At 36.1% G+C, this 124,461-nt stretch overlaps 1 protein-coding gene across 1 annotated transcript; it reads right to left on the bottom strand.

The window, feature by feature from the left end:
• Window positions 1-39,283: 39,283 nt before the first annotated feature.
• Window positions 39,284-121,098, bottom strand: nhsb (Nance-Horan syndrome b (congenital cataracts and dental anomalies)). The gene is made up of 13 exons (XM_061974628.1): window positions 120,736-121,098; window positions 75,152-75,292; window positions 73,043-73,179; window positions 69,053-69,100; window positions 62,406-62,450; window positions 62,210-62,335; window positions 58,765-58,827; window positions 54,549-54,747; window positions 50,785-50,916; window positions 46,084-46,236; window positions 42,708-45,845; window positions 42,512-42,635; window positions 39,284-40,164 (listed from the first exon to the last, which is right to left on the bottom strand). Exons 1-13 carry the CDS (start codon window positions 121,013-121,015, stop codon window positions 39,519-39,521), a joined length of 5,232 nt encoding a protein of 1,743 aa, XP_061830612.1. The 5' UTR covers window positions 121,016-121,098; the 3' UTR covers window positions 39,284-39,518.
• Between the last annotated feature and the right edge of the window lie 3,363 nt (window positions 121,099-124,461).

Raw genomic sequence — 124,461 nt, forward strand, 5'->3', positions numbered from 1 at the left:
TTAACAATTAACATTTTTTTTTAGGGTTAGGGTTAGGGTTAGGGCTAGGGTTAGGATTAGGGTTAGGGTTTGGGTTAGGTTTAGAGTTAGGGTTAGGGTTAGAGATAGGATTAGGGTTAGGGTTAGGCATAAAGGAAAATAGTTGGTTTGGGATAGGGCTAGGATTAGGGTTTGGGTTAGGATTAGGGTTAGGGTTAGGGTAGGGTTATAGTTAGGATTAGGGTTAGGGTTAGGCATAAAGGAAAAGAGTTGGTTTGGGATAGGGCTAGGGTTGGGGGTGGGGTTAGGATTAGGGCTAGGGTTGGGGTTGGGGTTAAGGTTAGGGTTGGGTAAGGGTTAGGGTTAGGGTTAGGGCTAGGGTTAGGTTTAGGTTTAGGTGGAGGAGGGGGGTAGGGATAGGGTTTGGGGCTGGGGGAGTGGCACTGTCCATCGATGGCCCGCCAGGATGGCGCCCCAACCCCACGTAAGGTCCCCGGGGGACCCCGATCAGAGACCACAGGTACACAACAACAATCCCACTAGTGACACTGGATGAATGCAGTGTCCTGTGTCTGAACCCTCAGATGACCTTCTGGAGGGCTGGATGCTGTTGGATGCCAGCAAAGTAGTTTGGTCCAGCAGGATGATTGACCTCTTTTTCACTGCGAGCTGGAGGCCTGCTGGGACGGGTTGGGGTTAGGGTTAGGATTAGGGTTAAGGTTAGGGCTAGAGTTAGGGTTAAGGTTAAGGTTAAGGTTAAGGTTAAGGTTAGGGCTAGCGTTAGGGTTAGGGTTAGGGTTAGGGTGGGGTTAGGGCTAGGGTTACGGTTAGGGTTGGGGTTGGGGCTAGGGTTAGGATTAGGGTTAGGATTAGGGTTAGGGTTAGGGTTAGGGTTAGGGTTAGGTTTGGGGTTGGGGTCTTTCCGACCTTCCCAGTGGGAGTTACAGTCAGTTTTGTCATTTTTTTCTTCTGAGGAGCAGTTGTTTGTCCGTTTTATTAAAAAATTGCTCTAGAGCGCAATTTTGAGATTTTGGGTTAGGTTAGGCAATTTTTGCCAGTCCTGATGTGTGCGTTCAGTTTGGTGAGTTTTGAAGCGTGTTAAGGGGGTCAAATTACAGCTCAAAGAGGCAAAAGTAACTGTTTTTAGTACTTTTTTGTCTTGAAGGGGGAATTGCCAACTTCCTGTTGATTTCTGCCCGATGATATACAATTATGAAAACTAGGTCTAAGTCAAACCTACATAGAGGTTTTTGTTTCATGTCTCTCCGATCTTCCTAGTGGGAGATATAGGCAGTCTAGTTTTTTTTTCCTAGGGGGCGCTAGAGCGCAATTTTGAGTTTTGTGGTTTGGTTTTTTTATTAAAAGACAATTTTCGCAGGTCCTGATGTGTGGGTCAAATATGGTGAGTTTTGAAGCATGTTAAGTGGGTCAAATTAGTGCTCAAAGAGGCGGCGGAAGAATAAAGAATAATTAAAGCTGCAAGCAGCGTTGGTCGGGCCCGCGTATTTGGCAGGTGCTAGTCCTAAGTGTCCCAATACTTTTGTCCAGTTTTAGTCCCAAGTGTCCCAATAATTTTGGCAAGTTGTAGTCCTAAGTGTCCCAATACTTTTGTCCAGTGTAGGTGTCCCCATACATGTGTCCAGTGGTAGTCCTAAGTGTCCCAATACTTTTGTTCAGTTTTCATCATAAGTGTCCCAATACTTTTGTCTACTTTTAGTCCGAATTGTCCCAATACTTTTGTCTAGTGTACCTACCTTGTCTGCATTGTGTGGGCACGCTGGTGCGCCCTGCTTTTAAGCAGCCTTCTAGAAAAAACAGCAGCATCAGCGCAGCGGCTCTTTGAAGGGTCATCAAATCAAAACCGGAGCCGGTATCAAAACTCTTTCGCTAACTTTCAATTAGAAGGGTTCAATCTCTCTCCTGTGTTAGTTTGAAGCCGAAACGACAAACACGCTCAGAGGAGATAATGTTTGACGAAAGGTGACCGGTTTTTACAAAAATGTTGTGTTGAAGGGGGAATAGCAAACTTCCTGTATATTTTTGCTGGGGGTTGTCAATTTATGAAATGTAGGTCTAAGTGAGACCTACATAGTGGTTTTTGTTTCATGTCTTTCCGACCTTCCCAGTGGGAGTTACAGTCAGTTTTGTCATTTTTTTCTTCTGAGGAGCAGTTGTTTCTCCGTTTTATTAAAAAATTGCTCTAGAGCGCAATTTTGAGATTTTGGATTAGGTTTTTTTATTAGATCGCAATTTTTGCCAGTCCTGATGTGTGCGTTCAGTTTGGTGAGTTTTGAAGCGTGTTAAGGGGGTCAAATTACAGCTCAAAGAGGCAAAAGTGACTGTTTTTTGTACTTTTTTGTCTTGAAGGGGGAATCGCCAACTTCCTGTTGATTTCTGCCCGATGATATACAATTATGAAAACTAGGTCTAAGTCAGACCTACATAGAGGTTTTTGTTTCATGTCTCTCCGATCTTCCTAGTGGGAGATATAGTCAGTCTAGTTTTTTTTTTCCTAGGGGGCGCTAGAGCGCAATTTTGAGTTTTGTGGTTCGGTTTTTTTATTAAAAGACAATTTTCGCAGGTCCTGATGGGTGGGTCAAATATGGTGAGTTTTGAAGCATGTTAAGTGGGTCAAATTAGTGCTCAAAGAGGCGGCGGAAGAATAAAGAATAATTAAAGCTGCAAGCAGCGTTGGTCGGGCCCGCGTATTTGGCAGGTGCTAGTCCTAAGTGTCCCAATACTTTTGTCCAGTTTTAGTCCCAAGTGTCCCAATAATTTTGGCAAGTTGTGGTCCTAAGTGTCCCAATACTTTTGTCCAGTGTAGGTGTCCCCATACGTGTGTCCATTGGTAGTCCTAAGTGTCCCAATACTTTTGTTCAGTTTTCATCACAAGTGTCCCAATACTTTTGTCTACTTTTAGTCCGAATTGTCCCAATACTTTTGTCTAGTGTACCTACCTTGTCTGCATTGTGTGGGCATGCTGGTGCTTCCTGCTTTTAAGCAGCCTTCTAGAAAAAACAGCAGCATCAGCGCAGCGGCTCTTTGAAGGGTCATAAAATCAAAACCGGAGCCGGTATCAAAACTCTTTCGCTAACTTTCAATTAGAAGGGTTCAATCTCTCTCCTGTGTTAGTTTGAAGCCGAAACGACAAACACGCTCAGAGGAGATAATGTTTGAAGAAAGGTGACCGGTTTTTACAAAAATGTTGTGTTGAAGGGGGAATAGCAAGCTTCTTGTAGATTTTTGCTGGGGGTTGTCAATTTATGAAATGTAGGTCTAAGTGAGGCCTACGGAGAGGATTTTGTTTCATGTCTCTCCGACCTTCCCAGTGGGAGTTACAGGCAGTTTTGTCATTTTTTTCTTCCAAGGAGCAGTTTTTTCTGTGTTTTATTAAAAAATTGCTCTAGAGCGCAATTTTGAGATTTTGGGTTAGGTTTTTTTATTAGATCGCAATTTTTGCCAGTCCTGATGTGTGCGTTCAGTTTGGTGAGTTTTGAAGCGTGTTAAGGGGGGGTCAAAAGTAACTGTTTTTAGTACTTTTTTGTCTTGAAGGGGGAATTGCCAACTTCCTGTTGATTTCTGCCCGATGATATACAATTATGAAAACTAGGTCTAAGTCAGACCTACATAGAGGTTTTTGTTTCATGTCTCTCCGATCATCCTAGTGGGAGATATAGGCAGTCTAGTTTGTTTTTTCCTAGGGGGCGCTAGAGCGCAATTTTGAGTTTTGTGGTTCGGTTTTTTTTATTAAAAGACAATTTTCGCAGGTCCTGATGGGTGGGTCAAATATGGTGAGTTTTGAAGCATGTTAAGTGGGTCAAATTAGTGCTCAAAGAGGCGGCGGAAGAATAAAGAATAATTAAAGCTGCAAGCAGCGTTGGTCGGGCCCGCGTATTTGGCAGGTGCTAGTCCTAAGTGTCCCAATACTTTTGTCCAGTTTTAGTAGTACGTGTCCCAATACTTTTGCCCAGTTTTCGTCATAAGTGTCCCAATACTTTTGTCAAGTGTTAGTCCCAAGTGTCCCAATATTTTTGTCCAGTTTACGTTCCAAGAGTCCCAATACTTTTGTCCAGTTATAGTCCTAAGTGTCCCAAAACTTTTGTCCAGTATTAGTCCCGAGTGTCCCGATACTTTTGTCAAGTTGTAGTCCTAAGTGTCCCAATACTTTTGTCCAGTGTAAGTGTCCCAATACTTTTGTCCAGTGTAAGTGTCCCAATACTTTTGTCCAGTTTTCGTCCTAAGTGTCCCAATACTTTTGTCCAGTGGTATTCCTAAGTGTCCCAATACTTTTGTGCAGTGTAAGTGTCCCAATACTTTTGTCCAGTTTTGGTCATAAGTGTCCCAATACTTTTGTCAAGTTATAGTCCCAAGTGTCCCAATACTTTTGTCCAGTTTTCGTGCTATGTGTCCCAATACTTTTGTCCAGTGGTAGTCATAAGTGTCCCAATACTTTTGTCTACTTTTAGTCCGAATTGTCCCAATACTTTTGTTTAGTGTACCTACCTTGTCTGCATTGTGTGGGCACGCTGGTGCGCCCTGCTTTTAAGCAGCCTTCTAGAAAAAACAGCAGCATCAGCGCAGCGGCTCTTTGAAGGGTCATCAAATCAAAACCGGAGCCGGTATCGAAACTCTTTCGCTAACTTTCAATTAGAAGGGTTCAATCTCTCTCCTGTGTTAGTTTGAAGCCGAAAAAACAAACACGCTCAGAGGAGATAATGTTTGAAGAAAGGTGACCGGTTTTTAGAAACATGTTGTGTTGAAGGGGGAATAGCAAACTTCCTGTAGATTGTTGCTCGGGGTTGTCAATTTATGAAATGTAGGTCTAAGTGAGACCTACATAGAGGTTTTTGTTTCATGTCTTTCCGACCTTCCCAGTGGGAGTTACAGTCAGTTTTGTCATTTTTTTCTTCTGAGGAGCAGTTGTTTCTCCGTTTTATTAAAAAATTGCTCTAGAGCGCAATTTTGAGATTTTGGGTTAGGTTAGGCAATTTTTGCCAGTCCTGATGTGTGCGTTCAGTTTGGTGAGTTTTGAAGCGTGTTAAGGGGGTCAAATTACAGCTCAAAGAGGCAAAAGTAACTGTTTTTAGTACTTTTTTGTCTTGAAGGGGGAATTGCCAACTTCCTGTTGATTTCTGCCCGATGATATACAATTATGAAAACTAGGTCTAAGTCAAACCTACATAGAGGTTTTTGTTTCATGTCTCTCCGATCTTCCTAGTGGGAGATATAGGCAGTCTAGTTTTTTTTTTCCTAGGGGGCGCTAGAGCGCAATTTTGAGTTTTGTGGTTTGGTTTTTTTATTAAAAGACAATTTTCGCAGGTCCTGATGGGTGGGTCAAATATGGTGAGTTTTGAAGCATGTTAAGTGGGTCAAATTAGTGCTCAAAGAGGCGGCGGAAGAATAAAGAATAATTAAAGCTGCAAGCAGCGTTGGTCGGGCCCGCGTATTTGGCAGGTGCTAGTCCTAAGTGTCCCAATACTTTTGTCCAGTTTTAGTCCCAAGTGTCCCAATAATTTTGGCAAGTTGTAGTCCTAAGTGTCCCAATACTTTTGTCCAGTGTAGGTGTCCCCATACGTGTGTCCAGTGGTAGTCCTAAGTGTCCCAATACTTTTGTTCAGTTTTGGGTTAGGGTTAGGGTTAGGGCTAGGGTTAGGGTTAGGGTTAGGGCTAGGGTTAGGGTTAGGGCTAGGGTTAGGGTTAGGGTGGGGCTAGGGTTAGGGTTAGGGTTGGGGTTGGGGTTAGGGTTACGTTTAGGGTTAGGGTAAACAATTTTTTTAAAAGTTTTAAAAAAGTTTTAAAAAAGTTTTAAAAAAGTTAAAAAAAATTAAAAAAAATTAAAAAAAATTAAAAAAATATTTAAAAAAATAAAACATTAAAAAAATTAAAAAAAATTAAAAAAAATGTAGACATTTTTAAAAAAAATTAAAAAAAATTAACATTTTTTTTTTCTTTTTTCAAAAAGTAAAAAAAAAGGTAAAAATAAAAAAAAGGGTTTTAAGTTAAAACATGATTTTCAAGGTAAAAAATGATTTTCAAGGTAAAAAAAAATTTTCAAGGTACATTTTTTTTTTCAAGGTTAAAAATGATTTTCAAGGTAAACAAATGATTTTCAAGGTAAAAAAAAAATTTCAAGGTAAATTTTTTTTTTCAAGGTAAATTTTTTTTTTTCAAAGTAAAAAATCATTTTCAAGGTAAAAAATGATTTTAAATTTTTTTTAACTTTTTAAAAATGTTTTTAAATGTTTTTATTTTTTAAATTTTTTTTTTAACTTTTTTAACTTTTAAAATTTTTTTTTAACTTTTTTAAATTTTTTTAAAACAATTTTAAACAATTGTAAAATTTTTTGATTTTTTAAAACAATTTTAACAATTAACATTTTTTTTTAGGGTTAGGGTTAGGGTTAGGGCTAGGGTTAGGATTAGGGTTAGGGCTAGGGTTAGGTTTAGGTTTAGGTGGAGGAGGGGGGTAGGGATAGGGTTTGGGGCTGGGGGAGTGGCACTGTCCGTCGATGGCCCGCCAGGATGGCGCCCCAACCCCACGCAAGGTCCCCGGGGGACCCCGATCAGAGACCACAGGTACACAACAACAATCCCACTAGTGACACTGGATGAATGCAGTGTCCTGCCTCTCAACCCTCAGATGACCTTCTGGAGGGCTGGATGCTGTTGGATGCCAGCAAAGTAGTTTGGTCCAGCAGGATGATTGACCTCTTTTTCACTGCGAGCTGGAGGCCTGCTGGGACGGGTTGGGGTTAGGGTTAGGATTAGGGTTAAGGTTAGGGCTAGAGTTAGGGTTAAGGTTAAGGTTAAGGTTAAGGTTAAGGTTAGGGCTAGCGTTAGGGTTAGGGTTAGGGTTAGGGTGGGGTTAGGGCTAGGGTTACGGTTAGGGTTGGGGTTGGGGCTAGGGTTAGGATTAGGATTAGGGTTAGGATTAGGGTTAGGGTTAGGGTTAGGGTTAGGTTTGGGGTTGGGGTCTTTCCGACCTTCCCAGTGGGAGTTACAGTCAGTTTTGTCATTTTTTTCTTCTGAGGAGCAGTTGTTTGTCCGTTTTATTAAAAAATTGCTCTAGAGCGCAATTTTGAGATTTTGGGTTAGGTTAGGCAATTTTTGCCAGTCCTGATGTGTGCGTTCAGTTTGGTGAGTTTTGAAGCGTGTTAAGGGGGTCAAATTACAGCTCAAAGAGGCAAAAGTAACTGTTTTTAGTACTTTTTTGTCTTGAAGGGGGAATTGCCAACTTCCTGTTGATTTCTGCCCGATGATATACAATTATGAAAACTAGGTCTAAGTCAAACCTACATAGAGGTTTTTGTTTCATGTCTCTCCGATCTTCCTAGTGGGAGATATAGGCAGTCTAGTTTTTTTTTCCTAGGGGGCACTAGAGCGCAATTTTGAGTTTTGTGGTTTGGTTTTTTTATTAAAAGACAATTTTCGCAGGTCCTGATGTGTGGGTCAAATATGGTGAGTTTTGAAGCATGTTAAGTGGGTCAAATTAGTGCTCAAAGAGGCGGCGGAAGAATAAAGAATAATTAAAGCTGCAAGCAGCGTTGGTCGGGCCCGCGTATTTGGCAGGTGCTAGTCCTAAGTGTCCCAATACTTTTGTCCAGTTTTAGTCCCAAGTGTCCCAATAATTTTGGCAAGTTGTAGTCCTAAGTGTCCCAATACTTTTGTCCAGTGTAGGTGTCCCCATACGTGTGTCCAGTGGTAGTCCTAAGTGTCCCAATACTTTTGTTCAGTTTTGGGTTAGGGTTAGGGTTAGGGCTAGGGTTAGGGTTAGGGTTAGGGCTAGGGTTAGGGTTAGGGCTAGGGTTAGGGTTAGGGTGGGGCTAGGGTTAGGGTTAGGGTTGGGGTTGGGGTTAGGGTTACGTTTAGGGTTAGGGTAAACAATTTTTTTAAAAGTTTTAAAAAAGTTTTAAAAAAGTTTTAAAAAAGTTAAAAAAAATTAAAAAAAATTAAAAAAAATTAAAAAAATATTTAAAAAAATAAAACATTAAAAAAATTAAAAAAAATTAAAAAAAATGTAGACATTTTTAAAAAAAATTAAAAAAAATTAACATTTTTTTTTTCTTTTTTCAAAAAGTAAAAAAAAAGGTAAAAATAAAAAAAAGGGTTTTAAGTTAAAACATGATTTTCAAGGTAAAAAATGATTTTCAAGGTAAAAAAAAATTTTCAAGGTACATTTTTTTTTTCAAGGTTAAAAATGATTTTCAAGGTAAACAAATGATTTTCAAGGTAAAAAAAAAATTTCAAGGTAAATTTTTTTTTTCAAGGTAAATTTTTTTTTTTCAAAGTAAAAAATCATTTTCAAGGTAAAAAATGATTTTAAATTTTTTTTAACTTTTTAAAAATGTTTTTAAATGTTTTTATTTTTTAAAAATTTTTTTTAACTTTTTTAACTTTTAAAAATTTTTTTTAACTTTTTTAAATTTTTTTAAAACAATTTTAAACAATTGTAAAATTTTTTGATTTTTTAAAACAATTTTAACAATTAACATTTTTTTTTAGGGTTAGGGTTAGGGTTAGGGCTAGGGTTAGGATTAGGGTTAGGGCTAGGGTTAGGTTTAGGTTTAGGTGGAGGAGGGGGGTAGGGATAGGGTTTGGGGCTGGGGGAGTGGCACTGTCCGTCGATGGCCCGCCAGGATGGCGCCCCAACCCCACGCAAGGTCCCCGGGGGACCCCGATCAGAGACCACAGGTACACAACAACAATCCCACTAGTGACACTGGATGAATGCAGTGTCCTGTGTCTGAACCCTCAGATGACCTTCTGGAGGGCTGGATGCTGTTGGATGCCAGCAAAGTAGTTTGGTCCAGCAGGATGATTGACCTCTTTTTCACTGCGAGCTGGAGGCCTGCTGGGACGGGTTGGGGTTAGGGTTAGGATTAGGGTTAAGGTTAGGGCTAGAGTTAGGGTTAAGGTTAAGGTTAAGGTTAAGGTTAGGGCTAGCGTTAGGGTTAGGGTTAGGGTTAGGGTGGGGTTAGGGCTAGGGTTACGGTTAGGGTTGGGGTTGGGGCTAGGGTTAGGATTAGGATTAGGGTTAGGATTAGGGTTAGGGTTAGGGTTAGGGTTAGGTTTGGGGTTGGGGTCTTTCCGACCTTCCCAGTGGGAGTTACAGTCAGTTTTGTCATTTTTTTCTTCTGAGGAGCAGTTGTTTCTCCGTTTTATTAAAAAATTGCTCTAGAGCGCAATTTTGAGATTTTGGGTTAGGTTAGGCAATTTTTGCCAGTCCTGATGTGTGCGTTCAGTTTGGTGAGTTTTGAAGCGTGTTAAGGGGGTCAAATTACAGCTCAAAGAGGCAAAAGTAACTGTTTTTAGTACTTTTTTGTCTTGAAGGGGGAATTGCCAACTTCCTGTTGATTTCTGCCCGATGATATACAATTATGAAAACTAGGTCTAAGTCAAACCTACATAGAGGTTTTTGTTTCATGTCTCTCCGATCTTCCTAGTGGGAGATATAGGCAGTCTAGTTTTTTTTTCTCCTAGGGGGCGCTAGAGCGCAATTTTGAGTTTTGTGGTTTGGTTTTTTTATTAAAAGACAATTTTCGCAGGTCCTGATGGGTGGGTCAAATATGGTGAGTTTTGAAGCATGTTAAGTGGGTCAAATTAGTGCTCAAAGAGGCGGCGGAAGAATAAAGAATAATTAAAGCTGCAAGCAGCGTTGGTCGGGCCCGCGTATTTGGCAGGTGCTAGTCCTAAGTGTCCCAATACTTTTGTCCAGTTTTAGTCCTAAGTGTCCCAATAATTTTGGCAAGTTGTAGTCCTAAGTGTCCCAATACTTTTGTCCAGTGTAGGTGTCCCCATACGTGTGTCCAGTGGTAGTCCTAAGTGTCCCAATACTTTTGTTCAGTTTTGGGTTAGGGTTAGGGTTAGGGCTAGGGTTAGGGTTAGGGTTAGGGCTAGGGTTAGGGTTAGGGTGGGGCTAGGGTTAGGGTTAGGGTTGGGGTTGGGGTTAGGGTTACGTTTAGGGTTAGGGTAAACAATTTTTTAAAAAGTTTAAAAAAAGTTTAAAAAAAGTTTAAAAAAAGTTTTAAATAAGTTTTAAAAAAGTTAAAAAAAAGTTAAAAAAAATAAAAAAAAATTAAAAAAAATTAAAAAAAATTAAAAAAAATTAAAAAAAATTAAAAAAATATTTAAAAAAATAAAACATTAAAAAAATTAAAAAAATTTTAGACATTTTTAAAAAAATTTAAAAAAAATTAACTTTTTTTTTTTTTTTTTTCAAAAAGTAAAAAAAAAGGTAAAAATAAAAAAAAGGGTTTTAAGTTAAAACATGATTTTCAAGGTAAAAAATGATTTTCAAGGTAAAAAAAAATTTTCAAGGTACATTTTTTTTTTCAAGGTTAAAAATGATTTTCAAGGTAAACAAATGATTTTCAAGGTAAAAAAAAAATTTCAAGGTAAATTTTTTTTTTCAAGGTAAAATTTTTTTTTTCAAAGTAAAAAATCATTTTCAAGGTAAAAAATGATTTTCAAATTTTTTTAACTTTTTAAAAATGTTTTTAAATGTTTTTATTTTTTAAATTTTTTTTTTAACTTTTTTAACTTTTTAAATTTTTTTTTAACTTTTTTAAAAAATTTTAAAACAATTTTAAACAATTGTAAAATTTTTTGATTTTTTAAAACAATTTTAACAATTAACATTTTTTTTTAGGGTTAGGGTTAGGGTTAGGGCTAGGGTTAGGATTAGGGTTAGGGTTTGGGTTAGGTTTAGAGTTAGGGTTAGGGTTAGGGATAGGATTAGGGTTAGGGTTAGGCATAAAGGAAAATAGTTGGTTTGGTATAGGGCTAGGATTAGGGTTAGGGTTAGGGTTTGGGTTAGGATTAGGGTTAGGGTTAGGGTAGGGTTATAGTTAGGATTAGGGTTAGGGTTAGGCATAAAGGAAAAGAGTTGGTTTGGGATAGGGCTAGGGTTGGGGGTGGGGTTAGGATTAGGGCTAGGGTTGGGGTTGGGGTTAAGGTTAGGGTTGGGTAAGGGTTAGGGTTAGGGTTAGGGCTAGGGTTAGGTTTAGGTTTAGGTGGAGGAGGGGGGTAGGGATAGGGTTTGGGGCTGGGGGAGTGGCACTGTCCATCGATGGCCCGCCAGGATGGCGCCCCAACCCCACGTAAGGTCCCCGGGGGACCCCGATCAGAGACCACAGGTACACAACAACAATCCCACTAGTGACACTGGATGAATGCAGTGTCCTGTGTCTGAACCCTCAGATGACCTTCTGGAGGGCTGGATGCTGTTGATGCCAGCAAAGTAGTTTGGTCCAGCAGGATGATTGACCTCTTTTTCACTGCGAGCTGGAGGCCTGCTGGGACGGGTTGGGGTTAGGGTTAGGATTAGGGTTAAGGTTAGGGCTAGAGTTAGGGTTAAGGTTAAGGTTAAGGTTAAGGTTAAGGTTAGGGCTAGCGTTAGGGTTAGGGTTAGGGTGGGGTTAGGGCTAGGGTTACGGTTAGGGTTGGGGTTGGGGCTAGGGTTAGGATTAGGGTTAGGATTAGGGTTAGGGTTAGGGTTAGGGTTAGGTTTGGGGTTGGGGTCTTTCCGACCTTCCCAGTGGGAGTTACAGTCAGTTTTGTCATTTTTTTCTTCTGAGGAGCAGTTGTTTGTCCGTTTTATTAAAAAATTGCTCTAGAGCGCAATTTTGAGATTTTGGGTTAGGTTAGGCAATTTTTGCCAGTCCTGATGTGTGCGTTCAGTTTGGTGAGTTTTGAAGCGTGTTAAGGGGGTCAAATTACAGCTCAAAGAGGCAAAAGTAACTGTTTTTAGTACTTTTTTGTCTTGAAGGGGGAATTGCCAACTTCCTGTTGATTTCTGCCCGATGATATACAATTATGAAAACTAGGTCTAAGTCAAACCTACATAAAGGTTTTTGTTTCATGTCTCTCCGATCTTCCTAGTGGGAGATATAGGCAGTCTAGTTTTTTTTTCCTAGGGGGCGCTAGAGCGCAATTTTGAGTTTTGTGGTTTGGTTTTTTTATTAAAAGACAATTTTCGCAGGTCCTGATGTGTGGGTCAAATATGGTGAGTTTTGAAGCATGTTAAGTGGGTCAAATTAGTGCTCAAAGAGGCGGCGGAAGAATAAAGAATAATTAAAGCTGCAAGCAGCGTTGGTCGGGCCCGCGTATTTGGCAGGTGCTAGTCCTAAGTGTCCCAATACTTTTGTCCAGTTTTAGTCCCAAGTGTCCCAATAATTTTGGCAAGTTGTAGTCCTAAGTGTCCCAATACTTTTGTCCAGTGTAGGTGTCCCCATACGTGTGTCCAGTGGTAGTCCTAAGTGTCCCAATACTTTTGTTCAGTTTTCATCATAAGTGTCCCAATACTTTTGTCTACTTTTAGTCCGAATTGTCCCAATACTTTTGTCTAGTGTACCTACCTTGTCTGCATTGTGTGGGCACGCTGGTACTTCCTGCTTTTAAGCAGCCTTCTTGAAAAAACAGCAGCATCAGCGCAGCGGCTCTTTGAAGGGTCATCAAATCAAAACCGGAGCCGGTATCAAAACTCTTTCGCTAACTTTCAATTAGAAGGGTTCAATCTCTCTCCTGTGTTAGTTTGAAGCCGAAACGACAAACACGCTCAGAGGAGATAATGTTTGAAGAAAGGTGACCGGTTTTTACAAAAATGTTGTGTTGAAGGGGGAATAGCAAACTTCCTGTATATTTTTGCTGGGGGTTGTCAATTTATGAAATGTAGGTCTAAGTGAGACCTACATAGAGGTTTTTGTTTCATGTCTTTCCGACCTTCCCAGTGGGAGTTACAGTCAGTTTTGTCAGTTTTTTCTTCTGAGGAGCAGTTGTTTCTCCGTTTTATTAAAAAATTGCTCTAGAGCGCAATTGTGAGATTTTGGGTTAGGTTTTTTTTATTAGATCGCAATTTTTGCCAGTCCTGATGTGTGCGTTCAGTTTGGTGAGTTTTGAAGCGTGTTAAGGGGGTCAAATTACAGCTCAAAGAGGCAAAAGTGACTGTTTTTTGTACTTTTTTGTCTTGAAGGGGGAATCGCCAACTTCCTGTTGATTTCTGCCCGATGATATACAATTATGAAAACTAGGTCTAAGTCAGACCTACATAGAGGTTTTTGTTTCATGTCTCTCCGATCTTCCTAGTGGGAGATATAGTCAGTCTAGTTTTTTTTTTCCTAGGGGGCGCTAGAGCGCAATTTTGAGTTTTGTGGTTCGGTTTTTTTATTAAAAGACAATTTTCGCAGGTCCTGATGTGTGGGTCAAATATGGTGAGTTTTGAAGCATGTTAAGTGGGTCAAATTAGTGCTCAAAGAGGCGGCGGAAGAATAAAGAATAATTAAAGCTGCAAGCAGCATTGGTCGGGCCCGCGTATTTGGCAGGTGCTAGTCCTAAGTGTCCCAATACTTTTGTCCAGTTTTAGTAGTATGTGTCCCAATACTTTTGCCCAGTTTTCGTCATAAGTGTCCCAATACCTTTGTCAAGTGTTAGTCCCAAGTGTCCCAATATTTTTGTCCAGTTTACGTTCCAAGAGTCCCAATACTTTTGTCCAGTTATAGTCCTAAGTGTCCCAAAACTTTTGTCCAGTATTAGTCCCGAGTGTCCCGATACTTTTGTCAAGTTGTAGTCCTAAGTGTCCCAATACTTTTGTCCAGTGTAAGTGTCCCAATACTTTTGTCCAGTGTAAGTGTCCCAATACTTTTGTCCAGTTTTCGTCCTAAGTGTCCCAATACTTTTGTCCAGTGGTATTCCTAAGTGTCCCAATACTTTTGTGCAGTGTAAGTGTCCCAATACCTTTGTCCAGTTTTGGTCATAAGTGTCCCAATACTTTTGTCAAGTTATAGTCCCAAGTGTCCCAATACTTTTGTCCAGTTTTCGTGCTATGTGTCCCAATACTTTTGTCCAGTGGTAGTCATAAGTGTCCCAATACTTTTGTCTACTTTTAGTCCGAATTGTCCCAATACTTTTGTCTAGTGTACCTACCTTGTCTGCATTGTGTGGGCACGCTGGTGCTTCCTGCTTTTAAGCAGCCTTCTAGAAAAAACAGCAGCATCAGCGCAGCGGCTCTTTGAAGGGTCATAAAATCAAAACCGGAGCCGGTATCGAAACTCTTTCGCTAACTTTCAATTAGAAGGGTTCAATCTCTCTCCTGTGTTAGTTTGAAGCCGAAACGACAAACACGCTCAGAGGAGATAATGTTTGAAGAAAGGTGACCGGTTTTTACAAAAATGTTGTGTTGAAGGGGGAATAGCAAACTTCCTGTAGATTTTTGCTGGGGGTTGTCAATTTATGAAATGTAGGTCGAAGTGAGACCTACATAGTGGTTTTTGTTTCATGTCTTTCCGACCTTCCCAGTGGGAGTTACAGTCAGTTTTGTCATTTTTTTCTTCTGAGGAGCAGTTGTTTCTCCGTTTTATTAAAAAATTGCTCTAGAGCGCAATTTTGAGATTTTGGGTTAGGTTAGGCAATTTTTGCCAGTCCTGATGTGTGCGTTCAGTTTGGTGAGTTTTGAAGCGTGTTAAGGGGGTCAAATTACAGCTCAAAGAGGCAAAAGTAACTGTTTTTAGTACTTTTTTGTCTTGAAGGGGGAATTGCCAACTTCCTGTTGATTTCTGCCCGATGATATACGATTATGAAAACTAGGTCTAAGTCAAACCTACATAGAGGTTTTTGTTTCATGTCTCTCCGATCTTCCTAGTGGGAGATATAGGCAGTCTAGTTTTTTTTTTCCTAGGGGGCGCTAGAGCGCAATTTTGAGTTTTGTGGTTTGGTTTTTTTATTAAAAGACAATTTTCGCAGGTCCTGATGGGTGGGTCAAATATGGTGAGTTTTGAAGCATGTTAAGTGGGTCAAATTAGTGCTCAAAGAGGCGGCGGAAGAATAAAGAATAATTAAAGCTGCAAGCAGCGTTGGTCGGGCCCGCGTATTTGGCAGGTGCTAGTCCTAAGTGTCCCAATACTTTTGTCCAGTTTTAGTCCCAAGTGTCCCAATAATTTTGGCAAGTTGTAGTCCTAAGTGTCCCAATACTTTTGTCCAGTGTAGGTGTCCCCATACGTGTGTCCAGTGGTAGTCCTAAGTGTCCCAATACTTTTGTTCAGTTTTGGGTTAGGGTTAGGGTTAGGGCTAGGGTTAGGGTTAGGGTTAGGGCTAGGGTTAGGGTTAGGGTGGGGCTAGGGTTAGGGTTAGGGTTGGGGTTGGGGTTAGGGTTACGTTTAGGGTTAGGGTAAACAATTTTTTAAAAAGTTTAAAAAAAGTTTAAAAAAAGTTTTAAAAAAGTTTTAAAAAAGTTAAAAAAAATTAAAAAAAATTAAAAAAAATTAAAAAAAATTAAAAAAAATTAAAAAAAATAAAAAAAAAATAAAAAAAATATTTAAAAAAATAAAACATTAAAAATTTTTAAAAAAATTAAAAAAATGTAGACATTTTAAAAAAAATTTAAAAAAAATAAAAATTTTTTTTTTTTTTTTCAAAAAGTAAAAAAAAAGGTAAAAATAAAAAAAAGGGTTTTAAGTTAAAACATGATTTTCAAGGTAAAAAATGATTTTCAAGGTAAAAAAAAATTTTCAAGGTACATTTTTTTTTCAAGGTTAAAAATGATTTTCAAGGTAAACAAATGATATTCAAGGTAAAAAAAAAATTTCAAGGTAAATTTTTTTTTCAAGGTAAAAATTTTTTTTTCAAAGTAAAAAATCATTTTCAAGGTAAAAAATGATTTTCAAATTTTTTTAACTTTTTAAAAATGTTTTTAAATGTTTTTATTTTTTAAAATTTTTTTTAACTTTTTTAACTTTTTAAATTTTTTTTAACTTTTTTAAATTTTTTTAAAACAATTTTAAACAATTGTAAAATTTTTTGATTTTTTAAAACAATTTTAACAATTAACATTTTTTTTTAGGGTTAGGGTTAGGGTTAGGGCTAGGGTTAGGATTAGGGTTAGGGTTTGGGTTAGGTTTAGAGTTAGGGTTAGGGTTAGGGATAGGATTAGGGTTAGGGTTAGGCATAAAGGAAAATAGTTGGTTTGGGATAGGGCTAGGATTAGGGTTAGGGTTAGGGTTTGGGTTAGGATTAGGGTTAGGGTTAGGGTAGGGTTATAGTTAGGATTAGGGTTAGGGTTAGGCATAAAGGAAAAGAGTTGGTTTGGGATAGGGCTAGGGTTGGGGGTGGGGTTAGGATTAGGGCTAGGGTTGGGGTTGGGGTTAAGGTTAGGGTTGGGTAAGGGTTAGGGTTAGGGTTAGGGCTAGGGTTAGGTTTAGGTTTAGGTGGAGGAGGGGGGTAGGGATAGGGTTTTGGGCTGGGGGAGTGGCACTGTCCATCGATGGCCCGCCAGGATGGCGCCCCAACCCCACGTAAGGTCCCCGGGGGACCCCGATCAGAGACCACAGGTACACAACAACAATCCCACTAGTGACACTGGATGAATGCAGTGTCCTGTGTCTGAACCCTCAGATGACCTTCTGGAGGGCTGGATGCTGTTGGATGCTAGCGAAGTAGTTTGGTCCAGCAGGATGATTGACCTCTTTTTCACTGCGAGCTGGAGGCCTGCTGGGACGGGTTAGGGTTAGGGTTAGGTTTAGGGTTGGGGTTGGGGTTAGGGTTAGGATTAGGGTTAAGGTTAGGGCTAGAGTTAGGGTTAAGGTTAAGGTTAAGGTTAAGGTTAGGGCTAGCGTTAGGGTTAGGGTTAGGGTGGGGTTAGGGCTAGGGTTACGGTTAGGGTTGGGGTTGGGGCTAGGGTTAGGATTAGGATTAGGGTTAGGATTAGGGTTAGGGTTAGGGTTAGGGTTAGGTTTGGGGTTGGGGTCTTTCCGACCTTCCCAGTGGGAGTTACAGTCAGTTTTGTCATTTTTTTCTTCTGAGGAGCAGTTGTTTCTCCGTTTTATTAAAAAATTGCTCTAGAGCGCAATTTTGAGATTTTGGGTTAGGTTAGGCAATTTTTGCCAGTCCTGATGTGTGTGTTCAGTTTGGTGAGTTTTGAAGCATGTTAAGGGGGTCAAATTACAGCTCAAAGAGGCAAAAGTGACTGTTTTTTGTACTTTTTTGTCTTGAAGGGGGAATCGCCAACTTCCTGTTGATTTCTGCCCGATGATATACAATTATGAAAACTAGGTCTAAGTCAGACCTACATAGAGGTTTTTGTTTCATGTCTCTCCGATCTTCCTAGTGGGAGATATAGTCAGTCTAGTTTTTTTTTCCGTAGGGGGCGCTAGAGCGCAATTTTGAGTTTTGTGGTTCGGTTTTTTTATTAAAAGACAATTTTCGCAGGTCCTGATGGGTGGGTCAAATATGGTGAGTTTTGAAGCATGTTAAGTGGGTCAAATTAGTGCTCAAAGAGGCGGCGGAAGAATAAAGAATAATTAAAGCTGCAAGCAGCGTTGGTCGGGCCCGCGTATTTGGCAGGTGCTAGTCCTAAGTGTCCCAATACTTTTGTCCAGTTTTAGTCCCAAGTGTCCCAATAATTTTGGCAAGTTGTGGTCCTAAGTGTCCCAATACTTTTGTCCAGTGTAGGTGTCCCCATACGTGTGTCCATTGGTAGTCCTAAGTGTCCCAATACTTTTGTCTACTTTTAGTCCGAATTGTCCCAATACTTTTGTTTAGTGTACCTACCTTGTCTGCATTGTGTGGGCACGCTGGTGCTTCCTGCTTTTAAGCAGCCTTCTAGAAAAAACAGCAGCATCAGCGCAGCGGCTCTTTGAAGGGTCATAAAATCAAAACCGGAGCCGGTATCAAAACTCTTTCGCTAACTTTCAATTAGAAGGGTTCAATCTCTCTCCTGTGTTAGTTTGAAGCCGAAACGACAAACACGCTCAGAGGAGATAATGTTTGAAGAAAGGTGACCGGTTTTTACAAAAATGTTGTGTTGAAGGGGGAATAGCAAGCTTCTTGTAGATTTTTGCTGGGGGTTGTCAATTTATGAAATGTAGGTCTAAGTGAGGCCTACGGAGAGGATTTTGTTTCATGTCTCTCCGACCTTCCCAGTGGGAGTTACAGGCAGTTTTGTCATTTTTTTCTTCCAAGGAGCAGTTTTTTCTGTGTTTTATTAAAAAATTGCTCTAGAGCGCAATTTTGAGATTTTGGGTTAGGTTTTTTTATTAGATCGCAATTTTTGCCAGTCCTGATGTGTGCGTTCAGTTTGGTGAGTTTTGAAGCGTGTTAAGGGGGGGTCAAAAGTAACTGTTTTTAGTACTTTTTTGTCTTGAAGGGGGAATTGCCAACTTCCTGTTGATTTCTGCCCGATGATATACAATTATGAAAACTAGGTCTAAGTCAGACCTACATAGAGGGTTTTGTTTCATGTCTCTCCGATCTTCCTAGTGGGAGATATAGGCAGTCTAGTTTTTTTTTTCCCTAGGGGGCGCTAGAGCGCAATTTTGAGTTTTGTGGTTCGGTTTTTTTATTAAAAGACAATTTTCGCAGGTCCTGATGGGTGGGTCAAATATGGTGAGTTTTGAAGCATGTTAAGTGGGTCAAATTAGTGCTCAAAGAGGCGGCGGAAGAATAAAGAATAATAAAGAATTAAAGCTGCAAGCAGCGATGGACGGGACCGACTTTGACGGCACATAAAATCCAAACCGGAGCAGTAATTAAAACTCTTTGGTCAACTTTTAATCAGAAAGGTTCAATCTCTCTCCTGTGCTAGTTTGAAGCCGACACGACAAACGTGCTCAGAGGAGATAATGTTTGAAAAAAGGTGGCCGATTTTTTACAAAACTTTTGTTTTGAAGGGGGAATTGCAAACTTCCTGTTGATTTTTGCTGGGGGTTGTCAAATTAGGAAATGTAGGTCTAAGTGAGACCTACATAGAGGTTTTTGTTTCATGTCTTTAAGACATTCCTATTGGAAGTTGCAGGCAGTTTTGTCTGAGTTTTCTTCCTAGGAGCAGTTGTGTCTGTGCTTTCTTCCTAGGGGGCGCAAGAGCGCAATTTTGAGTGTTGTTTTTTATTAGATCACAGTTTTTGCCAGTCCTGATGTGTGTGTCCAGTTTGGTGAGTTTTGAAGCATGTTAAGGGGGGTCAAATTACAGCTCAAAGGGGCAAAAGTGACTGTTTCTTTACAAAACCTTTGTTTTGAAGGGGGAATTGCCAACTTCCTGTTGATTTTTGCTGAAGGATGTCAATGTATGAAATCTAGGTCTAAGTCAGACCTACATAGAGGTTTTTGTTTCATTCCTACCGGAAGTTACAAGCAGTTTTGTCTGTTTTTTTTTTATCCCTAGAGGGCGCTAGAGCGCAATTTTGAGTCTTGGGGTTTGGTTTTTTTTATTAGATGGCAATTTTCGCCAGTCCTGATGTGTGTGTTAAATATGGTGAGCTTTGAAGCATGTTAAAAGGGTCAAATTACAGCTCAAAGAGGCGGCGGAATAATAATAATAAAACCTTACAATTTCAATAGGGTCCTCTGTCCCAAAGGGACATTGCGGTCCCTAATAAAACCTTACAAATTCAATAGGTCCTTATGTCCCATTGCATAAGGACTCCCTGTGGGAGTCCTTATGCAATGGGCCATGCAGGCCCTAATAAATTCCATGCATAAAAATGTGACGCTGCAAAACTCCAAACTGACTTCAGTAAATGAAGACTGAAGCAATCTTCAAAGCTTCACTCTTTATTTACCAGAAGAACAAAAGTTTCTGCACATACACTTTTATTTTTATAAACTGACATTTTTAAACTGAATTTTTGTATATTGAATTTTAAAACAACATTTTTGTATTCCATGAAACTGTCAGCATAATCACATGTCAAACAATTCCGTTCACAAAAATCAAAGGTTCAGTTCCATGAATTCCGTGTCCAATCAAAGCTTCTGTGACATCACAACTTTCCTGTCCCTAAAACATGTCAGTAACATTTCAACAAGTTATGCCAACTACACCTCCTTTTATCAGCTAATAGTGAAGAATATTCATGTGTGTACCGTATTTTCCGCACCATAAGGCGCCCTGGGTTATAAGCCGCGCCTTCAATGAACGGCATATTTCAAAACTTTGTCCACCTATAAGCCGCCCCGTGTTATAAGCCGCATCTAACTGCGCTAAAGGAATGTCAAAAAAACAGTCAAATAGGTCAGTCAAACTTTAATAATATATTAAAACCAGCGTGATGTGGGCGCGCATGGAGTCGTATATCAACATGGACGAAGCTGCGTGAAAAAAGCCACCCGGCCTCTTCGCGTAAACTTAAACTTACCTTAACCACTCGCTCATCTTTTCTTCATCCATCCCTTCGAGTTAGCTTTTATGATGACGCCGGCTGGAAAGGTCTCTTTTGGCAAGGTCTTCCTTTTGAATATCACCATGGGTGGAAGTTTCTGGCCATTAGCATGGCAAGCTAGAACCAAAGTGAAGGATGACTTCTCATTCCCTGTGGTGCGAATATTCACCGTACGTGCTCCCGTTGTATCCACAGTGCGGTTCACAGGAATATCAGTTGCTGTGAAATAGTAGTCCGTGTGCGGATGGAGAGATTGCGTCTTTTCATGAACCGGATCCCTGTCGTTTAGTAGGAGCCATTTTGTGGTCTTTACAGATGTAAACACACAAAGGAAATGAAACGTACGGTGATATCCGCGCGCTTTTTCTTCTTCTACGCGGGCGGGTGGTTGCTTACAGTAGAAGAAGAAGCGCTTCCTGTTCTACCGGGAAAAAAGATGGCGGCTGTTTACCGTAGTTACGAGACCGAAACTTTATGAAAATGAATCTTAATATTTATCCATATATAAAGCGCACCGGGTTATAAGGCGCACTGTCAGCTTTTGAGAAAATTTGTGGTTTTTAGGTGCGCCTTATAGTGCGGAAAATGCGGTAGTTGGAAGTGTGACGTCAAGTCCCGATGAAGTCACTTTAGTCGCATCCATGGAGTGTTAGCATTTTGTCTGCTCATATTGCAAGATAGCATTTTGGAACAATTCTTCACTTCTTTCTTTTTGTGCAGGGAAGTCTTTCCCTTAGCAGCACAAAGCAAAACACATTTTGTGGTCTGGTTGGTTGATCGTCATTTCACACTGTTGCTCTTCATCACTTGAATACTTTGAAGCCATCTTTGCTTTCATGTCAAACTCAGGTTTTGAATCTTTTCTCCAGTGTTTCACAGTAGCAGACCACAGAAGGTAAGACAACTTGTATATTTGATATTGTCACATATCGCCCTGCAGCGTCTCACGTGTACATAAACTACTTTTTACTCTTAAATGTTTGTTATATACCATATGTTTGATATGCATTCACACTATTAAACAATTATTTACAGCATCGTATTCACCACCAGGAACTCTGATTTTTGTATTTGTGTTTTTATTGATCTTTTTATTTTATTTTATGATTATGTGCATGTGTGTGTGTGTGTGTGTGTGTGTGTGTGTGAGTGTGCGTGTGTGCTGGGACAAATGACCATTGATATGTGACTTAAGGGAAGTGAAGGCTTAAATGAGGTTTTGTTCCAATGATCAACAGTTGAAAAAGTTGATAGTGTAAGAGTTGAAGAAAAGCAGACTTGATAAAAAAAATTAAAAAAAAGCACCCAAACAAAAGCTGCTAGTTTGTTCATGGTGTGTTGTGTGAAAAATATATAATAATAATATTAGTAAATAATAATAACTAAACTAAAGTCTTCAACTAAAGTCTTCAACCAAAGTCTTCAACTAAAGTCTTCAACTAAACCAAAGTCTTCAACCAAAGTCTTCAACTAAACCAAAGTCTTCAATTAAAGTCTTCAACTAAAGTATTCAACCAAAGTCTTCAACTAAAGTCTTCAACCAAAGTCTTCAACTAAACTTAAGTTTTCAATTAAAGTCTTCAACCAAAGTCTTCAACTAAAGTCTTCAACCAAAGTCTTCAACCAAAGTCTTCAACTAAAGTCTTCAACCAAAGTCTTCAACTAAACTTAAGTTTTCAATTAAAGTCTTCAACCAAAGTCTTCAACTAAAGTCTTCAACCAAAGTCTTCAACCAAAGTCTTCAACTAAAGTCTTCAACCAAAGTCTTCAACTAAACTTAAGTTTTCAACTAAAGTCTTCAACCAAAGTCTTCAACTAAAGTCTTCAACTAAAGTATTCAACTGAAGTTTTCAACTAAACTAAAGTCTTCAACTAAAGTCTTCAACTAAACTAAAGTCTTCAACTAAAGTCTTCAACTAAACTAAAGTCTTCAACCAAAGTCTTCAACCAACTAGTCTTCAACCAAAGTCTTCAACTAAAGTCTTCAACCAAAGTCTTCAACTAAAGTCTTCAACTAAAGTCTTCAACTAAACTAAAGTCTTCAACCAAAGTCTTCAACCAACTAGTCTTCAACCAAAGTCTTCAACTAAAGTCTTCAACTAAAGTCTTCAACCAAAGTCTTCAACTAAAGTCTTCAACCAAAGTCTTCAACTAAAGTCTTCAACTAAAGTCTTCAACTAAACCAAAGTCTTCAATTAAAGTCTTCAACCAAAGTCTTCAACTAAAGTCTTCAACCAAAGTCTTCAACCAAAGTCTTCAACTAAAGTCTTCAACCAAAGTCTTCAACTAAACTTAAGTTTTCAACTAGTCTTCAACCAAAGTCTTCAACTAAAGTCTTCAACTAAAGTTTTCAACTAAAGTCTTCAACTAAAGTCTTCAACTAAACTAAAGTCTTCAACCAAAGGCTTCAACTAACCTAAGTCTTCAACCAAAGTCTTCAACTAAAGTCTTCAACTAAAGTCTTCAACCAAAGTCTTCAACTAAAGTCTTCAACCAAAGTCTTCAACTAAAGTCTTCAACCAAAGTCTTCAACTAAAGTCTTAAGTCGTCAACCAAAGTCTTCAACCAAAGTCTTCAATTAAAGTCTTTAACTAAAGTCTTCAACTAAAGTCTTCAACCAAAGTCTTCAACTAAAGTCTTAAGTCGTCAACCAAAGTTTTCAACTAAAGTCTTCAACCAAAGTCTTCAACTAAAGTATTCAACTAAAGTTTTCAACTAAAGTCTTCAACTAAAGTCTTCAACTAAAGTATTCAACTAAAGTTTTCAACTAAAGTCTTCAACTAAACTAAAGTCTTCAACCAAAGTCTTCAACTAACCTAAGTCTTCAACCAAAGTCTTCAACTAAAGTCTTCAACTAAAGTCTTCAACCAAAGTCTTCAACTAAAGTCTTCAACTAAAGTCTTCAACCAAAGTCTTCAACTAAAGTCTTCAACCAAAGTCTTCAACTAAAGTCTTCAACCAAAGTCTTAAGTCGTCAACCAAAGTCTTCAACCAAAGTCTTCAATTAAAGTCTTTAACTAAAGTCTTCAACTAAAGTCTTCAACCAAAGTCTTCAACTAAAGTCTTAAGTCGTCAACCAAAGTTTTCAACTTAAGTCTTCAACCAAAGTCTTCAACTAAAGTATTCAACTAAAGTTTTCAACTAAAGTCTTCAACTAAACTAAAGTCTTCAACTAAAGTCTTCAACTAAAGTCTTCAACTAAAGTCTTCAACCAAAGTCTTCAACCAAAGTCTTCAACTAAAGTCTTCAACCAAAGTCTCCAACTAAACTGAAGTCTTCAACTAAAGTCTTCAACCAAAGTCTTCAACTAACCTAAGTCTTCAACCAAAGTCTTCAACTAAAGTCTTCAACTAAAGTCTTCAACCAAAGTCTTCAACTAAAGTCTTCAACCAAAGTCTTCAACTAAAGTCTTCAACCAAAGTCTTCAACTAAAGTCTTCAACCAAAGTCTCAACTAAAGTCTTCAACCAAAGTCTTCAATTAAAGTCTTTAACTAAAGTCTTCAACTAAAGTCTTCAACTAAAGTCTTCAACCAAAGTCTTCAACTAAAGTCTTAAGTCGTCAACCAAAGTCTTCAACTAAAGTCTTCAACCAAAGTCTTCAATTAAAGTCTTCATCTAAAGTCTTCAACCAAAGTCTTCAACCAAAGTCTTACTAATCTCTCGATTAACTGAAATGTCAGGCATCCTCTTCATTGGTAAATGTATTCCTGCAAAGTCAATCAATCAATCAATCAATGTTTATTTATATAGCCCTAAATCACAAGTGTCTCAAAGGGCTGCACAAACCACAACGACATCCTCGGTACAAAGCCCACATAAGGGCAAGGAAAAACTCACCCCAGTGGGACGTCGATGTGAATGACTATGAGAAACCTTGGAGAGGACCGCATATGTGGGTAACCCCCCCCCCCCCCCCCCCCTCTAGGGGAGACCGAAAGCAATGGATGTCGAGTGGGTCTGACATAATATTGTGAGAGTCCAGTCCATAGTGGATCCAACATAATAGTAAGAGTCCAGTCCATAGTGGGGCCAGCAGGACACCATCCCGAGCGGAGACGGGTCAGCAGCGCAGAGATGTTCCCAGCCGTAGGAATTATTCATTATAAACCAAATATTTTCACAGCTAGAGCATAAAACTGTTCACGACGATATTGATATCGGATATCAATCTGATACTGAATAAAAAAAAAATAATAATAATTTAATTGTGAAATATGAAAAAATGAATTGTCGGAAAGTAACAACTAGATCTAATAATGGCTTTAATTAAAAGTATTTATTTTATATAACAAAAATAAAATCACCTGTCAGTACAAACCAGAAACAAATGCTTAAACTGACACCAGAACCGGAAGTTGGAATTTAAGGCCGAAACCGCCGAGTGGCATGTGGCATTTATATATAAAACTTATTATGTGTATATAAAAACATATTGATCTACGTATGTATAAATATGAAAACATATTGATCTACGTATGTATATTGATAAAAACATATTGATCCCTGCGTCATGTGTTGCTACTCAGCTCGCAGGACAACACCGGAAACATTGTAAGGGGAACTTAAAGGCGGAGGACACAGGATATGATGTCATGTGTTGTGTGTTGGGAGACCGGAAAATGGAAGAAGTAAGAGCGGTTAAAAAGTCAATAATCTCTCTTGGTGTATTATTAAACTCAGAGTGCACTAACTAATAAGTCATAAGCTGTATTATTAAGCTCAGAGTGCACTAACTAATAAGTCATAAGTTGGTCAAAACCACACTGTTGCTTTTCCTACACGTCAGTCTGCTCTTTTGTTTTTAAATAACTACTTCCGGTTAACGATACTTCCGGTTCCTGTGTTGGAATATAAAAAAATAATCCGTTTTTTGTCCTTTTTTCGTTTCTGCTGACTGGTAATTCTTATTTTTGTTCGATGAAGTTCAAATTCTAACTTTATTTTATCCAGTTATTGCTGTTCGACACGGAAAAAGAACAACCCCTTTGTTTTTCCATTTTTTCTAACTGAAATTCAAATAGGCCAGTGTATGTTTTGTTTATTGACATTTTAGCTTTATGAATGAACATTTTAAAAATAAAAAGGACCGGTTTATTAGAATTGTATTTTCAAACACGAAAAATAATATTCAAAAACAAGTGTTCTATTTTCGTGTCGAAAAGCAATAACCACATCTTTTTTTTTTTTCTTTTTTTTCTTTAAGTTTTATTTTGATTGCATATTTAATAGAACAAAAATAATAATCACCAATCAGCGGACACGTAAAAAATAACCAAAAGCAGATTTTTGTTTCATAGTCGACAGCAGAACCGGAAGTAGTTAATTTGATGACCGTAAAGCTGAAAAACGGGAAGCACAATGGCGAGCTTCCTCAAATTCACGCTGGCAAATGCATCTTTTTGTACTATTGTAGGACTTCAGTGGGTCGAGTTTCGAACAAACATATTTCTTCAGATTGTTTTGTTTTGTTAATAATCGCCCACACAATAATGGAAAGTAATTGCTGCCATCTAGTGTTCACTTTGTAGTGTTGCAAGTCGCACTTAATAAAGCATTCCAACCAAGTCACTTGTTTTCATTCTTTTATTTTGTTATTTTACAAAAGAAAGAATTTGCAACATTGTCTGCTTTAAAAATGTATATACACGTTTGTACAAAAATACAAAAATGATTCAAATCTGTTCTGTCCGAGCTACTTTTTTTTTTTTTTTTTTTTTTTTTTTTTTTTAGCTTGGAGCTCCTTTTTTTTTTTTTTTGTTAAATATTCTTCCTCATATATTTGACATTTTAAACTCTGCTTAATTCTCTTCCATACTGTACACCTTTGCAAAAAAAGTGTCTTTGGACCCAAACTATGTCAGACTTTGAAACACTCCCAACTAATTCCCAGAAGTGGAAGTGATGTCAGAAACAAGAGCAATGACGTCATCATACAAACATCTTCAACGCCTTTGAGGGCTTTTTTGTGTGGAAAATGTTGTCTTTCCTTTGCATGGCGGGAGTGGCAGAGAGAGAGAACGAGCTCGTGAAAAGAATCCTTCATCTTTTTTTACAAATGGGAGCACCGGAAAGTGTTGTCATGTTTGTATGATTGTCCAGATTTACAGTACAAGATAAACCCCTGTCGTCATCACAAATACACGCACGACATCCATGGAACGCACAACAGAAATAACTTCTCTCTTATTGCATGCCGCCGTGGTTAAAAAGAGCACAAATGGAAAGAAGGATCAGAACGAGTGCGAGTTCACAGCTTTTGACTTCCCTCACAGTGTCACCTCTGCAGATCTAGATCCATCCTCTACATCTACATCTACATCTACATCTACATCTACATCGAGCTTGCATTGACAGTAAACAGGAACGTGTCGGAGGTATTCATAGAATACACTGATTGGCGACCTTTGACTGACAGGTCACAACAATATTCATAATAATAATAATAATAAGAATGATGAAGACGTAAACAGTCTGATGCTACTGAGGCAGCAAAGGAGAACTTCAACTTTCTTCCTCTGGCTACATGTTGACTTTCACTTTCTTCCCGCCACCTTTGGCTGCGACACAATTGGAATATTTCAGCCAAACTGAGAAGTCCCGAAGTGAAAGTGAAAGTAATAAAAAGGCGTCAAGGAGATCACAAAATGAAGGATTTCATGAAACGTCTGCTGAGCTCAGTGAAAGTTTTGAGAGGAGACATTTTTCTTTTCAACCTTCTCGAAGAGCAAAATGGATTGAGTGACTTGGTTTGTCTCGCCCGTGAGGCCGCGCATAATTCATATTCATAACCACCTCTTTCACTCATTTGAGAAGGCGTGTTTGCAAGGCCGCGCTGTAAAAAGTCTGGTAGATTTGACTGTAAAAAGCTGCCAGAAATCTACTGCAAAATCATCAGTGGTTCCATTTTTATACATCTACTGTTGTTGTTACAGTAAAATCTACGGTTGTTGTTACAGTAAAACATGTGGTTGTAATAACTTTACTGTAAAATCCACGGTTGTTGTTACAATAAAATCTACGGTTGTTGTTACAGTAAAATTCACAGCTGTTGTTACTGTAAAATCCAGTTGTTGTTGCAGTTAAATCTAGGGTTGTTGTTACAGTAAAAGCTAGGGTTGTTGTTACTCTACTGTAAAATCCACGGTTGTTGTTACAGTAAAATCCATGGTTGTTGTTACAGTTACATCTACGGTTGTTGTTACTTTACTGTAAAATCCACAGTTGTTACAGTAAAATCTACGGTTGTTGTTACAGTACAATTCACAGTTGTTGTTACTGTAAAATCTACAGATGTTACAGTAAAATCTACGGTTGTTGTTACGATAAAATCTATGGTTGTTGTTACAGTAAAATTCACAGCTGTTGTTACTGTAAAATCCAGTTGTTAGTTAAATCTAGGCTTGTTGTTACAGTAAAAGCTAGGGTTGTTGTTACTTTACTGTAAAATCCACGGTTGTTGTTACAGTAAAATCCATGGTTTTTGTTACAGTTAAATCTACGGTTGTTGTTACTTTACTGTAAAATCCACAGTTGTTGTTACAGTAAAATCTACGGTTGTTGTCACAGTACAATTCACAGTTGTTGTTACTGTAAAATCTGCAGTTGTTACAGTAAAATCTACGGTTGTTGTTACAGTGAAATCCACAGTTGTTGTTACAGTAAAACATATGGTTGTAATATCTTTACTGTAAAATCCACAGTTGTTACAATAAAATCTATGGTTGTTGTTACAGTAAAATTCACAGCTGTTGTTACTGTAAAATCCAAAGTTGTTGTTACAGTTAAATCCACGGTTGTTGTTACAGTAAAATCTATGGTTGTTGTTGCTTTACTGTAAAATCTACTATTGTTGTTACAGTAAAATCCACGGTTGTTGTTACAGTAAATACCACGGTTGTTGTTACAGTAAAATCTACGGTTGTTGTTACAATAAAATCTACGGTTGTTGTTACAGTAAAGATCACAGCTGTTGTTACTGTAAAATCCAGTTGTTGTTACAGTTAAATCCAGGGTTGTTGTTACAGTAAAAGCTAGGGTTGTTGTTACTTTACTGTAAAATCCACAGTTGTTGTTACAGTAAAATCCACAATTGTTGTTGGAGTAAAATCCACGGTTATTGTTACAATAAAATCTACGGTTGTTGTTACAGTAAAATTCACAGCTGTTGTTACTGTAAAATCCAGTTGTTGTTACAGTTAAATCTAGGGTTGTTGTTACAGTAAAAGCTAGGGTTGTTGTTACTTTACTGTAAAATCCACAGTTGTTGTTACAGTAAAATCCACAATTGTTGTTACTGTAAAATCCACAGTTGTTGTTACAATAAAATCTACGGTTGTTGTTACAGTAAAATTCACAGCTGTTGTTACAGTAAAATCCACGGTTGTTGTTACAATAAAATCTACGGTTGTTGTTGCAGTTAAATCCACAATTGTTGTTACTGTAAAATCCACGGTTGTTGTTACAATAAAATCTACGGTTGTTGTTACAGTAAAATTCACAGCTGTTGTTACTGTAAAATCCAGTTGTTGTTACAGTTAAATCTAGGGTTGTTGTTACAGTAAAAGCTAGGGTTGTTGTTACTTTACTGTAAAATCCACGGTTGTTGTTACAGTAAAATCCATGGTTGTTGTTACAGTTAAATCTACGGTTGTTGTTACAGTGAAATTTACGGTTGTTGTTACAGTAAAATCCACAATTGTTGTTACTGTAAAATCCACGGTTGTTGTTACAATAAAATCTACGGTTGTTGTTACAGTACAATTCAAAGCTGTTGTTACTGTAAAATCCAGTTGTTGTTGCAGTTAAATCTAGGGTTGTTGTTACAGTAAAAGCTAGGGTTGTTGTTACTTTACTGTAAAATCCACGGTTGTTGTTACAGTAAAATCCATGGTTGTTGTTACAGTTAAATCTACGGTTGTTGTTACAGTGAAATTTACGGTTGTTGTTACAGTAAAATCCACAATTGTTGTTACTGTAAAATCCACGGTTGTTGTTACAATAAAATCCACGGTTGTTGTTAGAGTAAAATTCACAGCTGTTGTTACAGTAAAATCCACGGTTGTTGTTACAATAAAATCTACTGTTGTTGTTGCAGTTAAATCCACAATTGTTGTTACTGTAAAATCCACAGTTGTTGTTACAATAAAATCTACGGTTGTTGTTACAGTAAATTCACAGCTGTTGTTACTGTAAAATCCAGTTGTTGTTACAGTTAAATCTAGGGTTGTTGTTACAGTAAAAGCTAGGGTTGTTGTTACTTTACTGTAAAATCCACAGTTGTTGTTACAGTAAAATCCACAATTGTTGTTACTGTAAAATCCACGGTTGTTACAATAAAATCTACGGTTGTTGTTACAGTAAAATTCACAGCTGTTGTTACAGTAAAATCCACGGTTGTTGTTACAATAAAATCTACGGTTGTTGTTGCAGTTAAATCCACAATTGTTGTTACTGTAAAATCCACGGTTGTTGTTACAATAAAATCTACGGTTGTTGTTACAGTAAAATTCACAGCTGTTGTTACTGTAAAATCCAGTTGTTGTTGCAGTTAAATCTAGGGTTGTTGTTACAGTAAAAGCTAGGGTTGTTGTTACTTTACAGTAAAATCCACAATTGTTGTTAGAGTAAAATCCACGGTTGTTGTTACAGTAAAACATATGGTTGTAATAACTTTACTGTAAAATCCACAGTTGTTGTTACGATAAAATCTATGGTTGTTGTTACAGTAAAATTCACAGCTGTTGTTACCGTAAAATCCAGTTGTTGTTACAGTTAAATCTAGGGTTGTTGTTACAATAAAAGCTAGGGTTGTTGTTACTTTACTGTAAAATCCATGGTTGTTGTTGCAGTTAAATCTACGGTTGTTGTTACTTTACTGTAAAATCCACAGTTGTTGTTACAGTAAAATCTACGGTTGTTGTTACAGTTAAATCTAGGGTTGTTGTTACAGTAAAAGCTAGGGTTGTTGTTACTTTACTGTAAAATCCACAGTTGTTGTTACAGTAAAATCCACAATTGTTGTTAGAGTAAAATCCACGGTTGTTGTTACAGTAAAACATATGGTTGTAATAACTTTACTGTAAAATCCACAGTTGTTGTTACGATAAAATCTATGGTTGTTGTTACAGTAAAATTCACAGCTGTTGTTACTGTAAAATCCAGTTGTTGTTACAGTTAAATCTAGGGTTGTTGTTACAGTAAAAGCTAGGGTTGTTGTTACTTTACTGTAAAATCCACGGTTGTTGTTACAGTAAAATCCATGGTTGTTGTTACAGTTAAATCTACGGTTGTTGTTACTTTACTGTAAAATCCACAGTTGTTGTTACAGTAAAATCTACGGTTGTTGTCACAGTACAATTCACAGTTGTTGTTACTGTAAAATCTACAGTTGTTACAGTAAAATCTACAGGTGTTATTACAGTGAAATCTATGATTGTTGTTACGGTAAAATCTACGGTTGTTGTTGTTACAGTGAAATCCACAGTTGTTGTTACAGTAAAACATATGGTTGTAATATCTTTACTGTAAAATCCACGGTTGTTACAATAAAATCTATGGTTGTCGTTACAGTAAAATTCGCAGCTGTTGTTACTGTAAAATCCAAAGTTGTTGTTTCAGTTAAATCCACGGTTGTTGTTACAGTAAAATCTATGGTTGTTGTTACTTTACTGTAAAATCTACTATTGTTGTTACAGTAAAATCCACGGTTGTTACAGTAAATACCACGGTTGTTGTTACAGTAAAATCTACGGTTGTTGTTACTTTACTGTAAAATCCACGGTTGTTGTTACAGTAAAATCTATGGTTGTTGTTACTTTACTGTAAAATCTACTATTGTTGTTACAGTAAAATCCATGGTTGTTACAGTAAATACCACGGTTGTTGTTACAGTAAAATCTACGGTTGTTGTTACTTTACTGTAAAATCCACGGTTGTTGTTACAGTAAAATCTATGGTTGTTGTTACTTTACTGTAAAATCTACTATTGTTGTTAGAGTAAAATCCACGGTTGTTGTTACAGTAAAATCTACGGTTGTTGTTACAGTACAATTTACAGTTGTTGTTACTGTAAAATCCACAGTTGTTGTTACAGTAAAATCTACAGTTGTTATTACAGTAAAATTCACAGTTGTTACAGTAAAATCCACGGTTGTTGTTACAGTAAAATCTACAGTTGTTGTTACACTAAAATCCACAGTTGTTACTGCAAAATCCACGGTTGTTATTACAATAAAATCCACTGTTGTTGTTACAGTAAAATCCAAGGTTGTTGTTACAGTAAAATCTACGGTTGTTGTTACAGTAAAATTCACAGTTGTTGTAACAGTAAAATCAACTGTTGTTGTTAAAGTAAAATCTCTGGTTGTTGTTACTGCAAAATCTAGGGTTGTTGTTACAGTAAAATCTACGGTTGTTGTTACAGTAAAATCTATGGTTGTTGTTACTGCAAAATCAAGGGTTGTTGTTACAGTAAAATCTATGGTTGTTGTTACTGTAAAATGCACAGTTGTTGTTACTGTAAAATCTCTGGTTGTTACAATAAAATCCACGGTTGTTGTTACAGTAAAATCTATGGTTGTTGTTACAGTAAAATCTACGGTGGTTGTTATAGTAAAATATCTGGTTGTTCTTACAATAAAATCCACAGTTGCTACAGTAAAATCCAAGGTTGTTGTTACAGTAAAATTAGCCGTTGTTGTTACAGTGAAACCAAAGTCTTCAACTAAAGTCTTCAACTAAACCAAAGTCTTCAACTAAAGTCTTCAACTGAAGTCTTCAACCAAAGTCTTCAACTAAACCAAAGTCTTCAACTAAAGTCTTCAATTAAAGTCTTCAACTAAAGTCTTCAACCAAAGTCTTCAACTAAAGTCTTCAACTAAACCAAAGTCTTCAACTAAAGTCTTCAATTAAAGTCTTCAACCAAAGTCTTCAACTAAAGTCTTCAACTAAACACGTTTTCAACTAAAGTCTTCAATTAAACCAAAGTCTTCAACTAAAGTCTACAACTGAAGTCTTCAACCAAAGTCTTCAACTAAACCAAAGTCTTCAACTAAAGTCTTCAACTAAACCAAAGTCTTCAACTAAAGTCTTCAACCAAAGTCTTCAACTAAACACGTTTTCAACTAAAGTCTTCAATTAAACCAAAGTCTTCAACTAAAGTCTTCAACTGAAGTCTTCAACTGAAGTCTTCAACTAAAGTCTTCAACTAAACTAAAGTCTTCAACTAAACCAAAGTCTTCAACTAAAGTCTTCAACTAAACCAAAGTCTTCAACTGAAGTCTTCAACTGAAGTCTTCAACTAAAGTCTTCAACTAAACCAGTCTTCAACTGAACCAAAGTCTTCCACTGAAGTCTTCAACTAAACCAAAGTCTTCAACTAAAGTCTTCAACTGAAGTCTTCAACTAAACCAAAGTCTTCAACTGAAGTCTTCAACCAAAGTCTTCAACTATACCAAAGTCTTCAACTAAAGTCTTCAACTATAGTCTTCAACTAAACCAAAGTCTTCAACTAAAGTCTTCATCTAAAGTCTTCAACTAAAGTCTTCAACTAATGTCTTCAACTAATGTCTTCAACTAAAGTCTTCAACTAAAGTCTTCAACTAAAGTCTTCAACCAAAGTCTTCAACTAAAGTCTTCAACTAAAGTCTTCAACCAAAGTCTTCAACCAAAGTCTTCAACTAAAGTCTTCAACTAAAGTCTTCAGCTAAACCAAAGTCTTCAACTAAACCAAAATCTTCAACTAAAGTCTTCAACCAAAGTCTTCAACCAAAGTCTTCAACCAAAGTCTTCAACTAAAGTCTCCAACTAAAGTCTTCAACCAAAGTCTTCAACTAAACCTTAAGTCTTCAACTAAAGTCTTCAACTGTCTTCAACCAAAGTCTTCAACCAAAGTCTTCAACCAAAGTCTTCAACTAAAGTCTCCAACTAAAGTCTTCAACCAAAGTCTTCAACTAAAGTCTTCAACTAAACCTTAAGTCTTCAACTAAAGTCTTCAACTAAAGTCTTTAACTAAACCAAAGTCTTCAACTAAAGTCTTCAACTAAAGTCTTCAATTAATGTCTTCAACCAAAGTCTTCAACTAAAGTCTTTAACTAAACCAAAGTCTTCAACTAAAGTCTTCAACTAAAGTCTTCAATTAATGTCTTCAACCAAAGTCTTCAACTAAACCGAAGTCTTCAACTAAAGTCTTCAACTAAAGTCTTCAACTAATGTCTTCAACCAAAGTCTTCAACTAAAGTCTTCAACTAAAGTTTTCAGCTAAACCAAAGTCTTCAACTAAACCAAAGTCTTCAACTAAACCAAAGTCTTCAACTGAACCAAAGTCTTCAACTGAAGTCTTCAACTAAACCAAAGTCTTCAACTAAAGTCTTCAACTGAAGTCTTCAACTAAACCAAAGTCTTCAACTGAAGTCTTCAACTGAAGTCTTCAACCAAAGTCTTCAACTAAAGTCTTCAACTAAAGTCTTCAACTAAAGTCTTCAACTAAACCAAAGTCTTCAACTAAAGTCTTCAACTAAAGTCTTCAGCCAAAGTCTTCAACTAAAGTCTTCAACCAAAGTCTTCAACTAAAGTCTTCAACTAAACCAAAGTCTTCAACTAAAGTCTTCAACTAAACCAAAGTCTTCATTTAAAGTATTCTACTAAACCAAAGTCTTCAACTAAAGTCTTCAACCAAAGTCTTCAACTAAACCAAAGTCTTCAACTAAAGTCTTCAACCAAATTCTTCAACTAAACCAAAGTCTTCAACTAAAGTCTTCAGCTAAACCAAAGTCTTCAACTAAACCAAAGTCTTCAACTAAAGTCTTCAACCAAAGTCTTCAACTAAAGTCTTCAACTAAATTAAAGTCTTCAACTAAAGTCTTCAACTAAACCAAAGTCTTCAACCAAAGTCTTCAACTAAACCAAAGTCTTCAACTAAAGTCTTCAGCTAAACCAAAGTCTTCAACTAAACCAAAGTCTTCAACTAAAGTCTTCAACTAAAGTCTTCAACTAATGTCTTCAACTAAAGTCTTCAACTAAAGTCTTCAACCAAAGTCTTCAACTAAAGTCTTAAGTCGTCAACCAAAGTCTTCAACTAAACCAAAGTCTTCATTTAAAGTCTTGTACTAAACCAAAGTCTTCAACTAAAGTCTTCAACCAAACCAAAGTCTTCAACTAAAGTCTTCAACCAAATTCTTCAGCTAAACCAAAGTCTTCAACTAAACCAAAGTCTTCAACTAATGTCTTCAACCAAAGTCTTCAACTAAAGTCTTCTACTAAAGTCTTCAACCAAATTCTTCAGCTAAACCAGTCTTCAACTAAACCAATGTCTTCAACTAATGTCTTCAACCAAAGTCTTCAACTAAAGTCTTCAACTAATGTCTTCAACTAATGTCTTCAACTAAAGTCTTCAACTAAAGTCTTCAACTAAAGTCTTCAACTAATGTCTTCAACTAATGTCTTCAACTAAAGTCTTCAACCAAAGTCTTCAACTAAAGTCTTCAACTAAAATCTTCAACTAAAGTCTTCAACCAAAGTCTTCAACTAAAGTCTTCAACTAAAGTCTTCAACTAATGTCTTCAAACAAAGTCTTCAACTAAAGTCTTCAACTAAAGTCTTCAACCAAAGTCCTCAACCAAAGTCTTCAACCAAAGTCTTCAACTAAAGTCTAAACATTGTTTAGTTTTGTTGCAGTCGTACTTTGTGTTTGTGTCACTTTGCAGTTGAGGACTGGTGTGAAATGTTGGACTTGGCCAACAAAACATCTTCTCAGTCCACTTCAAGACAAGTGTGCTAACACCCGAGCTAAGTGTCATCATTCATGCTAATGCTAATGCTAATGCTAATTGTTGTCAGGGATCGTAGCAACTTAAACCTCTTCAGTATGAATAACTTCACACTTTATAAACTTACTTTTATAATAACAACAACAACTGGTGCTCTAAATCATGTCAACTTAAATCACTTATTGATACATTATTATTATTGTTATTATTTTTATTATTGTTATTATTATTATCATTAGTATTAGTATTAGTATTATTATTGTTATTATTGTTATTATTATTGTCCAATGATGTATTGTGTCAATAAATGCTAAAAATGAGATTGCAGGAACGTGTGCATACATTTGTTTTTCTCCTCAAAATTCTACCCACAATTCCCCCTCATATGTGAACAAGTTTTGCAAACGTACTAAAAGTAATCAATCACACGGACTGAAGTGTTGACGACCTTTGCCACGAAGCTGAAAGGTGATCTCGGCTCCTTCCTGTTTCTACTGATCCTCCTTCAGATGCTCCTGGCGGACCACAAAGACTCTCGACTAAATGATCTGGTCTGACGACACAAAGATTCAAGTCTTTGGTGCGAATGTTTTGGAGGAAACATCAGCAGGACAACACCACCCCTACGGCGAAGCGTGCTGGTGGCAGCATCGTGGTGTAGGGGGTGGCGTTTTAATCAGGAACCGGTGGACTAGTCAGGATAGAGGGAAAGATGAATGCAGCAATGTACGGAGACATCCTGCACGCAAACCTTCCCATCCAAGCTGATGGAGCTCGAGAGGAAAGAGAGAAGCTGCCCAAAGATAGGAGTGCCAAGTTTGAAGCTTTGAACTCGGAAAATAGACGCGCCGTTTTCACCTTCTAGCCGTCTATAACGTTTCTACCCGTATGAATTCGTCATTCGTCACTCCAAATGACGTTTGTGAGTTTTACAACATAACTAAAACAATTCTTACTTATTGTCGGAGGCGGATATTTACATATATCCGAATTGAAGTTGTACTTCTTTCATTTATTAGTCATATTTGAAAACAGCTCATCTTTTCCATTTCTTCTCTTGATGCTCTGTCAGCAAGCATACTATGTGTGATAACCTTGAGTTCTTTGGAATGTGTTTAGACTAGCATTTTGTTTTGGCTACAGAGATGGGACTAGAGAGAGTGTGGTGCGATCGGGAAGACAGACCATTTTGGGGGAGGCGCAAGAGAATGTTCTATGGTTAGACTGGTCTCAATCAAAATGTATATTGGCAAAGCTTTGAGAATATACAACAAAATACCTATTCTGTCTCTGGTGGTTTTTCAACTCAGCTTTACCGTATTTTCCGCACTATTAGCCGCACCTAAAAACCACAAATTTACTCAAAAGCTGACAGTGCGGCTTATAACCCGGTGCGCTTTATATATGGATTAATATTAAGATTCATTTTCATAAAGTTTCAGTCTCGCAACTACGGTAAACAGCCGCCATCTTTTTTCCCCGTAGAAGAGGAAGTGCTTCTTCTTCTACGCAAGCAACCGCCAAGGTAAGCACCCGCCCCCATAGAACAGGAAGCGCTTCTTCTTCTACTGTAAGCAACCACCCGCCCGCGTAGAAGAAGAAAAAGCGCGCGGATATTACGTTTCATTTCCTTTGTGTGTTTACATCTGTAAAGACCACAAAATGGCTCCTACTAAGCGACAGGTTTCCAGTTCATGAAAAGACGCAATCTCTCCATCCGCACACGGACTACTATTTCACAGCAACTGCCTAAAGACTTTCAAGAAAAGCTGGCTACTTTCCGTGCATATTGTAAAAACAAGATAGCTGAAAAAAAGATCCGGCCAGAGAACATTATCAACATGGACGAGGTTCCACTGACTTTTGATATTCCTGTGAACCGCACTGTGGATACAACGGGAGCACGTACGGTGAATATTCGCACCACAGGGAATGAGAAGTCATCCTTCACTGTGGTTCTAGCTTGCCATGCTAATGGCCAGAAACTTCCACCCATGGTGATATTCAAAAGGAAGACCTTGCCAAAAGAGACCTTTCCAGCCGGCGTCATCATAAAAGCTAACTCGAAGGGATGGATGAAGAAAAGATGAGCGAGTGGTTAAGGTAAGTTTACGCGAAGAGGCCGGGTGGCTTTTTTCACGCAGCTCCGTCCATGTTGATATACGACTCCATGCGCGCCCACATCACGCTGGTTTTTAATATATTATTAAAGTTTGACTGACCTATCGGACTGTTTTTTTGACATTCCTTTAGCGCAGTTAGATGCGGCTTATAACACGGGGCGGCTTATAGGTGGACAAAGTTTTGAAATATGCCGTTCATTGAAGGCGCGGCTTATAACCCAGGGCGCCTTATGGTGCGGAAAATACGGTAAGTGTCGGAAAGAACTTGGGAGCGAATTGTGACTTGAATTCCCTGGGAGGAAAAACTGGTCCAAAACGCAACAAATTGGGGGCTCGTCCGGGCGACACGCTGAGAATTGGACACCTCTTGCACTCTTCTGGACAGACTCAATTGTTGGCCAAACATAAAACAAGGTCCAAAATGCAACATTACCAAAGAGTCCCCATGTGTGACGCCTGTCATATTTGTACGTGCTATCGAAATGTAACCGAGCTAGCGTCGTTAGCTTCAGCTAATAATATTATTAACTTACATTTCTTTTGTGTTGTTTTCACTTTCACAAATTCCTCAGTAAATCCACCAAAACGTCAGCGTGGAGTTATTGAGTCTGTTTAGCTGATTGGAGAGCTAGCTCGCTTCTGTTTTGTTTGATCAGCCGTTTTACTGCCGTGTTACAGACAGCGTTTGGAAACAATGAAGGTATGTAAATAAACGTTCTGTTTCAATAACTCCTTTCACAAGGTATAGATCTGCCACTTATAGTCCGGTGTGGCTTATTATTGTTTTTATTTAGTTGGGTAAATACGGAATGCACGTGTGATTTCTTACTTTTTTAATACATCCATCCATCTATTTTCTACCGCTTGTCCTTTTTGGGGTGGCGGGGGGTGGTGCTGATTCAGGCGGAAGGTTGCAAAAAAAGTAGAAATATATATTCTCCCATTGTCTTTGTGGGGTATTGTGTGGATAATTTTGAGGAGGAAAATGAGTGTATTGCATTTTGGAGCGAGGCCGTGACATCAGAAAATGAGGACCAAGTGAAGAACTTTCCAGATGCACTGTGGACAGTTTTGGGCGTGATAAAATATGCGTGGGTGGCACAAGACAGGAAGTACAACACAGGAAGTGAGTGTTGCACATGCAGACTTGTATTATCCGTACTTTACAAAATTATTTTTTTTTGTCCGCTTTTTTCGTACTTTTTTACTGAGCCCCTAAAGGGACATGGGGGAATTTTTATTTTTTATCATTTGAAATTTAAAAAATTTTTTTAGACATATGTCTCGTGCGCATAAGGGAAATCATTTTTTTTTATAATTTTTTTTTTTTTTTTTTTTTTTTTTTTAGACATGAAAAATGCACGAGATACATGTCTAAAAAAAAAAATAAAATAAAAACATTATAAATTAAAAACAATTTTTTTTTATAACTTTATAAAAAGTTTCTCGTGCACACGAGATACATGTCTAAAAAAAAAAAAAAAAAAAATTTTAAATTAAAATTTTTTTTTTTTATAACTTTATAAAAAGTTTCTACATGTCTAAAAAAAAATAAAATAAAAAAATTATAAATTAAAAACAATTTTTTTTATAACTTTATAAAAAGTTTCTCGTGCGCACGAGATACATGTCTAAAAAAAAAATAAAATAAAAAAATTATAAATTAAAAAAAATTTTTTTTTATAACTTTATAAAAAGTTTCTCGTGCGCACGAGATACATGTCCAAAAAAAAATTAATAATAAAAATTATAAATTAAAGACCATTTTTTTTTTTATAACTTTATAAAAAGTTTCTCGTGCGCACGAGATACATGTCTAAAAAAAATAAAAATAATAATAAATTAAAAACAATTTTTTTTTTTACTTTATAAAAAGTTTCTCGTGCGCACGAGATACATGTCTAAAAAAATAAATAAAAAATAATAAATTAAAAACAATTTTTTTTTTAACTTTATAAAAAGTTTTTCGTGTGCACGAGATACATGTCTAAAAAAATAAATAAAAAATAATAAATTAAAAACAATTTTTTTTTTAACTTTATAAAAAGTTTCTCGTGCGCACGAGATACATGTCTAAAAAAAAAAAAATTAAAAAAAATTATAAATTAAAAACAATTTTTTTTATAACTTTATAAAAAGTTTCTCGTGCGCACGAGATACATGTCTAAAAAAAAAAAAAAAATTTATAAATTAAAAACAATTTTTTTTATAACTTTATAAAAAGTTTCTCGTGATACATGTCTAAAAAAATAAATAATAATAATTCCCCCCCATGTCCCTTTAGGGGCTCCGTACTTTTTTCTGTAAAAGAGGGTTCTTCCAAAATATGTCGCTGGAGCTCTGAGCTATCCAGATTTAGAGTAAACTTTTTTTTGTATAATGAGCGGTTGCCGCTTCCTATCTACAACGTTTCTAGCAGCGTTTCAAACGCGGGGCAGATTTGAGCAACAGTCCCATTTTGCGGCACGAAGGAGAAAGGTTGTAAAAGTAGGAGGGAATAGAACTTCTAGGAAGATCTGTCGTCATGAGGACTTCCGTCCGAGTTCTCCGTGTCGCCCTCGGAGATGGCCTGCATGGGCGCGGTGTACAGGCGGCTCCGGGTGCTGTAGCGACTGCTGTTGGCCACCGGGGGGATGCGAGAGCGGCCCTGGCGGGAAGCGGCCGACAGCGGCAGGATCTTGGAGGTGAAACTCTCGGAGTTGGCCCGGGGAAAGAGGCCCGCTATCTGGATGGGCTCAAAGCTGGAAAGGGGCGGGTCCGGGTGCGTGGAGGGCGTGTCTTCAGCCTGACCCGCGGGGCCTTCAGGGACACACTCCCCGTGGGCCTTTGGAGTGATGGGGCTCTTCAGGATCTCTGTGGCCGACATGCGGTAGCTGGTGTCCGACCGGCTGCCTTTCTTCAGCAGCAGCAGTTTGAACTCTTCGTTGGACGTGGTGGACTTCTTGGCGCTGCGGTAGATCGGGACCGGGGCGCGCTGCGAGCCGCAGGCGGTCGCCGTGGCGACCGCCGCGGCGACCAGGGCGCTGACGGGAGGGGGCGGCGGGACTGCGGCGCTGGGGACGCTGCCCAGATTGACGGGTGCCGCCGGGCACAGGCGGGACTTTGCGTTTAAGTCCCCGGAATCCTTACGACCCAGAACCTTTCTCTTAGACCTGAAAGGAGAAAGTCAGAATGAAATCACAGTCGACAGTCAAGAAGATCCGAGGTACCAGAACCATGACTCAAAGACAACTATTCACATTACGTTATGTAGCCTACATTCCAAACTTTTTCCCTTCACTTTGAACCCAGCGGCTTATAAAACGGTGCGGTAGTTATGGATTTTTCTTCATGATGCAAATAGTTAAAAAAATATAAAACAATTGTTTGTGCTACGGCGCCATCTTTTGGACGAGATCGCTCATTGCAGATGCTGCAGTGCTCTTCTATTTAGAGTTTCAAAGCGGGAAGTAGATGTGCAATTCAGTTGTCTAGCCATCCATAGCGTAACTACTCGTATGGATTCTGCATTCAAGCAATGTTTGTAAGTTCCATCCATCCATCCATCTTCTTCCGCTTATCCGAGGTCGGGTCGCGGGGGCAGCAGTCTAAGCAGGGAAGCCCAGACTTCCCTCTCCCCAGCCACTTCATCCAGCTCCTCCCGGGGGTCCCCGAGGCGTTCCCAGGCCAGCCGGGAGACATAGTCTTCCCAACGTGTCCTGGGTCTTCCCCGCGGCCTCCTACCGGTCGGACGTGCCCTAAACACCTCCCTAGGGAGGCGTTCGGGTGGCATCCTGACCAGATGCCCGAACCACCTCATCTGGCTCCTCTCCATGTGGAGGAGCAGCGGCTTTACTTTGAGCTCCTCCCGGATGGCAGAGCTTCTCACCCTATCTCTAAGGGAGAGCCCCGCCACCCGGCGGAGGAAACTCATTTCGGCCGCTTGTACCCGTGATCTTGTCCTTTCGGTCATAACCCAAAGCCCATGACCATAGGTGAGGATGGGAACGTAGATCGACCGCTAAATTGAGAGCTTTGCCTTCCGGCTCAGCTCCTTCTTCACCACAACGGACCGATACAGCGTCCGTATTACTGAAGACGCCGCACCGATCCGCCTGTCGATCTCACGATTCACTCTTCCCTCACTCGTGAACAAGACTCTGAGGTACTTGAACTCCTCCACTTGGGGCAAGATCTCCTCCCCAACCCGGAGATGGCACTGCACCCTTTTCCGGGCGAGAACCATGGACTCGGACTTGGAGGTGCTGATTCTCATCCCAGTCGCTTCACACTCAGCTGCGAACCGATCCAGTGAGAGCTGAAGATCCTGGCCAGATGAAGCCATCAGGACCACGTCATCTGCAAAAAGCAGAGACCTAATCCTGCAGCCACCAAACCAGATCCCCTCAACGCCTTGACTGCGCCTAGAAATTCTGTCCATAAAAGTTATGAACAGAATGGGTGACAAAGGGCAGCCTTGGCGGAGTCCAACCCTCACTGGAAACGTGTCCGACTTACTACCGGCAATGCGGACCAAGCTCTGGCACTGATCATACAGGGAGCGGACTGCCACAATCAGACAGTCCGATACCCCATACTCTCTGAGCACTCCCCACAGGACTTCCCGAGGGACACGGTCGAATGCCTTCTCCAAGTCCACAAAGCACATGTAGACTGGTTGGGCAAACTCCCATGCACCCTCAAGGACCCTGCCGAGAGTATAGAGCTGGTCCACAGTTCCACGACCAGGACGAAAACCACACTGTTCCTCCTGAATCCGAGGTTGGACTATCCGGCGTAGCCTCCTCTCCAGTACACCTGAATAGACCTTACCGGGAAGGCTGAGGAGTGTGATCCCACGATAGTTAGAACACACCCTCCGGTTCCCCTTCTTAAAGAGAGGAACCACCACCCCGGTCTGCCAATCCAGTGGTACCGCCCCCGATGTCCACGCGATGCTGCAGAGTCTTGTCAACCAAGACAGCCCCACAGCATCCAGAGCCTTAAGGAACTCCGGGCGGATCTCATCCACCCCCGGGGCCTTGCCACCGAGGAGCTTTTTAACTACCTCAGCAACCTCAGCCCCAGAAATAGGAGAGCCCACCACAGACTCCCCCAGGCACTGCTTCCTCATAGGAAGACGTGTTGGTGGGATTGAGTTTGTAAGTTTTACAATATAACTAAAACAATTCTTACTTACTTAACTGTCCCATGTGTGATGTCTGTAGGAGTGTTTTCATGCATATTTGTACGTGCTATCGTAATGTAATCGAGCTAGCGTCGTTAGCATTAGCTAATATGCTAACACGTTTATGAGTTATTGAGTCTGTTGGAGCGCTAGCTTGCACAGCTAGTGGCTGTCCATGAGCCGTTTTACTGCCCTGTTACAGGCACCGTTTGGAAACTATAACTATTCTCCGAATGGTGTGTTTACTCTGCTGTTGTAGTCTTGTGATGCAGCTGTCAATGTACTGATGTCACCATGTAAACCCTGGACCTTGTCCAGGGGACTTGCGGCACCTGTGTATCATGGCAAACAGGTCCTCGGTGGTCCGGTTCTTGTTCGGGGAAGTTATGACGACGTCGTCATCGACCTTGGCGTCATCCGTCAAAGGGGAAAGTGAATTGTCCGTGGGTGTGGAATCTGCAACAGTCCACATTCATGGCCCACATTACAGTCTGATGGTTTAGAGAGTTAGAAAAGAGGTGGGCATACCTTTACTGAAGTAGTCCTCCGTGTCGGGAGTGGTGGAATCGTCTCTACTCTCAAGTGGCAGCATGTGATGGGCACTTCTGGTAGCACCTGATGTCTCCTCCTCTTGCTCCTGTCTTACTCTTCTAGCATCGCTGATTAGGTAAGGATGCGATGTGGTACCAGGCACTTTTACCGGACTAGTCCAGGGCCCTGAGTCCAGGTGGGATCCTCCGGCAAATTCATACGCCGGAGGTGGAGGGTGAGCCGATCGCACGCCCCCCCTGTGACACGTGGCCCTCTGTGAGTCTTTCACCTGCTCTTCTTCTTCCTCCTCTTCTTCCTCATCGTCATCATCTTGGGAAAAGGAGCGCTCCCCCAAAATATGAAACTCTGGGTGTGCCCGATTTGAATGCGTGAGCCCTCTGAACTCTGTGTGTGAGCGGATGTGTGTGTGTAGGTCTACGGGTGACGGGTGGGGAGCACGTGGCACTGGTCGATGCAATGGGGAGTTGTCATCAGAGAGCTCTGAGAACGGGTCTAGCCGGGTCCTGAAAGCGGTCATTGACCAGAAGGTTCCAGGACCATATCGGTCTTGTCTAAGTAGTAGGCTTTCATAGGACGGCGGCCCATCAGGGTGGCGTCCGGGCGGAGGGGGTTGAGCGTGATCAGGGGAGAAGGTGTGGTCCTGAGCTGGAGGTCTCGGAGGTGGCCTACGAGGAGGGAGAGGTCTAGTGTTGATTGAGGGCGGGGCCAGTGTTGAACCACCGTGAGGACATTTGGGTTTGGTAACTGTCACCGCTGCGCTTGCTACTTCCTGGACCGTGCTGTGTGCAAGGTCACTCGGCTTGCTGACCGAGTGGAGCTGCACCGAACGTAGAGCTGATGGAGTTATTGCCAACAGATTAGCGTTGGGAATCAGAGTAGTCAGGTGTGCGCACGGTGGGTGGTTGCTATTTGATGTCTCATGGGGCACCATCTTTGTTCCAGTGGGAATCACATTGGTGACTCGGTGTTTGCTGTGGTGAAGCGTGTGCAGGTGTTGTGTTCTATGTGAGAGTGTATGTCTTACGTAGCCACCGTGAAGAATGTTCAGGTCAAGCTGAGAAGGTGGAGGTGGGAAGTCTGGGTCCCTCTTGTAGCCAGATGCAATAGAAGCTCCATCTCTGGGAAATTGTTGCAGGGAAGAGAGAGACGACTTTCTCTCTGGCACTTTGGGCTTTCTTTTGCCAGTGGAGGGGGACAGTGGTCCTGGGAAGAATGCTGCCGAAGTTGAAGGTAAAGTCGAAGTTGGCGTTTCTGATTGACTTGAGTAACCACTGGATGGTGATGCCAGGCCAGCCAACTTCTCGGGCGACCCAAGTTTGAAGTCTCCCGGTGGACGAGGTGGACTCGCGGCTCTCGTCTCAGAAGACTGGGAATGAGTCTGGGATTGGGTGTCAGTGGAGGAGGAAGAGCTGTCTGGTGACTTGACACAATCCATAACGGTTGTGCCCGTCGCTGTGCTTGAGTTAGACAGGGCTTTGTACTCACAATTATTGGACTTCATCTCCGAATTGTGAAGCCACAAGTCTGCGTAGTCCGATTGCACAGCTCCTTCATCCTTAAAGGAGTGTGTGTCTGCAGAACTAAAGGACATGGGTTCTACTATATCCACAGTTTCTCCTAGCCCCATTACCCATGATCCCAATGGCTCAGCCACAAGACAGGATGTCTGTAATGGTTCTGGAATGCCCCCAAGTTCCAGTTCCAACTTCATATCTGTGGAAGACAATGCAAGGTCTTGTTCACTCGCGGTCTTTGGTTGGTCTTGATCAGCCTGTGTGTCTGTTCCTACATCAACGCTACTACTGGCCTCTCTTAAGGAGGACGTTCGTTTTGGTGGAGGAGGTTTGAGTTTGGGTTTCCTCAGTGGACGGCAGGGCCTACCTAGCGTGGCAGTGCCTGTTCTGTACTCAGGTGACAATGAAGCATAAAGATCATGGGCTACATGTACTGCCACGGTGTTGGATCGGCCACTAACAGTCCCTTGCTCTGCGTAGTTATACGTGTAGTGTCCGTAACTCGGATTACTCTTCTCAAATTGCTCAGACAATGAGTACAGACCCTCCGTGTCAGATGAATAACGAGAAACAGTGTCTTGTTCTGTGTTGCTGGTCTTTTCACTAAAACGTGTTTGGTCATCTAGAGCTCGTGTGGAGCGGTAATCCTGGCTTTGACATACATTTTGCATCTGGTCATGGTACTGGTCTGTGTCAGCGTGGTCCTGGTCTGGAGGATAAGCCCATTCCCCTTCGCTGGCTGTACTAACCCCGGCATCGTCCAGCTGGTCTGTTGCTGAGGAAGTGAAGGAGCTTGACCTGTGACCCGGTCCCTGGGGTCTCAGCTCAGAATGGTACGAGGGGTCCAGGGAAAATCCCTCGTCAATGGCATTGGGCACAGTATTGAGCGATAGTTCGGAGTCACAGTGGGACGAGCCTGTAAGTGGCGGAGAAGAAGGTGGGGGGATAGTTTCTGAGGTCTGGGATGGGCAGGTGGAGCTGGAACCACTCCAATTACCACTTGACGACTGATGGTCCTCCTTGTGGTCCACATGGCTACTTAGAACTCCTGTTGTAGAAACAGAATGAATAGGGCTACTGAAAGTATCTGAACTGGATGAGATCTCACAGCTGCCCATGTCAGTTTTGCGAGGCAGACGAGAACGACCTCTCTCCATCCAGCCGTGCTCTGGACTCCCCCGGTCCCTTTCCCCTGATCGCTGCAACCTTTTCAGGCTTCCTATCTGCAGCGGCTCAGGGGCCGCCTGGTCGTCAGTGCTCTCTTCTTCATCCTTCATCATCATCATCTTCATCCTCGGACTCGGGCCAGGTGGAATGAAGTCCTCCGCTTCGTACGGCGACAGTTCCTCATCCTCGTCGTCGTCGTCGTCGTAGTTGTCGTCGTCCTCGTCCTCGTCCTCGTCGCTGTCCATGAGGCGGCCGCCTTCTCGCGGGAGGCTGCGAGACCGCAGGCGCACGGTGTGGGAGGCGGCGCTCGTGCACGTGGAGTCGGACTGGTCGCCGAGGGAGGAAATGTTGCCCGTGGAGTGGGACAGAGACGCCGGGATTCCCTGATGGCCTCTTTGAGCTCGAATGCGTCTCCGGGAAGGAGCGGCCGTACCTGCAGGGGTTGAAGTAGGAAGCAGAGGGAAATGCTCACTCGGTTGCTCTTCACCGACCTCCTAGAAAATGGTTAATATTGTCGAGGCAAACAGATCCTTGTGGAGACATAGTACTGACCACATGTCCATGACCTCTTAGGTCTACTATGAACTGGATCTACTGGGGTTTAACTCTCTAGCAACCACCTGGTGGACTAATGGGAGGAATGGAAATGAGGAAACATTCAAAGAACTTACATGCTATGAGGAAATCATCTGTTTGGCAGCCAGAGTCTCGAGTGTGGTGAAGGCGACCACTAACTGAGAAGTCTTCCTGACACAGCGAGAGTTGGTGCTGATTGGCATGGACAATTACCGTCCGCTCTCTGGCTACTGGCGATTCGTCTGAGTCTGAGTGTAAAACGACAAAGCATGCGGAGTCTCAGTCACCTTCAAATCCTTGGACTGTCAGGCCTGAAATACTGCGCCCGAGCATGTTCTGCTGAGCTCGCCTTCTTTATCACATGCTACAACCGGAGTACAATGTACAGTACAATTGTACATTGCTTCGGAATACGACATGCACATGTAAAAAGAAATCAAAGATGAAGCAGGGGGAGCTCAAATCTTTTTGTGCGTTCTCAGGGAATGATAATGAATACATGAGAGGAAGCCTTAAAGGGGAACTGCACTTTTTTTGGAATGTTTTGCCTATCATTCATAATCCTGTTTTTATGCATTCCAAATCATAAATAAATGTTAGCTAAAGTCAGCTAGCAATGGAGTAATGAGTCGATCTATTCCGCCTATAAAGCCCTCTAAAAAAACCTCCAAAAACTTCCATCAAGGTTTTATATACAAGTATATATGTAGTATCTAGTAACATTCATAATAACATGTAATATATATGTAATATAGTAACACTCATAATATTTAATATATATGTAGTATCTAGTAACATTCATAATAACATGTAATATATATGCCATGTAGTAACATTCATAATAACATATAATATATATGTAGTATCTGGTAACATTCATAATAACATGTAATATATGTAACATAGTAACACTCATAATAACATTTAATATATATGTAGTGTCTAGTAGCATTCATAATGACATGTAATATATGTAGTATCTAGTAACATTCATAATAACATGTAATATACATGTCATGTAGTAACATTCATAATATGTAATATATATGTAGTATCTAGTAACATTTATAATAACATGTGATGTATATGTCATGTAGTAACATTCATAATAACATGTCATATATATGTCATGTAGTAACATTCATATTATGTAATATATGTGTATTATCTAGTAACATTCATAATAACATGCAATATATATGTCATGTAATAACATTCATAATAACATGTACGGTAATACATATTTCATGTAGTAACATTCATAATAACATGTAATAAATATGTCATGTAGTAACATACATATGTAATATATATGTAGTATCTAGTAACATTCATAATAACATGTAATATATATGTCATGTAGTAACATTCATAATATGTAATATATATGTCATGTAGTAACATTCATAATAACATGTAATACATATGTCATGTAGTAACATTCATAATAACATGTAATATATATGTCATGTAGTAACATTTATAATAACATGCAATATATACGTCATGTAGTAACATTCATAATAACATGTAATATATATGTAGTATCTAGTAACATTCATAATAACATGTAATATATATGTCATGTAATAACATTCATAATATGTAATATATATGTAGTATCTAGTAACATTCATAATAACATACAATATATATGTCATGTAGTAACATTCATAATAACATGTAATATATACGTCATGTAGTAACATTCATAAAAACATGTAATATATATGTAGTATCTAGTAACATTCATAATAACATGTAATATATATGTAGTATCTAGTAACATTCATATTAACATGTAATATTTACATATTTTGATCATTTTAAGCATGGAGGCGCATCACAACGCTCACTTTCCCTTCAACAACAACAAGACTACTAATCATGGCAGACTTGATGAGAGACAACAAAGACTACTTTGGGACAAATGATGATCCAGAAACTTCTATTTTTGAGCCTGAATATAAGGAGGATTTAGAAGCTGTGCGCTAAACAGATGCAGCTTCAGTCACACACTAAGCATCATGTAGCAGTATTGCTAAGTGCTAAACAAGATATACAAACATACTAAAACAATCACTTACTGTACAATGTCTGCTCTCACTGGGATAAAGACTGATGGGCTCAATATGTCAATACAGCAGCACAAGCTAGTTAGCTTTCTAAAAGTAGTTCCTCTGCGTTAGCACTCATAATAACAATGTGACTAATACTTGTTCATATTCACATGTCCATGGAGTATTGTTGTTTTGGTTTTTTTTTAGAGGGATTTATACGCAGAGTAGATTACTTTCATTATCTGCATTGTTAGCCACCTCCATGATTACAAAGTAGTTGATTACAAAGTAAATGATTACAAAGTAGTTGATTACAAAGTAGATGATTACAAACTAGATGATTACAAAGTAGATGATTACAAACTAGATGATTACAAAGTAGATGATTACAAACTAGATGATTACAAACTAGATGATTACAAAGTAGATGATTACAAACTAGATGATTACAAAGTAGTTGATTACAAAGTAGATGATTACAAAGTAGATGATTACAAAGTAGTTGATTACAAAGTAGATGATTACAAACTAGATGATTACAAAGTAGTTGATTACAAAGTAGATGATTACAAACTAGATGATTACAAAGTAGTTGATTACAAAGTAGATGATTACAAAGTAGATGATTACAAAGTAGATGATTACAAACTAGATGATTACAAAGTAGATGATTTCAAAGTAGATGATTACAAAGTAGATGATTACAAACTAGATGATTACAAAGTAGATGATTACAAACTAGATGATTACAAAGTAGATGATTACAAAGTAGATGATTACAAACTAGATGATTACAAAGTAGATGATTACAAAGTAGATGATTACAAACTAGATGATTACAAAGTAGATGATTACAAAGTAGATGATTACAAACTAGATGATTACAAAGTAGATGATTACAAACTAGATGATTACAAAGTAGATGATTACAAAGTAGATGATTACAAACTAGATGATTACAAAGTAGTTGATTACAAAGTAGATGATTACAAAGTAGATGATTACAAACTAGATGATTACAAAGTAGATGATTACAAACTAGATGATTACAAAGTAGATGATTACAAAGTAGATGATTGCAAAGTAGATGATTACAAACTAGATGATTACAAAGTAGATGATTACAAAGTAGATGATTACAAAGTAGATGATTACAAACTAGATGATTACAAAGTAGATGATTACAAACTAGATGATTACAAAGTAGTTGATTACAAACTAGATGATTACAAAGTAGATGATTACAAACTAGATGATTACAAAGTAGATGATTACAAAGTAGATGATTACAAACTAGATGATTACAAAGTAGATGATTACAAAGTAGATGATTACAAACTAGATGATTACAAAGTAGATGATTACAAAGTAGATGATTACAAAGTAGTTGATTACAAACTAGATGATTACAAAGTAGATGATTACAAACTAGATGATTACAAAGTAGATGATTACAAACTAGATGATTACAAACTAGATGATTACAAAGTAGATGATTACAAAGTAGATGATTACAAAGTAGTTGATTACAAAGTAGATGATTACAAAGTAGATGATTACAAAGTAGATGATTACAAACTAGATGATTACAAAGTAGATGATTACAAACTAGATGATTACAAAGTAGATGATTACAAAGTAGATGATTACAAAGTAGTTGATTACAAAGTAGATGATTACAAAGTAGATGATTACAAACTAGATGATTACAAAGTAGATGATTACAAAGTAGATGATTACAAACTAGATGATTACAAAGTAGATGATTACAAAGTAGTTGATTACAAAGTAGATGATTACAAAGTAGATGATTACAAAGTAGATGATTACAAACTAGATGATTACAAAGTAGATGATTACAAACTAGATGATTACAAAGTAGATGATTACAAAGTAGATGATTACAAACTAGATGATTACAAACTAGATGATTACAAAGTAGTTGATTACAAAGTAGATGATTACAAAGTAGATGATTACAAAGTAGATGATTACAAACTAGATGATTACAAACTAGATGATTACAAAGTAGTTGATTACAAAGTAGATGATTACAAAGTAGATGATTACAAAGTAGATGATTACAAACTAGATGATTACAAAGTAGATGATTACAAACTAGATGATTACAAAGTAGTTGATTACAAAGTAGATGATTACAAAGTAGTTGATTACAAACTAGATGATTACAAAGTAGATGATTACAAACTAGATGATTACAAAGTAGTTGATTACAAAGTAGTTGATTACAAAGTAGATGATTACAAAGTAGATGATTACAAAGTAGATGATTACAAACTTGATGATTACAAACTTGAAAGCATTAAAAACAAAAAACATGTTCTTGTCTTACATAAAGATTGTGATTGATTGGCAGAATTCCAGAAAAGTGAAACATTACACTTTAAAAATAATTGACTCCCTCTTTGCCAAAGTTTAAATCAGCTTTCATACACACAGTGTGTACAGTGTGTACAGTGTGTACAGTGTGTACAGTGTGTACAGTGTGTACAGTATGTACAGTGTGTACAGTGTGTACAGTGTGTACAGTATGTACAGTGTGTACAGTGTGTACAGTGTGTACAGTATGTACAGTGTGTACTGTGTGTACAGTGTGTACAGTGTGTACAGTGTGTATACAGTGTAGTCCACTAATGCGCTCTTCCAGAGGATGTCATGTGACATGTCAGTCTTCCAAAATAAAGGCACGTAATGGGTTTCTGTGAGCCAACATACCCATGTCCTGTTGCACACGTTTGGGTATGCCAGTGATGGTCTTCCTCCTCCTCAGCTTCCTCCGTCTCTGAAGCACCGACTGGGAATGAACTAGAGAGCAGCGAGCGCTCGCCTCTCGATCAAATCCAACTCCTGGAAGGATAACAAGACGTGTACTGTACGTTCCATCAAACCACATATATATACAGTCCTGGTCAAAAGTGTACGTACACGTGTAAAGAACATCATGTCATGACTTTAAAATAATTTCTTATGTTTTTGTGATGTAGTGATTGGAGCACATACTTGTTGCTCACAAAAAACATTCATGAAGTTTGCTTCTTTTATGAATTTATTATGAAAATGTGAGGGTGAAAAGTATACATACAGCAATGTTCATATTTGCTTACATGTCCCTTGGCAAGTTTAGGCGCTTTTGGTAGCCATCCACAAGCTTCTGCTTGACCACTTGACCACTAAATTGCTGCAGTTCAGCTAAATGTGTTGACATGGACTTGTTTCTTCAGCATTGTCCACACCTTTAAGTCAGGACTGTTATGATCCGCTGCCCGGATCATATTTTTTGTTTACGTTTTCAAGTGTTTTTTGTTAGTTTTGGACTCCTTGAGTGCCTGTTTTGTACACCTGAGTTTGTTCCCATACAACTGATAACGACAACTTAGATTCCCGCTAGCGTTTCACGCTATGCCATTTTGCCTGCTAGCTCCCACGCTAGTCCTTTTGTTTTTGCCTTTTGCTATTTGCACGTCTTTTGTTCGTTCCCCCGTACGATTTATATTTCCAATAAATTATTTTCCTACCTGCAAGCTGTGTCCGAAGCCGTCTGCATCCTTGGGAGAACCACACCCGCATCACGATGCGTCCCGGTCGTCACAGTAGAAGACAATTCTCCCGCATCGGCTAACGAGGAGTTCGACGAAGGTACGTGGGAGGTGTTGCGAGCAATGGAGGCGGAAACTCTTCGCTATTCCCCCTCGGAGCGCCAGGACCTGATATGGGGTCCCAACGGAAAGCTGGTCCCAATCCACTCCGTTTGGCCCGAGGACATCGCCACACCCCCGCAGTACCGAACGCGTCAGCGAAGACGGAAGCCGCCCAAGAGGTGTTCACTTCGCTGCCACTCCCTCAGACTCCTCCACTGGTACATAGCAAGCTACATGCAGCCCAAACTTCCCCTCCTCAGATGTTTGGCAACCCAATCGACCATTTCGCCAAACAGTTTTCCGATTGGGCTGTCAGTCACATGGACAGTTGCAACAATGACGTCATTTCATTGGCGACCCACCACCAAATCCTCCCTCCGCCCTCCCTTGACTCTCGAACTATTTCTTGTTTTTTGGGTTCTAGTTTTATTTAGTGTCAAGGGACAGCCGGAATCTTTCCTTTAAGGGGGGGGTGGGGGGGTACTGTTACGATCCGCTGCCCGGATCATAGTTTGTTTATGTTTGAGTCACATGTGTTTTCAGCACCTTGAGTTTCGTTTGTTTCTGTTGCCATGACGGCAGATTATACACACCTGCCTCTGGTTAGTGTCCGGGACGCGCACCTGTTGCCCGGGCGCTAATCAGAGGGCTATTTAGTCTTTGTCCTGGCTTCCTACTGTGACGACCGGGACGCATCGTGATGCGGGTGTGGTTCTCCCAAGGATGCAGACGGCTTCGGACACAGCTTGCAGGTAGGAAAATAATTTATTGGAAATATAAATCGTACGGGGGAACGAACAAAAGACGTGCAAATAGCAAAAGCCAAAAACAAAAGGACTAGCGTGGGAGCTAGCAGGCAAAATGGCATAGCGTGAAAAGCTAGCGGGAATCTAAGTTGTCGTTATCAGTTGTATGGGAACAAACTCAGGTGTACAAAACAGGCACTCAAGGAGTCCAAAACTAACAAAAAACACAAGTATCTTGAAAACGTAAACAAAAAATATGATCCGGGCAGCGGATCATAACAAGGACTTTGGGAAGGCCATTCTAAAACCTTCATTCTAGCCTGATTTAGCCATTTCTTTACCACTTTTGAGGTGTGTTTGGGGTCATTGTCCTGTTGGAACACCCAACTGCGCCCAAGACCCAACCTCCGGGCTGATGATTTTAGCTTGTCCTGAACAATTTGGAGCTAATCCTCCTTTTTCATTGTCCCATTTAAAGCAGCAGTTCCATTGGCAGCAAAACAGGCCCAGAGCATAATACTACCACCACCATGCTTTACGGTAGGAGTGGTGTTCCTGGAATTAAAGGCCTCACCAAACATATTGCTGGGTATTGAGGCCAAACAGCTCCATTTTTGTTTCATCTGACCACAGAACTTTCCTCCAGAAGGTCTTATCTTTGTCCATGTGATGTCAGATGAAAGAAAAATGGAGCTGTTTGGCCACAATAGCCAGCAATATGTTTGGTGAGGCACTTTTGACCAGGACTGTATAAGGAAGAATAAATGAAAGAATGAAATAAGACATATTGTCTAACAAAGATGTGTCTCATTGCTTTATCCTCTAAATGTTTACAGCAGGACAACATTTATGTTTCAAATTAAAATGCTGCTTTATGATTTCAAAGCAGGTTTGATCATCAATTTGTATTATAAAAAATATTATAAATGCATAAGGAATTGTGTAATAATTAGTCCCATTAAATGTATTTTTGATAAAAAGCAGAATAATCAACAATTTTAATTCGGATTAACCAATACATAATCACAATTTAGAATTGGGATTAATTTTGAATTCGGACTAATGATTAATCACAAATGGACTTTTTTTTACTAATCACAATTATTCACAAGATTGAATTTGGACTAATCATGATTAATCACAAATTCATTTTTTGATTCATTATGATTATTAAGAATTTTGAATTAGGATGAATTGTGATTAATCACAATTTGGAATTTGATTAACCATGCTAAACACAAATTGGAATTTAAATTAATCGTGACTAATCACCTTTTTAAAAAAACAAATTGGATTAATCATTTTTTTAATTTTTTTTATTTTTAATCATGATTAATCACAATTTTGAATTTGGATTAACTATGATTATATTACTAGTTTGTATAACTTCAATTAAAGAAAGCCCAATATTTGAACACAAATGCAAATAACTGAACTAAATTATATATATATATATATATATATATATATATATATATATATATATATATATATATATATATATATATATATATAAAACTTTATTTATGAATATATAATATCTGAACTGGTTTTGTAATATACTAACACGTTTACGAGTGTCTGTGTTAGTATTATTACATGTTATTATTGCTTTGTATTATATATATTGTATATATAATTTATATATATATATATATATATATATATATATATATATATATATATATATATATATATATATATATATATATATAATTATTATTACATTATTATACATTCTTTTTTTTATTGTTTCACTTTCACAAATTCCTCAGTAAATTCACCAAAAGGTGACGGTGGAGTTATTGAGTCTTTTTAGCTGATTGGAGAGCTAGCTTGCGCGGCTAGTGGGTCCATGACCATGACTTCTGTTTTGTTTGATCAGCCGTTTTACTGCCGTGTTGGAAACAATGAAGGTATGTAAATAAACATTGACAGAATATTTCCGTGTAAATAACTCATTTCACAACGTGAGGCTTATAGTCCGGTGCGACTTATATAAGGAAACATGTGTTTTTCTTGTGAAATGTAGTGGGTGTGGCTTATATAGCGGCGTTTAAAAATGTGGTATTGATCCAGAAGGAGGAGTTGGCACCTGTGACATTAATGGGGATGATACAGGAGGAGACGGCCTTGGAATCCTCGGAAGTTTGCTTGGGATCAGAAGGTGCCACATGTTCTCTGGACCAGCTGGTCTCCTTGTCTTGGGTGGGAGGAGCCTCGGGTGCTGAGACCTTGGCTTGGTGGTCCGCCGTGACCTCCTCCTCATCCTGGCCTTCGCCCGCTGAGCTGCCCTGGAAGGAGGAGACCACACCAAGACCTTCAGACAAGGAAGGTCTGTGGTTCTAAAGGTTCCACAGAAGCAAAGTGAGCTGTGAGGACAAGAATAACTTGTTGTGTTGGAGGAGAAAGGCCAGGAGAAACCATTGATGTGTTGGAGGAGAAAGGCCAGGAGAAACCATTGATGTGTTGGAGGAGAAAGGCCAGGAGAAACCATTGATGTGTTGGAGGAGAAAGGGCAGGAGAAGTAATGTGTTGGAGGAGAAAGGAGAGGAGAAGTGATGTGTTGGAGGAGAAAGGCCAGGAGAAACCAGTAATGTGTTGGAGGAGAAAGGCCAGGAGAAACCAGTGATGTGTTGTAGGACAAAGGAGAGGAGAAGTTAATGTGTTGGAGGAGAAAGGCCAGGAGAAACCAGTTATGTGTTGGAGGAGAAAGGAGAGGAGAAACCAGTAATGTGTTGGAGGAGAAAGGCCAGGAGAAGTAATGTGTTGGAGGAGAAAGGCCAGGAGAATTAATGTGTTGGAGGAGAAAAGAGAGGAGAAGTTATGTATTGGAGGAGAAATGCCAGGAGAAACCAGTAATGTGTTGGAGGAGAAAGGCCAGGAGAAGTAATGTGTTGGAGGAGAAAGGAGAGGAGAAATGATGTGTTGGAGGAGAAAGGCCAGGAGAAACCAGAGATGTGTTGGAGGAAAAAGGCCAGGAGAAACCAGTGATGTGTTGGAGGAGAAAGGAGAGGAGAAGTGATGTGTCGGAGGAGAAAGGAGAGGAGAAACCAGTAATGTGTTGGAGGAGAAAGGAGAGGAGAAACCAGTAATGTGTTGGAGGAGAAAGGCCAGGAGAAGTAATGTGTTGGAGGAGAAAGGAGAGGAGAAACCAGTAATGTGTTGGAGGAGAAAGGAGAGGAGAAACCAGTAATGTGTTGGAGGAGAAAGGCCAGGAGAAGTAATGTGTTGGAGGAGAAAGGATAGAAGAAACCAGTAATGTGTTGGAGGAGAAAGGAGAGGAGAAACCAGTAATGTGTTGGAGGAGAAAGGCCAGGAAAAGTAATGTGTTGGAGGAGAAAGGAGAGGAGAAACCAGTAATGTGTTGGAGGAGAAAGGAGAGGAGAAACCAGTAATGTGTTGGAGGAGAAAGGCCAGGAGAAGTAATGGGTTGGAGGAGAAAGGAGAGGAGAAGTGATGTGTTGAAGGAGAAAGGCCAGGAGAAACCAGTAATGTGTTGGAGGAGAAAGGAGAGGAGAAACCAGTAATGTGTTGGAGGAGAAAGGAGAGGAGAAACCAGTAATGTGTTGGAGGAGAAAGGAGAGGAGAAACCAGTAATGTGTTGGAGGAGAAAGGCCAGGATAATTAATGTGTTGGAGGAGAAAGGAGAGGATAAGTGATGTGTTGGAGGAAAAATTACAGGAGAAACCAGTAATGTGTTGGAGGAGTAAGGCCAGGAGAAGTAATGTGTTGGAGGAGAAAGGAGAGGAGAAATAATGTGTTGGAGGAGAAAGGCCAGGAGAAACCAGTAATGTGTTGGAGGAGAAAGGAGAGGAGAAACCAGTAATGTGTTGGAGGAGAAAGGAGAAGAGAAGTGATGTGTTGGAGGAGAAAGGCCAGGAGAAACCAGTAATGTGTTGGAGGAGAAAGGCCAGGAGAAGTAATGTGTTGGAGGAGAAAGGAGAGGAGAAGTGATGTGTTGAAGGAGAAAGGCCAGGAGAAACCAGTAATGTGTTGGAGGAGAAAGGAGAGGAGAAACCAGTAATGTGTTGGAGGAGAAAGGCCAAGATAATTAATGTGTTGGAGGAGAAAGGAGAGGAGAAGTGATGTGTTGGAGGAAAAATGCCAGGAGAAACCAGTAATGTGTTGGAGGAGAAAGGAGAAGAGAAATAATGTGTTGGAGGAGAAAGGCTAGGAGAAACCAGTAATGTGTTGGAGGAGAAAGACCAGGAGAAGTAATTTGTTGGAGGAGAAAGGCCAGGAGGAACCAGTAATGTGTTGGAGGAGAAAGGCCAGGAGAAACCAGTAATGTGTTGGAGGAGAAAGGCCAGGAGAAACCAGTAATGTGTTGGAGGAGAAAGACCAGGAGAAGTAATGTGTTGGAGGAGAAAGGAGAGGAGAAGTGATGTGTTGAAGGAGAAAGGCCAGGAGAAACCAGTAATGTGTTGGAGGAGAAAGGAGAGGAGAAACCAGTAATGTGTTGGAGGAGAAAGGCCAGGAGAAGTAATGTGTTGGAGGAGAAAGGAGAGGAGAAGTGATGTGTCGGAGAAGAAAGGCCAGGAGAAAACAGTGATGTGTTGGAGGAGAAAGGAGAAGATAAACCAGTAATGTGTTGGAGAAGAAAGGCCAGGAGAATTAATGTGTTGGAGGAGAAAGGAGAGGAGAAGTGATGTGTTGGAGGAGAAATGCCAGGAGAAACCAGTAATGTGTTGGAGGAGAAAGGCCAGGAGAAACCAGTGATGTGTTGTAGGACAAAGGAGAGGAGAAGTTAATGTGTCGGAGGAGAAAGGCCAGGAGAAACCAGTGATGTGTTGGAGGAGAAAGACCAGGAGAAGTAATGTGTTGGAGGAGAAAGGAGAGGAGAAACCAGGAATGTGTTGGAGGAGAAAGGCCAGGAGAAGTAATGTGTTGGAGGAGAAAGGAGAGGAGAAGTGATGTGTCGGAGAAGAAAGGCCAGGAGAAACCAGTGATGTGTTGGAGGAGAAAGGAGAAGAGAAACCAGTGATGTGTTGGAGGAGAAAGGCCAGGAGAATTAATGTGTTGGAGGAGAAAGGAGAGGAGAAGTGATGTATTGGAGGAGAAATGCCAGGAGAAACCAGTAATGTGTTGGAGGAGAAAGGCCAGGAGAAGTAATGTGTTGGAGGAGAAAGGAGAGGAGAAATGATGTGTTGGAGGAGAAAGGCCAGGAGAAACCAGAGATGTGTTGGAGGAGAAAGGCCAGGAGAAACCAGTGATGTGTTGGAGGAGAAAGGAGAGGAGAAGTGATGTGTCGGAGGAGAAAGGCCAGGAGAAACCAGTGATGTGTTGGAGGAGAAAGACCAGGAGAAGTAATGTGTTGGAGGAGAAAGGAGAGGAGAAACCAGTAATGTGTTGGAGGAGAAAGGCCAGGAGAAGTAATGTGTTGGAGGAGAAAGGAAAGGAGAAACCAGTAATGTGTTGGAGGAGAAAGGAGAGGAGAAACCAGTAATGTGTTGGAGGAGAAAGGAGAGGATAATTAATGTGTTAGAGGAGAAAGGAGAGGAGAAGTGATGTGTTGGAGGAAAAATGCCAGGAGAAACCAGTAATGTGTTGGAGGAGAAAGGCCAAGAGAAGTAATGTGTTGGAGGAGAAAGGAGAAGAGAAATAATGTGTTGGAGGAGAAAGGCCAGGAGAAACCAGTAATGTGTTGGAGGAGAAAGGAGAGGAGAAACCAGTAATGTGTTGGAGGAGAAAGGAGAGGAGAAACCAGTAGTGTGTTGGAGGAGAAAGGAGAGGAGAAGTGATGTGTTGGAGGAAAAATGCCAGGAGAAACCAGTAATGTGTTGGAGGAGAAAGGCCAGGAGAAGTAATGTGTTGGAGGAGAAAGGAGAAGAGAAATAATGTGTTGGAGGAGAAAGGCCAGAAGAAACCAGTAATGTGTTGGAGGACAAAGACCAGGAGAAGTAATGTGTTGGAGGAGAAAGGCCAGGAGAAACCAGTAATGTGTTGGAGGAGAAAGGCCAGGAGAAACCAGTAATGTGTTGGAGGAGAAAGACCAGGAGAAGTAATGTGTTGGAGGAGAAAGGAGAGGAGAAGTGATGTGTTGAAGGAGAAAGGCCAGGAGAAACCAGTAATGTGTTGGAGGAGAAAGGCCAGGAGAAGTAATGTGTTGGAGGAGAAAGGAGAGGAGAAGTAATGTGTTGGAGGAGAAAGGAGAGGAGAAACCAGTAATGTGTTGGAGGAGAAAGGCCAGGAGAAACCAGAGATGTGTTGGAGGAGAAAGGCCAGGAGAGACCAGAGATGTGTTGGAGGAGAAAGGCCAGGAGAGACCAGAGATGTGTTGGAGGAGAAAGGCTCTGCAGAGATGCTACCTTTCTGTTCCAGGGGATGAAGATGCATCCCTCCACTGGAGCAAGGGAGTAAAAACACTCAAACTAGAAACAAAGCGTGCAGCAAAAGAAAAGACACAAAAAGATGACATGAATGAAAATACACAAAAATGCTCAACAAAATAAAAGTGCTAAATATAAGTGTGTTGTATAAAAAGTGCTGAATATAAGTGTGTTGTATAAAAAGTGCTAAATAGAAGTGTGTTGTATAAAAAGTGCTAAATAGAAGTGTGTTGTATAAAAAGTGCTAAATAGAAGTGTGTTGTATAAAAAGTGCTGAATATAAGTGTGTTGTATAAAAAGTGCTGAATATAAGTGTGTTGTATAAAAAGTGCTAAATAGAAGTGTGTTGTATAAAAAGTGCTAAATATAAGTGTGTTGTATAAAAAGTGCTAAATATAAGTGTGTTGTATAAATTGTGCTAAATATAAGTGTGTTGTATAAAAAGTGCTAAAGAGAAGTGTGTTGTATAAAAAGTGCTAAATATAAGTGTGTTGTATAAAAAGTGCTAAAGAGAAGTGTGTTGTATAAAAAGTGCTAAATAGAAGTGTGTTGTATAAAAAGTGCTAAATATAAGTGTGTTGTATAAAAAGTGCTAAATATTAGTGTGTTGTATAAAAAGTGCTAAATATTAGTGTGTTGTATAAAAAGTGCTAAATAGAAGTGTGTTGTATAAAAAGTGCTAAATAGAATTGTGTTGTATAAAAAGTGCTAAATATAAGTGTGTTGTATAAATTGTGCTAAATAGAAGTGTGTTGTATAAAAAGTGCTAAATAGAAGTGTGTTGTATAAAAAGTGCTAAATATAAGTGTGTTGTATAAAAAGTGCTAAATAGAAGTGTGTTGTATAAAAAGTGCTAAATAGAAGTGTGTTGTATAAAAAGTGCTAAATATAAGTGTGTTGTATAAAAAGTGCTGAATATAAGTGTGCTGTATGAAAAGTGCTGAATATAAGTGTGTTGTATAAAAAGTGCTAAATAGAAGTGTGTTGTATAAAAAGTGCTAAATAGAAGTGTGTTGTATAAAAAGTGCTAAATATAAGTGTGTTGTATAAAAAGTGCTAAATAGAAGTGTGTTGTATAAAAAGTGCTGAATATAAGTGTGTTGTATAAAAAGTGCTAAATAGAAGTGTGTTGTATAAAAAGTGTAACAATGGAGGACAGAAGAGCAAACACTCAGAATGTCATGAAAAGTATCAGAAATGATCAAACTAATCAATAAAATACAACTTTAAGGGCCTAATCTACTAAAGTTTTGTGTACTAAAACACGTGCAAACATGATAGCACACTCAGATGATCATCTACTAAACTTGTGAGCAGAGGATTGTCTGATTAGTGAACAGAATAAAGCGTGCAATCTATTTCGTGTCTCTCATGAATATGACAAATATATGCACTTTTTTTATACTTTGCACACACTAATAGTACACACTTTTTTACTTTGTACACACTATTAGTACACACTATTTTATTCTTTGTACACACTAATAGTACACATTTTTTACAACATTGTACACGCTAATAGTACACACTATTTTAAACGTTGTACACACTAATAGTACACAATATTTTATACTTTGTACACTATAACAGTACGCACTATTTTATACTTTGCACACACTAATAGTACAACTTAATAATACAACTTAGTAAGTACTTGATAATACAACTATTGTATAGATTGCACACACTAATAATACACACTATTTTATAGATTGCACACACTAATAGTACACACTATTTTATACTTTGTACACACTAATAGTGAACACTATTTTAAATTTTGTACACAATGCTAGTACACATTTTTTTAATAAGTTGTACACATTAACAGTACACACTATTTTAAACTTTGCACACACTAATAGTACACACTTTTTATACTTTGTACACACTATTTTATACTTTGCACACACTAATAGTACACACTATTTTATACTTTGTACACACTATTTTATACTTTGCACACACTAATAGTACACATTATTTTATACTTTGTACACACTATTTTAAACGTTGTACACACTAATATTACAAACTATTTTATACTTTGTACACACTGATAGTACACACTATTTTATACTTTGTACACACTATTTTATACTTTGTACAAACTAACAGTACACACTATTTTAAACGTTGTACACACTAATATTACAAACTATTTTATACTTTGTACACACTGATAGTACACACTATTTTATACTTTGTACACACGAAAAGTACACACTATTTTATACTTTGCACACACTAATAGTACACACTATTTTTGAATTTGTACACACTAATAGTACACACTATTTTATACTTTGCACACACTAATAGTACACACTGTTTTACTTTGTACACACTATTAGTACACACTATTTTATTCTTTGTACACACTAATAGTACACATTTTTTTAAACGTTGTACACACTAATAGTACACACTATTTTATATTTTGTACACACTAATAGTACACACTATTTTAAACGTTGTACACACCAATAGTACACAATATTTTATACTTTCTACACTATAACAGTACTCACTATTTTATACTTTGTACACACTGATAGCACACACTATTTTATACTTTGTACACACTAATAGTACACACTATTTTAAACGTTGTACACACTAATATTACAAACTATTTTTGAATTTGTACACACTAATAGTACACACTATTTTATACTTTGCACACACTAATAGTACACACTTTTTTACTTTGCACACACTAATAGTACACATTATTTTATACTTTGTACACACTAATAGTACACACTATTTTAAACGTTGTACACACTAATAGTACACATTTTTTATACTTTGTACACACTAATATTACAACCTATTTTATACTTTGTACACACTGATAGTACACACTGTTTTATACTTTGTACACACGAAAAGTACACACTATTTTATACTTTGCACACACTAATAGTACACACTATTTTTGAATTTGTACACACTAATAGTACACACTATTTTATACTTTGCACACACTAATAGTACACACTTTTTTACTTTGTACACACTATTAGTACACACTATTTTATTCTTTGTACACACTAATAGTACACATTTTTTTAAACGTTGTACACACTAATAGTACACACTATTTTAAACGTTGTACACACTAATAGTACACAATATTTTATACTTTCTACACTATAACAGTACGCACTATTTTATACTTTGCACACACTAATAGTACAACTTAATAATACAACTTAGTAAGTACTTGATAATACAACTTAGTAATACTTGATAATACAACTTAGTAGTACTTGATAATACAACATAGTAATACTTGATAATGCAACTTAGTAGTACTTGATAATACAACTTAGTAATACTTGATAATACAACTTAGTAAGTACTTCATCAACAACACGCTTGCCGCCCTTGAAGTTGCCCTTGGGAAGGTCTTGCTTACCTTTCTGGGCGTGGCTTCCAGGTCCACCTTTCTGGGCGTGGCTTCTCGGTCCACCTTTCTGGGCGTGGCTTCTAGGTCTACCTTTCTGGGCGTGGCTTCCAAGTCCACCTGTCTGCTGGTTCGCTCCTTCAAGCAAAGATTAAAGATCCACGTTAAAGAATCACAACACAAACTTTTGACTTTTAAGCACGCTTACTTTTCTCTGAAGAGTCTGGACTTGACTTTCACTTCCTGTCTTCTCCTTGAACAAACAAGCATACGTTTACTACTAAACACAAAGTACACACTTATTGTACTGAGTACTTGGAAGAAGTACTGTCTTCTCCTTGAAGAAACAACCATACGTTTACTACTAAACACAAAGTACACACTTATTGAAGTACTGTCTTTGCATCTGATACATTATTACACCATTTCCTACGCTATTCACACATTTTTGAAGTACAATACAAAAATAAATACAAATCTTTACATTTACATCTTTACATACGCACATTTTTATTTTTATTAAAGAAATTCTTTTTTTTTTTTAACTTGCACATTATTTTTTTTAAGAAAATAGTTTTTTTTAACTTGCAAATTGTTATTTTTATTGAAGAAAAAACATTTTTTTCAACTTGCATATTGTTGTTTTTAATTGAAGACATTTTTTTATTTTTAACTTGCAAATTGGAATTTTTATTGAAGAAAAAAATGTTTTTTTTTAACTTGCAAATTGTTGTTTTTATTGAAGAAAATTGTGTTTTTAACTACCATCCATCCATTTTCTACCGTTTAGCAAATTGTTATTTTTAATTTAATAATTTTTAATTTTCTTTACATGCAAATTGTTATTTTTAGTGAAAAATGTTTTTTTAACTTGCAAATTGTTATTTTTATTGAATAATTTTTTTTTGTTTTTTTTAACTTGCAATTGTTATTTTTTTAAAGAAAATTGTATTTTTAACTTGCAAATTGTTATTTTTATTGAAGAATTATTATTTTTTTTTTAACTTGCAAATTGTTATTTTTATTGAAGAAAAAACTTTTTTTTCAACATGCATATTGTTGTTTTTAATTGAAGACATTTTTTTACTTTTAACTTGCAAATTGTAATTTTTATTGAAGAAAAAAATGTTTTTTTTTAACTTGCAAATTGTTGTTTTTAATTGAAGAAAATTGTGTTTTTAACTTCCATCCATCCATTTTCTACCGTTTAGCAAATTGTTATTCTAAATGAATAATTTTTAATTTTCTTTACATGCAAATTGTTATTTTTAGTGAAAACATTTTTTTTTAACTTGCAAATTGTTATTTTTATTGAATAAAAAAAAATGTTTTTTTTAACTTGCAATTGTTATTTTTTTAAAGAAAATTGTATTTTTAACTTCCATCCATCCATTTTCTACCGTTTATCAAATTGTTATTTTAATTGAATATTTTTTTATTTTCTTTACATGCAAATTGTTATTTTTAGTGAAGAATTTTTTATTTATTTTTAACTTGCAAATTGTTATTTTTATTGAAAAAAAACCACATTTTTTTCAACTTGCATATTGTTGTTTTTAATTGAAGACATTTTTTTATTTTTAACTTGCAAATTGAAATTTTTATTGAAGAAAAAAATGTTTTTTTTTAACTTGCAAATTGTTGTTTTTATTGAAGAAAATTGTATTTTTAACTTCCATCCATCCATTTCCTACCGTTTAGCAAATTGTTATTTTAATTGAATAATTTTTAATTTTCTTTACTCTTTACATGCAAATTGTTATTTTTAGTGAAAACATTTTTTTTTAACTTGCAAATTGTTATTTTTGTTGAATAAAAAAAAATTTTTTTTTTAACTTGCAATTGTTTTTTTTTTTTTTAAGAAAATTGTATTTTTAACTTGGATAAGTTATTTTTATGGAAGAAATTTTTATTTATTTTTAACTTGCAAATTGTTATTTTTATTGAAGAAAACATTTTTTTTTCAACTTGCATATTGTTGTTTTTAATTGAAGACATTTTTTTTTACTTTTAACTTGCAAATTGTAATTTTTATTGAAGAAAAAAATGTTTTTTTTTAACTTGCAAATTGTTGTTTTTATTGAAGAAAATTGTATTTGTAACTTCCATCCATCCATTTTCTACCGTTTAGCAAATTGTTATTTTAATTGAATAATGTTTAATTTTCTTTACATGCAAATTGTTATTTTTAGTGAAAACATTTTTTTTAACTTGCAAATTGTTATTTTTGTTGAATAAAAAAAATTGTTTTTTTTAACTTGCAATTGTTATTTCTTTTTAAGAAAATTGTATTTTTAACTTGCAAATTGTTATTTTTATGGAAGAATTTTTTATTTATTTTTTACTTGCAAATTGTTATTTTTATTGAAGAAAAAACATTTTTTTCAACTTGCATATTGTTGTTTTTATTGAAGAAAATTGTATTTTTAACTTCCATCCATCCATTTTCTACCGTTTAGCAAATTGTTATTTTAATTGAATAATTTTTAATTTTCTTTACATGCAAATTGTTATTTTTAGTGAAAACATTTTTTTAACTTGCAAATTGTTATTTTTATTGAATTAAAAAAAAATGTTTTTTTTAACTTGCAATTGTTTTTGTTTTTTTAAGAAAATTTTATTTTTAACTTGCAAATTGTTATTTTTATTGAAGAAATGTTTATTTATTTTTAACTTGCAAATTGTTATTTTTATTGAAGAAAAAACATTTTTTTCAACTTGCATATTGTTGTTTTTAATTGAAGACATTTTTTTATTTTTAACTTGCAAATTGGAATTTTTATTGAAGAAAAATATGTTTTTTTTAACTTGCAAATTGTTGTTTTTATTGAAGAAAATTGTATTTTTAACTTCCATCCATCCATTTACTACCATTTAGCAAATTGTTATTTTAATTGAATAATTTTTAATTTTCTTTACATGCAAATTGTTATTTTTAGTGAAAACATTTTTTTTTAACTTGCAAATTGTTATTTTTGTTGAATAAAAAAAAATGTTTTTTTAACTTGCAATTGTTTTTTTGTTTTTTTAAGAATATTTTATTCTTAACTTGCAAATTGTTATTTTTATGGAAGAAATGTTTATTTATTTTTAACTTGCAAATTGTTATTTTTATTGAAGAAAAAACATTTTTTTCAACTTGCATATTGTTGTTTTTAATTGAAGACATTTTTTTATTTTTAACTTGCAAATTGTAATTTTTATTGAAGAAAAATATGTTTTTTTTTAACTTGCAAATTGTTGTTTTTATTGAAGAAAATTGTATTTTTAACTTCCATCCATCCATTTTCTACCGTTTAGCAAATTGTTATTTTAATTGAATAATTTTTAATTTTCTTTACATGCAAATTGTTATTTTTAGTGAAAACATTTTTTTTTAACTTGCAAATTGTTATTTTTATTGAATAAAAAAAATTGTTTTTTTTAACTTGCAATTGTTTTGTTTTTTTTAAGAAAATTGTATTTTTAACTTGCAAATTGTTATTTTTATGGAAGAAATTTGTATTTATTTTTAACTTGCAAATTGTTATTTTTATTGAACAAAAAACATTTTTTTCAACTTGCATATTGTTGTTTTTAATTGAAGACATTTTTTATTTTTAACTTGCAAATTGGAATTTTTATTGAAGGAAAAAATGTTTTTTTTTTAACTTGCAAATTGTTGTTTTTATTCAAGAAAATTTTATTTTTAACTTCCATCTATCCATTTTCTACCGTTTAGCAAATTGTTATTTTAATTGAATAATTTTTAATTTTCTTTACATGCAAATTGTTATTTTTAGTGAAAACATTTTTTTTAACTTGCAAATTGTTATTTTTATTGAATAAAAATAACATTTTTTTAAACTTGCAATTGTTTTTTTTTTTTTTAAGAAAATTGTATTTTTAACTTTCAAATTGTTATTTTTATGGAATAATTTTTTTATTTTTTTTAACTTGCAAATTGTTATTTTTATTGAAGAAAAAAAAGTTTTTTTTAACTGGCAAATTATTTTTATTGAAGAAATTTTTTTTTTTTACTTTCTAATTGTTATTTGTATTGTAGAATTCTTTTTTTTTTACTTGCAAATTGTTGTTTTTATTGAAGAAATTTTTTTTTTTTTACTTTCTAATTGTTATTTGTATTGTAGAATTTTTTTTTAAACTTGCAAATTGTTGTTTTTATTGAAGAAAATTGTATTTTTAACTTGCAAATTGTTATTTTAATTGAATAAATTTGTATTTATTTTTAACTTGCAAATTGGAATTTTTATTGAAGGAAAAAATGTTTTTTTTTTAACTTGCAAATTGTTGTTTTTATTCAAGAAAATTGTATTTTTAACTTCCATCTATCCATTTTCTACCGTTTAGCAAATTGTTATTTTAATTGAATAATTTTTAATTTTCTTTACATGCAAATTGTTATTTTTAGTGAAAACATTTTTTTTAACTTGCAAATTGTTATTTTTATTGAATAAAAAAATGCTTTTTTAAACTTGCAATTGTTTTTTTTTTTTTTTAAGAAAATTGTATTTTTAACTTGCAAATTGTTATTTTTATGGAATAATTTTTTTTTTTTATTTAACTTGCAAATTGTTATTTTTATTGAAGAAAAAAAAGGTTTTTTTAACTGGCAAATTATTTTTATTGAAGAAAATTGTTTTTTTTTACTTTCTAATTGTTATTTGTATTGTAGAATTTTTTTTTTTTACTTGCAAATTGTTGTTTTTATTGAAGAAAACTGTTTTTTTTTTACTTTCTAATTGTTATTTGTATTGTAGAATTTTTTTTTTACTTGCAAATTGTTGTTTTTATTGAAGAAAATTGTATTTTTAACTTGCAAATTGTTATTTTAATTGAATACATTTGTATTTATTTTTAACTTGCAAATTGGAATTTTTATTGAAGGAAAAAATGTTTGTTTTTTAACTTGCAAATTGTTGTTTTTATTCAAGAAAATTGTATTTTTAACTTCCATCTATCCATTTTCTACCGTTTAGCAAATTGTTATTTTGATTGAATAATTTTTTATTTTCTTTACATGCAAATTGTTATTTTTAGTGAAAACATTTTTTTTAACTTGCAAATTGTTATTTTTATTGAATAAAAAAAATGTTTTTTTTAACTTGTAATTGTTTTTTTTGTTTTTTTAAGAAAATTTTATTTTTAACTTGCAAATTGTTATTTTTATGGAAGAATTTTTTATTTATTTTTAACTTGCAAATTGTTATTTTTATTGAAGAAAAAAACATTTTTTTCAACTTGCATATTGTTGTTCTTAATTGAAGACATTTTTTTATTTTTAACTTGCAAATTGTTGTTTTTATTGAAGAAAATTTTATTTTTAACTTCCATCCATCCATTTTCTACCGTTTAGCAAATTGTTATTTTAATTTAATAATTTTTAATTTTCTTTACATGCAAATTGTTATTTTTAGTGAAAACATTTTTATTGAATAAAAAAAATTGTTTTTTTTAACTTGCAATTATTTTTGTTTTTTTTAAGAAAATTGTATTTTTAACTTGCAAATTGTTATTTTTATGGAAGAAATTTTTATTTATTTTTAACTTGCAAATTGTTATTTTTATTGAAGAAAAAACATTTTTTTTCAACTTGCATATTGTTGTTTTTAATTGAAGACATTTTTTTATTTTTAACTTGCAAATTGTTGTTTTTATTGAAGAAAATTGTATTTTTAACTTCCATCTATCCATTTTTTCCGTTTAGCAAATTGTTATTTTAATTGAATAATTTTTAATTTTCTTTACATGAAAATTGTTATTTTTAGTGAAAACATTTTTTTTAACTTGCAAATTGTTATTTTAATTGAATAAAAAAATGTTTTTTTTAACTTGCAATTGTTTATTTGTTTTTTTAAGAAAATTTTATTTTTAACTTGCAAATTATTTTTATTGAATAAATTTTTATTTATTTTTGACTTGCAAATTGTTATTTTTATTGAAGAAAAAACATTTTTTTCAACTTGCATATTGTTGTTTTTAATTGAAGACATTTTTTTATTTTAACTTGCAAATTGTAATTTTTATTGAAGAAAAAAATGTTTTTTTTTAACTTGTAAATTGTTGTTTTTATTGAAGAAAATTGTATTTTTAACTTTCATCCATCCATTTTCTACTGTTTAACAAATTGTTATTTTAATTGAAAACATTTTTTTTAACTTGCAGATTGTTATTTTTAATGAATAAAAAAAATTGTTTTTTTTAACTTGCAATTGTTTTGTTTTTTTTAAGAAAATTGTATTTTTAACTTGCAAATTGTTATTTTTATGGAAGAAATTTTTATTTATTTTGAACTTGCAAATTGTTATTTTTATTGAAGAAAAAAAAGTTTTTTTTAACTGGCAAATTATTTTTATTGAAGAAAATTGTTTTTTTTTTACTTTCAAACTGTTATTTGTATTGTAGACATTTTTTTTTACTTGCAAATTGTTGTTTTTATTGAAGAAAATTTAATTTTTAACTTGCAATTTGTTATTTTAATTGAATAAATTTGTATTTATTTTTTACTTGCACAATTTTATTTGTATTGTAGATTTTTTACTCGCAAATGGTCATTTTTATTAAAGAAAATATTTTTTTATTTTTATCGAAGAACTTTTTTTTTTTTAAACTTGCAAATTTAAATTTTTATTGAAGAAAATAGTTTTTTTTCTAACTTGCAAATTGTACATTTTTCTAAAGAAAATAGTTTTTTTTACTTGTGAATGATTTTTTTTTACTTACAGGAAATAATTGAGGAAAAAGGTTAATTTAACGTGTGAATTGTTCGGCGTGACAAACAACATTTTTGTGTGTTTTGCCTCCACAAAAGTGTATTTTTGTGGTGATTTCAGCGTTGATGGATGTTTGTTGTACCTGGCTGGGTTGTTGGTCCAACTCCCGCTCTCGTTCTTCTCTCTCCTGCTGCTCAGCAACACAATAAGGAGTTGTGTGTCAGTGTGTTGCAAACATCAGTTGTGTGTCAGCGTGTTGCAAACATCAGTTGTGTGTCAAAATATATTTTTGTGTTAATTTAGTTTGTGTAGGAGAAGAAAGACGACACAAACCTTCCTAATTGTTACAAATATGAAATTGTTTATATTCAACATGCTTCACTGATGACAGTATTTGGTCAGCACTGTTTTGTCCTACTCATTTCAGCGGTCCTTGAACTCACCGTAGTTTGTTTACATGTACAACTTTCTCCGACGCTGCCACAGAAAGACGTGTTTTTATGCCACTCCTTCTTTGTCTCATTTTGTCCACCAAAACTTTTATGTCCTCTTTAATTTACATTTGCATGTCTCATGACACATTATCTCTATCTAATATTGGTTGCATTTCTCATTGTTGTTTGTGTGCCATGTTGTTCCAGACCACAGCAAACATTACCATGTTGTTCCAGACCACAGCAAACGTTACCATGTTGTTCCAGACCACAGCAAACGTTACCATGTTGTTCCAGACCACAGCAAACGTTACCATGTTGTTCCAGACCACAGCAAACATGACCATGTTGTTCCAGACCACAGCAAACATTAGCATGTTGTTCCAGACCACAGCAAACGTTACCATGTTGTTCCAGACCACAGCAAACATTACCATATTGTTACAGACCACAGCAAACATGACCATGTTGTTCCAGACCACAGCAAACATTACCATGTTGTTCCAGACCACAGCAAACATGACCATGTTGTTCCAGACCATAGAAAACATAACCATGTTGTTCCAGACCACAGCAAACATTACCATGTTGTTCCAGACCACAGCAAACATTACCATGTTGTTCCAGACCACAGCAAACGTTACCATGTTGTTCCAGACCACAGCAAACATGACCAGGTTGTTCCAGACCACAGCAAACGTCACCATGTTGTTCCAGACCACAGCAAACATGACCATGTTGTTCCAGACCACAGCAAACGTTACCATGTTGTTCCAGACCACAGCAAACATGACCTTGTTGTTCCAGACCACAGCAAACATTACCATGTTGTTCCAGACCACAGAAAACATGACCATGTTGTTCCAGACCACAGAAAACATTACCATGTTGTTCCAGACCACAGCAAACATCACCATGTTGTTCCAGACCACAGCAAACATCACCATGTTGTTCCAGACCACAGCAAACATTACCATGTAGTTACAGACCACAGCAAACATGACCATGTTGTTCCAGACCACAGCAAACATTACCACGTTGTTCCAGACCACAGCAAACGTTACCATGTTGTTCCAGACCACAGCAAACGTTACCATGTTGTTCCAGACCACAGAAAACATTACCATGTTGTTCCAGACCACAGCAAACATGACCATGTTGTTCCAGACCACAGCAAACATTACCACGTTGTTCCAGACCACAGCAAACGTTACCATGTTGTTCCAGACCACAGCAAACGTTACCATGTTGTTCCAGACCACAGAAAACATTACCATGTTGTTCCAGACCACAGCAAACATGACCATGTTGTTCCAGACCACAGCAAACATTACCATGTTGTTCCAGACCACAGCAAACGTCACCATGTTGTTCCAGACCACAGCAAACGTTACCATGTTGTTCCAGACCACCGCAAACGTTACCATGTTGTTCCAGACCACAGCAAACATTACCATGTTGTTCCAGACCACAGAAAACATCACCATGTTGTTCCAGACCACAGCAAACGTTACCATGTTGTTCCAGACCACAGCAAACGTTACCATGTTGTTCCAGACCACAGCAAACATTACCATGTTGTTCCAGACCACAGCAAACATTACCATGTTGTTCCAGACCACAGCAAACATTACCATGTTGTTCCAGACCACAGCAAACGTCACCATGTTGTTCCAGACCACAGCAAACATTACCATGTTGTTCCAGACCACAGCAAACGTTACCATGTTGTTCCAGACCACAGCAAACGTTACCATGTTGTTCCAGACCACAGCAAACGTTACCCAGCTTGCAAAGATTGTAATAAATCCATTAGAAGAAGAGGTTCACACATCTATATACCTTTGGCCATTGTAAGTCGGTCATTACCAGGAGTTATCTCACCCTCTGACAAGTTTTACTAATGTTTTACAATGTGTAGAATATATATTACATTTCAACATTTCTGTCATTTTGATAGTAGGCTAGTATAGACACTTACATCATGTGTTGTCTTCATTATAACACTTATATAAGACTTTTAAAGTCATTTTGATAGTAGGCTAATATAACTAATATATACACTTATATAAGACTATATGTCAATAATTCTTAACACCATTGATTTTGATTCATTATTATTTTTTGAGAACAATGACAGTTAAAAAAAAAAAAAGTGTTCAAAACAAGTAATAAAAATACTTAAGTGTAAAGATCAACTTCAGATCAATGGAATATTTGATGTCAAGTCATTAAATATGTCAATAATTCGTAACTACATCCATTTTGATTCATTATTATTTTTTGAGAAGTGACAGTTTTAAAGAGTCGACATTGCAACTTTTCACCTTTTGCTCTTTTATTACACTTGTTTATGTTTATGTTGTTTAATGACTATGATGATTGTTATTATGTTTGTTGTTTAATGACTATGATGATTGTTATTATGTTTATGTTGTTTAATGACTATGATGATTGTTATTATGTTTATGTTGTTTAATGACTATGATGATTGTTATTATGTTTATGTTGTTTAATGACTATGATGATTGTTATTATGTTTATGTTGTTTAATGACTATGATGATTGTTATTATGTTTGTTGTTTAATGACTATGATGATTGTTATTATGTTTATGTTGTTTAATGACTATGATGATTGTTATTATGTTTATGTTGTTTAATGACTATGATGATTGTTATTATGTTTATGTTGTTTAATGACTATGATGATTGTTATTATGTTTATGTTGTTTAATGACTATGATGATTGTTATTATGTTTATGTTGTTTAATGACTATGATGATTGTTATTATGTTTATGTTGTTTAATGACTATGATGATTGTTATGATGTTTATGTTGTTTAATGACTATGATGATTGTTATTATGTTTATGTTGTTTAATGACTATGATGATTGTTATTATGTTTATGTTGTTTAATGACTATGATGATTGTTATTATGTTTGTTGTTTAATGACTATGATGATTGTTATTATGTTTATGTTGTTTAATGACTATGATGATTGTTATTATGTTTATGTTGTTTAATGACTATGATGATTGTTATTATGTTTATGTTGTTTAATGACTATGATGATTGTTATTATGTTTATGTTGTTTAATGACTATGATGATTGTTATTATGTTTATGTTGTTTAATGACTATGATGATTGTTATTATGTTTATGTTGTTTAATGACTATGATGATTGTTATTATGTTTATGTTGTTTAATGACTATGATGATTGTTATTATGTTTGTTGTTTAATGACTATGATGATTGTTATTATGTTTATGTTGTTTAATGACTATGATGATTGTTATGATGTTTATGTTGTTTAATGACTATGATGATTGTTATTATGTTTATGTTGTTTAATGACTATGATGATTGTTATTATGTTTATGTTGTTTAATGACTATGATGATTGTTATTATGTTTATGTTGTTTAATGACTATGATGATTGTTATTATGTTTATGTTGTTTAATGACTATGATGATTGTTATTATGTTTATGTTGTTTAATGACTATGATGATTGTTATTATGTTTATGTTGTTTAATGACTATGATGATTGTTATTATGTTTATGTTGTTTAATGACTATGATGATTGTTATTATGTTTATGTTGTTTAATGACTATGATGTTCAAACATGGAGACTTTGGACTCTCCTGCGCTAAAAGAGTAGTGTTGTGCAGAGTTGGGCGCTTACCGCCTGTGCCAGTCGACTTCTTTGTTGGCGGCGGATGCTGTGTGGCGACGGGAAGGTGGGAAGGGGCGGGGCCGCCGAGATAGTCATGATCACCTTGGTCCTCTCACGACTATTTGACCTCTGACTCACCTTGTCTTCTGAACACACCAACGTATACCACACGATGGTGCAGTGAGACAGGTGTGTTGACATGACGGTGCAGCGAGACAGGTGTGTTGACATGACGGTGCAGCGAGACAGGTGTGTTGACATGATGGTGCAGCGAGACAGGTGTGTTGACATGATGGTGCAGCGAGACAGGTGTGTTGACATGATGGTGCAGCGAGACAGGTGTGTTGACATGATGGTGCAGCGAGACAGGTGTGTTGACATGATGGTGCAGCGAGACAGGTGTGTTGACATGATGGTGCAGCGAGACAGGTGTGTTGACATGATGGTGCAGCGAGACAGGTGTGTTGACATGATGGTGCAGCGAAACAGGTGTGTTGACATGATGGTGCAGCAGGACAGGTGTGTTGACATGATGATGCAGCGAGACAGGTGTGTTGACATGATGGTGCAGCGAGACAGGTGTGTTGACATGATGATGCAGCGAGACAGGTGTGTTGACATGATGGTGCAGCGAGACAGGTGTGTTGACATGATGGTGCAGCAAGACAGGTGTGTTGACATGATGGTGCAGCGAGACAGGTGTGTTGACATGATGGTGCAGCGAGACAGGTGTGTTGACATGATGGTGCAGCGAGACAGGTGTGTTGACATGATGGTACAGCGAAACAGGTGTGTTGACATGATGGTGCAGTGAGACAGGTGTGTTGACATGATGGTGCAGCGAGACAGGTGTGTTAACATGCAGTAAGACAGGTGTGTTGACATGCAGTGAGACATGTGTGTTGACATGCAGTGAGACAGGTGTGTTGACATGCAGTGAAACAGGTGTGTTGACATACAATGAGACAGGTGTGTTGACATGCAGTGAGACAGGTGTGTTAACATACAGTGAGACAGGTGTGTTGACATGCAGTGAGACAGGTGTGTTGACATGCAGCGAAACAGGTGTGTTGACATGATGGTGCAGTGAGACAGGTGTGTTGACATGATGGTGCAGCGAGACAGGTGTGTTAACATGCAGTAAGACAGGTGTGTTGACATACAGTGAGACAGGTGTGTTGACATGCAGTATGACAGATGTGTTGACATGCAGTGAGACAGATGTGTTGACAAACAGTGAGACCAGTGTGTTGACATGCAGTAAGACAGGTGTGTTGACATGCAGTGAGACAGGTGTGTTGACATGCAGTGAAACAGGTGTGTTGACATACAATGAGACAGGTGTGTTGACATGCAGTGAGACAGGTGTGTTAACATACAGTGAGACAGGTGTGTTGACATGCAGTGAGACAGGTGTGTTGACATGCAGTGAAACAGGTGTGTTGACATGCAGTGAGACAGGTGTGTTGACAAACAGTGAGACCAGTGTGTTGACATGCAGTAAGACAGGTGTGTTGACATGCAGTGAGACAGGTGTGTTGACATAGAGTGAGACGGGTGTGTTGACATGCAGTGAGACAGGTGTGTTGACATACAATGAGACAGGTGTGTTGACATGCAGTGAGACAGGTGTGTTTACATACAGTGAGACAGGTGTGTTGACATTCAGTGAGACAGGTGTGTTGACATGCAGTGAAACAGGTGTGTTGACATACAATGATACAGGTGTGTTGACATGCAGTGAGACAGGTGTGTTTACATGCAGTGAGACAGGTGTGTTGACATGCAGAGAAAGAGGTGTGTTGACATGCAGTGAGACAGGTGTGTTGACATACAGTGAGACAGGTGTGTTGACGTGCAGTGAGACAGGTGTGTTGACATAGAGTGAGACGGGTGTGTTGACGTGCAGTGAGACAGGTGTGTTGACATACAATGAGACAGGTGTGTTGACATGCAGTGAGACATGTGTGTTGACATGCAGTGAGACAGGTGTGTTGACATGCAGTGAGACAGATGTGTTGACATGCAGTGAGACAGGTGTGTTGCCATGCAGTAAGACAGGTGTGTTGACATACAGTGAGACAGGTGTGTTGCCATGCAGTAAGACAGGTGTGTCACCTCTGAGACTCAGGTGAGCCTTGTTGTGCATCTCCTGCAGGCAGGGAGCGCGAGTGCACAGGTGGAACAGGTGTTGTTGTTGTTGCCATGGCGACTGATAATGGAGTGACAGTTTGCTCTCGATGTCCAGGTTGGACACGGCTGCAAGAAGAAGACACAACCTGTCATTGGTCCTGCAGGTGACAACTACTTCCTGTTTACTTCATGTTCCACACAGGTAACAACAACTCTGATACACACTAATATACACTAATATACACTGATACACACTAATACACACTAATACACACTAATATACACTAATAGAGACACTAATATACACTGATACACAGTAATACACACTAATACACACTAATATACACTAATAGAGACACTAATATACACTAATACACAGTAATACACACTAATACACACTAATATACACTAATAGAGACACTAATACACACTAATACACACTTATACACACTTATACAAAACAATAAACACTAATATGCACTAATACTCCCCAATACACGCATATACACAAGCTATTACACACTAATTGACACTACTACACACAAACACACACCATTAGACACTAATACACACACTTACACATGCCAATACTCACCAATACAAACAAATACATACCAATATACGCCAATACACACTAATACACACTCATATACACTAATATACAAAATATTACACACTAATATACTAAATAATACACACTAATATACAGTATTACACACTAATACACACTCATTTACACTAATATGCAAAATAATACACACTAATATAGACTAATACACACTTATACAAAATAATACACACTAATATACACTAATACACACTAATATTCAGTAATACCCACTAATATACAGTACCACACACTAATAGAGACAATAATACATACTAATATTCAGTAATACACACTAATATACAGCACTACACCCTAAAAGAGACACTAATACACACTAATATTCAGTAATACACACAAATATACAGTAATACACACTAATAGAGACACTAATACCCACTAATACACAGTAATACACACTAATATACACTAATACACACTTATACAAAATAATACACACTAATATACACTAATACACACTAATATTCAGTAATACACACTAATATACACTAATACACACTAATATTCAGTAATACACACTAATATACAGTACTACACACTAATTGAGACACTAATACCCACTAATACACAGTAATACATACTAATATACAGTAATACACACTTATACAAAATAATACACACTAATATACAGCACTACACCCTAATAGAGACACTAATACACACTAATATTCAGTAATACACACAAATATACAGTAACACACACTAATAGAGACACTAATACACAGTGATACACACTAATATACACTAATACACACTAATATACACTAATACACACTAATATACACTAATAGAGACACTAATACACACTAATACACACTAATACACACTTATACACATTAATACAAAAATAATACACACTGATATACACTAATACACACTTATACAAAACAATAAACACTAATATGCACTAATACTCCCCAATACACGCATATACACAAGCTATTACACACTAATATACACTACTACACACAAACACACGCCATTAGACACTAATACACACACTTACACATGCCAATACTCACCAATACAAACAAATACATACCAATATACGCTAATACACACTAATACACACTCATATACACTAACATACAAAATAATACACACTAATATACTAAATAATACACACTAATATACAGTATTACACACTAATACACACTCATTTACACTAATATACAAAATAATACACACTAATATAGACTAATACACACTTATACAAAATAATACACACTAATATACACTAATACACACTAATATTCAGTAATACACACTAATATACACTAATACACACTAATATTCAGTAATACACACTAATATACAGTACAACACAGTAATAGAGACACTAATACCCACTAAAACACAGTAATACACACAAATATACAGTAATACACACTAATAGAGACACTAATACCCACTAATACACAGTAATACACACTAATATACAGTAATACACACTAATAGAGACACTAATACCCACTAATACACAGTAATACACACTAATATACATTAATGCACACTTATACAAAATAATACACACTAATATACACTAATACACACTAATATTCAGTAATACACACTAATATACAGTACCACACACTAATAGAGACAATAATACATACTAATATTCAGTAATACACACTAATATACAGTAATACACACTAATAGAGACACTAATACCCACTAATACACAGTAATACACACTAATACACACTAATATACAGTAATACACACTAATATACAGCACTATACCCTAATAGAGACACTAATACACACTAATATTCAGTAACACACAAATATACAGTAATACACACTAATATAAACACTAATACCCACTAATACACAGTAATACACCCTAATATACACTAATACACACTTATACAAAAATAATACACACTAATATACACTAATACACACTAATATTCAGTAATACACACTAATATACAGTACCACACACTAATAGAGACAATAATACATACTAATATTCAGTAATACACACTAATATTCAGTAATACACACTAATATACAGTAATACACACTAATAGAGACACTAATACCCACTAATACACAGTAATACACACTAATATACACTAATACACACTAATATACAGCACTACACCCTAATAGAGACACTAATACACACTAATATTCAGTAATACACACAAATATACAGTACTACACACTAATAGAGACACTAATACACACTAATACACAGTAATACATACTAATATACAGTAATACACACTAATAGAGACAATAATACACACTAATATTCAGTAATACACACTAATACACAGTAATACATACTAATATACAGTAATACATACTAATACACAGTAATACACACTAATATACAGTAATACACACTAATAGAGACACTAATACACACTAATACACAGTAATACACACTAATACACAGTTATACACACTAATATACACTAATACACACTAATACACAGTGATACACACTAATATACACTAATGCACACTAATACACAGTAATACACACTAATATACACTAATACACACTAATAGAGACACTAATACACACTAATACACAGTGATACACACTAATATACACTAATGCACACTAATATACAGTAATACACACTAATATACACTAATACCCACTAATACACAGTGATACACACTAATATACACTAATGCACACTAATATACAGTAATACACACTAATATACACTAATAGAGACACTAATACACACTAATATTCAGTAATACACACTAATATACAGTAATAAACACAACAACACAACAAACAAAAGTCATATTACAGTACAGCAGTACAGTACAGGAGTACAATACAGCAGTACAGTACAGGAGTACAGTACATGGGTACAGTACAGCAGTACGGTACAAGAGTACAGTACAAGAGTACAGTACAGCAGTACAGCACAGGAGTACAGTACAGGAGTACAGTACAGCAGTACAGTACAAGAGTACAGTACAAGTGTACAGTACAGCAGTACAGCACAGGAGTACAGTACAGGACTACAATACAGCAGTACAATACAGGTGTACAGTACAGGAGTACAATACAGGAGTATGGACAGGCTGTATGAACCGTTCAAATCCCAAAAAGAATAAACATTCCTTCAGAGTTCCTCGAGAAGTCACCAAAAAGGGCGGAAGAGTGCAAGATTTTACTAAAGACGACGACAAAAGTAGCTCACACTTCAGTCCAAGAGAGCAGAGTGAACGAAGGCAGGAGTTTGCAGTGAAACGTTTGATGTTTGATATACTTTTAAAGTTCTTTATTTCCCATTGAAGTATTAGCTTGATATTATTTGCATTTCTTAAACACGTGTTTGCTACGAGTGTTTCCAAAAGCATCAACTCGACAAGTCTAAATAAAAGAAATCAAATGCCATCAAAACCTAAAATAGTTACGTTTTTACCAAAGACAACAATCATAAATTAATCTTTTAGTACATACACAATTTTGACATCTATAGTTATATTACTAGTATTGATTAAAATGTAAACAATACTTATTATTACTAGTATTGATTAAAATGTAAACAATACTTATTATTACTAATAATGAATAAAATGTAAACAATACCTATTGCTAATAGTATTGATTAAAATGTTAACAATATTTATTATTACTAGTATCGATTAAAATGTAAACAATACTTATTACTACTAGTATTGATTGAAATGTAAACAATACCTATTATTACTAGTATCGATTAAAATGTAAACAATACCTATTGCTAATAGTATTTATTAAAATGTAAACAATACTTATTATTACTAGTATCGATTAAAATGTAAACAATTCTTATTATTACTAGTATCGATTAAATGTAAACAATACCTATTGCTAATAGTATTGATTAAAATGTAAACAATATTTATTATTACTAGTATCGATTAAAATGTAAACAATACTTATTATTACTAGTATCGATTAAATGTAAACATAACTTATTACTACTAGTATTGATTAAAATGTAAACAATACCTATTGCTAATAGTATTGATTAAAATGTAAACAATATTTATTATTACTAGTATCGATTAAAATGTAAACAATACTTATTACTACTAGTATTGATTGAAATGTAAACAATACCTATTATTACTAGTATCGATTAAAATGTAAACAATACCTATTGCTAATAGTATGTATTAAAATGTAAACAATACTTATTATTACTAGTATCGATTAAATGTAAACATAACTTATTACTACCAGTATTGATTAAAATGTAAACAATACTTATTATTACTAGTATTGAATAAAATGTAAACAATACTTATTATTACTAATAATGAATAAAATGTAAACAATACCTATTGCTAATAGTATTGATTAAAATGTAAACAATATTTATTATTACTAGTATCGATTAAAATGTAAACAATACTTATTACTACTAGTATTGATTGAAATGTAAACAATACCTATTATTACTAGTATCGATTAAAATGTAAACAATACCTATTGCTAATAGTATTGATTAAAATGTAAACAATATTTATTATTACTAGTATCGATTAAAATGTAAAAAATACTTATTACTACTAGTATTGATTGAAATGTAAACAATACCTATTATTACTAGTATCGATTACAATGTAAACAATACCTATTGCTAATAGTATTTATTAAAATGTAAACAATACTTATTATTACTAGTATCGATTAAATGTAAACATAACTTATTACTACTAGTATTGATTAAAATGTAAACAATACTCATTGTTACTAGTATTGATTAAAATGTAAACAATACTTATTATTACTAATAATGAATAAAATGTAAACAATACCTATTGCTAATAGTATTGATTAAAATGTAAACAATACTTATTACTACTAGTATTGATTGAAATGTAAACAATACCTATTATTACTAGTATCGATTAAAATGTAAACAATACCTATTGCTAATAGTATTTATTAAAATGTAAACAATACTTATTATTACTAGTATCAATTAAATGTAAACATAACTTATTACTACTAGTATTGATTAAAATGTAAACAATACTTATTATTACTAGTATTGATTAAAATGTAAACAATACTTATTATTACTAATAATGAATAAAATGTAAACAATACCTATTGCTAATAGTATTGATTAAAATGTAAACAATATTTATTATTACTAGTATCGATTAAAATGTAAAAAATACTTATTACTACTAGTATTGATTGAAATGTAAACAATACCTATTATTACTAGTATCGATTAAAATGTAAACAATACTTATTATTACTAGTATTGATTCAAATGTAAACAATACTTATTATTACTAATAATGAATACAATGTAAACAATACCTATTGCTAATAGTATTTATTAAAATGTAAACAATACTTATTATTACTAGTATCGATTAAATGTAAACGATACTTATTACTACTAGTATTGATTGAAATGTAAACAATACCTATTATTACTAGTATCGATTAAAATGTAAACAATACCTATTGCTAATAGTATTTATTAAAATGTAAACAATACTTATTATTACTAGTATTGATTAAAATGTAAACAATACTTATTATTACTAGTATTGATTAAAATGTAAACAATACTTATTATTACTAGTATTGATTAAAATGTAAACAATACTTATTATTACTGGTATTGATTAAAATGTAAACAATACCTATTGCTAATAGTATTTATTAAAATGTAAACAATACTTATTATTACTAGTATCGATTAAATGTAAACATAACTTATTACTACTAGTATTAATTAAAATGTAAACAATACCTATTGCTAATAGTATTAATTAAAATGTAAACAATACCTATTGCTAATAGTATTCATTAAAATGCAAACAATACTTATTATTACTAGCATTAATTAACATTTAAATACCCTATTATTACTAGTATTGATTACAATGTAAACAATACTTATTATTACTAGTATTGATTAAAATGTAAACAATACTTATTATTACTAATAATGAATAAAATGTAAACAATACCTATTGCTAATAGTATTGATTAAAATGTAAACAATATTTATTATTACTAGTATCGATTAAAATGTAAACAATACTTATTACTACTAGTATTGATTAAAATGTAAACAATACCTATTATTACTAGTATCGATTAAAATGTAAACAATACTTATTATTACTAGTATTGATTAAAATGTAAACAATACTTATTATTACTAGTAATTATTAAAATGTAAACAATACCTATTGATAATAGTATTTATTAAAATGTAAACAATACTTATTATTACTAGTATGGATTAAATGTAAACATAACTTATTACTACTAGTATTGATTAAAATGTAAACAATACATATTATTACGAGTATTAATTAAAATGTAACTAATACCTATTGCTAATAGCATTAATTAAAATGTAAACAATACCTATTGCTAATAGTATTGATTAAAATGTAAACAATACATATTAATACGAGCATTAATTAACATTTAAATACCCTATTATTACTAGTATTGATTAAAATGTAAACAATACTTATTATTACTAGTATCGATTAAATGTAAACATAACTTATTACTACTAGTATTGATTAAAATGTAAACAATACATATTATTACGAGTATTAATTAAAATGTAAACAATACCTATTGCTAATAGTATTAATGAAAATGTAAACAATACCTATTATTACTAGTATCGATTAAATGTAAACATAACTTATTACTACTAGTATTGATTAAAATGTAAACAATACTTATTATTACTAGTATTGATTAAAATGTAAACAATACTTATTATTACTAATAATGAATAAAATGTAAACAATACCTATTGTTAATAGTATTGATTAAAATGTAAACAATATTTATTATTACTAGTATCGATTAAAATGTAAACAATACTTATTACTACTAGTATTGATTGAAATGTAAACAATACCTATTATTACTAGTATCGATTAAAATGTAAACAATACCTATTGCTAATAGTATTTATTAAAATGTAAACAATACTTATTATTACTAGTATTGATTAAAATGTAAACAATACCTATTGCTAATAGTATTTATTAAAATGTAAACAATACTTATTATTACTAGTATCGATTAAATGTAAACATAACTTATTACTACTAGTATTGATTAAAATGTAAACAATACATATTATTCAAGTATTAATTAAAATGTAAACAATACATATTAATACTAGCATTAATTAACATTTAAATACCCTAGTATTACTAGTATTGATTATAATGTAAACAATACTTATTATTACTAGTATTGATTATAATGTAAACAATACTTATTATTACTAGTATTGATTATAATGTAAACAATACTTATTATTACTAGTATTGATTATAATGTAAACAATACTTATTATTACTAGTATTGATTATAATGTAAACAATACTTATTATTACTAGCATTAATTAAAATGTAATGAATAATGATATTTACTTCTATGGTGGTTACAGAAAAAAACAAACATGTTTTTTTCACAAAACATGTAATAAAACATCAAATATAAGCGATGATAGTTCTTTTTGTTTCTGTTTGATGGTTCATTTCTTTGAAATTCAAGGACCAATCAGGTGTCTGCATGAATATTCACCCTCTTTGTGCCGCACACCTGCACCATTGTTCACTCTCTCACATCCTGGCTGCCCTCCTTTGACCTGCCGCTGCTTTATGTAGTGACATTGAGAGGCTGATTGAAATTCACGTTCACGTTCATGTCCAGTCAGCAGGGGGAGTCACAGCAAGTCTTTTTTAGCATCACCACATATTGTTTGTGACACATCCTGCTCCTTTCTGGCACCACAACTCACTTTGTAGGAGCCTAGACCTAAACACTACACTGCCCCCTGCTGGGACACTTTGTAGGAGCCTAGACCTAAACACTACACTGCCCCCTGCTGGCACACTTTGTAGGAGCCTAGACCTAAACACTACACTGCCCCCTGCTGGCACTCCATGCTACACTCAACCCTCCTTGACCTAAATAAATAAATGTAAAATAAATAGTAAAAATAATAATAAAAAATACTAAATTAATACAAAAATAACAAATATAAAAAAACCTTAATATATTCAATATTTTCATAGATGAAGCATACAAAACCTTGACAACCTTCGAAATATGTTTTGTTTACGTCATAAAGGCCCTCTAAACATTAAATAACTTGTGTGTGACATCATGTGCGATACAAGCAGTCCTGCAGCGTGTTTACCTGTGTGTGATATCATGTGTGATACAAGCAGTCCTGTTTACTTGTGTGTGATATCATGTGTGATTCAAGCAGTGCTGCAGCGTTTTTACCTGTGTGTGATATCATGTGCGATACAAGCAGTCCTGTTTACTTGTGTGTGCTATCATGTGCGATACAAGCAGTCCTGCAGCGTGTTTACCTGTGTGTGATATCATGTGCGATACAAGCAGCCCTGTTTACTTGTGTGTGATATCATGTGCGATACAAGCAGTCCTGCAACGTGTTTACCTGTGTGTGATATCATGTGCGATACAAGCAGTCATGCATAATGTTTACTTATGTGTGATACAAGCTGTCCTGCAGCGTGTTTACTTGTGTGTGATATAATGTGCGATATAAGCAGTCCTGCAGCATGTTTACTTGTGTGTGATATCATGTGTGATACAAGCAGTGCTGCAGCGTGTTTACCTGTTTGTGATATCATGTGCGATACAAGCAGTCATGCATAGTGTTTACTTGTGTGTGATATCATGTGTGATACAAGCAGTCCTGCAGCGTGTTTGCTTGTGTGTGATATAATGTGTGATATAAGCAGTCCTGCAGCATGTTTACTTATGTGTGATATCATGTGCGATACAAGCAGTCTTGCAGCGTGTTTACTTGTGTGTGATATAATGTGCGATATAAGCAGTCATACATAGTGTTTACTTGTGTACGATATCATGTGTGAGACAAGCAGTGCTGCAGCGTGTTTATTTGTGTGTGATATAATGTGCGATATAAGCAGTCCTGCAGTGTGTTTATTTATGTGTGATACAAGCAGTCCCGCAGCGTGTTTACTTGTGTGTGATATCATGTGCGATACAAGCAGTCTTGCAGCGTGTTTACTTGTGTGTGATATCATGTGTGATACAAGCAGTCCCGCAGCATGTTTACTTGTGTGTGATATCATGTGCGGTACAAGCAGTCCTGCAGCGTGTTTACTTGTGTGTGATATCATGTGTGATACAAGCAGAGTGTTTACTTGTGTGTGATATCATGTGCGACACAAGCAGAGTGTTTACTTGTGTGTGATATCATGTGTGATACAAGCAGAGTGTTGACTTGTGTGTGATATCATGTGTGACACAAGCAGAGTGTTTACTTGTGTGTGATATCATGTGTGATACAAGCAGAGTGTTTGCTTGTGTGTGATATCATGTGTGATACAAGCAGAGTGTTGACTTGTGTGTGATATCATGTGTGACACAAGCAGAGTGTTTACTTGTGTGTGATATCATGTGTGATACAAGCAGAGTGTTTACTTGTGTGTGATATCATGTGTGATACAAGCAGAGTGTTTACTTGTGTGTGATATCATGTGTGATACAAGCAGAGTGTTTACTTGTGTGTGATATCATGTGTGATACAAGCAGAGTGTTTACTTGTGTGTGATATCATGTGTGATACAAGCAGTGACATTGTAGAAGGTGGAGACGTTGACATGACAGATGTTGTCACAAACATTGAAGAAGACAACAACAATAAAAAGTTCTCAGCCATGTTGCTAAAGTGGCACAAGAGCAGCCATTTTATTTTCAACTGTGTGTCTCCATGGAAACCAGAACATATGCAGCAAACGGGCGAGATCTGCCGTGTGTGTGTGTGTGTGTGTGTGTGTGTGTGTGTGTGTGTGTGTGTGTGTGTGTGTGTGTGTGTGTGTGTGTGTGTGTGTGTGTGTGTGTGTGTGTGTGTGTGTGACTTCTATTTCTATGCGGTTTCAAAAAATATATATATATATATATATATATTTTTTCCCGACAGCATCTTATCACCCATGCTAGACTTTCAAAATAAAAGCCGAGACGTTGTGTATGAGCGATGCGCGAGGGAGGGCGAGGTCTTCCGAGGACACGCTCTGACTGCACCTGTCCTTACCACACCTGAGGTGACCCCAACCAGCAAGCAGATACCATCTTTGTATTTTCTGTGTTTAGAAAAAAAAGACATATATATATATATTTATATTTATATATCTATATATATTTATAATGTATATTTTATATTTAATTTATATATGTATTTGTTATTATAAATATAATTATATTTTATTATGAATTTATATATTTAAATAAATAAATACATTAAAATTATAATTAATTATATATAAGTTTTTTTAAATGTATTTTAAAAAAAATACATATGTTATTTTTTAAATTAAATATTCAATTTTTAAAATTAAAAAAAAAAAAAAAAAAAAAATACATATTAAAAAAAAATATATATATATACATTTTTATAAATTATATATATATTTTATTAAGTATTCCAAAAAATGCGATGAAGACAGTAAAATATCTCCAGCGACGAGGACGTCAACATGTAAAGCACTGCATGCCCCCTCCTTAATGACGCCTCTTCCTTATTAGCCATCCAGGATCGATGCTGGGTGGTGACCAAGATGGCGTGTTCACTATTGGAGGGCGGGTGTGCACTGAGGACGTGTCTCCATAGGCGTCATGTGACAGCCAGGCAGCAGCCAGCGAACGTAGCGTTTCTATGGAAACAACTTGGAGATGAAAGCTGCGAGGAGCCAGAGAGATTCCCCACAATGCTTTGTGCCTGCTGGGGATCTCTGGGAAGGAGACTGCTTGTCTTCACCTGCACAGGTGTGACTCAGCTTCTACTATACCACAGTACACACACACACACACACACATATATATATATATATATATATATATATGGACAGCCATGACATGATGTTCTTTACACGTGTATGTAGACTTGTGATCACCACTGTATATAATATGCTACATCATTTTATTTTAGAATGCCACCTCACTTCATTGTGGACCACCACATTGTTTAATTGTGGCCTGTCACATAATTTTACTGTGGCCTGACGGATAATATTAACTTGGCACGCCACATAGTTCTAATGTGGACCGCCACATCATTTTATGTGGACCGCCACGTCATTTTATTGTGGACCGCCACATCATTTTATGTGGACTGCCACATAATTTTATTGTGGCCTGCCACATCATTTTACCTTGGACTTCCACATCATTTTATTTTAGAATGCCACATCATTTTGTAGTGGACTGACACATCATTTTATGTGGACTTCCACATCATTTTATTGTGGAATGCCACGTTTTATTGTGGAATGCCACGTAATTTTATCTGGACCGCCACATCATTTTACATGGACTGCCACGTAATTTTATTGTGGACTGCCATTTAATTTTATGTGGCCTGCCACATCATTTTACTTTGGACTTCCGCATCATTTTATTTTAGAATGCCACATCATTTTGTAGTGGACTGACACATCATTTTATGTGGACCGCCACATAATTTTATCGTTGACTGACACATCATTTTATGTGGACTTCCACATCATTTTATTGTGGAATGCCACATTTTATTGTGGAAAGCCACATTTTATTGTGGAATGCCACATAATTTTATGTGGACCGCCACATCATTTTACGTGGACTGCCACATAGTTTTATTGTGGACTGCCATTTAATTTTATGTGGCCTGCCACATCATTTTACTTTGGACTTCCACATCATTTTATTTTAGAATGCCACATCATTTTATTGTGGACTGCCACATGGACCACCACATTGTTTAATCGTGGCCTGCCAACTAATTTTACTGTGGCCTGACAGATAACATTAACTTGGCACGCCACATAGTTCTAATGTGGACCGCCACATCATTTTATTGTGGACCGCCACATCATTTTATGTGGACTGCCACATCATTTTTTTGTGGACCGCCACATCATTTTATGTGGACTGCCACATCATTTTATTGTGGACCGCCACATCATTTTACCTTGGACTTCCACGTCATTTTATTTTAGAATGCCACATCATTTTGTAGTGGACTGACACATCATTTTATGTGGACCGCCACATAATTTTATCGTTGACTGACACATAATTTTATGTGGACTTCCACATCATTTTATTGTGGAATGCCACATAATTTTATCTGGACCGCCACATCATTTTATGTGGACCGCCACATCATTTTATGTGGACCGCCACATCATTTTATTGTGGACCGCCACATCATTTTATGTGGACTGCCACATCATTTTTTTGTGGACCGCCACATCATTTTATGTGGACTGCCACATCATTTTATTGTGGACCGCCACATCATTTTACCTTGGACTTCCACGTCATTTTATTTTAGAATGCCACATCATTTTGTAGTGGACTGACACATCATTTTATGTGGACCGCCACATAATTTTATCGTTGACTGACACATAATTTTATGTGGACTTCCACATCATTTTATTGTGGAATGCCACATAATTTTATCTGGACCGCCACATCATTTTATGTGGACCGCCACATCATTTTATGTGGACCGCCACATCATTTTATGTGGACCGCCACATCATTTTATTGTGGACCGCCACATAATTTTATGTGGACTGCCACATCATTTTTTATGTGGACCGCCACATCATTTTATGTGGACTGCCACATCATTTTATTGTGGACCGCCACATCATTTTACCTTGGACTTCCACGTCATTTTATTTTAGAATGCCACATCATTTTGTAGTGGACTGACACATCATTTTATGTGGACCGCCACATAATTTTATCGTTGACTGACACATAATTTTATGTGGACTTCCACATCATTTTATTGTGGAATGCCACATAATTTTATCTGGACCGCCACATCATTTTATGTGGCCTGCCACATCATTTTACTTTGGACTTCCACATCATTTTATTTTAGAATGCCACATCATTTTATTGTGGACTGCCACATGGACCACCACATGGTTTAATCGTGGCCTGCCACTTAATTTTAAAGTGGCCCGACAGATAATATTAATTTGGCACGCCACATCATTTTAATGTTCCCCACCGCATCGTTCAAATGTGGACTGCCTCATCATTGTTTTGTACCACCACTTCATTTTATTGTGGCCTGTTCCATAATTCTAATGTGGTGCACCACATTTACGTGGCCTACAACAGGCTGGAAATACAAATAAAAAATATGTAAATGTATTTCTTCTTTCTATTTAAATGTTGCACACTTGAGTATTTTCCAAGCATGTTCCTTCAACAACAACAACAACAACAACAACAAGTATGACAAAAACTCCCCACTTTTCTCTCCATCCAATCATCTTCCAGTTCTAACTTCTCCTTTTTTACACATAATGTATGTGCCCCCCCCCCCCCCCCCCCCCCCACTGCTATTGTCAGGCTGGGCGGAGCTCAGCCAATCAGGAGGCTCGGTGCTGAGAAGCTGTGGGGTGATGTTGGCCACTTTCATGCTCGTACCATCAGCTTTGCCAAATGTAGGTCATGCTTCTCCTCGCTCGCCCCGCCCTCTCTCGCTCGCTAACTCACTCACTCACACACACACACACACACACACACACACACACACACACACACACACACACACACACACACACACACATATAAACCTCATCACCCCTCATAGACGTGCTTGTACAAGATAACGTACAACCTATTTTTATGCTGTGATGCAATTTTCATAATTGGTCACTGCACGTATTTAAAAGGTGTGGTCACACTGAAGTCTAATATTTATATATATAATATATATATACATACATATATATATATATATATATATATATATATATATATATATATATATATATATATATATATATATATATATATACATACAGTATATATATATATATATATATATGTATACATACATATGTATATATGTACGTATATATAGATTATATATATATATACACATACATTGATACATATATATTATATATGTATGTATGTATATATATATACAGTATATGTGTATATATGAATATATACAGTATATAAGTATACATATATATATATATACATACATACATATGTATATGTATATATGTATGTATATATATATACTGTATATATCATCTATATAGACAAACATACATATATATATGCATATACATATATATGTATATATATACATACATACATATAATATGTACAGTATATATGTATGTATGTATATATATCTATATATATAAATATATATACATATATATATATATGTCTTAATAAGGTTATCCAAAAAATAGTGCTCGATACCATACTAGAGCGCAATATATTTATGTGTGGGAAAAAAAATCACAAGACTACTTCATCATAGAGATGAAGTAGTCTTGTGATTTTTTTCCCCACACATAAATATATATATATATATATATATATATATATATATATATATATATATATATATATATATATATATATATATATATATATATATATATATATATATATATATATATATATATGTATAAACATATGTGTATATATATATATATATATATATATATGTATATATATATGTATATATATGTATATATATGTATATATATATATATATATATATATATGTATATATATGTATAAACATATGTGTATATATATATATATATATATATATGTATATATATATGTATATATATGTATATATATATATATATATATATATATATATGTATGTATATATAGATTATATATATATATACACATACATTGATACATATATATTATATATGTATGTATGTAGATATATATATATATACAGTATATGTGTATATATGTATATATACAGTATATATGTATACATATATATATACATACATATATGTGTTAATATGTATGTATATATATATATACTGTATATATCATCTATATAGACAAACATACATATATATATATGCATATATATATATATATATATATATATATATATATATATATATATATATATATATATATATATATATATATATATATATATATATATTTATATATATATATATATTTATATATATATATATATATATATCCATCCATCCATTTTCTACCGCTTATTCCCTTTGGGGTCACGGGGGGCGTTGGAGCCTATCTATATCTTGATAAATAGCGAAAGTGAAACCGCTTTTATCAAGACATGATCTTGAGAAATTAATCCACGCTTTTATCTCGACTCGTCTTGATTACTGTAATGCCCTGTATGTTGGCATTAGCCAGGCCTCCCTCGCCCGCCTGCAGCTCGTGCAGAACTCTGCTGCTCGTCTGCTAACACAGACCCGCAGACGTGAGCACATCACCCCTATTTTAGCGTCCCTTCACTGGCTCCCTGTGCGTTACCGAATACATTTTAAACTCCTTTTATTTGTTTTTAAATGTCTAAACAACCTCGCGCCAACCTATCTCTCCGACCTCCTTCAGCCTTACTGCCCCTCCCGATCCTTAAGATCAGCCGATCAGCTGCTGTTGACGGTCCCTGACACAAGGCTGAAGCTTAGAGGTGACAGAGCTTTCGCCGTTGCTGCTCCCAAGCTCTGGAACGACCTACCTCTGAGTGTTAGACAAGCCTCCTCTCTTCCTGTTTTTAAATCTCTCTTAAAAACATACTTTTATTCCATGGCTTTTAACACTGAGTGATATCCATCCTGCAATGGCGCCCCATAATACACCTGCTGTGATCCTGTTTTTATGTTTTTATGTTTTTATTAATTCTATTTTAATTATTTATTTTTTATCGTGTTCTGTTTGTGTTGTGTTGTGTTTGCTCGGTACTCGTTTTATCTTTTAACCTGCTCATTGTACAGCACTTTGGCTACCCCTGTGGTAAATTTTAAATGTGCTTTATAAATAAAGTTGATTTGATTTGATTTGATCTCAGCTACAATCGGGCGGAAGGCGGTGTACACCCTGGACAAGTCGCCACCTCATCACAGGGCCAACACAGATAGACAGACAACATTCACACACTAGGGCCCATTTCGTGTTGCCAATCAACCTATCCCCAGGTGCATGTCTTTGGAGGTGGGAGGGGCCTATCCCCAGGTGCATGTCTTTGGAGGTGGGAGGGGCCTATCCCCAGGTGCATGTCTTTGGAGGTGGGAGGGGCCTATCCCCAGGTGCATGTCTTTGGAGGTGGGAGGGGCCTATCCCCAGGTACATGTCTTTGGAGGTGGGAGGGGCCTATTCCCAGGTGCATGTCTTTGGAGGTGGGAGGGGCCTATCCCCAGGTGCATGTCTTTGGAGGTGGGAGGGGCCTATCCCCAGGTGCATGTCTTTGGAGGTGGGAGGGGCCTATTCCCAGGTGCATGTCTTTGGAGGTGGGAGGGGCCTATCCCCAGGTACATGTCTTTGGAGGTGGGAGGGGCCTATTCCCAGGTGCATGTCTTTGGAGGTGGGAGGGGCCTATCCCCAGGTGCATGTCTTTGGAGGTGGGAGGGGCCTATCCCCAGGTGCATGTCTTTGGAGGTGGGAGGGGCCTATCCCCAGGTGCATGTCTTTGGAGGTGGGAGGGGCCTATCCCCAGGTGCATGTCTTTGGAGGTGGGAGGGGCCTATTCCCAGGTGCATGTCTTTGGAGGTGGGAGGGGCCTATTCCCAGGTGCATGTCTTTGGAGGTGGGAGGAAGCCGGAGTACCCGGAGGGAACCCACGCAGTCACGGGGAGAACATGCAAACTCCACACAGAAAGATCCCGAGCCCGGGATTGAACCCAAGACTACTCAGGACCTTTGTATTGTGAGGCAGACGCACTAACCCCTCTACCACCGTGAAGCCCATTATTATATGTATGTATATATAGATAATATATATATATATATATTAGACTTCAGTGGGACCACACCTTTTAAATAAGTGTGTATGCATATATATATATATATATATATATATATATATATATATATATATATATATATATATATATATATATATGGTGTACCCCGCCTTCCGCCTGAATGCAACTGAGAGAGGCTCCAGCAGCCCCCGTGACCCCAAAAAGGGACAAGTGGTATAAAATGGATGGATATATATGTATGTATACATGTATTTCTGCCATCCTGATGACAATAACCAATAAAGCAGGAAGTGTTGCTCCTTCCTGTGTCCTCTGGATGAACTGAGTGTGTGTGTGTGTGTGTGTGTGTGTGTGTGTGTGTGTGTGTGTGTGTGTGTGTGTGTGTGTGTGTGTGTGTGTGTGTGTGTGTGTGTGTGTGGGCGCTGCAGACGAAGAACACAAGCAGGATTATGATGTGCAAGCAGAGACAAGATGGTGTAAAGAAGCATGTATCAGTGTGTGTGTATCAGTGTGTGTGTGTGTGTATCAGTGTGTGTGTGTGTGTGTGTATCAGTGTGTGTGTGTGTGTATCAGTGTGTGTGTATCAGTGTGTGTGTGTGTATCAGTGTGTGTGTATCAGTGTGTGTGTGTGTGTATCAGTGTGTGTGTATCAGTGTGTGTGTGTGTGTGCGTATCAGTGTGTGTGTGTCAGTGTGTGTGTGTATCAGTGGGTGTGTGCGTGTATCAGTGTGTGTGTGTGTATCAGTATGTGTGTGTGTGTGTGTGTATCAGTGTGTGTGTGTATCAGTGTGTGTGTGTGTGTCAGTGTGTGTGTGTGTGTGTGTGTGTGTGTGTGTGTGTGTGTGTGTGTGTGTATCAGTGTGTGCGTGTATCAGTGTGTGTGTGCAAGGTTGAAAAGTGTGTTTGACAAAGTGCATGAAGAATTATCAGCAGCAATTCAAGCAACTCAGGTGAAAAGTTCACATTCTGTCAAACTGTTTGTTTGTTTATTGTCAAACTGTTTGTTTGTTTATTGTCAAACTGTTTGTTTGTTTATTGTCAAACTGTTTGTTTGTTTATTGTCAAACTGTTTGTTTGTTTATTGTCAAACTGTTTGTTTGTTTATTGTCAAACTGTTTGTTTATTGTCAAACTGTTTGTTTGTTTATTGTCAAACTGTTTGTTTGTTTATTGTCAAACTGTTTGTTTGTTTATTGTCAAACTGTTTGTTTATTGTCAAACTGTTTGTTTGTTTATTGTCAAACTGTTTGTTTGTTTATTGTCAAACTGTTTGTTTATTGTCAAACTGTTTGTTTGTTTATTGTCAAACTGTTTGTTTGTTTATTGTCAAACTGTTTGTTTGTTTATTGTCAAACTGTTTGTTTGTTTATTGTCAAAGTTGTTGATGATTACTGATACCAGGGTGATTCTTCAATTAGCTTAGCATTGTTGCAGCCGCTCATTGGAATGTAAATAAAGAAATAAACAAACATTTAGCAGAACAAACACCTGCATGTGTTGTGTTGCTGGGCTTTTTGCTGACAACAACAACAAATACACAATGTTTGGCAAACAAAACAACAAGTAAGTAAGGATACATGCTTGCACCTAATATCTGTGATATCATGTGCGATACAAGCATTAATACAGCCTGTTTACTTGTGTGTGATATCATGTGCGATACAAGCATTATTACAGCCTGTTTACTTGTGTGTGATATCATGTGCGATACAAGTATTATTACAGCCTGTTTACTTGTTTGTGATATCATGTGCAATACAACAATTAATACAGCCTGTTTACTTGTGTGTGATATCATGGGCGATACAAGCATTAATACAGCCTGTTTACTTGTGTGTGCTATCATGTGCGATACAAGGAGTCCTGCAGCGTGTTTACTTTTGTGTGATATCATGTGCTATACTAGCATTAATACAGCGTGTTTACCTGTATGTGATATCATGTGTGATACAAGCATTAATACAGCCTGTTTACTTGTGTGTGATTTCATGTGCGATACAAGCATTATTACAGCCTGTTTACTTGTGTGTGATATCATGTGCGATACAAGTATTATTACAGCCTGTTTACTTGTGTGTGATATCATGTGCGATAAAACAATTAATACAGCCTGTTTACTTGTGTGTGCTATCATGGGCGATACAAGCATTAATACAGCCTGTTTACTTGTGTGTGCTATCATGTGCGATACAAGGAGTCCTGCAGCGTGTTTACTTTTGTGTAATATCATGAGCTATACTAGCATTAATACAGCGTGTTTACCTGTATGTGATATCATGTGTGATGCAAGTATTATTACAGCCTGTTTACTTGTGTGTGATATCATGTGCGATAAAACAATTAATACAGCCTGTTTACTTGTGTGTGATATCATGGGCGATACAAGCATTATTACAGCCTGTTTACTTGTGTGTGATATCATGTGCGATACAACAATTAATACAGCCTGTTTACTTGTGTGTGCTATCATGGGCGATACAAGCATTAATACAGCCTGTTTACTTGTGTGTGCTATCATGTGCGATACAAGGAGTCCTGCAGCGTGTTTACTTTTGTGTAATATCATGAGCTATACTAGCATTAATACAGCGTGTTTACCTGTATGTGATATCATGTGTGATACAGCATTAATACAGCCTGTTTACTTGTGTGTGATATCATGTGCGATACAAGCATTAATACAGCCTGTTTACTTGTGTGTGATATCATGTGCGATACAAGCATTAATGCAGCCTGTTTAGTTGTGTGTGATATCATGTGCGATACAAGTATTATTACAGCCTGTTTACTTGTGTGTGATATCATGTGTGATACAAGCACTAATACAGCGTGTTTACCTGTGTGTGATATCATGTGCGATACAAGCATTAATGCAGCCTGTTTACTTGTGTGTGATATCATGTGCGATACAACAATTAATACAGCCTGTTTACTTGTGTGTGATATCATGGGCGATACAAGCATTAATACAGCCTGTTTACTTGTGTGTGATATCATGGGCGATACAAGCATTAATACAGCCTGTTTACTTGTGTGTGATATCATGTGCGATACAAGCATTAATGCAGCCTGTTTACTTGTGTGTGATATCATGGGCGATACAAGCATTAATACAGCCTGTTTACTTGTGTGTGCTATCATGTGCGATACAAGGAGTCCTGCAGCGTGTTTACTTTTGTGTAATATCATGTGCTATACTAGCATTAATATAGCGTGTTTACCTGTATGTGATATCATGTGTGATACAGCATTAATACAGCCTGTTTACTTGTGTGTGATATCATGTGCGATACAAGCACTAATACAGCGTGTTTACCTGTGTGTGATATCATGTGCGATACAAGCATTAATGCAGCCTGTTTACTTGTGTGTGATATCATGTGCGATACAACAATTAATACAGCCTGTTTACTTGTGTGTGATATCATGGGCGATACAAGCATTAATACAGCCTGTTTACTTGTGTGTGCTATCATGTGCGATACAAGGAGTCCTGCAGCGTGTTTACTTTTGTGTGATATCACGTGCTATACTAGCATTAATACAGCCTGTTTACCTGTATGTGATATCATGTGTGATACAGCACTAATACAGCCTGTTTACTTGTGTGTGATATCATGTGCGATACAAGCAGAGTGTTTACTTGTGCGTGATATAATGTGCGATACAAACATCAAAGATTCCCCAATGTGGCGAAATTTTATTATTATTATTATTATTATTATTTTTAATTTTTCTTGATTATTTATATTTTTGGTTCATTTTATTTAAATTTTTTGTTGTATTCATGGAGCTGCCGTCTTCTTTCATCATATATTGCTGCCTTTGCACCTTTACTTTTCTATGCACATGCAATCAACAAAAACATCCTGACTTTGGAGCAATGTTCACGGACTCTAGTATTTGGACTCTCTATTAGATGCAATGTTATTGATTTATGTCTTCACTTGTTCACACCTCCTCATATGGAAGATACTTTTCCTTCTTCATGTCTCAAGAAGGGTAGAAATACAACACACACACACACACACACACACACACACACACACACACACACACACACACACACACACACACACACACACACACACACACACACACACACACACACACACACACAGAGAGAGAGAGTTCCTCCTCAGAGAGAGAATCATTTCTACTTGCCTGCTTTGCCACAACTAGGTTGACCTATTTTTGTCCAGACCCCTCTCTCTCTCTCTCTCTCTCTCTCTCTCTCTCCCTCTCTCTCTCTCTCTCCCTCTCTCTCTCTCTCTCCCTCTCTCTCTCCCGCTCGCTCGCTCGCTCGCTGCAGCCCCATAATTCACCTCTGCTTAATAATTCAGGGCAGCTTTAGAAGCCCCCACTCAGCTAAAGCAGTGGCAGAGGAAAACAACAAACACACACACACACACACACACACACACACACACACACACACACACACTCGGTGCATCACCTTTAAAAAGTGATTGTTGTTGTTTTTTTAAATAAAAGTTGGATTAAAAAAAAAAGGAACAAGTCGTCAAAAAGGATTGAAGTTGATGTAAAAATCATTGACTCGCTGACATGAACGTACTTCAGAAGACATGCAGGTTTGTCTTATTGTTGTGAGTGCACACACACACACACACACACACACACACACACTGGACCTCGTGTGATTCGACGGTCGGATGTGGCAGCGACCAATCAGGAGGCCAGGAGCAGGAGAGCACTGTGTTGATGCTGGGCACACCCTGCAGCTGTGTGTGTGTGTGTGTGTGTGTGTGTGTGTGTGTGTGTGTGTGTGTGTGTGTGTGTGTGTGTGTGTGTGTGTGTGTGTGCATATGAAATTCAGATATATCATAAATGTGTGATAACAAAAGTATTTGACACAATATTACATTCAACTGAAGATTTGCTGCATTTTTCTTCGTTTGTATCCTCCCAGGACAACTACCAGTCTATTGCAGTACTACTAGTAGTACTACTAGTCGTACTAGTGTGTGTGTGTTCTTGTATTTCTACCCTTCTTGAGACATGAAGAAGGAAAAGTATCTTCCACATGAGGAGGTGTGAACAAGTGATGACATAAATCAATAACATTGCATCTAATAGAGAGCCAAATACTAGAGTCCGTGAACATTGCTCCAAAGTCAGGATGTTGTTGTTGTTGATTGAATGTGCATAGAAAAGTAAAGATTGACAATATATGATCAAAGAAGACGGCAGCTAAAGAAGGACTTACCTGTTCATCCCCGCCAGGTGAACGGCTGATTTTAGGACTTCCTGTGCTGACGTAAGACAAGTCATATGTGAGCATAGGACGAACGCTACTAACTGTCATGTCTGTATTATCATGTTTTGTTTTAAGTCATGTTTTGTTTAGTTTCTGTCTTTTCACTCCCTTGTCTGGTCACCATAGCAACCATTAGTTTTCACCTGTCACGTCACGCACCTGTTTCACGTTTTGAGTCACGCACCTGCTTTCACTAATCATGTCCATAGTATTTAAGTTCATTCATTTTCTGTTGTTCGGCCTGACGACCTCACACCACATTTATGCTCTGTCCATTCCTCTAAGATCCTGCTTCATGTCCCTTGTCAAAGTAAGTTTTGGTTCCATGTTTATAGTCTTTTTGTTTTTTATAGTTTGTTCTCCGCCACTGTGCGCGCTTTGGTTTGATCCTTTTTTGTAGTTCTAGTGTTTCAATAAAAAAATGTACCTTCATTACCGTCTCGCCCGTGCCAACTTTCCGTTGCATCCCGGAAAAGCAAACTCCCAAGATCAAGTCGTGACACTAGCACTATAGTGGCTATTAACAGTTAGTAAAATGACCACTTTTGTCATCATTTTGCCAAGCAAAATTTAGATCATTATTATAATATTAACAACATTTTCAAGTTTTCTTATAAAATTGTGACTTTTGTGGAGTAAAATGACGACTCTTTCCATAAAATCTCCGACATTTTAAGCTTTTCTTGTAAAATTGTGACTGTTGTTGAGTAAAATTCCAACTTTTATCACAATGTTGCACAAATGTTCAGTTTTTCTTGTCACATTTTGACTTGCGTTGAGTAAAATGACGACTTTTATTGTAATTCTAAGTTTTTCTTGTGAAATTGTGACCTTTTTCTTGTGAAATTGTGACCTTTTTCTTGTGAAATTGTGACTATTGTTGAGTAAAATTCCAACTTTTATCATAATATTGCACAAATGTTCAGTTTTTCTTCTCACATTTTGACTTGCGTCGAGTAAAATGACGACTTTTATTGTAATTCTAAGTTTTTCTTGTGAAATTGTGACCTTTTTCTTGTAAAATTGCGACTATTGTTGAGTAAAATTCCAACTTTTATCATAATATTGCACAAATGTTCAGTTTTTCTTGTCACATTTTGACTTGCGTTGAGTAAAATGACGACTTTTATTGTAATTCTAAGTTTTTCTTGTGAAATTGTGACCTTTTTCTTGTGAAATTGTGACTATTGTTGAGTAAAATTCCAACTTTTATCATAATATTGCACAAATGTTCAGTTTTTCTTGTCACATTTTGACTTGCGTTGAGTAAAATGACGACTTATTGTAATTCTAAGTTTTTCTTGTGAAATTGTGACCTTTTTCTTGTGAAATTGTGACTATTGTTGAGTAAAATTCCAACTTTTATCATAATATTGCATATTTTATAGTGTTTACTTGTGTGTGATATGATGTGCGATATAAGCAGCCCTGCATAGTGTTTATTTGTTTGTGATATCATGTGCGATACAAGCAGTCCTGCATAGTGTTTACTTGTGTGTGATATGATGTGAGATACAAGCAGTCCGGCAGCGTGTTTACTTGTGTGTGATATCATGTGCGATGCAAGCAGTGCTGCAGCGTGTTTACTTGTGTGTGATACAAGCAGTGTTTACCTGTGTGTGATATCATGCGCGATACAAGCAGAGTGTTTACTTGTGTGTGATATCATGTGCGATACAAGCAGAGTGTTTACTTGTGTGTGATATCATGTGCGATACAAGCAGAGTGTTTACAAAGATGACAGACAGTTAACACCTAAATGTCCTCCAATAAACACACAAGTTATTGTATTTGACTAAAGGCATTGACAAAATGTAAACATGCTAGGCTATAGGCTACTAGGAGCTAGCAGCTACACAACAGCTAAGCACACAATAGCACACAAGCTAGACATGTGTAATAATCATTGAACAATTAGTCAATACAAACAAGTATCAAATGATTACGGTTACATATTACTTACACATACAGTATATCCAGTATTAGAAAGTATCCAGTAACAAACGTGTCTGCATCACCCAATTTACCGCGCCATGACAAGTATGTCTGATATCGTATCAACGCTCAAGGCTCCAGTATTGGTGTGGTAAGTGGTTGTTTCATTGGAACTGAGCTGTTTTGAAGCTGCAACATAATGAGGCTGCCACATAATGAGCAGTGAATGTATTCTTTCATCTAAGGATGAGAGAAGGGTTAGTTTAGTTTCTGTGGGACTTGCAAGTGGCGGTCATGGATCTGTGCAACAGTCTGACTGGCTCCGCCTCTTCCTTCCTTCAAAGGAGACACTCAATCAAAACTGCTTTCTCACAAGAATGGTTTCTTTCTATCTTCATCATTCAATCAATCAATCAAAGTTTACTTATATAGCCCTAAATCACAAGTGTCTCAAAGGGCTGCACAAGCCACGACGACATCCGTGGTACAGAGCCCACAAAAGGGCAAGGAAAAACTCACATGTGAATGACTATCATTTGCATCATTCAACATGAGACTCCCATCAGCTCCATCCTTAGATGACTTTTGCTAACCTTTATTTACCATTTAGAATGCATAAAAAGGGGAAACAATTGTGCCTTTTAAAGTAAGTGTCCTAAAAAAGTTTTGTTTTTCTAAATAAGGTTTTTTTTTTTTTTTAAATAATTTATAAATTGCTGCTAAATCAATGTAAAAAAAAATAAAAAAAATTGGGGTACAAAAATTCAGGGTAAAAATATTCAGAGTAAAACAAGTCAGTGCAGAAAAAAAATTCATCAAAAAAAAATAAAGGTTACAAAATGTCATGTCAAAAAAAAAAAAAAAAAAAAGATAAGTGCAAAACAAATTTAGGGTAAACAAAATTCTGTGTAAAAAAATCAGTGCAGAAAAAAATCAGCGTAAAAACTTAAGTGTAAAAAAAATTCAAGGTTAAAACATTTCAGGGTAAAACAATTCAGTGTGAAAAAAAACTTCAGTGCAGAAATATGTGTTGCTTCAAAAGTCAATAAATTAATTTCTTGTCTTCATGTATTGTCTTCATTTGTTGTCTTTATTTATTGTCTTCATGTATTGTCTTCATTTATTGTCTTCATTTGTTGTCTTCATGTATTGTCTTCATTTGTTGTCTTCATTTGTTGTCTCCATTTATTGTCTTCATTTGTTGTCTTTATTTGTTGTCTTCATTTATTGTCTTCATTTGTTGTCTTCATTTATTGTCTTCATTTGTTGTCTTCATTTGTTGTCTTTATTTGTTGTCTTCATTTAGTGTCTTCATTTGTTGTCTTTATTTAGCATCTTCATTTGTTGTCTTCATTTGTTAACTTCATTTGTTGTCTTCATTTATTGTCTTCATTTATTGTCTTCATTTGTTGTCTTCATTTATTGTCTTCATTTATTGTCTTCATTTATTGTCTTCATTTGTTGTCTTCATTTATTGTCTTCATTTATTGTCTTCATTTGTTGTCTTCATTTATTGTCTTCATTTGTTGTCTTCATTTATTGTCTTCATTTGTTGTCTTCATGTATTGTCTTCATTTGTTGTCTTCATTTGTTGTCTCCATTTATTGTCTTCATTTGTTGTCTTTATTTGTTGTCTTCATTTATTGTCTTCATTTGTTGTCTTCATTTATCGTCTTCATTTGTTGTCTTCATTTATTGTCTTCATTTGTTGTCTTCATTTATTGTCTTCATTTGTTGTCTTCATTTGTTGTCTTCATTTATTGTCTTCATTTGTTGTCTTCATTTATTGTCTTCATTTATTGTCTTCATTTGTTGTCTTCATTTATTGTCTTCATTTGTTGTCTTCATTTGTTGTCTTCATTTATTGTCTTCATTTATTGTCTTCATTTGTTGTCTTCATTTATTGTCTTCATTTGTTGTCTTCATTTGTTGTCTTCATTTGTTGTCTTCATTTGTTGTCTTCATTTGTTGTCTTCATTTGTTGTCTTCATGTGTTGACATATAAAGCATCAAATGTTCCTGCACTAAAATGTTAGACTGATGATGTTTTCTTCACTGAATGTTTTTTTACATTGAAATTTTAGACAACAATTTTTAGGCTGAATTTCTGCAGGATACATTTCAAAAGACTCTATTTGAACATTTTTAAACACATTTTGCTCACATATTTTTCATTCAATGAAAAATAAAAGAAACCATTTGACAAAAACGTCAAAGTAAAAAGTTCAGTGACATGAATTGACTTCAAAATAAAAGCAAGTGTGATAAAGAAAGAAATAATTTCACCGAAGTGAGGACAAAAAGCTGATTGATATCACGCATCTCATCTGATATCATCTGGAGGGATTTGGTCTATGTGGAATAGCACACACGCACACACACACACACGCACACACACACACACACACACACACACACACACACACACACACACACACACACACACACACACACACGCACACACACACACACACACACACACACACACACACACACACACACACACACACATGGAGTGTATTACACAAGAAGTCCCCCATAAGTCACACAATCAGTTCATTGTAATTTCTTGTCAGTGTAATTATTACTCTCTGTGGTGATTATTACTCTCATTATTACTGTAAATATTACTGTAATTATTACTCTGATTATTACTGTAATTATTCATCTCTGTGGTAATTATAACTGTCATTATTACTGTAATTATTACTGACATTATTACTGTAATTATTACTGACATTATTACAGTAATTATTATTTACATTATTACTGTAATTATTACTGACATATCACTGTAATTATTACTCTCATTATTACTGTAATTGTTACTGTCATTATTACTCTGATTATTACTGTCATTATTACTGTAATTAATGTAATTAATACTCTCATGATTATGCTCATTGTTATGCTAATTATTACTGTAATTATTACTCTCAATATTACTGTCATTATTACTGTAATTATTATTCTCATTATTAGTGTAGTTATTACTGACATATTACTTTAATTATTACTCTCATTATTACTGTAATTGTTACTGTCAATATTACTCTGATTATTACTGTCATTATTACTGTAATTAATGTAATTATTACTCTCATGATTATGCTCATTGTTATGCTAATTATTACTGTCATTATTACTCTCATTGTTACTGTAATTATTACTGTCATTATTACTGTAATTATTATTCTCATTATTAGTGTAATTATTACTGACATACTACTTTAATTATTACTCTTATTATTACTCTGATTATTACTGTCATTATTACTGTAATTAATGTAATTATTACTCTCATGATTATGCTCATTATTACTGTCATTATTACTCTCATTATTAATGTAATTGTTATTGTAATTATTACTCTGATTATTACTGTCATTATTACTGTAATTCATGTAATAATTACTCTCATGATTATGCTCATTGTTATGCTAATTATTACTGTCATTATTACTCTCATTATTACTGTAATTATTACTGTCATTATTACTATAATTATTATTCTCATTATTACTGTAATTATTACTGACATATTACTTTAATTATTACTCGTATTATTACTCTGATTATTACTGTCATTATTACTGTAATTAATGTAATTATTACTCTCAAGATTATGCTCATTATTACTGTCATTATTACTCTCATTATTAATGTAATTGTTATTGTAATTATTACTGTCATTATTACTGTAATTAATGTAATTATTACTCTCATGATTATGCTCATTGTTATGCTAATTATTACTGTAATTATTACTCTCATTATTACTGTAATTATTACTGTCATTATTACTGTAATTATTATTCTCATTATTACTGTAATTATTACTGACATATTACTTTAATTATTACTATGATTATTACTGTCATTATTACTGTAATTAATGTAATTATTACTCTCATGATTATGCTCATTGTTATGCTAATTATTACTGTCATTATTACTGTCATTATTACTGTAATTATTACTGTCATTATTACTGTAATTATTATTCTCAATATTACTGTAATTATTACTGACATATTACTTTAATTATTACTCTTATTATTACTCTGATTATTACTGTCATTATTACTGTAATTAATGTAATTATTACTCTCATGATTATGCTCATTATTACTGTCATTATTACTCTCATTATTAATGTAATTGTTATTGTCATTATTACTCTGATTATTACTGTCATTATTACTGTAATTCATGTAATTATTACTCTCATGATTATGCTCATTGTTATGCTAATTATTACTGTCATTATTACTCTCATTATTACTGTAATTATTACTGTCATTATTACTGTAATTATTATTCTCAATATTACTGTAATTATTACTGACATATTACTTTAATTATTACTCTTATTATTACTCTGATTATTACTGTCATTATTACTGTAATTAATGTAATTATTACTCTCATGATTATGCTCATTATTACTGTCATTATTACTCTCATTATTACTGTAATTGTTACTGTCATTATTACTCTGATTATTACTGTCATTATTACTCTCAAGATTATGCTCATTGTTATGCTAATTATTACTGTCATTATTACTCTCATTATTACTGTAATTATTACTGTCATTATTACTGTAATTATTATTCTCATTATTACTGTAATTATTACTGACATATTACTTTAATTATTACTCTTATTATTACTCTGATTATTACTGTCATTATTACTGTAATTAATGTAATTATTACTCTCATGATTATGCTCATTATTACTGTCATTATTACTCTCATTATTAATGTAATTGTTATTGTAATTACTACTCTGATTATTACTGTCATTATTACTTTAATTAATGTAATTATTACTCTCATGATTATGCTCATTGTTATGCTAATTATTACTGTCATTATTACTCTCATTATTACTGTAATTATTACTGTCATTATTACTGTAATTATTATTCTCATTATTACTGTAATTATTACTGACATATTACTTTAATTATTACTCTTATTATTACTCTGATTATTACTGTCATTATTACTGTAATTAATGTAATTATTACTCTCATGATTATGCTCATTATTACTGTCATTATTACTCTCATTATTAATGCAATTGTTATTGTAATTATTACTCTGATTATTACTGTCATTATTACTGTAATTCATGTAATAATTACTCTCATGATTATGCTCATTGTTATGCTAATTATTACTGTCATTATTACTCTCATTATTACTGTAATTATTACTGTCATTATTACTGTAATTATTATTCTCATTATTACTGTAATTATTACTGACATACTACTTTAATTATTACTCTTATTATTACTCTGATTATTACTGTTATTATTACTGTAATTAATGTAATTATTACTCTCATGATTATGCTCATTATTATTGTCATTATTACTCTCATTATTAATGTAATTGTTATTGTAATTATTACTCTGATTATTACTGTCATTATTACTGTAATTAATGTAATTATTACTCTCATGATTATGCTCATTGTTATGCTAATTATTACTGTCATTATTACTCTTATTATTACTGTAATTATTACTGTCATTATTACTGTAATTATTATTCTCATTATTACTGTAATTATTACTGACATATTACTTTAATTATTACTCTTATTATTACTCTGATTATTACTGTCATTATTACTGTAATTAATGTAATTATTACTCTCATGATTATGCTCATTATTACTGTCATTATTACTCTCATTATTAATGTAATTGTTATTGTAGTTATTACTCGGATTATTACTGTCATTATTACTGTAATTCATGTAATAATTACTCTCATGATTATGCTCATTGTTATGCTAATTATTACTGTCATTATTAACAATTCATCATAATCCTCACAAAGGGTTAAAAAAAAGTATTTTTGTGTCTTTCTGGCCATCTCCGGGTCTAAGTTGGATGTGAAAGTTGACCAACTTGTGGGTTTATGTCCACAACCTTCTACTATCCAGGTGAGAGACATCATTTATCATCTACAATTCACTTTCACCAACTCAGAGGCCATGCAGCAGCTCAATATCTCAATATAGCAGCACAAGCTAGTTAGCTTTCTAAAAGTAGTTCCTCTGCGTTAGCGCTTCTAGTAACAATATGACTAATACTTGTTCATATTCAGGTCCCCACATGTAAATGGAGTATTGTTGGTGTTTTTTAGAGGACTTTATGGGCGCAATAGTGTACTCCTATTAGCTGCATTGTTAGCCACCTCCTATTTGCCATATCTTACGATTTAAAATGCATAAAAACATATGTGTTCTTGTCTTACATAAAGACTAAAAAGTGCAGTTCCCCTTTAAATGACGCGGGAAAGAGTTGTATTGTCAAATCCATGCAAGGATTTTCCAAAGTAGCAAACGGTAAATCCCCCCAACTCTTCTTCCACTTCCCGCTCTGCTGTTTCACGTTGACTTTCAGACGCAGAAGGAAATGTCCTCCTGAGAGTTTGTCTCTTAAAAAGTGTCCTTGTCCATAAAGATGTCTGTGTGCTGCGCTAATGGAAGCACGCCGTAAAACTGGCAGCATCCTTCTCTCGCTAATGACAGCCCCTGCATTCCAACTAAGATGGCCGACACACACACACACACACACACACACACACACACACACACACACACACACACACACACACACACACACACACACACACACACACACACACACATTTTAGTTACCTTCTTGAGACCGGAGAAAAAAGCCTCCCTCTTTAGGACCAGCCTTTCTAGATATATAAAGAAGTGTATTTACAACATTAATAATATATACATACTATGCAAATATAAAAAAGCTTGTTGTAAAAAATGAGTTGGAATTTCACAAGTAAAAGGTCACAATTTCACAAGAAAAACTTAGAATGTTGTCGGTATTATAATAAAAGTCATCATTTTTCTCAACGCAAGTCAAAATGTGACAAGAAAAAGTGAAAATGTGTGCAATATTATGATACAAGTTGGAATTTTACTCAACAACAGTCGCAATTTTACAAGAAAAGCTTAAAATGTTGTCAATTTTATGAAAAGAGTCGTCATTTTACTCGACAAAAGTTACAATTTTATAAGAAAACTTAAAATTTTTGGCAATATTGTAATAATCATCAGAATTTTATTTGGCAAAATGATGACAAAAGTCATACTTGCCAACCTTGAGACCTCCGATTTCAGGAGGTGGGGGGCGGGGGGCGTGGTCGGGGTGGAGCGGGGGGCGTGGTTAAGATATATATATATATATATATATATATATGTGTGGGAAAAAAATCACAAGACTATTTCATCTCTACAGGCCTGTTTCATGAGGGGGGGTTCCCTCAATCATCAGGAGATTTTTTCATCTCCTGATGATTGAGGGAACCCCCCCTCATGAAACAGGCCTGTAGAGATGAAATAGTCTTGTGATTTTTTTCCCACACATACATATATTGCGCTCTACTACGGTATCGAGCACTATTTTTTGGATAACCTTATTAAGACATATATATATATATATATATATATATATATATATATATATATATATATATATATATATATATATATATATATATATATAAGAAATACTTGACTTTCAGTGAATTTTAACTATATATATATATATATATATATATATATATATATATATATATATATATATATATATATATATATATATATATATATATATATACATAAATAAAAGAAATACTTGAATTTCAGTGTTCATTTATTTACACATATACACACACATAACACTCCTCTACTCATTGTTGAGTTAAGGGTTGAATTGTCCATCCTTGTTCTATTCTCTGTCACTATTTCAGAACACACACATTATACAAATATACATTATAAAATCAATAAGAAAACGGGAGTTCTAATTTGGGAGTCTGAATTAAGATCAGAAGTTCCTATATAAACATTGCGTACTCACGTCGCCATTTTGTATTGATTACTGCAGCTGTGCACTGGATTCATTCACAAATACAAACTACAACTCACAAACACTTTAGAGTTAGGCTCCGCCATCAGAATGTGTACTTAAACTTATAAAGATCACATGGATATTATTCAGTGAGTTGATTCACCAAAACTAACCTGTTATACAGGAGGAAAAAGCACACAGGACGTTTCAATTGTTCACAGACTGGTCGCTCTCATCAGAATTACAAGACACTTCCGGTCTGCAGGTGATCAATTGGGAAGAAACGCCCTACTGCCCCCTACTGACCAATGTGAATACTGATAAATGTGTAATGACAGCTCCAAAAAACGAATTCAAACCACAAAATAAAATAAATAAATCAACACAAAAATGTGACACATTATGGGTGGGTCACATATGCATGTACAACAGGCTGTCAACACGTCACTCCGGTCCGCATGGAGATGGAGGGGGCGTGGCCTCCAGCTTTGCCTGAATTTCGGGAGATTTTCGGGAGAAAATGTGTCCCGGGAGGTTTTCGGGAGAGGCGCTGAATTTCGGGAGTCTCCCGGAAAATCCGGGAGGGTTGGCAAGTATGACAAAAGTCATCATTTTACTCCAAAAATGTCACCGTTTTATAAGAACGACAAAACAAATTGGCAATATTGTGATGAAAGTCAGAATTTTATATGACAAATGTCACCATTTTGCATTAAAAAATTTAAATTTTAGGAGAAAATATTGCAGTATTACAGAAACAGAAAGAATATGAGAAATTGTTCCCAATTTTATAAGAACAAAGTCGACACATTGTGAGAAAAAGACTGCTTTTAGTTAATTAATTTATTTTTTTGTTTGTAATTGGTTTTACATCTTCATTATTTACTTGAAGTTATTACAGCATATACATATTTATTTTATTTTTTTAATATTAATTTTGGCCAAAGGGGAGCGCATTTCAATTTCTTACACACACTTGTTATTTCATATGTTGGCCAGAGGGGGGGCACTTTTAAAAGCGACGCCCAGTCAATTTGAAAAATCCCTCCTTTTTGGGACCACCCTCATTTTGATGTTTATGTCATCACTTGTTCACACCTCCTCATATGGAAGATGCTTTTCCTTCTTCATGTCTCAACAAGGGCAGAAATAAAACACACACACACACGCACGCACGCACACACACACACACACATTAGTTACCTTCTTGAGACCGGAGAAAAAAAGCCTCCCTCTTTAGGACCAGCCTTTCTAGATCTATAAAGAAGTGTATTTACAACATGAATAATATATACATACTTTGCACATATAAAAAAGCTTGTTGTGAAAAATGAGTTGGAATTTCACAAGTAAAAGGTCACAATTTCACAAGAAAAACTTAGAATGTTGTCGGTATTATAATAAAAGTCCTCATTTTACTCAACGCAAGTCAAAATGTGACAAGAAAAAGTGAACATGTGTGCAATATTATGATAAAAGTTGGAATTTTACTCAACAACAGTCGCAATTTTACAAGAAAAGCTTAAAATGTTGGCAATTTTATGAAAAGAGTCGTCATTTTACTCGAAAAAAGTCACAATTTTATAAGAAAACTTAAAATTTTTGGCAATATTGTAATAATAATCAGAATTTTATTTGGCAAAATGATGACAAAAGTCATCATTTTACTCCAAAAATGTCACCGTTTTATAAGAACGACAAAACAAATTGGCAATATTGTGATAAAAGTCCGAATTTTATATGACATGTCACCATTTTGCATTAAAAATTTTGAATTTTAGGAGAAAATATTGCAGTATTACAGAAACAGAAAGAATATGAGAAATTGTTCCCAATTTTATAAGAAAAAAGTCGACACACTGTGAGAAAAAGACTGCTTTTAGTTAATTAATTAATTTTTTGTTTGTAATTGGTTTTAAATCTTCATTATTTATTTGAAGTTATTACAGCATATACATATTTATTTTATTTTTTTAATATTAATTTTGGCCAAAGGGGAGCGCATTTCAATTTCTTACACACACTTGTTATTTCATATGTTGGCCAGAGGGCGGGGCACTTTTAAAAGCGACACACAGTCAATTTGAAAAATCCCTCCTTTTTGGGACCACCCTCATTTTGATGTTTATGTCATCGCTTGTTCACACCTCCTCATATGGAAGATACTTTTCCTTCTTCATGTCTCAACAAGGGCAGAAATAAAACACACACACACGCACGCACGCACACACACATTTTAGTTACCTTCTTGAGACCGGAGAAAAAAGCCTCCCTCTTTAGGACCAGCCTTTCTAGATATATAAAGAAGTGTATTTACAACATGAATAATATATACATACTATGCAAATATAAAAAAGCTTGTTGTGAAAAATGAGTTGGAATTTCACAAGTAAAAGGTCACAATTTCACAAGAAAAACTTAGAATGTTGTCGGTATTATAATAAAAGTCCTCATTTTACTCAAGTCAAAATGTGACAAGAAAAAGTGAACATGTGTGCAATATTATGATAAAAGTTGGAATTTTACTCAACAACAGTCGCAATTTTACAAGAAAAGCTTAAAATGTTGGCAATTTTATGAAAAGAGTCGTCATTTTACTCGACAAAAGTCACAATTTTATAAGAAAACTTAATTTTTTTGGCAATGTTGTAATAATAATCAGAATTTTATTTGGCAAAATGATGACAAAAGTCATCATTTTACTCCAAAAATGTCACCGTTTTTATAAGAACGACAAAACAAATTGGCGATATTGTGATAAAAGTCAGAATTTTATATGACAAATGTCACCATTTTGCATTAAAAATTTTAAACTTTAGGAGAAAATATTGCAATATTACAGAAACAGAAAGAATATGAGAAATTGTTCCCAATTTTATAAGAACAAAGTCGACACATTGTGAGAAAAAGACTGCTTTTAGTTAATTAATTTATTTTTTTGTTTGTAATTGGTTTTAAATATTCATTATTTACTTGAAGTTATTACAGCATATACATATTTATTTTATTTTTTTAATATTAATTTTGGCCAAAGGGGAGCGCATTTCAATTTCTTACACACACTTGTTATTTCATATGTTGACCAGAGGGGGGCACTTTTAAAAGCGACGCCCAGTCAATTTGAAAAATCCCTCCTTTTTGGGACCACCCTCATTTTGATGTTTATGTCATCACTTGTTCACACCTCCTCATATGGAAGATGCTTTTCCTTCTTCATGTCTCAACAAGGGCAGAAATAAAACACACACACACACACGCACACACACACACACACACACACACACACACACACACATTAGTTACCTTCTTGAGACCGGAGAAAAAAGCCTCCCTCTTTAGGACCAGCCTTTCTAGATATATAAAGAAGTGTATTTACAACATGAATAATATATACATACTATGCACATATAAAAAAGCTTGTTGTGAAAAATGAGTTGGAATTTCACAAGTAAAAGGTCACAATTTCACAAGAAAAACTTAGAATGTTGTCGGTATTATAATAAAAGTCCTCATTTTACTCAACGCAAGTCAAAATGTGACAAGAAAAAGTGAACATGTGTGCAATATTATGATACAAGTTGGAATTTTACTCAACAACAGTCGCAATTTTACAAGAAAAGCTTAAAATGTTGGCAATTTTATGAAAAGAGTCGTCATTTTACTCGAAAAAAGTCACAATTTTATAAGAAAACTTAAAATTTTTGGCAATATTGTAATAATAATCAGAATTTTATTTGGCAAAATGATGACAAAAGTCATCATTTTACTCCAAAAATGTCACCGTTTTATAAGAACGACAAAACAAATTGGCAATATTGTGATAAAAGTCAGAATTTTATATGACAAATGTCACCATTTTGCATTAAAAAATTTAAACTTTAGGAGAAAATATTGCAGTATTACAGAAACAGAAAGAATATGAGAAATTGTTCCCAATTTTATAAGAAAAAAGTCGACACATTGTGAGAAAAAGACTGCTTTTAGTTAATTAATTTATTTTTTTGTTTGTAATTGGTTTTGAATCTTCATTATTTACTTGAAGTTATTACAGCATATACATATTTATTTTATTTTTTTAATATTAATTTTGGCCAAAGGGGAGCGCATTTCAATTTCTTACACACACTTGTTATTTCATATGTTGGCCAGAGGGGGGGCACTTTTAAAAGCGACGCCCAGTCAATTTGAAAAATCCCTCCTTTTTGGGACCACCCTCGTTTTGATGTTTATGTCATCACTTGTTCACACCTCCTCATATGGAAGATACTTTTCCTTCTTCATGTCTCAACAAGGGCAGAAATAAAACACACACACACACGCACGCACGCACACACACACACACTAGTGTCACATCTGACTGGCTGACTTCCCCACATGAGTGAAGGCTCATTTACGTATCACATGTGAGAGACAACATGAATGTGAGCAACTTCCAAAACCCAAATATTCATCATTCTGCCTAGTCGTATTTGACCACCGCTGTTGACCACCAAAGTGAGGTGTCGCGTAACGTTGAACAAAATGCTGAGTTAGCAGAATGAAACAAAGTGTGTCACATGACTTGATCTAAAAAGGTGCATCATTCATAATCCCCTGCTGAGAGGTCACATGACTTTGCTAATCCGTGCACATTGTTGCTTTACTTGCTGAGGACGGTCGTACTATTAATGTTGCACAAAATATTTATATCTCAGAGTGGAACGTCCACCTCGCCCAGGATGATCGATCAATACTGTACAAGCATGTTGAAGTGAATGTGTTGCCTCCAAGCTAACAATCATAACATGTAATATTGTATTATATTAAAAAAACACATTATTTTATAACATTTAACTTTTAAGTCGCCTCACAAAATCACAGATTTTTTGACAATTGTCTTCCTGTTCACAGCAGAATCACAATTATTCCTCATTTTCACTTTTTCACTTTTGTCTTCCTCCGTCGCTCTCACACGCTAAATCAAACCTTCTGTCACTCGTGTCGTCAAAGTGCAGAAAGTGAAATATGAAAGTGTCAAGTGTCTCCGTGCTCATGGGAAACTAGGCCAGGATCAACTGTGGATCAACTGTGGATCAACTATGGATCAACTATGGATCAACTGTGGATCAACTATGGATCAACTGTGGATCAACTGTGAATCAACTGTGGGTCAACTGTGGACCAACTGTGAATCAACTGTTTATCAACTGTATATCAACTGTTTATCAACTGTATATCAACTGTATATCAACTGTGGATCAACTGTATATCAACTGTTTATCAACTGTATATCAACTGTGGATCAACTGTGGATCAATTGAAGGTCAACTGTAGATCAAGTGTAGATCATCTGTGGATCAACTGTGGGTCGACTGTGGATCAACTGTAGATGAATTGTGGATTAACTGTGGATAAACTGTGGGTTAACTGTATATCAACTGTAGGTCAACTGTGGATCAAATGTAGATCAACTGTGGATCAAATGTGAATAAACTGTAGGTCAACTATAGATCATCTGTGGATCAACTGTGGATCAACTGTAGGTCAACTGTAGACCAACTGCGGATCAACTGTAGATCAACTGTAGATCAACTGTGGATCAACTGTGGATCAACTATGGATCAACTGTGGATCAACTATGGATCAACTGTGGATCAACTGTGAATCAACTGTGGATCAACTGTATATCAACTGTATATCAACTGTTTATCAACTGTATATCAACTGTGGATCAACTGTGAATCAACTGTGGATCAACTGTAGACCAACTGTGGATCAAATGTGGATCAATTGAAGGTCAACTGTAGATCAACTGTGGGTCGACTGTGGATCAACTGTAGATCAATTGTGGATCAACTGTGGATAAACTGTGGATCAACTGTATATCAACTGTAGGTCAACTGTGGATCAACTGTGGATCAAATGTAGATCAACTGTGGATCAAATGTGAATAAACTGTAGGTCAACTGTAGATCATCTGTGGATCAACTGTGGATCAACTGTAGGTCAACTGTAGACCAACTGCGGATCAACTGTAGATCAACTGTAGATCAACTGTGGATCAACTGTAGATCAACTGTGGATAAACTGGAGGTCAGCTGTAGGTCAAGTGTAGATCAACTTTGGATCAACTGTAGATCAACTGTGGATCAACTGTAGATCTACTGTAGATCAACTGTAGATCAACTTTGGATCAACTGTAGATCAACTGTGGATCAACTGTGGATCAAGTGTTGGTCAAGTGTAGATCAACTGTATATCAACTGTGGATCAAGTGTAGATCTGCTGTAGATCAACTGTGGATCAACTGTAGATCAACTGTAGGTCAACTGTAGATCAACTGTGGATAAACTGTGGATCAACTGTATATCAACTGTGGATCAACTGTAGATCAAATGTGGATCAACTGTAGATCAACTGTGGATCAAGTGTAGGTCAACTGTAGATAAATGATAAATAAATCAACTGTATATCAAATGTAAATCGACTGTGGACCAACTAAACAACTAAAACATGTTTGACTGATTATTATTATTATAATTATGATGATGATGATGATTCTCCCCAGCCACTTCGTCCAGCTCTTCCCGGGGGATCCTGAGGCGTTCCCAGGCCAGCCAGGAGACATAGTCTTCCCAACGTGTCCTGGGTCTTCCCCGTGGCCTCCTACCGGTCGGACGTGCCCGAAACACCTCCCTAGGGAGGCGATCGGGTGGCATCCTGACCAGATGCCCGAACCACCTCATCTGGCTCCTCTCCATGTGGAGGAGCAGCGGCTTTACTTTGAGCTCCTCCCGGATGACAGAGCTTCTCACTCAATCTCTAAGGGAGAGACCCGTTGTGGTGAAGAAGGAGCTGAGCCGGAAGTCAAAGCTCTCAATTTACCGGTCGATCTACCTTTCTATCCTCACCTATGGTCATGAGCTTTGGGTTATGACTGAAAGGACAAGATCACGGGTACAAGCGGCCGAAATGAGTTTCTTGGCCGGGTGGCGGGTCTCTCCCTTAGAGATAGGGTGAGAAGCTCTGTCATCCGATAGGAAGTCAAAGTAAAGCCATTGCTCCTCCACATCAAGAGGAGCCAGATTAGGTTGTTCGGGCATCTGGTCAGGAGGTGTTCGGGCACGTCCGACCGGCAGGAGGACAAGTGGAAGACCCAGGACACGTTGGGAAGACTATGTCTCCCGGCTAGCTTGGGAACGCATCAGGATCCCCCGGGAGGAGCTGGACCAAGTGGCTGGGGAGAGGGAAGTCTGGGCGACCCGACCTCGGATAAGCGGAAGAAAATGGTTGGATGGATGGATATTATTATTATCATATTATGTATATTTATTATTATTGTTGTAATATTATTAAAATTATATTATTAATAGTATTATTATATTATGTATATTAATTATTATTATTATTATTGTTAATATTATTATTATTAATTATTATTATATCATTATTATCATAATTATGATATTAATGTATATTTGTTATTATTATTATATTATTATTATTATATTATTATTATTATATTATTATTATAATATTATTATCATAATGATATGTATATGTATTATTGTCATAATGTGATGTGTAAACAGGTGAAAGTGTGTCAGATGCACATTGAACAACACGTAAAGCTAACAACACGCAAAGCTAACAAAACGCAAAGCTAACAACACGCAAAGCTAACAACACGCAAAGCTAACAACACGTAAGGCTAACAACACGTAAGGCTAGCAACACGTAACGCTAACAATACGCTATTCTATCAACATGCAATGCTAAACATTCCCTTCAGGGGGGGCGTGAGAGGCAACACGTGAAGCTAACAACACACAATTCTATCAACACGCAATGCTAACAACATCCAATGCTAAATACACACGCAATGCTATCAACACATAATGCTAACAAAATGGAACACGCAATGCTATCGTAAATAAACATGTAAATATTATGTTGTAGACATCAGAGCAGGCGGGGGGCATAAAACATAAATAAATGTGTAAATATTAATTTTGTAGACAGAGCAGGCAGGGGCATAAAACATAATTAAACATGTATATATTAATTTTGTAGACATCAGAGCAGGCGGGGGGGGGGGGAATAAAACAAATACATTTGTAAATATTAATTTTGTTGATATCAGAGCAGACGGGGTCGCGTAAAACATAAATAAACATGTAAAGATTAATTTGATAGACATCAGAGCAGGCGGGTGGGCACAAAACATAAATAATAATAATAATAATAATAACTGGGATTTATATATATATATATATTTTCTAAGTGCCCAAAGTCGCTTTACATGTAGATAATAAATGTGTAAATATAAATTGTGTTGACATTAGCGTAGGCGGGGGGCGAAAAACATAAATAAACGTGTAAATATAAATTTTGGAGACATCAGAGCAGACGGGGGGCATAAAACATAAATAAATGTGTAAATATTAATTTTGTAGACAGAGCAGGCAGGGGCATAAAACATAAATAAACATGTATATATTAATTTTGTAGACATCAGAGCAGGCGGGGGGGGGGAATAAAACAAATACATTTGTAAATATTAATTTTGTTGATATCAGAGCAGACGGGTCGCGTAAAACATAAATAAACATGTAAAGATTAATTTGATAGACATCAGAGCAGGCGGGGGGGGGGTACAAAACATAAATAAATGTGTAAATATAAATTGTGTTGACATCAGAGCAGGCGGGGGGGCACAAAACATAAATAAATGTGTAAATATAAATTGTGTTGACATCAGCGTAGGCGGGGGGGGCGAAAAACATAAATAAACGTGTAAATATAAATTTTGGAGACATCAGAGCAGACGGGGGGGCCATCCATCCATCCATTTTCTACCGCTTATTCCCTTTTTTGGGGTCGCGGGGGGCGCTGGAGCCTATCTCAGCTACAATCGGGCGGAAGGCGGGGTACACCCTGGACAAGTCGCCACCTCATCGCAGGGCCAACACAGATAGACAGACAACATTCACACTCACATTCACACACTAGGGACCATTTAGTGTTGCCAATCAACCTATCCCCAGGTGCATGTCTTTGGAGGTGGGAGGGGCCTATCCCCGGGTGCATGTCTTTGGAGGTGGGAGGAAGCCGGAGTACCCGGAGGGAACCCACGCAGTCACGGGGAGAACATGCAAACTCCACTCCACGGGGGGCATAAAACATAAATAAATGTGTGATTATTAATTTTGTAGACATCAGAGCAGGCGGGGGAGGAATAAAACAAAAATAAACGTGTAAATATTAATTTTGTCGACATCAGAGTAGGCGGGGGGCGTAAAACAAGAAGGAAAGACAGCAGAGGGGGCGAGAGGGGGCCATGCAGGCACACAGAATACACTCAAAGGCCCACATAAGTGTAATAATGTCAACCAAAGTTTAATTAAATTGATGTATATATTGACAGGTAGGTTAATAAATAAACATTCACTTCAGGGGGGCGTGAGAGGCAATAGCGTATATATTGACACATAGAGGTAGATTACTAAATAAACATTAACTTCTGGGGGGCGTGAGAGGCAACAGCACAATACTGTATATAGTGACACATACTGGTAGATTAATAAATAAATAATCACTTCAGGGGGGCGTGAGAGGCAATAGCATAATAGCGTATATAGTGACACGTACAGGTAGATTAATAAATAAACATGTACTTCAGGGGGTGTGAGAGGCAATAGCATAATAGTGTATATAGTGACATGTACTTACTAAATGACCATTACATTCCGGGGAGCGTGAGAGGCAATAGCGTATATAGTGACACATACTGGTGGATTATTAAACAAATAAACATTCCCTTCAGGGGGGCGTGAGAGGCAATAGCATAATAGCATATATACTGACACATACTGGTAGATTAATAAATAAACATTCCCTTCAGGGGAGCGTGAGAGGCAATAGCATAATAGCGTATATAGTGACACGTACAGGTAGATTAATAAATAAACATGTACTTCAGGGGGTGTGAGAGGCAATAGCATAATAGTGTATATAGTGACATGTACTTACTAAATGACCATTACATTCCGGGGAGCGTTAGAGGCAATAGCGTATATAGTGACACATACTGGTGGATTAATAAATAAACATTCCCTTCAGGGGGGCGTGAGAGGCAATAGCATAATAGCATATACACTGACACATACTGGTAGATTAATAAATAAACATTCCCTTCAGGGGGGCGTGAGAGGCAATAGCATAATAGCGTATATAGTGACACGTACAGGTAGATTAATAAATAAACATGTACTTCAGGGGGGGTGAGAGGCAATAGCATAATAGTGTATATAGTGACATGTACTTACTAAATGACCATTACATTCCGGGGAGCGTGAGAGGCAATAGCGTAATATAGTGACACATACTGGTGGATTATTAATAAATAAACATTCCCTTCAGGGGGGCGTGAGAGGCAATAGCATAATAGCATATATACTGACACATACTGGTAGATTAATAAATAAACATTCCCTTCAGGGGAGCGTGAGAGGCAATAGCATAATAGCGTATATAGTGACACGTACAGGTAGATTAATAAATAAACATGTACTTCAGGGGGTGTGAGAGGCAATTGTGTAATAATGTATACATTGACATGTACAGGTAGATTAATAAATTATCATTATCTTCAGGGGGCGTGAGAGGCAATAGTGTAATAGTGTATATATTGACACGTACAGGTACATAAATAAATACAAATTCACTTCAGGGGGGCGTGCGAGGCAATAGCATAATAGCGTATATAGTGACACGTACAGGTAGATTAATAAATAAACATGTACTTCAGGGGGTGTGAGAGGCAATTGTGTAATAATGTATACATTGACATGTACAGGTAGATTAATAAATTATCATTATCTTCAGGGGGCGTGAGAGGCAATAGTGTAATAGTGTATATATTGACATGTACAGGTAGATAAATAAATACAAATTCACTTCAGGGGGGCGTGAGAGGCAATAGTGTAATAGTGTATATATTGACATGTACAGGTAGATTACTAGATAAACATTCACTTCGGGGTGGGGGGGCATGAGAGACAATATGCAATAGCGTACATATTGACATGTACAGGTAGATAAATAAATGTAGAGTAAAAAAGGTAGATTAAAAAAGTGTTCCTTTCGGAGGGCGTGAAGAAATGGTCAAATTTAACTGTGAGAATGTTGGGGGGGGGGGCGTGCGAGGTGTTGGGGGAAAAAGGCAATGACATAATAACATCTATATTGTTAGTAAAGAACTATCTTGACACGTACAGATAATAAATTAACATTAACCCCAAGAGGGGCGTGAAAAAAACGATATCTCTTAAGGGGGGGCGTGAGAGGCAATAGCATAATAGCATATACACTGACACATACTGGTAGATTAATAAATAAACATTCCCTTCAGGGGAGCGTGAGAGGCAATAGCATAATAGCGTATATAGTGACACGTACAGGTAGATTAATAAATAAACATGTACTTCAGGGGGTGTGAGAGGCAATAGCATAATAGTGTATATAGTGACATGTACTTACTAAATGACCATTACATTCCGGGGAGCGTGAGAGGCAATAGCGTATATAGTGACACATACTGGTGGATTATTAATAAATAAACATTCCCTTCAGGGGGGCGTGAGAGGCAATAGCATAATAGCATATACACTGACACATACTGGTAGATTAATAAATAAACATTCCCTTCAGGGGAGCGTGAGAGGCAATAGCATAATAGCGTATATAGTGACACGTACAGGTAGATTAATAAATAAACATGTACTTCAGGGGGTGTGAGAGGCAATAGCATAATAGTGTATATAGTGACATGTACTTACTAAATGACCATTACATTCCGGGGAGCGTGAGAGGCAATAGCGTATATAGTGACACATACTGGTGGATTATTAATAAATAAACATTCCCTTCAGGAGGGCGTGAGAGGCAATAGCATAATAGCGTATATACTGACACATACTGGTAGATTAATAAATAAACATTCCCTTCAGGGGGTGTGAGAGGCAATTGTGTAATAATGTATACATTGACATGTACAGGTAGATTAATAAATTATCATTATCTTCAGGGGGCGTGAGAGGCAATAGTGTAATAGTGTATATATTGACACGTACAGGTAGATAAATAAATACAAATTCACTTCAGGGGGGCGTGCGAGGCAATAGCATAATAGCGTATATATTGACATGTACAGGTAGATTACTAGATAAACATTCCCTTCGGGGTGGGGGGGCATGAGAGACAATATGCAATAGCGTACATATTGACATGTACAGGTAGATAAATAAATGTAGATTAAAAAAGGTAGATTAATAAATGTTTTCCTTTCGGAGGGCGTGAAGATATGGTCAAATTTAACTGTGAGAAAGTTGGGGGGGGGCGTGCGAGGTGTTGGGGGGGAAAAGGCAATGACATAATAACATCTATATTGTTAGTAAAGAACTATCTTGACACGTACAGATAATAAATTAACATTAACCCCAAGAGGGGCGTGAAAAAAACTATATCCCTTAAGGGGGGGCGTGAGAGAACCTATATCCCTGGGGGGGGGGGGCGTGAGAGAAAGAGATTGAGAAGCAGTCAGCAGGAGTACAAGACAAATCAACTATTGATGAATGGATTGTTTGCAGAGCTGCAACAACTCACTCATTTTCATCAAGCTGCTGCACGTGCGAAGGGCGGGAACGTCTGTGCGCGCGCGCGCGCACGCTCACACGCACGCGCCCACGAGAAAACAGTCGAGCGATATTTTAATCACGCATGAGACGGCGTGAGCCGACACGCATGTGCACGTGCGCGCGCACGCAGCCCGCAGTCACGGCGCCATTGCAGCGGCAACACACGCCCCACGCGCGCGCGCGCGCGCTCGCACATTCCCGCCACGGTCGCCGCGGCAGCGATGAATAATCGCATTTCACGCCACGCGTTTTGCATGAGGTGCGCGTGCGCGCAAAAAGCGCACGCCCCGGTAGGGCCGGGCGCGTGCTTGCGCGTGCGCGCGGTGGTGTACTCACGCACGGCCTCCTTTTTGGGGTCCAAGGCGTCGGCGGCGCGCTGGATGCGTTTGATCTTGTTGCGGAGCGCGCGCACCCTCCGGTCCGCGGCCACGATGTCGTCCTCCAGCTCCTGGAACATGGAGCAGGCGTGCCGCGCCAAGTCGGACAGGTGGCGCAGGGTCCGCGACAGGAGCACGTGACTGACGCCGCTCAGGTCGTCGGGCATCGCGCCTTCGTCGTCCGACACGTGACGTCGGCACAGCAGCTGCGGCTCCACCGTCCTCTTGGCGAACGGCATGTCGCGCGCGCCCGCGGGGGCGATGGCGCCAAAGCCGAGGTGAATTCCCGCGTGTCCGCAAAAGGTGCGACGAGGAGGCACATCCAAACAAATCGATACCCCCCCCCCTCCCTCCCGCCCCCCCCAAAAAGAAAAAGAAAGGAAAAAAAAAAAAAAAAAAAAAAAAGAAGCTCAACAAGCTGACGTCGTTATTCAGTCCAAAGTTCCGCCGGAGATGGTGATGATGAGGATGAGGATGAGGATGAGGATGATGGGCATGAGGATGAAGATGAGGATGAGGACGCTGCTGCTGCTGCTGCTGCTGCGGGCATCACGCACGCTGCCGCTCGCACGCACGCGCACGCACACGCACACGCACATGCAGGACGCGCCGAAGCTCGGGTCGCTGGCGTGAGGATGCGCGTCGCCTCTGGATCGTCTCGGTTCACCGTCCACGGAAGCCCTGTCGGGGCTTTTCAAAATAAGACGCCGATTCTGGAAGGCATGGGCTTTAATTGCATACTTGCCAACCCTCCCGAATTTTCCGGGAGACTCCCGAAATTCAGCGCCTCTCCCAAAAAAAAACTCCCGGGACAAATATTCTCCCGAAAAATCTCCCGATTTTCAGCCGGAGCTGGAAGCCACGCCCCCTCCGAGCTCCATGCGGACCTGAGTGAGGACAGCCTTTTTTCATGATGACAAGAACTAAATCATCCAGACTAGAGATAAATTGTATTATTATGTTTATTTTACCTAAAAATAAATATATTTATTAATTAAAAAAAATAAAAATAAACTAAATAAATTTTTACTATATTTTGCTAAAAACATCAGAATTAATTGTATTTTTATTTGTATTTTTTTAGTGACTCCTTATTACATCCAGCCATAGAATTATACATTAAAATAAACATATTTCAAATAATTGATTTTAAATTATCATAATAATTCATTTAAAATGACCATATTTAATTATTAAAAAAATTGCTTGTTTATCAACAACTTTAGCATTTTACATATATATATATATATATATATATATATATATATATATATATATATATATATATATATCCATCCATCCATCCATTTTCTACCGCTTATTCCCTTTGGGGTCGCGGGGGGCGCTGGAGCCTATCTCAGCTACAATCGGGCGGAAGGCGGTGTACACCCTGGACAAGTCGCCACCTCATCGCATATATATATATATATATATATATATATATATATATATATATATATATATATATATATATATATATATATATATATATACCAAGAAGCGCATATGCCAAATTTTCAAAGAGAACGGCCTACGGATCACGATTGAAGCCAACAAGCAAACCGTCAACTTCCTCGACGTCACTTTCAACCTGAGAAATAACAGCTACCAACCATTCACGAAATCCAACACAACACTCCAATACGTGCACCATGACAGCAACCACCCACCCACCACCACGAAAAGAATACCTACCGGAATTAATAAAAGGCTATCGATGCTGTCATCTAGCAAAGCTGAATTTGACCAAGCAACCCCCCCGTACCAAAAAGCCCTTGATGAAAGCGGATACAATTTCACCCTCACCTATGAACCCACGCCAGGAAACCAACCAAAAAAGAACAGAAAACGAAACAACATCATCTGGTACAACCCCCCATACAGCAAAAACGTCTCAACTAACATTGGCCACAAATTCCTCACTCTGATTGACAAACACTTTCCCAAAGACAACACCCTAAGAAAAGTATTCAACAAGAACAACATTAAATTGAGCTACAGCTGTATGAACAATATACGACAAATTATCTCAAACCACAACAAAACAATTGCAAATGAGCCGTCGGCCCCCGGACAGAGCGACCCCAAAACCAACAAAGGCTGCAACTGCCGCAAGAAACCTGATTGCCCTCTCAACGGGGGGTGCTTACAAACATCAGTTGTTTACCAATCTAAGGTAACACGCAAGGACATTAACACATCCGACACATATGTAGGATTAACCGAGGGAGAGTTTAAAACCAGATGGAACAATCACAAGGCTTCTTTCAGGAACCAAAACCTGCGGAATACCACAGAACTAAATATATAAATATATATATATATATATATATATATATATATATATATATATATATATATATATATATATATATATATATATATATATATATATATATGAAATACTTGACTTGGTGACTAGCTGTCAATATACTCCTATACTCTTAACCACGCCCCCAACCACGCCCCCCCCCCCCCACCTTCCGAAATCGGAGGTCTCAAGGTTGGCAAGTATGAAATTGGGGCACTGAAAACATGACAATAAATACACGAGCATTCATACATGAGAATAAACACATGAGAATAGAAACATGAGCAGATAAATACATGAGAATAAAAACATGAGAATACATACTTGAGAATAGAAACATGAGAATAAATACATGAGACTATAAACATGAGAATAAATGCATGAGAATAATAACATGAAAATAAATAAATGAGAGTATAAACATGAGAATATAACCATGAAAATAAAAAACATGGGAATAAATACAGGACAATAAATACATGAGAATATAAACTTGAGAAAAATACATGAGAATAAAAACATGAGAATAAATACATGATAATAAAAACATGAGAATAAATATATTAGAATAAACACATGAGAATAAAAACATGAAAATAAATAAATGAGAGTATAAACATGAGCATATAAACATGAGAATATAAACGTGAGATTAAAAACATGAGAATAAATACATGAGAATATAAACATTAGCATATAAACATTAGAATAAATACATGACAATAAATACATGACAATATATACATGAAAATATAAACTTGAGAATAGATGAGAATAAAAACATGAGAATAAAAACATGAGAATACAAACATGAGAATAAATATATTAGAATAAATACATGAGAATAAAAACATGAGAATAAATATATTAGAATAAATACATGAGAATAAAAACATGAAAATAAATAAATGAGAGTATAAACATGAGCATATATACATGAGAATATAAACATGAGATTAAAAACATGAGAATATAAACATTAGCATACAAACATTAGAATAAATACATGACAATAAATACATGAGAATAAATACATGAGAATAAATATATTAGAATAAATACATGAGAATAAAAACATGAAAATAAATACATGAGAGTATAAACATGAGCATATAAACATGAGAATATAAACATGAGATTAAAAACATGAGAATATAAACATTAGCATACAAACATTAGAATAAATACATGACAATAAATACATGAGAATAAATACATGAAAATATAAACTTGAGAATAAATACATGAGAATAAATACATGAGAATAAAAACATGAGAATAAATATATTAGAATATATACATGAGAATAAAAACATGAAAATAAATAAATGAGAGTATAAACATGAGCATATAAACATAAGAATATAAACATGA

The sequence above is a fragment of the Nerophis lumbriciformis genome, linkage group LG15 (assembly GCF_033978685.3).
Source record: "Nerophis lumbriciformis linkage group LG15, RoL_Nlum_v2.1, whole genome shotgun sequence".
NCBI classification, from domain to species: domain Eukaryota; kingdom Metazoa; phylum Chordata; class Actinopteri; order Syngnathiformes; family Syngnathidae; genus Nerophis; species Nerophis lumbriciformis.

Excerpts from the sequence above, each read along its gene's own strand:
- nhsb (XM_061974628.1), bottom strand. The coding sequence starts at position 121,015 with ATGCCGTTCGCCAAGAGGACGGTGGAGCCGCAGCTGCTGTGCCGACGT. Across the intron at positions 58,828-62,209 it reads TGGAAGCCACGCCCAGAAAG|TTTGAGTGTTTTTACTCCCT; the intron begins GTAAGCAAGACC and ends CTTTGTTTCTAG. Across the intron at positions 54,748-58,764 it reads TCATCCCCTGGAACAGAAAG|GGCAGCTCAGCGGGCGAAGG; the intron begins GTAGCATCTCTG and ends TCCTCCTTCCAG.